Source organism: Ixodes scapularis, unplaced genomic scaffold (genome assembly GCF_016920785.2).
Source record: "Ixodes scapularis isolate PalLabHiFi unplaced genomic scaffold, ASM1692078v2 PGA_scaffold3__209_contigs__length_174095766, whole genome shotgun sequence".
In the NCBI taxonomy this organism is placed as follows: Eukaryota; Metazoa; Arthropoda; class Arachnida; order Ixodida; family Ixodidae; genus Ixodes; species Ixodes scapularis.
Genome location: NW_024609868.1, coordinates 107,592,853 through 107,731,718, shown reverse-complemented (window position 1 = coordinate 107,731,718; position 138,866 = coordinate 107,592,853). Strand labels below are relative to the sequence as shown.

The 138,866-nt window shown below is 45.9% G+C and overlaps 2 protein-coding genes across 2 annotated transcripts; both read left to right on the top strand.

Annotated features, from left to right (window-relative positions):
• Nucleotides 1-21,540: 21,540 nt before the first annotated feature.
• On the top strand, nucleotides 21,541-96,115 carry LOC8029837 (disks large homolog 5). Its single transcript, XM_029966175.3, has 26 exons — nucleotides 21,541-22,025; nucleotides 25,306-25,421; nucleotides 27,518-27,599; nucleotides 29,875-29,987; nucleotides 36,792-36,950; nucleotides 38,676-38,987; nucleotides 39,878-40,120; nucleotides 43,582-43,828; nucleotides 45,473-45,689; nucleotides 50,728-50,863; nucleotides 53,349-53,470; nucleotides 53,989-54,091; nucleotides 54,557-54,733; nucleotides 57,704-57,878; nucleotides 58,081-59,458; nucleotides 60,630-60,795; nucleotides 62,675-62,777; nucleotides 64,447-64,627; nucleotides 74,982-75,153; nucleotides 76,511-76,613; nucleotides 79,467-79,680; nucleotides 82,402-82,652; nucleotides 84,656-84,885; nucleotides 88,431-88,540; nucleotides 90,407-90,516; nucleotides 94,761-96,115. The coding sequence occupies exons 1-26, from the start codon at nucleotides 21,995-21,997 to the stop codon at nucleotides 94,862-94,864; spliced, it is 5,355 nt and encodes a 1,784-aa protein (XP_029822035.2). The 5' UTR covers nucleotides 21,541-21,994; the 3' UTR covers nucleotides 94,865-96,115.
• A 37,803-nt stretch (nucleotides 96,116-133,918) lies between these two features.
• Nucleotides 133,919-134,933, top strand: LOC121837244 (neuropeptide-like protein 31). The gene is made up of 2 exons (XM_042292829.1): nucleotides 133,919-133,956; nucleotides 134,667-134,933. The coding sequence occupies exons 1-2, from the start codon at nucleotides 133,945-133,947 to the stop codon at nucleotides 134,931-134,933; spliced, it is 279 nt and encodes a 92-aa protein (XP_042148763.1). The 5' UTR covers nucleotides 133,919-133,944.
• Nucleotides 134,934-138,866: the final 3,933 nt, after the last annotated feature.

The window sequence follows — 138,866 nt, the reverse complement described above, 5'->3', positions numbered from 1 at the left end:
TTCGGCGTACGCCATAGTCAATACCGTAGTCTTTTTCGCATACCCCAAACACACTATCCTTACGCCAAATTCAATACCTTGAATAACGTCGGTTGAGCGGGGATTGAGCTCCGCATTTCGCTAAAACTGGCGGAATCAACTTTCTGCAGCAAAATACCCTGATTGTTTGTTGTTGTTTGTATGAGCAGCGGAACGCGCGCGGCAGGCGTTGTTAATTTTGATTACCGTTGATACGGCTGACGGCGCACAGAGCTGAAGGGCACAAGCAAGGAAGCTTGGAGTGATTCTGTGTCAATGTGATTTGACGTCGCTTCTTTCTGTTTCTTCAATCATGGTGCAAATGCAGGTGCCCGACTCCCGAACGATTCGAAGGCAAGAGTGGTAGCCCGCCTATCCGCTGGTCTTTCAATCGCATGCCCTGTCGTCATTTTGGGCACAGCGGAAGAAAATAAGACGCTCACTATTTTAAATAGCGTGCGATCGGCCTGTCTAGGTTTTGGCGACACCGTTTCAGGCTGTAGATGAGAAAATTTAGCCACTACAGTACGACTGCTAGCCTGGGGTCTGTGCCTCACAACAGATCGAATCGGGTGGGGGTGGGGATCCCTGGCAGTGGGACCTTTCGCCGTACGAGTTGCGGTGCGCTAACACGCTCGACCTCCGATACCCCCTTGGGTCGCAGCGCTTGCTGAAAGAAGTTTTGGATCGTTTTACGCAGATTTTGCAGTGCGTACGAGACGCACAACAGCTACGTACTACGTCCTAGATGCCCAAACTGAGGCTCGCTACTTGTGCGCGGCTCTCGTGATCTGGGGAACAGCCATGAAAATGTTGCATTGAGAAGTACGAAAAAGTAATATTATAAAAATAGAGTATTTAAAACTGGCTTGCATTGTCACTGAACATATGAAAATAAAACTGATTAGGAATGCCGATCAGATCGAGTGGAAATGTGATATATTGTGCTCAAGTTATGTGTGAAGTTGCGTCGGCACAGGAATTCAAACTTGTTGGCCCCACCCCCGCTCCTAAACTCTTCCAATGTTGCTGGCAGTTTTTTTTTATTATTATTATTATCATTCTTATTGTAACTTCAAAGGTCCCAACAGGGGCATTACATAAGGAGCGGGGGGGGGGGGGGGGGGGGGGGAAGTACATGAAAAATACAAAACATCAACATATAAACAGACAGGTGGCTTACACCGACAGGGCTGGTGAGTAATATAAACAGTGAGAACAAGTGTGTGTGAAATAAAACTGGTACATAAATACACTAGCTAAAAGAGTAATCGAAGCATTGCGGAACAAGACAGGGTCGCCTATTGCCGGGCAGAACCAGGGTAATCACCGACTCGCACCAAGCATTCCGGAGCTTCCAGTCGGGCTCGGTGTCCTGAAAAGCCTTCAGGTGCTCAAAAACAATAGACCCCCAAAGGAGCCCATAGAATTTGAATGGGTACCTGCCCACTCCGTGGTAGAGGGCAATAAACTTGCTCACCAGCTAGCAGGCCTGCGCGCTGACTTACCGGGCCACAGCCATGGAAGAGGTGCAGGACCAACCCATGGTGACCTAAAAGGAAATAGTAGTTGCACTCTACTGCAAGGAAAGGCGAAGACTGCCAGCCCCGCATCCTAAGTTAACGCTGGAGGAACAGGTAGCGTATAGGCAAAGTCAGTCAGGGTCCTTCCCCCACCCCCTTTTACTCAGTCGCATATGTTCCCCACTCAATACAGTGGGAACTGCCCAGTGTGCCAAGAGATAGGAACCCTCCGTCACAAAATAGGCGAGTGTAGATTCAATCAAGACCACCCACTACCCCCACCCTTCCCCCTGTAGAGTGATGAACTTGCTGTCCAGCCCTGCCCTGGAGAATCAGCTTCAATTGGTCAACACGGGCCAGGCAGACAAGGCAGCATATAGGACCTCATGAAGAGGGAAGCCCTTCCATCCGGCACAGACCACCGTGTTGAAATGCTCAGAATAAAAGTTTATTTTCTCTCCCTCTCTGATTGGTTGAAGTAGTTTGTGATCCGAGATATATGTGATATGGGGGGGTGGTTTAGTCGTGACGATGCTCTTCTAGGAGGAAGTAGGAGTGAGTTATGAAGCATTGGATTATAATAGAAAATTTTATGAAATGGGGGTTAAGCATGATATCTTATGGCGCGACTTATACAGCTGGAATTTCAGTGCAGAGACATTAGTTCTTCGGTAATGATCATTAAGAATCAACCTGGCTGTGCGATTTTGAACTGACTCAAGATGGTTAATGGGATAAATTTGATGAGCATTCCGAATTGCTGCTGCATACTCTAACTTTGGTCCAACGTAAGTCTCATATGCCATTTTCTGGAGATGAGATGGTGGCACCTTCAGATTTCTTTTGATGTACCCGAGAGTGCGCAAAGCCTCTGCTGAGTCTGTTTCAATGTGTTGCACCAAGATATTTATAGATGGAGGCAGGCAGAGATGATTAGTCTAGAGCCAATGGAATACGAAAAATATGGTGTTACATGTTTCCAAGTAAAGCGAAGTACTTTACATTTTGGCATGTTTAATGACATAAGTCATTTGAAATACCAGGCATGAATCAGGTCAAAGTCACTCGGAAGATTCAAATGGTCATCAGACAAAGTAATTTTGCGATATAGGACACAATCGTAAGCAAAGAGACAAAGCCTACAATTGATAAGTCTTTAATAAAAATAAGAAACAGTAGTGAACCTAGTGATGCCCCCTGTGGAACCCTACATATATCGTTAGTAAAATCTGATATATGGTTGTTAGCCAGAGTGCGAGAAAAGAGAAAGCCACGAATCCAAGAAAGGACCAAAGGGTCGATACCCAGGATGGAAAGTTTTGAAATTAGATGACGATGGGGAACTCTGTCGAATGCCTTCGAGAGGTCGAGGAATACAGCACCTGTTTGGCCCTGCGAGTCAAGGTTAGTGACTAACTTGTGTTTGAGTTCAAACAGTTGCGTCTCGCATGAAAAACCCCTACGAAATTCATGTTGATGATTGTAAAAAATATGATTGGCTTCTAAATATGATATGAAATGATAGTTTGAGGCCAGCACACGATCACCGCTTTTAAAGACCGGGATGACCTTCCCCAGCTTCCAGTCCAATGGTATACGCCGTTCCACCTTCAGCCCGAGCACACGGGATGCCACGAGCTATCCCAGCCGATCCAGCTTCGGGAGAAAGTCGTGTGACCTTTCAGTTGGCCAGAGCGACGCAGGGAGCTCAAGGTCACATGACACTCTCTCAACGCTGGATTGGCTGGGATAGCTCCTAGCGTCCGCTGCGCTCGGACTGAAGGTGAAACGGAGTATAGGCAATACTGCTGTAATGACTAAGAAAATATGAATGTGAGGAATTCACTAGATATTACTTTGGTGTTGCTAAGAATTTTGGGGCTAATATTGTCTGGACTACAAGATGATGAGAGTTTTAAACCTATAGGTCAAAGTATTCTGGAAGCAGAAATGTTAGTGTCAATGGGGGCCATGGGCTCAAAACCAGAGCAAGGCAAACTATATAGGTATATAATCAACGCTTTCGTTTGATAGTATGAAAGAGAAATATTTGTTTAAAGCTGTAGCGCAATGTGGCCCAGACACGGCATCTACATTTTCATTCTTTAGTCGGATAGAGTCAGTAGTATCTCTGGGTGAAAATACCTTCCAGAACTTCTGGGGGTTACTTTGCAGAATTCTTGGCAGGCCCAAAGAAAATAACTTTTTTTTCGTCAACCTTACGCTCTGTGCAAGATTTGAGATTTGAAAAATATTTGCCACGGACTTTGTTATTATTTGCTTTCTTAGCTCTTCTATACATGCGCTTCTTTTTGTTATTTATAATGATTGCAAAGTTTTATATTGTACCAGGGGTTATGCCCGTCGCTGTGTACAATAACATTCGGAACAAATTGTTCAGTTAAAATATTAAGTTTGTTTTTAAATAGTGACCAGTTTTCTTCCACCGATCTTGAACGAAGGTTTCCGACATACGACTGATAGAACGATGACACGTTCCGATTTATGGTGACGTAGTAATCACTTTTGTTATAGCTCACGAATTGTTTGAACAGTTGGGCTCAGCGTCGGCACAGGGATAGATAACTCGATGATAAAGATGCCGTGGTCACTTAAGCCAGCAACACAGTTGACAGTTTTTATTATTTCTGGTGTGCTTGTAGGGGTACGGTCAAGAATATTGTCGCCACGGGTGGGTTGTTCAACAACTGGGGTGAGGTTAAAATTCAAACAGTTATTGAAAAACTCTCGTGCAGCATTCGAGTTGCTCGTGGTAAGATGAACCCAGTCAATGTTTGGAAAATTTAAGTCGTGAAAAATAGCAAAGTCTCCTTTTGGGTAAAGACTCTAAATGTCGAGCAGTATGGTGCGCAAAGTGTCGCAGTGCTCAGAACCATTGTTCGGTGCCCGATAATACGATGGGCAGGAGATCAAACTATAAGGGGTACTTTATTTGAACTTGTCCCCATAGCCCGGTGTTTACTACCAGAGCATAACAAAAAAATTAAACCTAGTCATCAGTCGTGGGCACGTTAACAGCAAAAAGTAACAGTGTTACAGTTACAGTTACCTAGGGGGGAAAAGTAACACTGTTACGGTGACAGTCACCGGCTTCAAAAACTAAAATGTTACAGTTACTGCAAAAAGAGTAACGCCGTTACTTTCGCGTCACAGTACAAAAATTGGACTTAAGAAATCACAAACCAAAACAATATTATTTTATTTGTTACACTATGCAGTAAGAAGAAAGGTAAACTGAGAAATTAGAAAAATTTAAACCCAAAGGGTGTTTCTTTTTTTTGCGTGATTCGCCATTTCAGCATTTTGATGTGCACAATTTATTTGCAATAATTGATAAGCCAATGCTTTTGATGAGCGACATCGAAGATGATGCTTCAAAGGCCGCTTTTTATATGACCAAAGCGCTGGTAAGAGCGAAGCACTCGTATCCAGATTGTGCATGACAAGCAGTCTTGGGCAGTAACTAGTTACTAGTAATGCGTTACTGGTAACTAGAGCTACTTTTTGGTAACGAGTTACTTTTTACTGCTGGTAACTTGTAACTGTAAGACTGTTTATTTTGTATTGGGTAACTGTAACTGTAACTCCACGCATTACACAAACAAGAAATTGTCTGGTTTAGCACACGACTGAGAACCGAGTCAGCACGAAACCGGGAGATAAAGGAAGCAGCACCCGCGGTGGTAGGGGCGGCAAACAATGTCCGTTTCACCGACTTTGTCTCACTCTTCTCATGTGGGGACCATCTGCGGGTGTCGGTGCTCGTGCAATATGTCTCTGAGTGTTCCGTCTGGGCTGTGTCTGCACCCCCCTCTCCCTTCGCCTTTGTAGGATAAGTCTGTGCTGTCATTTTTACACCCAGCGGGTCACCGTCTCCTCTTTCCTATTAGTTTTCAAGGAAGCCGTCCCCACAGTGTGCAGAAAGCCGGCGCTTGTTTCACTTATTTGTTTTCTTCAGAGCCGCTCGAGTAAACACGAAGGCAGGTTCAAATGAAATATCCTTTTTCGTTGATAGCCTCAAGAAACACCCCAATGGTTGGACACTTTGTTGTGGAACCACAGATGGCTTTTTCGACAGAGACGCCGCAGTGGTCGTCGTACATTCTCGTTGAGCACCAGAAGGCCTCACTTTGTCTCCTTTCCTGTATATTCTTTTGAAACTGTTTGACCCGCTACGTTCAGGCCTGCTTCCGAGTATATCCCGTGAGGTAATTATGCGATCATCCGTGTCCTCAGTCGTTTCAAGGTCAAAAATAAACAAAAACATTAACTGATGTAGGCCGATGACAATTTTGAAGAACAGTTGATTCTAAGTTATAGTCATATGCAAAAGTGGATTTTGAGTTTGAAGCGAAAAGTTTTCGCCAAATACTTTCAATTTGAATATTGAAAAGTTTTCCCACACCTTTCACTGCATTATATGCTTAGACGAAAACCCTGCTAAAATCGTGAAGGTTGTTCTACTTGTTCATTTATATTAAGGTATGTTTAACTATAAAATATTTATGAACTGTGACCTCAGAAGGTCTGATGTCATGGGATGGCAAGTAAACGACGGATCTGATATAAAATGAATCCCATAGAGACAGCCAATCATACCTAATTGAGTGAATTTACAAATCTTGCCATATAAAATATTCTTTCTTTAATCTCGAGTTAAAAAATGAAAGCCGTGTAACGCCGAATTAGAGCGCAGCTCTTGAGGAGGAGGAGGGAAGTAGTGAGCGGAAGCTATACCCCTCCTCCCTCCTTATCCTCCTCCTCCCCTCATTCTTGAATCTCCTCCAGGGGACGGTTACGTGACCTTGGGGGGGTCATGTGACCTCAAGGGGGGGTCTCGGGGGGGGGGGGGGGGTAGTCACGTGACCTCGGGGAGGTGGGGGTCACGTGACCTTGGGGGAGGGGGTCACGTGACCTCGGGGGGGGGGGGGGTCAGGTGACCCTGGGGGAGGGGGGGTCACATGACCTCGGAGGAGGAAGGGTCACGTGACCTCGGGAAAGGGGGGGGGTGGGGTCACATGCAGCCCTTATGGTTAGTCCAGGTGTGAGGAAGTCTAGCATGCTGGAGCCTGTATCCATTTAGCCGAAAAACCAATTACTTTTATCTAATTGGAGATGTTTGGCTAACAGCTAGGAGGGAGAGGGAGACAAATTTTATTTACAATGATGCTTCGTCCGCATTATCTGCATCTCGATCATTAGCGGTCAAAAAGATGCTGGTAGTGAGGGGGGCAGCATGGTCCCTGCGACGTTGAGAATGTGTGACACTAATTGGGGCCATGTCAGTTGTGCTTCCCGGGGTGGGGCGGTCCAGCTCTTCCAACTGACAGATGTGGAAGGCATGAGGAGGAAGGGGGTGAGGTATTATGGAGATTATTGTGCGTGGGTACAGATCGGTTAGGGTAGGCATGTTATTAGGCACATATTCCAAAAGCGCCGCAAAGCAATATTTAGCCGACATTTAAGCCATTGCAGGGTGCAGGCACATAGCCAGGATTTTGTTTCGGGGGGCGCCCACCCATGACTAAATTCTGTATAAGGGGGAGGGTGGAGAGGAGGTCCCAGCAAAATGGAAGATTTCGGGGGGAGCCCGGGCACCATGGGTCTTTCTCCTGGATACGTGCCACCAGGGCCGTAACCAGGGGGGGGGGGGGGGGTTAGGGGGTTCTGACCCCCCCCGAAATTTTTTTCTGGGTACGGCCCTGGTCGGTGCACTTGCAGCCAGCCAATTTTAATCTCCACCTCTGCGCACGTGCAGTGGCACCGGTCGGCTACCGGGTACCAAACCGGGACCGGTTCTTAGGTTTGCTATAACTCTCCATTATATGCCACCGATGCACATGATTCATAGGCGAAAATAAGAGAAAATGGCCGCCGTTGTCCCCGAAAACCCCCCCCCGAAATGTTTTTCTGGGTACGGCCCTGCGTGCCACGGTGTATACATGAGTAAATTGTAGTGTTGCAAGGGGGAGGGGTGGGGGGAGGGGGAATTATATATTGTGTTCGAGACTTGAAAAGTTTGAATTTCGGTAACAAATCACTCCTTTTTATTATTCTGTATACACTGTGAAAACATTTCCTTGCCATTTGCATACTGTTTGCTATACACATCTAATACATTTGGTTAGAATATTTCTTAGTATAGTAGATCCCCAGCTAAAATTCCCATTAGATCCAATTGGAATTTTAACTGGTTTTAACCGGAATCGATTGGTTTTAGTGGGTTCCAATCAGCACATTGGCCAATGGGTCTCACCAATTGGAATTTAATAATTCAGAGGCATCCGGTTTAGAGAAGCTCGTTTTAGCAAACGCCGTTTTACCGACCCCGGTTTATCGAATCCCTTGAGAACCCAGTTTAGAGAAGATGGCGATGAGCTTCCCTTTAGCGAATTCGGCTGCCATTTGGCAGGGATAAATTGGTTGTCTGAAAACCCAACTGGTACCAATTTTAAATTCCAATTGGAATCTAATGGGAATCCTCAACTGGCCCGGGATGTCATATGCAAATTAACAGCACCAGCATCTTCTTTGCCAAGCATATTTTGTCCCTTCATCAGGGAAAGCAACCTCTCACTGGTGCGATAGTTTCGTTTAACTGTGTCTTTCATCTATTCTGGGTTCGGGGCAGCCGAAGCGAAAACAACTGCATCGGTGAATGATGTTGATTGGGGCGAAGCTCTGGTGGTGCTTGTCTGCGTAGACGCTGAGCCGCAGCATGCCGAGCCTTTCGTTCGTTTTCATGCATCCATGTCACGCTGCGGTCAAATGCTCAAATGCTTATATAACCACATACCACACATTCTCTTTCTGACATGGATGAAAACGAACGAAAGGCTCGGCATGCTGCGGCTCAGCGTCTACGCAGACAAGCTCCACCAGAGCTTCGCCCCATCAACATCATTCACCACGGGGAGATGCGGTTGTTTTTTGCCCTACACGAGCACGGGAGCATGTGCTCACGTGCTCGTGAGCACGAGCACCCGACGCCAGACATCGGATGGACATACTCGCCCCTAAAAATCGAGCTTCGCCCCTAAAAAAAAAAAGAAAGAAAACGCGCTGTCCCACAAGCCCGCTGGCGGGACAGCGACCTTGGCCGGAAAAGCGTTATCTGTCCCCGCCTAAATGGAGACATCTGGTCATTTTATTGAAGGCTAAACATAAAACAGCGCAAAACAACGAGGACTAGCTCCACAGGACTAGTGCAGCACTCGTCCTGTGGTGTTTGTTCCTTTCCTTAGTCCTCTTTGTTTTGCGCTGTTGTACCTACATGACGTTTAACCAATCATAAACCTGAAATTTCTTTATCTACTGTAGTTGCCCTTGCAATTGCTTGAGCTCCTGTACCATCTGCTCAGCCTGTGAGTTGCCGGTGATGAGGTGCGCTGGTGACTCAGATGATATTCATGCAATAAATCATGGCAACTTAAAGCAGCTCCGTTGCCTGAACAAACCTTTATTAACACTTCAATTGTGTCTAATAAAGACCATAAATCCTTGATTACTACGCTCGACGACATGCTGCTATCCACTCACACCTCCAGCCATTTGGTGTATAACAACCTGAAATGCTTTTCATCACTGAACCAGCAAAGCCTATGTGAATTTCATTCCAAGATGTTGGCCATTCTCACTGTCAGTGCTTTTAGCTTGGCTTTCTGGTTGTTTGGTATTGAGTATATGGGATCCATACATAATGGTCTTGGACATTATGATCTCAGACAATATGGTCCCGGACAATATGGTCCCGGACAAAATGGTCCCAAGTGCCAGCTAGCCGGACAAAATGGTCCCATGTTGTTTTCGCTGCATTTTTCTTTTTTTTTTCTTGCTTTTCACAGGTTTGTAGATTGCATGTATTTATTTTTGGTAAACATTTGTGACATGAGCCATTGATTATTTTAAAGTTACTTTTTAATTGCTTGGTCTTCACAGGTTTATGTTATTAAAGGGGTACTCCGCCGATTTCTTCATGGTCCCCGATTTGCTTGAAATTTTGCTAAACTCGCCAAACAACATCGCCAAAATAGTATCCCAAATATTAGGTCAAAATAATTTTTTTTCACGAAGTTATTGAATTTACAATTTTGGTCCTCACCGTGTTTTTCAAACTGAAAGTCTCTACTGGCAACAATAAAAAAGTGACGTCATTGGAAGTGCAGGGGTTCACTCTTTGGACTGTAGAATTTGTTCCCAACTGATTTGAAGCAGTGTCATGGTGTCAAATGAATGCCTTGGAAGCTCGCTCCAGTCCCCGCGCTCCAGCACGGAACAAATAATTGGCATATTCTATTTTTTAGACTGCTCGCCCGACTGGCAAGCTGAACTTCCACTGACGTCACGGCCCTGAAAAGGGCGGGTATATTTGAATGTCTGTTTTTGCATCATTTTCATTTGCCGATTTCGCAATAACTATTATGAATTTCACGATATTAAATAGCATTCCAGAAAGGGTAAAGGCCTGGGAGTCAGAAAATATAGTTAGTTGAGGTAGCTCAAAAATCGGCGGAGTACCCCTTTAGATGTGATTCGCAAAATACTTATATTGCGAGCCGTTCGTCAATCTACAGTTTATATTTTTCAAGCATAATTTTCGCCATTTGTTCTACTTTTCGTGTGTTCAACTTGAGTTTCAACCAGTCTACCGAGAAATGCAACAGCAACTTCAAACAATCTGCACACAGTACAAACAATTGAGCCGTATCGATGATCGACCCTCTGAAAGGCGTGGGCCAAGTGCCATTTCAAGATCGTAGACCTTTTGGACTGGATTGGATTTTCATGGCGCAAGGGCTGCTGAGGCCAAACAGCATCAAAGAAGGGTAGACCTTTTCTGGGAACGTAATAAAACATGTCATGTGTTCAAAATCATGTTTATTATTTTCCATTCTTATTTTCTAACATTGCACCAAAACATGCGGTATCTGCACGGTAGATTGCCTTTATTCCCCCTATGACGAATCGACATGTGACGAATAGACCGTTAAAAGTAATCGCTGCAGATATCAGTGACATTTTAGACAGTGCGTCAAATGTGTCGGAAATTTTACTTGGGACCATTTTGTCCAGGTTTGCGCTTGGGACCATATTGTTCGGGATCATATTGTCCGGGATGATATTGTCCGGGACCATTTTGCCCAGGACCATCTTGTCTGGGACCATATTGTCTGGAACCATTTTGCCCAGGACGATTTTGTCTGGGACCATATTGTCCGGGACCATATATTGTCCTACACCCATATATGCTATTTTCCCCAATTCCTGGCCATCGGACATATAGCTTCTGGCACAGGCTTCCATGGCGATGATTCTGCGGTATACGGAGTGCACCAGAGTCAGCGACCCAAACCGTGGATCCATTGGTATCACAACACATGATCCCTGCATTAAACAACATCATGTCACCAACATACTGATCTCACCAGCTATTGTGCACATGCTTGGTGATGCCATAACTGCTCACAGGGGACAGACGGCCGTGCACAAGACAGGTGGTGTCGTTTCGTGTACTGCATGCACAGGCCCACAGCGGGGTTATCACGCGTGTAGGGGCTGCAGTTCTCAGAATGAATAGCGGCAGCAGCAGTGTAACAAAACTCTTGAATAGGTCAAAAATATCCTCTCTGGGGCCTCCGACATTTCTACCCTGAACTGCTTCGGACATGTGCGAAAGGGTAAAATTCTATGTGGTCTTTTCTGCCAGCTTCTGGAACATAATTAGAGTCTCCTGCAGGTCAAGAATAGCAGGAGAAGTCTCTGTCCCTCTCTCTCGACATTGGCGGAGCGAACACTGGAGAGAAGCAAACCACCTATCATGACAAGTAGAGGTGGTTTCCTCTTCTCCACTCTCATGCTATTCTTGACCTGCAACAGACTATAGCGCCCTTGTCAACGCTTGCAACATGAGCAGAACTGTGGGAGGGTTGGGCTCATCCTTGCCCGCAGGAAAGGCAGTCTGCTCAAAATGTCTGCGTTCAGATTCTTCAACGCATAGCTAAAGGCAACACTGAATTTGCCTGCTGGCACCTGCCAGCATCATGGATCGTCTTGATCAGCTCGAGGCAAGGATGCCAAAAACCTCGTCCTCGGAGTTTTCGTGCAGCGTGGACTCTGACGTACACTGCTCCAAGAGTCCGCAAAGAAAAAAAGGTCCAAGGCACCTAGGAAGAGGGTTCCTGCTCAAGCTGAGTCAGCCGCAGACACTGCAGTCGCTGACCAACGTGACTGTCAGCTCGGTTTCTCAACTGCGCACGGACATCATCGCCTGGTTTCACCAGATAGATTTCAGGTTCCAGACGTTTAAAGTTGCACCAGGTGAGGCCATCCCATTGATTGTATCCAAGCCACCATCTAAGGACTCCAAGTGGATTACGTACCACCTCAAGACAGCCAAGCTAACAATGTAGGAGCAAATGAAGAAAGCTTTCCGTCGTCGTTACAACCTGGACAACAAAGCTGAGGCGAAACAAAAGATGTTCAGCACAAGTCAGCACTCGGGAGAGTCCTGCATCAACTCCGCCTTCCGTTTACTGGAGCTCATCCACAAGTGCAGCTACCCAGAGAAGAAGGCGGGCCACACTCTTCCACAAAGCACGAAAGCATGCTTCGACAGGCGCTTCGCTTCGTTGAATGAGTTGCTGGACTCTTTCCTTTGCTTTGACCAGGTTGTCTTCAGCCAACCAAAGACACCGGTTTTGGCTCTCGCTGCAGAGCGAGTGCAAGCTGCGCAGGGACAAAGAAAGCGCACTCCTTCCTGCTCTTGGGCAGGGCCGGCCACCGCCTCATCGGAAAGCTGACGACAGCAATCGTCACCAGCACCCTTCTGCAACAGGGAAGCAAAAGAAGCAGCATGTGTCGCTTCAGCATGTATCAAAAACTTCGCGGGACTTTCAATGTTCTTCGTCCCAATACCCTGAAGTTCGTCCGCTCCGTCTCATTTGTAAGAGACGCGGCCACTTTGTGACGTGATGCCGGCAAGAGCTGACCCAAGAATTTCTGGAATGGCAACGGCACTTTGAGTCTGTTGCATTGTTGACGGAGAAAAGTGAAAACCTGATGCCCCTATTGCCCGGAAGGTGTCATCAGTAGTTTGTTACATCACCTCTGGTGCTGCAGTGGGCATCAAGACAGTTAAGCTCAGCAATGCGGACACTGACCCCACTTTCCATTGATCAAGCCTTTTTATGCCAGGGGACTTCTGTCTCAGAACATTGGAAAGTTGTCAACCCTCAGCACCAACGTTGGTGTCACATTTGACAGCGGTACGCAGCTTGGAAGTTGACCTCCAGACAAATCAAGCATGCTCAAGAAAAGCAAGAAAGCGACTTTGACAGTGGCACATGTATGTTCTTTTTGAGGACTAGCTCGTGTTGTAGGAGAGCCCACTCATCAGAGTCAAGGCAACACTATGATTTACTGGCCCTCGCCAAATTGTGAGCCGGCTCTCTCCCGTGAACTACGAGCTTGAACTCGTGGACGGTACTGGCCGCGATGTAGTGCATGTGGAGAAACTGAAGCCGGTCGTCAAATTTGTGCAGCCTCTACCTGGGGACTGAACTTTGTAAACTTTATGTTTTTTTCTCATTTATCACATCGTATGTATATCATTATTTAATCATGTGCATATTGCTCGACGCAGTATTTGTTTAGTGTTTGTTGCGTGGCAGCGTGATATCAGGTCGACACTTAAAAACCTTGGCACGTGACGAGCTGCAAAAGAGACATCGCTCTGAAGCGGCTCGTGCGAGCGCTCATGATCGAAATAAAAGAAGTAGTTTTGGCATGGTAGCTGATGACGTTGACATGTCTTTCCTGAGCACGGTGCCCATTTATCTTGATGACCGATCCAGATCGTCACAACAACATTACCCAGGTAAAATTTCATGATAAGTTTTCCTGCTAGGACTGTCTCCTTGCAGAGCTGGAAAATTGCCGCGGCAGCTGAAATTTTCAAGAGCATCCTTTTCACTCTGTGTCGTCCTTTGATGGTGTTCATGGTGAGCATATCTGCTGTCTCCACTGTCACACACAGCTAGTGGAATGCCTTGTGGCTGGGGCCTCTGCCGTGGTCTGCGTGGCGGTGGGTTGGGGCACAGCGAGTTTTCTTATCTTCCCCTCTGGGTTATGATTATTCATTTGTTCCGTAGGTGTATATGTGTTATCTTGTACTTACGACTACAGTTTGTTTATGTTTACACCTACTCAGCAGCGGGCTAGCAGGCGCACATGCGTAAGGGTACTAACCTTTCTGTCTAGCCTCGCACGCCGCTGAGTGGGCAAACTTTCTCGTGCAAATAAAAATTATTATTATTACTATTATTATTATTATTAGTGAGGTCCAGTGTTGAAAAAGTGGTGCCTCCAAACACGCTCACCACAAAATCTGTTACAGCCCGCATCAGATTTACCGCCAGTTTTTCAACCGCGTTCAGTGTTGTGTTGGCTCGATTATGCCTTAGCTTTGGAGCATCCGGAGTTCTGCCTCCACTGCGGTACACATTGCAAAAGGAACAGGGCTGGCCTTCAAAAAGCGCACTGCTTCATCTTTTTTCAGATCCAGGTTCACCGAGGGTTCTTTGTGCCTGCTCATCCCTGAGTCAAGAACTTCCTCATGTGTCAGCAACGCGTCATCTATAGGGTCTTGCCCTGGTCAAGGTGGTAAACTACTGTGTCTACCTCAAACTTCATTGGTCTCCCTTCGACTTTGGGTGAGACCAGATAATTCTTGACCAGTACATTATTCAGTGAAGAAAGGGAGAAAACACAGGCGAGCTGGTGAATGACAAACATAGTAAACCCGAGACTTAGGAAAATAAAAATAAAAATGAAATGAACATTGAAGTCTCGGACACAGGTTAAAGTTTATTTAACAAACACCGCCTTATATACACGTCCAAACCTCCTTCAGAATCCACCCTTTGGCGAATACGTGCTGCCACCTAGACACGCGACTGGGATAGAGAATAAATGGCTAGAAAACAATGCGCGCACCAGGCCTCTCTAACCTGTTCCACACGCAAAACGTGAGCCACATCCTGTTTGCCCATTGGGCCGCTGTGACCTAGATACGGTTTCCCCAAACTTGCCTTTGTCCCCATCGTGGGTTATCTTCTGTCCCGAAGTCGGCACGAGGAAACCATTTTCGCTCTCTGCTCGGCCAGCAGGAAAAGAAAGAAGGTACTAGAACCATTTACTCTCAAACCAATGTTTCTACAAAAGGTTCATTGCTCGGCCAGAAGGAAAAGAAAGAAGGTACTAGAACCATTTACTCTCAAACCGATGTTTTTACAAAAGATCCTACTACTAGGCGTAACATAACTTCCAACCATATCCAGCACACGAAACAAGAAACAAAAAGAACATGAAACCCAGACACAAAAGAACAGGCCAAAACAAAGGACCTCAAACCGCAAAGGCTGCGCAAGCACAAGATGGTATGACCTCGACTGCCTTCACAGCGCTTGCAGTGAATGAGCACTCGTGCAACCGCCATGGTGTGATCCAAAGCAATTAGCTCACACTTGTAGAATCTGGCTAACAGTCCATGCTAAGGGGAGATGAAGTATAGAAAACTGCAGCTCTAAACACACACACACACACACACACACACACAAAAAAAAAGACCTGCCACATTGGAAGAATATAGGAACAGGGATGGGGGGCAACGAGTTTGAATTATGTGGGGGATGGAGAATATACCAACCCTGCCCACCTGTTCCGACGCAACTTCGCACATAATCCGATAATATCCGAGCCTATTTAAAGATCTATATCACATTTCCACTCGATCTGATCGGCATTCCTAATCAGTTTTATTTTCATATGTTCAGTGACAATGCAAGCCAGTTTTAAATACTCTATTTTTATAATATTACTTTTTCGTACTTCTCAATGCAACATTTTCATGGCTGTTCCCCAGATCACGAGAGCCGCGCACAAGTAGCGAGCCTCAGTTTGGGCATCTAGGACGTAGTACGTAGCTGTTGTGCGTCTCGTACGCACTGCAAAATCTGCGTAAAACGATCCAAAACTTCTTTCAGCAAGCGCTGCGACCCAAGGGGGTATCGGAGGTCGAGCGTGTTAGCGCACCGCAACTCGTACGGCGAAAGGTCCCACTGCCAGGGATCCCCACCCCCACCCGATTCGATCTGTTGTGAGGCACAGACCCCAGGCTAGCAGTCGTACTGTAGTGGCTAAATTTTCTCATCTACAGCCTGAAACGGTGTCGCCAAAACCTAGACAGGCCGATCGCACGCTATTTAAAATAGTGAGCGTCTTATTTTTTCCGCTGTGCCCAAAATGACGACAGGGCATGCGATTGAAAGACCAGCGGATAGGCGGGCTACCACTCTTGCCTTCGAATCGTTCGGGAGTCGGGCACCTGCATTTGCACCATGATTGAAGAAACAGAAAGAAGCGACGTCAAATCACATTGACACAGAATCACTCCAAGCTTCCTTGCTTGTGCCCTTCAGCTCTGTGCGCCGTCAGCCGTATCAACGGTAATCAAAATTAACAACGCCTGCCGCGTGCGTTCCGCTGCTCATACAAACAACAACAAACAATCAGGGTATTTTGCTGCAGAAAGTTGATTCCGCCAGTTTTAGCGAAATGCGGAGCTCAATCCCCGCTCAACCGACGTTATTCAAGGTATTGAATTTGGCGTAAGGATAGTGTGTTTGGGGTATGCGAAAAAGACTACGGTATTGACTATGGCGTACGCCGAAACGACTACGGTATTGATTTTGGCGTACGCCATAACCACTACCGTAGTCGAAGCGGAGGGGTAGTGAGATCGGCGTCCTACACCGGCGGCGGTAATAGGATGGATGGATGGATGGATGAATACGGCTGAGCCCTTTGGATCGGGCGGTAGCTTACGCCACCTAGCCATTTTGTTTTACCATTTAAGCTTAGAATATTTAAATGTGAAATCTATATTCACTCCGCAGTGCAAAGAAAGTGAGGCTATGAAACCCCCTTGCCATCAGTGAATAAGAAAATACCTAGTTTTCTCTCGATTTCTGCCACCACACACGTACTGTCGACTCCTGGTCGAGCGACCCCTAGCGCCTTCATCCGCTCGCGTCGCCTCCGCGCCCATAGAAAATGCCTCCGCTCACAACACTAGTCAGTATTCCAGCCTCTGTAGCTGATGTCACACGGTGCCTAAATTTAGCGGGAATTTTTCCCCGCTAAGTTTGGCGGAAATTTTTTTCCCGTTCAACTAGGGGAAATTTTCGTGCTAAATTTAGCAGGGAAATTTCCTCGCAAAATTTAGCAGAAATATTTCCCCACTAAATTTAGTGAAAAAATTTCCCCGCTAAATTTAGCAGAAAAATTCCCCTCTAAATTTAGCGGATAAAAATTCCCTGCTAAATTTAGCGGAAAGATTTCCCCTCTGAATTTAGCAGAAACATTTTCCTGGGAAAACTGTACTCTCTACATTTAGCAGATAAAGATTTTCCCACCAAATTTAGCAGAAAAAGTTCCCCACTAAATCTGGCGGAAAAATTTCCCACTAAACTTAGCAGAAGAAATTACCCGCTAACTTTGCCGGAAAAATGCCCCTGCTAATTCTAGCGGAAAACTTTCTCCGCTAAATTTATCGGAAACAATTTCCCAGCGGAAAAATTTTCCCGCTGATTTTAGCAGAAAAAATTATCCGCTAAATTAGGTGGAAAAATTTTCCAGCTAAATTTGCACAAAAATTCCCCACTAAATTTAGAGTAAAAATTTCCCCGCTAGATTTAGAGAAAAAATCCTCCTCTAAATTTGGCGGAAAAAATTTCCCACTAAATTTAGCGGAAAATTTCCTCTCTAATTTTAACGAAAAAATTTCCCCGTTAAATTTAGAGGAAAAAAATTCTCCGCTAAATTTGGCGAAAAAATTTCTTGCTAATTTTAGCAGAAAACTTTCCTCTCTAAATTTAACAGAAAGAATTCCCCGCTAAATTTAGCAAAAATCTTTCCAACTAAATTTAACAGAAAAATGTACCCACTAAATTTAGCAGAAAAATTTACCCGCTAAATTTAGTGGAAAACATTTCTTGCTAAATTTAGCGGGAAAAGTTCAGTGCTAAATCTAGTGGAAAAACTCCCCCGCTAAATGTAGCGGGAAAGTTCTAACCGAAAAAAATTCACCGCCAAATTTAGCGGAACAATTTCCCCGATAAATTTAGCTGAAATTCAAGCCGCGAATTGTTTTCTGGGTAGTTGGGCTCTCATATGTAATTTACGAATAAAAACCTTGGCGAGCATACCCTGTCAGTATCCCGAAAAAGAGAGGAAATCGTGAGTCAGCGACTCAGCGCTATGTCTGTGGCCCCTCTTGTACTTGCGTTCGTTTGCGCTGTTTTAATTATATGCTTACCATGCACCACCGACTAGCCCACCTCCAAACATTACCGCAGTTACCTGTAGTCTCGGGGTTCTTGAATCATGGTTAACTATTGTTATTAAAAACACCGGTTAGGTAGCGCAAGTTACCGCTCAATCTGAGGAGTCCACGCTAGTGCATATACCTCGTTGTTATGCATCACAACCACTGATCTCTATGACAATTGCTGGATCGCGCTTCCCCGCTTGTTCGCTGCAGCGCAAGTGAAGCCACCGGACTTCACTCGCTTGGGATACGATTTGCCGTTTTTGCTAGCCTTTGCTGCGGTTTTCCAGCGTGCTGTGGACACGTTTTCTACTCGTTCGTCTTCATTCGACGAAGAAGTTTTTTGAAAACTCTGTGTATTGTTGAGACTTGCCGTTGTGAACACGTGGAAAATTTTACGGAAGTGCAGTGTCGCAGGAAAAAGGCACAACGCGTCGAAAGGAAGGGCTGGCGGCGTGTTCAAAGCTTCCTTGGCACGCCGAAGTGCCGTGTCTCTGTGCCTTCGCACGCTTGGATACCGACCAAGAACCGACGCCGTGTGTATGTGTCTAGCGAGTGCAATGTGCGTGAAGCTGTTCGTGCCTCTGGATCAGCGTCTTTTCCCCTCGCGGTTTAGGAACGAGCTTAATCCAGCGTCCACTAACGACGGAAGATGGGGGGAAGGTACGTCTTTTTTTCGTCCTTAGACGATTTACACAATACCGTGCATAACAGCTCCTCATCACTGATCAGTGCTGGCTTATTATCAGCCTACTTAATTGCACTTGACGTTTGAGCGCGGCTCGCCTAATTGTAATTGGTCAGCAGATTGCACACGACCATATCGGCCGCGCTTCAAAGATTTTCATTCTCGCCGTCTTGTACTTTTGCTTTCGAAACCCCCCCTGGCTCCACAACGTTGCCCTATTCGTGCTCCCACGGAATCTATTAGAGTAGATTTGGGACATAGCCATGGTTAATATAATACAGAATGAACACGTACAGATCTCTCCCTTTTATTGATATACAACTCACCGGAACAGCTGGACGATCCAGAACTCCGTGGCCGATATATATAAATGATCTAAAGGCTTCCACGCGCGACACACGTTCAGAACTTTGGCGCGGCGTCAATTCTTGACCGGTATCCAAGCGTGCGAAGGCACAAAGATGCATCACTCGGCGTGCCAAGGAAGCTTTGATCACGCCGCGACACCGGCGACACTTGTTTTCGACGAGTTGTACCTTTTGATACGGCTTCACGCGCATTGCACTCGCAAAACACATCCACACGGCGTCGATTCTTGGTCGGTATCCAAGCGTGCGAAGGCGCAGAGACACGGCGCTTCAGCGTGCCAAGGAAGCTTTGAACACGCCGCCAGCCCTTCCTTTCGACGCGTTGTGCCTTTTTCCTGCGACACCGCACTTCCGTAAAATTTTCCACGTGTTCACAACGGCAAGTCTCAACAATACACAGAGTCTTCAAAAAACTTCTTCGTCGAATGACGACGAACGAGTAGAAAACGTGTCCACAGCACGCTGGAAAACCGCAGCAAAGGCTAGCAAAAACGGCAAATCGTATCCCAAGCGAGTGAAGTCCGGTGGCTTCACTTGCGGGAGCGGCAAGCGCGATCCAGCAATTGTCATTGAGATCAGTGATCACAACTCAATGAATGACAATTGCTGGATCGCGCTTGCCGCTCCCGCAAGTGAAGCCACCGGGCGTCACTCGCTTGGGATACGATTTGCCGTTTTTGCTAGCCTTTGCTGCGGTTTTCCAGCGTGCTGACGACACGTTTTCTACTCGTTCGTCGTCATTCGCCGAAGAAGTTTTTTGAAGACTCTGTGTATTGTTGAGACTTTCCGTTGTGAACACGTGGAAAATTTTACGAAAGTGCAGTGTCGCAGGAAAAAGGCACAACGCGTCGAAAGGAAGGGCTGGCGGCGTGTTCAAAGCATCCTTGGCACGCCGAAGTGCCGTGTCTCTGTGCCTTCGCGCGCTTGGATACCGACCAAGAACCGACGCCGTGTGAATGTGTTTAGCGAGTGCAATGCGCGTGAAGCCGTATCAAAAGGTACAACTCGTCGAAAACGTGTCGCCGGTGTCGCGGCGTGATCAAAGCTTCCTTGGCACGCTGAGTGATGCATCTTTGTGCCTTCGCACGCTTGGATACCGGTCAAGAATTGACGCCGCGCCAAAGTTCTGAACGTGTGTCGCGCGTAGATGCCTTTAGATCATTTATATATATCGGCCACGGAGTTCTGGATCGTCCAGCTGTTCCGGTGAGTTGCTATCAATAAAAGAGGGAGATCTGTACGTATTCTTATGTTCTATATTAACCATGGCTATGTCCCAAATCTACTCTATTCCGTGGGAGCACGAATAGGGCAACGTTGTACGTGGAGCCAGGGGGGTTTTCGAAAGCAAAAGTACAAGACGGCGAGAATGAAAATCTTTGAAGCGCGGCCGATATGGTCGTGTGCAATCTGTTGACCAATTACAATTAGGCGAGTCGCGTAGGTTGATAATAAGCCAGCACTGATCAGTGATGAGGAGCTGTTGTGCACGGTATTGTGTAAATCGTCTAAGGACGAAAAAAAGACGTACCTTCTCCCCATCCTCCGTCGCTAGTGGACGCTGGATTAAGCTCGTTCCTAAACCGCGAGGGGAAAAGGCGCTGATCCAGAGGCACGAACAGCTTCACGCACATTGCACTCGCTGAACACATACACACGGCGTCGGTTCTTGGTCGGTATCCAAGCGTGCGAAGGCACAGAGACACGGCACTTCGGCGTGCCAAGGATGCTTTGAACACGCCGCCAGCCCTTCCTTTCGACGCGTTGTGCCTTTTTCCTGCGACACTGCACTTTCGTAAAATTTTCCACGTGTTCACAACGGAAAGTCTCAACAATACACAGAGTCTTCAAAAAACTTCTTCGGCGAATGACGACGAACGAGTAGAAAACGTGTCGTCAGCACGCTGGAAAACCGCAGCAAAGGCTAGCAAAAACGGCAAATCGTATCCCAAGCGAGTGAAGCCCGGTGGCTTCACTTGCGCTGCAGCGAACAAGCGGGGAAGCGCGATCCAGCAATTGTCATAGAGATCAGTGTTATGCATAAACATTCATCTAGTGGTTAACCTAAAAAAAGAAAAGTGTAAAAAAAGTACAAGCCTCGTCAATATTACTAATTCCGCGGACTGGTTGCAGCTGCACAAAAGCACAAATTTATTCCTGTATAAAAATAAAAATAGAGCTAAACCTAGGCTACAATTGTTATAAGCGTATTGCCGGTAGCGCTACAAGCAGCACAGCGGTTGAAGTTGGAAAACTTGCGAAGTACCGGCAGTACCGGTCCTTGTTGCATTTATGGTCACGTGACGCCGCAGCCTCGAAGGCAATGCTCAAAGGCCGTTAGCATCGTAGTGTGAAAAAAAGTTACGGATACGGAGACATTATGTCGAAAATCACACTCGAGACATGTCTTGTCGGGCAAAAAGTATATCTAGAGCAAAAACGAAAGTATCCGCTTTTATTTAAAACGAGAAATAAAATACTGCTCCAAAAAAGAACTCGTTTACTACCCCACACTTGCCCTCGTCCTCGCCTAGATTTTTTTTTTTTTTTTTTTAGTTGTGTCATCCGGCTGGTGGAGGTTGTGTCGAGAACCGAGCGTACTTGTTATTCGTTGTGTGTGGTTATGTGAGAACAGCAGCTGCCCGTCACGTTGATCCCGACGGAAACTTAAATGCGTCGGATTAATGATAATGACTTTCCGGAGCTTTAGCATCGGCCGCCGCGTCATAGCTGGCATGGCGGGCCTACGGGGACTCGGATTCACCCCGCACTTACTCGCTTTTGGAAGTGCTTATACATAGTTCACTTCTCGTCGGTGCACCGTCGCCTTCGACACCCGTACCACGCCGAAGAGATCTCGCAAGTTGTGAATTGTTGCCGAGCGTGCGACCGTCGGTATGCTGCCCTAGTGTTCCGTGTTCAAGTGGTCTCCCAACTACCCCGGCGGTGTCTCTTTCGCTCCAAGATCTCGCTTCTAAAGGAAGGAAACATGTTTCACGGAGGCTCAAGCAAAAGTTCAGGTACGAACTATGTCCATCTGTCCCCTGTTCGTTTGTTTTGTTTTTGTGACGTGAAGTAGGCAGCCAGTTGTAATTCGGTTGCAGTCACGGAGCCCGTCTTCCGTTCGCTTGCAAGGTGCCCTAGTTTGTGAATACGTGATTCGCTACACACCGACGGAGAGATGCATTCGATTTCAGAACCCGAACGTTGCTTTTATTTATGTATATTTTTTTTTCCGTTTAACATTTGCCACAGTGTGGAGAACCGCTTGAGCCAAAGCGTGTATCACAACATCGCTAAGCGTAGGTATACTGGTAGTGTATACAGCTGATCGCCTACCTCGCTCGCTTTAGCCTTCAACTCAGGAACTGGGGCTCTCGTTTTTTTTCTTGTTTTGTTAGCTTTTTTTTTTTTGCGTAGCTCGTATCCTCGCACCTTCCGTCACGTAGAAAGTCTGACTTTCCAGAAACCAGTTGCGTGGGGATGCATTATTTGTTGTTTTGCAAACGCAACCGCCGTCGTGTCTGCCGTCGCGATGTTTTTTAGCGATGTCTGACTATCGCTCTCCGAGTTTTTGAGATCGAATTTGTTTGTGCGGCGGTGCTGTTTTAACTCAAATGATCGCAGTTTATTTTTGTTTTTTTCCTCTTGGTGTAACGTATTTTATGTATTCGTTCGGGAATGTCTGCTGCTTTGTTTGAACGGTTTGATGATTGTAAGTGGTGTACAGGTATTTTAATTGCCTTCCAATTCACAGTAACGCCAAACAACAGTTATGACAGTGTCTTTTGCAATATGATCATGTCGTACTCATTTTTGACCGACTTATGTTTGGGGTGCAGGATGATACCATAGCATTTGCTCTGTTTCATATTGTCAAGAACTGCACAACGTGTTTAATGTTGTGACTGCTTGCCCAAAGTAACTTTAATTTGATTCATACTAGAAAATTTCCCTTCGGGGTCTTGTCGGCAGGTATGCTAACCGGGTAGGCATTCATAGTTGCCTTGAATTCATGCACTGGGCACCAGTGCATGAATTCAGGTGGTTCGTTTTTGTGATCCGTCAGAATCCACCTCCCTTTGATGACTCATGCGATGCACAGCTACACTACAACATAGCATTAATATACCAGTGTCTGTCGAATGAGGTTTTGCGAAACAACTCGCTTCCTGTTGAGCAACTGGCATCACCCTAACATCATGAACCCGCAATGCACGGAAAAATTTTCCAAGGCAGGAATCGTGGGCTGTCATTCTCATCCTTGCAAGGGAGTGAGTGCCCACATCATAGGAATGTTCTCCACTTCCCCGACTTTTCAAATAAATTGTGCATAATCTCGCACAAAGCACTCGTGCAGTGATCGAACAAAAGCAGTTTTAAATCTGCCCAGTTCCTCAGAAGCTGCATGAATAAGATATTTTTGCCCCTAATAATAGTTGTAATTTCTGTTTCATTGCTTTTATACTCTTTAAAAAAATTATGAAATTATTTTTGTTTAAGTTTTGTTTATGTCTAGTATTTAACATAAAAAAAATTTTGCTTGTAAAGCATGGAAATGGTATCACGTTTCCTCTACACATAGTCCAGATTTTATTTGTATCCTTCAACTACCGTTGAGTAACAGCTGGAAGCATACCTGGGTTCATAAACAGGCGGTCATATGTGTGCAACATGTCGAGCGTAATTAAAAATGCCTCCTTTCCAAAACCGAGAACAGGATTGTGCTTGGCTGCAGACAATCCATCTCGTCACTCTCGTTGTAAGTGGCGCGCTACAACAAAACATGAACAACACCGGAGACGGGCTCACAAGTAGCAAATTTTTTAGAAGAAAAACCTCTGTAACCAGTAACCAGAATGCTGCAGTGATGTAGGCTTATAAGGGAAAAATGGATTATTCAGTTTCTCACCACCAGCTTCTGCTTCATGATCCCTCGATATAGTACTGGCCACTATTGTTGTGTGCGGTGCAGTTGTGTGCTGGCCTGAAGGCTAGCCTATTTCACACATCAATGTTGTTGCTTCTGATGAATCGTAAGTTACTTCACTAACAGTTTGTGCTAGTGGCCGTGCACGAATATTCCCCATTATTGACACTCCTTTTTCTCAATTGTGCACCACTAATCTCTTCAATATATGGCACTGATGGTGTGTCAAACAAAATAAAATTGAATAAAATCTGGCAGCATCTTTTACAGCAAGCTTGAGCACTTTGGAAGAGCCTTATGAAAGCTTGCATTTCCTTGTTGACATTGTGCACAGTGCAGCTGTTGTGATGGTGTAAACTTTTGAGTGCTAGGATAGTTTATTTATTTATTTTTTTTTTTGTTTGGAAGGGGGAGGAGGTATTGCTAATGGCTAGCCTTAGGGAAAAGGGATGGTAAAATGTTGATTTTGTATTTCAATTAATGCTGACACCTTGTTACAAATGTTGGCAGAGGCTTCGGTCATTTTAGTACAGCTTCCAAGATCTGATACTAATACTGTGCTGAATGAAATCAAATTCGTTGATTAATTGTCCACCAGCCAGCAGGCTTATAAGTATAATTGCAAGATGAAATTGGTCTAAATGCATTTTGGGATAAAGTGCTTCACCAGCCATCACTGGCATTGCATATCTGATCTGTTGCACATGAATGGGGCTATGTTGGCTCATCTTGAGGGGGGTGTATTACAAGTAACCCACGGGGAAATATTTCAGCGAGTTTTGTTGACCATGTACGCACTTTTAGCACTCATAGAGCTCCAGAACATGATCGAATAAAGAGAGATCATGCTGTAGGTAGGACGGTTGAAAACATGCCCCTGATCTTCCAGATTTATCACTGGCTGTAGCGGTGGTGACACTAAGAACATTGCTTTTCTTTCCTTTGGTCGTTAAGGGGTCACATACTGCAAATAATTGATTTCTGGGGTTGTGGATCATCTATCTGAACTGAAGTTTTCCGGGCATGGGTATTTTAATCTCGACACAGCTTTGAAATTGTCTTTGTTTTGTTTTGACTAGGCAAGTAATACTCATTTTATAGGCCAAATCTTTTATTCTGTCTGAAAATAATAATTTTTATTTTTGTCTGACGCTGCAGGTAGTAAAAGTCAAGCACATCATGTCATTAATTTGCAGCTCTCGTCATATCACTAAGTTCCCAATTTTCATGATCCAAAGGCCTCTAAATTTTGGCTGATGAAGCTTCTTGGAAGGCCAACTTTCTATCTCTTGGCAGCGTTGTGGCATTGTTTTTTGTCGTCGACAAGTCCAGGCAGTGTTTAAGCAACTTTTGTAATTGACACTACGCAGGTGCTACCGACGATCCGCCCGGCATGTCACAGTCGCTTAATTTGGTACACGGCACCATCAAGCCAGACTGTCTCTTGTCTTCGGAGAGGGACCTGCCACGCCGTGACATGCGTCAGGTAATGGGAAGATGACCTTCCCATTTTGTATGGTTAAGGATCTATGAAATAGCATTTTACTTTGAGTAAAGAGGCCTCGTCATTGGCTGCAACATGCAAAAGGTAAGCCAGTTGCTGGAGGTATTCGAGAAGCCCCTCCTATTGGACTTAAGGTGCTGTTGCATACATGGTGTCTGGAGTGGTTCAGGCTGATCGGGTGCTTTTGTAGATGCTTTTGAGAGCATTGCCCAATGCTTTATACTTGTGCCCCGTGTTCAATAGCAGAGTAAGGTACAGATAAAGATCTGATTGATAACCACCTAGGTATCATATGATGATTTCAGGGGAAGTCCCTTAGGTGGAGGAGATTTAGCTAAATCTTCTGCACATTGACTTCCTCTGAAATAATTATATTAAATCATAATAGTCATTGTAACCCTTGTGGTGGTTACAATCAAGACTGGTGGCAACTGTTAACATCCATTTGCTCTATTGACGGCTAGTTCCTGGTTAGCTCAGTTGGTAGAGTGCTCTGCTAGTCTCGGAGAGGTCCTGGGACTGTGCTTCATTTCAGGTGGAAGTCAACTTATTCTTGCATAACTAAGGTATATAAATAGGGTTCTGCATTTTCGGTTTTTATTTTTTCGAATTTCGGCATACTTTTTTCGGTGTTTGTCTTAAAATTGAAGTTTCGGTTTTTTTCGGTGTATATTTATTCCCAAAAATGTTTACCAGTTTTTTTCAGTGAATAGGAAAGAAACACCATTGGACATCGGATCAGATGATCCTTAATTGTAGCTGTGATATTTGTGATCACTCAAAGAATAACGACACATATACATATGTGGTCTTTGCAACAACTTCCGTCAGGACACAGCTCAAAATTGCGGAATTCGCGGGTATAATCTTCAGCATGCTTCTTTTTCCTTCCCATTCTGACAACGTGACTGTCTGAGGTGATGACTGTACAAAAACCAACAAAATACAAAAAAAAAAAGTTTATTGTGTTTATGTTTTTATCCACAGGGAAGTTTGAGAGAGGTTGTTAAGAAAGTTATTAGCGGCTTTCCTCGATGTCCTCTGAAGTGCGTGAAGTGAAAAACCTTATACCAGCCCACATCCAAACTTTTTTTATGTTGAACCTTGGAAGGAAGCAATCACAAAGATGTCACACAATGTCAAACCCTGCAAAGCCCTTTCTCTCTGTCTCAACCCTCCCCCACCCACCTCGACGTGGCCCTAAAAAACTGACCTTTTTTGGTTAAAACCGAATTTTATAAAACGGTTTAGATTGAGAACGCCGAACCTACATACTGACCTTTTTCGGTTAAAACCGAATTTTCGAAAATGGATTCGGCATACTTTTATCGGTTTTTATCGAGTTAAGAAAAAAAACTCTGAACCCCTATATATAAATAATGACTTTATAGATGTTGACCAACATTCAGTAGCTGTTCTTGGGTGTTGCATATTTCAAGTTAAATGTTTACAAATTTTAAATGAGAAATTTAATTTTTGTGAAAGGACTATTTTTCGGTTACTTCTGTTTTCGTTACCCCACTTCACCCTTAAAGGCCGACCCATAGAGTCATCTTCTGCCGGGAAGAAAACCAATTCCCAGTTTCCTTCTCTTCATTCCCTCTGACACTCTTCTCTTCTCCTCTTGCAACAGGAGCAGTTCTCTGAGCTACTCCTTGCAGAAAGGAGGGTCTCCCTTTTTATCTAATGGAAAGCTGGAATTGAAGGAGGCCTTCCTCCTTTCTTGCCGCTTGTTGGCCTTTAAGTGGACCACAGTAGAGGCTACAAATCTTAGCAATGTTGGTTTGTAGCAGTAAGAAAGCACAAAACAAACAGAGGGACAAAAACAGACTTGTACATGTCTGTTTTTGTCCCTCTGTTTGTTTTGTGCTTTCTTACTGTTACATCTGTGCCAACACGCTCGTCAAAGTCTTCTTTGGTTTGTAGCCTGGATTGTTTTGGGTTGCTCGTAGCATCGCTAAGGTGAAATAGGCGAATTTTATTTGTCCGGCATCCTGGTTGTTTAATTAATTTTGTCTGTGTCTGCCTGCTGTTGTCCCTACCTTTTCTTATTGCTAGTTTGTTGTTGTTCTCTGTAGGTGCATGCTGATCAAGACGGTGTTTACAGGAGGCTTACTATGAGCGGAGATCATTTTAACCCTTCCATGGGGAAAACGCATGGTTTGTTGCCCTTCTGTTGTCTTTCTGTTTCTTAGATGATGTTTCTGTCTGGTCAGTTATCACCTTTAGTTGAGCTTTCAAAAAGCAAGGCATTTATTGATCATTATAGTATTTTTATTTCTTTTTGTCTTGAGATGTATTGCAACAATGTCATGCCAAGTTGGTTTTGTTTTGTTGTGGCAATGCTGTATGTAGGTCATCTTGATTTCTTCAAAGGGACTGTTGAGACATGAACAACTGAAATGTTTTCTTGTCCTAGCCAGTAAGGCAAGATGCAAAGAAGCCACTGCAGACATTTTTCAGTATGGCATAAGGTATTTCTTAAACAGTCAATTCAGTTTGAACTGAAAATTATGTTGTTGCTTCACCTTTCCAGTAGTGTGACACAATCAAGTCACACTGTCTGGACTATTAAATTTGATGCTTCACTCCACTGAGCTTGTATATCCTATGACAGAAAATGTCTGGAGAAGCATGGCAGTTGTGTCAGCTAGCTTTTATTTGGTTGCTTAGGCTGTTCTCGTGGCATGTCAGATGTTTGCCTGCCCACATTAGAAATGGACGTCTTTTAAGGCTGAAACAAAAAGATTACGGATTTCTTCAATTTCTTCGAGTTATATTTTGCGGTGTCCTTGAATTGCGTATTATGTAAAGAAACAGTCATATCATGAACCAACTCCCCTGCGTCGCCACTTTGATCCATAACATTTCTTGGTAAGCTTTTATTGTTAATGACTGCTCTATGGTCTTCTGTCTTTTAGGCTAAATTGTTGATAGCTTTTGTTTGTGCTTTAGTCGGAGTCATGCATTTGTCGAAAAAGCAAGCACCAGTCTTGGGTGGCGGGCAAGGATGTGTGAATTCCTATTTTATTCTTGCACTTTGCTGTATAGTTATCAAATGTTTTTTGGTTGGAACCTATATTTTTTAGAGCATTCTATGCTTTTGTTTAGTAAACATGTAGGATTACAGCTTACTAGAATTACATTAACCCAGGGATGGGCAGTATTTCAAATACAAGTATTTGAAATACGTATTTCAAATACTCTGTGTATTTTGCATTTGTATTTAATTACAAATTGGGTAATGTATTTGACGTGTGTATTTAAATACTAAAACGTGGGTATTTCAAATACAATTGTAAGTAAATACAATATTTTGGGCTAAAATACATCCCTCAAATTTATTGTCACTGTCCAGAGCAGGAAGAAAACTACGTTCTGCACCGAATGCAGTGTCTCTCAATCAAGCACAAGCGTTTAGTGACTTTGTGATTACGACCGTGCTAGTCCAGGTCAAGAATAGTGATGAAATCGACATTCACAGGCAGACTGGCTAAATAAGTGCCCGTGACAACTTGTGATGCTTTCCAGCCTGGTTTCCATCCATATTTTTGCCTGGAACATTCTAAATGCGCGGGTCGTCCAGACTTTCGTAACTGGTGCGAGTTGCAACAATAAAAAATTCTCTAGCTAGTGCTGCGCGTCTTGGTCGTCTCGGTTCTTTGTTGGCCTATACCAAAATGTAACCGACAAAAAAAGCTGCTTAAAGCTCTCTACTTTTTTCACCTATCACGTCCAAGCTGATTACACTTTTTGTGGTTATATTTCTATTACGTTACTAGAGCCCCGCACACTAACTCCCGAGTGTGTAATACAAAATTAAAATGAGATACCCAGAAACCCGTTGCAGGTGCCCTGAAGTCGCTGACGCAAATTTTGAGGAATGCATTTGGAAAAGTATTTGGAGGAGACCAAATACATTTGGTTGTATTTGTATCTTGTATTTAAATGCTTTTTTGGAAATGTAATTAGATTTGTAATGAAATACATTTTTAACAAAGTATTTTGTATTTGTATTTCAATACATATTTGCATGTATTTTGCCCATCCCTGCATTAACCTTAGTCCTCTCTAGGGAGGATTAAATTCATGGAAGTTAGAATTACATTAATCTAATCCTTCTTACAGGAGGATTAAATTCATGCAAGGTATCTACCAACTAAAGTAACCTTACACTGACACATCTACCTGTTAAAACTCCACAGGTTTTGTTGTATCATTTGTTTGTGCACTAACATTCACACAGGGCAATGCTCAGTCAAAATTTGATTGCTTTTAATTATGTTTGCTATAACTGAAGCTCATTATAAGGTGGAGTGCTATTAGCAGGTTGCACTGTATCTTTGACCATGCGAGTGCCGAGGCCTGGGCATTGCCTTTTGGCAGGCCATGTCTACCTCCTGTGCCGTTTTCATGCCGTGTTCCTCGCTTTCAGCAAGCTCGAGTGACTGGTCCTTGAGTTCATGTAGAGACTACGACTATCATCACTTGGTGGCAACAGAGCACCCTGTAAAGTTGGAGCAGGAATTTTACCATGGGAAACATAAAGTGAGTGCTCTGGCATTACCTTTGTATTACCCTCATACATCTGCCTTACTAATGTCAACAGTTTCGAAGAGAAATTGCAACGTAAGATCAGCCACGTTTGTTCAGTGTACTACTTCAGAGGCTATTGCTTTTGTTTTCGAAGCAGCGGTGTAAAATGCGACATATTCTTATGGAAATATGTGCTTTGCAAGCATTCTAGGTGTGTTAGGGGAGGATATTTCAGCATGTAAGTATGTGAGCTGTCTGAACAGTTCTTGAATTTTGGACATACAAATAAATATCTGAAACCTAATATTCAGCTAGAGTAGCTCTCTTAAAAAGACACTGACACCCCCCAAAAGATTTTGAAAAATATTTTGCCAGGCGATCTATTTAAGTGTCAAAACACTCCCCAATTAATATTTTCCAACAGAGTCGCATATATTTTTCATAAAGCTAAAAAAACGCAACTGCTCGAAACCGAAACCAAAACCTGCGCGCAGAGGTCGGAGAAGTGGAGAGAAGAGAGTGAGTGGTGGAGGTCATGTGGCTACACGCAACCGTGTGCTTTTTTGTTTCTTCCGTTTTGTTTTTTTTTTTTCGTTTTTTTTTGCCCGCAGCAGACAACATGTGTGGTGGGGAACCGTTTGTTGTGCGATTTCTTGGCAGTAATGTTTGCTCTGCTTGCTGTTCTGCACTTTAAGATGAGTTGTTTTCTACATTTAAGAGTTGGAGATGAGTCGTGAGTGCCCGTGGTGAATTTCCGTGATTGGCTCTGGAAAGAATACCCCCAGATGTTGCGTGAAAAGCTGCCTCACATGTCCTGCGTCCGAAGAAAGTGGCATTGTGCAGCAGAATCTGCACATGTTTTCGAAAGATCAACAATATCGCGACCTATGGATGGCTGCAATTCCTGTAGAACATTTACGGGCACCTCGGAAAGCGGACGCTACCCGATTTATATGCTCCTTGCATTTTGTGGAAAGTGATTACTTTGACTTTACAAGTGTCAAAAAGGAAATCCCATACCATTTAGTTCAGCAATGCATCATCCACAATTTTTTTTCCAGTGATAATTGTAAAAAAGAAATGTGTAATAGCCGTTAAATGTTGCGACAAAACAAAACACAAAAAAAACATTGTATGCCCACACTAGCAATTGAACCTGCGTCTGCCGCATCTGAAGCAGACATCTTTCCACTGAGCTACTGGGGAAACACTTTCGTTAGTAATAATGCAGCCGGTCAACTTTAGGCTGGAAAGTTTGCTGCTGATTTTCCTCCAGCAAAAGCACTCCCGGGTCGAAGTCAGGCAGCACCATGCATTGGCCACATTCGCACCTAGTAAAGAAATTATACGTGTGCATATTCAACTCGAAGTACGCACTTCGTGCTTGACGTTTGCGCGAGCGATGTCTTGAGCCACGAGAAGGGGGCAACGGGTCGGCGATGTCTTCGTGCAAATCGGCTTGGTGGTCGGGCGTGTCGTACGGGATAGATATCAGTTATTTTGATCGGTCCAAAATTTCTCTTTCAAAAGGAGACAGAATTTGCCGGTACTGCGAACGACAGTTCTGAAGTAGAAGTTTCACGCTCGTCATCCGCTGCTATTGCCGTCTCTGCAAGTCCCACGACATGCGAAACGACGCCATGTTGAGAATTATGCACTAAACGCGCGGGCTGTTTCCAAGTCTCTTTGCTACTTTTTTTTTTCTTTTTTTCAATTAACATATTTGCAGTTTTAGTAGCCACAAATATGGGTTTCATATTTTTTCTATTTTTAATACTGAGTGCATGCCTTCAATGACCAAAAACTTTGATTAAATTTGGTGGTTGGGTCTAAACCTTAGAAAATGGCCCGTGACCACGGAAAAGAGAGAGAGCGCGACTCAAACCGGCCAGTTCTTGATCGGCGGTTTTCAAGCAGAAAGAAAACGAATTTCAAGCCCTCAAATTCTGTTCTGGGTAGTCGGGCTCTCATATGCCACATACATCAAAAAACCTCGGCGAGCATAAATACCCTGTCAGTGTCCCTTTAATCGTAGATGTTTGATATACCAGCTCATGATTCTATTCCACAAATGCTGGAAACAACTGTTATGGAGGTCGCCGACGCGCCGACGCTAGCGAGCTCCAAAGTCCAAAGCGACCGAGAAGAACCGTTCGCGCGCAGCCCGAGATCTAAACATCCGTTCGTCCGCTTCGCGCGTAACCTGAGCGCCCCGTACCAGAGGCGCCTTTCTTTTATTTCGTTTTAGATTTAATAAACGAGACGTCAGTCTTCAGTCTGACTCCAGCACGAAAGGTTGTCCATGTGTGCCCTTCGTTAAAAGAACGTAAAACGAAACATGGTGTCAGAAGTGGGATCGCTCCGCGAGTCTACTAATAATTAGTAAAGCGCAGGATCGTCTACAAACGAAGGGACAATGGACAAGCCCTCAACTTCTGCCGACAACGGTGCTACCGAACAAACGGTAACGGCAACTTTTCGCATCTCGCCACCCGAAGCCTTCAGTTTTACAACACCTAACGAATGGCCGGCGTGGAAGAAGAGATTCAAGCGCTTCCACAGTGCATCAGGACTGGCATCTCAACCATCATCACACCAAGTCGACGCTCTCATTTACATCATGGGACCACAAGCTGAAGACGTCTTACAGACCTTAAAGCTGTCCGACACCGAGGGACAAGATTTCGAGAAGGTGATAGAGAACTTCGAACGTTACTTCATTCCTCGTCGAAACGTGGTGTATGAGAGAGCCATGTTCAACACAAGATCGCAACTGGAGACGGAAACCGTCGAGGAGTATGTCACTGCTCTCCATGGATTAGCCACTAAGTGCAACTAAGAACCACTGAAGGAAGAATTGATCCGCGACAGGCTGATTGTTGGTCTTCGGGACAGCAGGACATCAGAAAAACTTCAACTGGATCCTGATCTGGACCTCCAGAAGGCCATCGCTGCTGCGCGACAATCGGAAGTGATTAAGAAGCAACAGGCGGAACTCCGACCGACAAAAGAAAAGGATGCCAACGTTGACCGTATAGCAGCCAAAAATGGGACAGCAGCAAGACCTGCTCAGTGAGGAATTGAACGTTCAAATGTTCGAACTCCTACTAAGAAGACCGCGACACCCAAACCAAAAGGCAAACCGTGCCGTTGGTGTGGTCGAGAAGCTCACCCAAGGAGCGTGTGTCCGGCGAAGAACGCAGGCTGCAACAGGTGTATGAAAAAGGGACATTTTGCAACAGTCTGCAAATCTTCAACTACCGTGAACTCCCTCGTACACGAACAAGGATTCGTAGGAGCGGCAGCTTCTCCTCAAACAGCAAAATGGGACATCGAGATATTCGTCGACGAAACTCCTGTTTTTTTCCGAATAGACACTGGAGCAGACGAAACGGTGTTACCAGCTGCCATCTTTCAAAAGGTCTTCGCAAAGTGCCACAAGCTCTCCGAGCCCCAACGCCGACTTCATGGTCCAGACGGACGACCCCTTAAAGTCATGGGATCAGCTTGGATGAAGCTCAACTGCCGTGGGCAACAAGCACTCGAAGAAGTTTACATCGTGAAAGGACTTCGCAAACCTCTCTTGGGTAAGCCAGCTATCGAAAAATTTCGGCTTTGCCCTCAAATCTGCATGACTGCGAACAGAACTTGCGAACCGAAGAAAGAGTTCTCTCACCTGTTTCAAGGACTGGGATCTCTCGAAGGTGCTCACGTTCTGAAGCTGAAGCCTAACGCGACGCCGTTTGCTATCGCATCACCGAGAAGAGTACCGCTTTCGCTGTATCGAGAAACGCAGAAAGAGCTAGAAAGCATGCAGTCGCAAGGTGTCATCTCTCCAGTAGAAGAACCTACTGAATGGTGCGCGCCGATGGTCATCGTCCCCAAACCGTCTGGCAAAATTCGCATTTGTGTTGATCTCACACAACTGAACAAACACATTCAGCGCGAATATCACCCTATCCCATCAGTGGAGCACACGCTGGGAAGGCTAGCGGGAGCCAAGATCTTCTCAAAGTTGGACGCGAATTCTGGGTTCTGGCAGATCCCTTTAGACGAGAAGTCACGACTCCTGACGACATTCATCACTCCGTTTGGAAGATATTGTTTTAATCGCCTACCATTCGGAATCACGTCAGCACCGGAACACTTCCAGAGACGTATCACACAACTTCTCCAAGGAATGGAAGGAGTACTTTGCCATATGGACGATATCTTGATATGGGCGTCATCGTCCGAGCAGCACGAGCAACGTCTGCGAGAAGTCCTCAGGCGACTCTCATCAGCAGGACTCACGCTCAACGAGGATAAATGCGTCTTTCGAGTGACAAGTATCAAGTTCCTAGGTCATCAAGTAGACAGCGATGGTGTCCGTCCAGACGAGACAATCGTCAACGCAGTGAAACAGATGCCCATACCGACTTCAAAGCAAGAAGTCAAACGCATCATGGGTATGGCGACATACCTAGGACGATTCGTGCCACACCTGTCTGACCTACTGCATCCACTATCGTCACTGCTCAGTTCCAAAGTGGACTTCGTGTGGGATCATCCTCAGCAGAAAGCCTTCACCAAGCGGAAGGAAATCCTCTCAACCTGCCCCGTTCTCGGAATTTACGACGCCAACAAGCGATCGATTGTATCGGCAGATGCGTCATCCTACGGCCTGGGAGCAGTGCTGCGTCAAGAGCAGGAGGATGGATCATATCGCGTCATCGCCTATGCGTCCAGAACACTTACCGAAACAGAGAAGAGGTACGCCCAAATCGAAAAAGAAGGTTTGGCACTCACGTGGGCATGCGAAAAATTGCGAGATTACATCGTGGGAACGCACTTTGTACTGGAAACCGACCACAAACCACTCATTTCTCTGTTCGGATCAAAGTCATTGGACGACCTAACCCCACGGCTTCAGAGACTGCGCATGCGTTTAATGCGCTACTCATTCGAAGTTGTCCACGTTCCGGGCAAGGAACTCCAAGCAGCTGACTCGTTGTCAAGAAGCCCTCTGCCACAGCGGCAAGACAGAGAGATGCAAGAAGAAATCGATTGCTTCATTCGACACATAGAGACGTCCCTACCAGCAACGCAAACGAGTCTCCAATGGATAACGGCAGAGCAGAAGAAAGACCATGTTTGCCAAAGACTCGCCAGCTACAGCCACGAAGGTTGGCCAAATCGTCGAGATCTCGGAACAGACCTCAAAGAGTACTACGAGTACCGTCATCACATTGCCGTGCAAAACAGCCTTCTCATGAATGGTTCTAGAATAGTGGTACCAGAATCCTGCCGTCCACATATCCTGCAACAACTTCATGAAGGACACATGGGCGTAGGAAAATGCAAAGCACGGGCAAATGTATCGGTGTGGTGGCCGAGGATAAACAATCATATCGAGCGCCTGGTCAAGAACTGCGAAAAATGCATTAAAACTGGCCAGAACCGAAAGCTCCCCCTCATCCCGTCAGAGTTTCCTAGTCGACCGTGGGAGAGAGTGGCGATGGACCTCTTCTTCATTCACGGGAAATGGTGGCTGGTCGTCGTCGACTACTACTCTCGCTACCCCGAAATCGCCCGACTGGAAAGCTCACAGCAGCGTGCGTAATAATGCACTGCAAATCGATATTTGCGAGGCATGGCATCCCAGAAGTAGTGGTACCTGATAATGGTCCTCAGTTTGCGGGAACCACAGGTTCAGCATTCACCAAATTCTCACAGACCTACGGATTTAAGCACATCACATCAAGCCCTCGCTACGCGCAGAGCAATGGGATGGCGGAGGCTGCGGTGAAGATCATAAAAAGATCACTCAGCAAAACGGAAGATCCGTACGAGACACTCATGATCTACCGTTCAACGCCTCTGCCCAACGGATACAGTCCGACAGAACTTCTCATGGGGAGAAGGATGCGTACAACCGTACCGATTGCCACTCAGCTCCTGGAACCAAAGCTACCCGACCAAAAAGAACTGCGTCGCTATGAGCAAGAAAACAGGAACCGACAAAAGCAATACTTCGACCGGCGACACGGAGTGCGTCAACTCGATCCACTCGGCTCTGGAGAGCGAGTTTGGGTCATTGACCTAAAGCGAACCGGAGTTGTTCAGAACAAGGCCCATACTCCACGATCTTACTGGATAACGTCCGAGGGTCAAGAGATCCGAAGAAATCGCACGCATTTAATTCCTTTCCCCGACGAACAAGATAAACAACGCATCGAAGAGTTCCCCGAAACAACCACGAGGCCCGAGGAAACGTGTGCCAACACCTCCCACAAACATTCTCGGCACGGCCGATGTCTAAAAGAGCCAGACCGTTTCGGCACTTCTTCGAAGCTCCCTTGGAAAGAGGGATGTTATGGAGGTCGCCGACGCGCCGACGCTAACGAGCTCCAAAGTCCAAAGCGACCGAGAAGAATCATTCGCGCGCAGCCCGAGATCTAAACATCCGTTCGTCCGCTTCGCGCGTAACCTGAGCGCCCCGTACCAGAGGCGCCTTTCTTTTATTTCGTTTTAGATTTAATAAACGAGACGTCAGTCTTCAGTCTGACTCTGGCACGAAAGGTTGTCCATGTGTGCCCTTCGTTAAAAGAACGTAAAGCGAAACAACAACCACGTTCAAATGCATTTTGTTTCGCCACAGAATGACATGATTGGCTCACCTGCATATTGTAAGGTCTGCTGTCACCCCTACCTTCTTAAGGGTCAATACTACATCTGTCTGGTGTGCGGATGTGAGAATGACGAACTTTGGAACCTTAGCTACGGTGCATCATGTGAAGGGTTGACGTATGTCTTTTTCTTCCGCTTGTTGAACAGAGTAAAGTTGAGGACCAGTGGCAAGATGCACTTTTAGTGAAGAAGGAGAATGGGGACCCACACACGGAAAAGAGGCTCCTGGAGCAAGAGGTGAAGCGACTACAGAGGATTGTGGAAGATAAGCAGAAGGAACTGAGCGACCTGCACCACCACCAACAAGTCAGTGTACCTACTCACCATGCATTCTCTTTTCAGTTGAAACAGTCAAACATTATTTATTTCCATCATGAGTGAGTGAAGAAAGTTGCTTTTATGCAGCTTGTCAAGCCTTTACTGACATTGAATGTTTTAGTAAGCTTTTAAAGTGTCTACAACCACATGGCAAAACAATTATGTGTTGTAAAAAGAAGTGTTTGCAATATGGCAATCTGACAATGGGCACAGGACGTGGACAGAGTGCTGTTTATTTTATGTGACTTCTTATTCTGTTTTGCATTCCTTTTTAAATGCCCTTTTTTTGTGCATTTAATTTGTGTTTTTGTTTTGTGCATGTTCACTTGTTAAAGGGGCGGTGCAACGATTTTATGATTAAAAGAATTTGCATCTCGTCATTTTTACGTTGTTTATCGTGTCCCGAAGGATAGAGAAAACAGTTCCTTCATAAAAAATGTCGCGATTCCGCTGCATAATCGCAAAGCAAAAGTCCAGCTTTTTGCCCCACCTGCAGCCCCAAGTGGCAGCCGAAGGAACTACGGCGGAAAGATTACGTGACCTCGCTCGGCTCTAAGCTGCAGCATAGCGCCCGCTAATGTACGCAGAGAGAGGGAGGGGAAGCGTCCTCCGAGATAGCACACGGGAAGCTACACGGCACTCCGAATGACGTCACTGGGAGTGCGACCAGGTGTGACCCTGAAGACTGGGAATGAGTTGAGGGGTGCCCGAAATGCCAATATTTATCTTTTTTTTTATGCAACAACTAGGACACGCAGACGAAATCGGTTTTCTGTTCTTTACTTCAGAAGTGTCAGGGGGCAACCTTCAGAAATCTTTGACCGAAGTCCGAAAATCGTTGCACCGCCCCTTTAAGTCAGATCTGTATCATCTAGCTTGGTGTTTTGCCCTGACAGGATTGTCATTGGAGCACCAAACTCTTAGGTGTGATTAGGGATGATGAAAATGGAATCAGGTTTGAGAATGATAAGGGTTGATGCTTTCATAGGATTTAGCAAAACATGTTGCAAAAACAAAGGAGAGATATCTTGTTGTTGCATTCTGACACTAAATTTCGGGGATTTGTGTATTAGAATAAAGTAGAGTGTAGCTCTGGAAACTGTCACACCTGCCATAAACCAGAGAACAAGCACCTATGTAGGATCGGGCATTCACATTAAAATTGGTTCAATCATTTCGAACCCAATTTATGTAAAGTACTGTCACCATCCCTACTAACTACTTCATAGACAAAGTAACCTCTTCTTGTTTCGCTTCTTCTTGCTTCTTCTTGCATAGTCGGACTCTAAGCCTTTCGCTTCGCGAAAGGTGCTTAAGCGAGGCCTGGTATAAACCTACCTCTCACAATTCCTCCCGTAGCACAACTAAAAAAAAAAAAAAAAAAAAAAAAAAAAAGAGGCTGCAAGAAGAAACGAGTTTGTTTTAAAGCATCAGCTTTATATGGCAACCCCGTACAAGACCTCAGGTGCTCGCTTTGCTGTTGATGTCGGTCGTGCCGCAGCAAGGCCGTGGGAAGAAGTGCCTGTAGCAGGGCGTAGGCACGGCCATTAGTTTGGCATCATAGTGCAACAACGAATGGTGTTGCGTGTAAGAGGGGGGGAAGTGTTATACTCCGTCTCACTTTAAGTGCGATGCAGTCGACGCTACGATTGAATGGAGCCAATCAAGCAGTGCCAAAAATGCATCATCATAAACCCTCACCCCCCCATCTAGGAGGGCCTGATGGAGAGCGGGGGCGGTGGGGAGGCGGCCTACCGGCAGAAGTGCAAGGCCCTGAAGGAGGAGTACGACACACTGCACAAGCGGTACGCGGACCTCACGGCAGCCCACAGCGCCCACATGTCCCGGCTGGAGCTGTGCCAGGAGGAGCTGCAGCGGCTCAAGCAGGGCGCCGAGGAGGCCCTGCAGGAGCGCAATGCGGCCCTCAGGGAGCGCTCGGGCCTGCAGCAGCAGTGCACAGCCGCCATCCGCCAGTGGGACAGCGCCCTCCGGGAGCGCAACGAGGCCAGGGACCAGCTGGCCAAGGTACGGGACCCTCAAATGGCCGGCCATCCGCCGCGCGTGCTCTGCGAAGCTCTTGAACTTGACTGCGTTAGCTGGGGACAGTGTCTAGAAACACACCTTGAATAAATTGGTTTATTATAGCCTTTGGAACCTATGTGTAGCTTTTAAAAGCATACTACATGCTATGTGTACCTTCTAAAAGCATACTCGAAGTCATATGTAGCTTCTAAAGGCATACTAGATGCTATCTGTAGCTCCTAAAAGCACGTTAGATGCTGCGTGTAGCTTTTAAAAGCATTCTACAGTCGGTGACAGGTTGAGAAACCGGTAAACGCTTTGCCTCCAAAATGTGTTCGTTGCATTCTGTTGGGCTTTGGCTGCGCGTGCGATGAAGTGTTATCGGAGTGGGAAAGCTCGCTCTTGAGGCGGAACATCTACTGGGTTCTTAGCCTGTCGCCAACCATAGAAACCATGTATAGCTTATAAAAGCTATTTGGCATGCTGTTACTTTCCAGCAAACAGTAACAGCATATGCTTGGTATACCCTGTTGCAGGTCAAGAAAAGCGGGACAATCTTTTCGTGCAAAGCCCTCCACTCTTTCCACTTTTAGCAGAGCGGGCGCTGGAGAAAAGACGAGTCCCTGTTTGCATCCTTTTGCCGCCTCTTTACCGTCTGCTCCGCTCAATTGGAATGGGGTAGGGGGCTTTGCGGAAGGAGCTTGTTCTACACTAACCCACAACTGAGTATGGCGTGAACCTGGCGTACACATGCGGATGTGGTCTTGTAATCGGTAGGACCCCTTCTTCTCCGCTCGGAGTTCTTTTTTTACAGCGTAAATATGAAGACTACAGTCGGTCGTTAAGCCGTCTTTTCCGTCCCTCCCGACGAGCGCGTGTGCTGGTGCGTGCAGGTGCAGCAGCAGCGCGACGAGGCGATGAAGGAGATCAACCAGGCGATGGCAGTGCGCATCAAGGCCTCGAAGGACCTGTCGCGGCTGACGGAGGAGCGCAATGCGGCCGTTCAGGAGTACACCCTCATCATGTCCGAGAGGGACTCGGTGCACAAGGAGATTGAACGGCTGCAGGAAGAGCTGCAGGAGGCCCAGAACAAGGCCCGCCAGACCGAGGCCAGCCACAAGGCTTCGCTCGACGAGGTGGGAACACTCTTTCACTCCGCTTCTCTTCCTGCCCCGGAGAGGGTCGTGGGAGCTGCATTTGCGTTTAATGTGTGGACGCATAACTATACCCCGCTTCTAAAGTTTTGTATCTTAAAGGCTGGTTCGTACATTTGCGTTCGACTGTGATCAACGTTACTTATTCAGCTTGGTTAGGGAACTTGCCGTAGACGCCGCTTCAAGAGCACTAGCCCCCCCGCACCCCGAGGTCCACTTTCCGTTGTTTGACGTGCATCCGTTTGGGAGACGGCTGCTACGGTAACTGCAGTGTACTTGGTGGAGTACGCGGTTTTTGAAGCAGAGTGTTTTGATGGCACTTCACCGTAATCAATGGAGTACACAGCTTGGAGACACCGCCTCTAGGTGCTGCTTCAAATGACGGGCAGCAAGCTTGAGGGCAGTTGATTGCACTCAAATACATCGCAGTTCGTTGCACTCAAATACAAATGTGCGAACCAGCCTCAAGTTTACTCCACCGTGTTGCATGGTTTTGTGTTGTACTTGTTCGAAGACAGTGTTGGAGGGCTCTTCGGCCAGGTCGTTATAGGAATTTCCAAGGGTAGCGGTTGTTTTGGGAGAAAACAGCTCCCAACAGGTGCTCGATGTGTGTAGCTTGAGAGCCGTTGAGATACTTTTGTATTCTTATCAACGAGGTTGTATTACATTTTTCCTCCCTCACATACGGTATTGATAACTAGTAACCATTAGCTTCTGTCTTATTTGTTGCCTTGGCACCGTGTTAGTGAGCTTTCTCGGCATCCTTGCAGCAGGGAGATGTTCCTTGGGACAAGGAATCCTAAGAACTGCAATATGTTTCCTATGGTTTTATTTCTATAACTCATAGAGGATCCTCTCTGAAGTTTGTGGGGGCGCTTGCGCGACCAAGCGGGAAGGGGGCCTCGCTATAAGAGTCAAGCGAACTCTGCCCAGCGGCAGTCGCCGCCAGGAACTGGAGAGGTAATAAACACTTGTCTATTGAACTGGATTCCGGGTGCCGTACCTCCCTACGGGCAGCAGCAAGGTCAAACCGCTGCAAGTTACTAGAGAAAATTTAATGTGGTCAGGTATTTTGTTTGGTGTTTAGGGAACTGCCTGCCTACCTGACTGCCAAGATACAATCGACATTAGAATGCCTTCTCGCGAGACGCACTGAACTGCTCGGGTCAGCAACTTTCAAGGTACTTAATAACAGGGAAAACCTGGTTTTGTTTGGGGATGTCAGTAAGGGCTGGAGGAGTCGGTAAATTTTGAGGAAAGCATTTGTGCATCAGATGTCTTATCAGTGAGTAAAAGTATAATAAGTATGGGGATAAAAGCTTTAAATATCAATGCCACTTTATGTGGGCCCGCGAGATGTCAAGTTGAAAGCCTCATCCGCAGTTATTGCCCTTATTGATCGGTTTAGAGTCCTTGTTAAGAGTCTAAAGCGGGAGTCGGCAACCCACGGCCCCCGGGCCACATGCAGCCTGCGAGGCAGTTTCATGCGGCCCCTGGTACGACACCAGAAAAGCAATCCCCCCCCCCCCCTCTTCGCTGCTTTTTCGCATGCACTCGAGGACCACACGGTAGTTGTGACCTGCAATGGGGATTTTCCGGCACCCCATACTTAGGCAGAGAACGTCTTCACTTCCTTTTTGCCTATTTTCCGCCTGCCCCCCCCCCTCCCCCCCCCTTTTTGCGACTCATCGTCCGGCTTCCTCCATGTTGGCTTCGTGACGACTCGGCCTGCCGCTAAGAAAAGTTGCCGACCCCTGGTCTAAAGGATCAGTAAATGCCATTATTGATCTTTTGGACTCTTGGCATAAGCTATGCGTTTACGCCAAGCATTGCCAAGCTGTGCGCACTTGAAAAAAAATTCAGCGAAACAAAAGAAAAACAATTACATAGGACATATGGTAGTGACTATATCTATTTCCACTTTCAAAATAATCGATGCCACTTCCTGAAGTTGCATCGATTCTTCAGGAAGTGATGCCACTTCTTGAGGACGTGAAAATATTTTAAAAGCCATTTTGACGTCCCCCATCAAAATATTTTAGTCATTATTTTGACGTCTCAAACTTGGAACTTGAGAGCTTTAGAGACTGGACTGGGGAGTGATCGAATGTGGTGGTAAAAAAAGAAAAATATTATCTTGCTTGCAGGCAGCGTCGCGGTTTGACACACATTTTCCGAAAACCAATATCATGCGGTCGGCTGCTGTTTTTGTGACCTTTTAAGTGATGTGGAATGCAAAACTTCTCAAAGTACATGAACTACCAGGTAACGAGTAACACCTGCTTGGTTGTGCCCCACATTACAGAATGCGGCACCGCTGCTTTACATGATTTATTTAATATGTTTAATATAAAGAAAGGAGCTGAATGCCGTATCATAAAATTTCCAGTTTATTGGAAAATGTGTGTATCTCGTACAGCCATGCCAGAACCTTTGTTTGTTTGCACTGGTCAAGAAACATCAAGGAGGCGATGGTTGCATTCACACCCTTTTATTTAACATTCCGATCATTTCGTAGTCAACCCACTTGTTATACACGAAACCAAACAGAAAATCTAAACTGAACAACAAACTCACGAAGCCCAGTTAAAAACAGGGTAAGAGCCAGATGCAAAGTGAGACTGCAACCACTGCAACCAAACATTGATTTGCTCAAATGATCACTGTTCGCTAAAACGGCGTTCGCTCATGCGATATGAACTCAAACGCATTTCTATTTGTTACGTGCAGACAAGACAGGGATATCCAGCTCACCTTTGTTGTAGATTCAAACACTTCTAAGTGAGACGCGTGCTGAAAGGACATGCGAGCTCAAAACGTTCAGAACATCGCCGCCGGGCTGTCACGTCCAAAAGATTCAATTGTCAAGCCAGTCCCACATACACTCTGAATAAGGCATTTCCAATGCCAGTTAGGAGCGAAACTTCTTAGGCATGCAACAGATGAATCCGTCAAAACGTCAACACAACACCGACACCATCAGAAACTAAACAGAACGAAACCACAACATGGCTACCACTGTGACGGCTGCATTGAGGGGGGGACATCAATATAATAAAGCCACTATTTTGACGTTTTACGGAAGTGACGTCACAGATTTCAAAATAATTTTTGAAATATTTTGACGGTGGACGTCGAAATAGTCACTGCCAAAACATATCAGGTGGCCAAATGGCCGAGATGTCATCGCTCTACAGCCATGTGTGTGTTTGAAGGCACTGTAGTGGTAGATGCCGTAAAGACGTGAGTGATCAGTAGTACTGCATGACGAACATCAGTGTGCAGCCAAGAGACAAGTAGCCCCTTTCGACGGCTGGCTAGCTTTGCACCGTCTAAGCGTCCACATATCTCTCTTTTTTGTTGTGAAGGTGTGACTCTCATCTTGTTGTGTCTTCTCTCGTGCTGACCCCCTCTGCCCTTTCCATATAACTCCCGATTTGCAGATTGAGAGCCTGAAGCGCGAGATAGCTTCGGCGCTCCAGGACCGGGACCGGGTGCTGAAGGAGCTGAGCGACGTGCGGGACAAGCAGCAGCAGACGGAGAGTGCCGCGGCCTCTGCGGCGTCCCAGGAGGAGGGCGGCAGCCGTAGGGATTCTCTCTCCTCGGCTGGCCTGGCCGAACAGGAGCAGGCTGGCCAGGAGATGGAGAACCTCCGGCGCAACATGGAGCGCCTCCAGGTCGAGCTGGCAGGTGCGTGTATTGGAGTTCGCCGCCTGGGATTCTTTCGGAAAAAGAGGGAGGGAGGGAGGGGACGCCCTCGCGGGCGTGGCCTTGCGCTTGGTGCTTTGCAAAACTCCTGTCTCTTTGCTGTATCCCAGAGGCGCTCTAAATGCGCAGCATTTTTAGGTTCTTTTGTGATGTCATGCTGTCAATTAATGTCACAGTGGTATGTTACTTTATGTCACCATGTGACACAATGACGTCACTGTGTTACCTGTGGTACTGTGGGGGCACCATGATGTCACAGTATTATGTGTGACACCATGAGGTCAGTGTTATGTGTGACACCATGGTGATGCCGGGACGTCAGTGTTATATGACAGCATGATGTCACATGGCATCGAAATGTCGTGTGATGTGACATCACAATGTCACGTCACGGTGTCCTGTTGTCACAGGATCGTGCGACGTGACGCGACGTCACAAGATGCAATGGTACCACACAATACCGTGACATCGCAGTATAGTGGGATGTCACTGTGTTACGTGATACTAAAATGTTACGCTCGTCATGGCGTCAGGCAAAGACTGTCACGCCGGCGACGTCACATAAAATACCGCGACGGTGTTCAGGTGGCGACGTCGTGGCAAACCTTTTAAAATGCTTGTGACGTTGCACGAACACTGTGACGTCGTCATCAAGGCTTTTTGCTACGGAGACAAAAGCGCCAAGAGCTGGCCCTATATATGTTAAGCATTTGGAATGTGAGGTTGGCTGAAGCTGACGGAAAGGAATGCATAAAAGAGACTTCCAGAAGCCCGAGAGCGGCATTTTGCTGAGCCACTTCAGGCCGGTTCACATGTGCAGCGCAGTGCCGAGTCCGTGCAAGGTCGGCACTGTGTGAGCTCTGTTACTGTGCCTGGATTACTTCTCCAACCAGCGTGTTTCTGCCGATGCATTGAAAGTGGTCCCCACGTAGCAACAGATGACGTCACAAAACTCGGGGCGTCGTGCCGTCGGACATCACAATCCCTGGTGGTTGGTTGTAAAAGTGCCGGAGAAAAGTACGAACGAATGTGAGTGTCGCTGCTGTCGCGGCTTCCCAACTCCTGGTTGTCGAAGCTTTCGTGGACCGTCGAGTGGGAGGACGACGCACACCAGAACGGGTGTCTGCCACATCCGGCAGCACGACGCTTCTAGGAGGTCATCGGGCGGAAAGTGGGGGACCACTTTTATGGATGGGGTAAGCGCACCCGTCCGAGACGCGTTCCAGACACCGTAGCACCGGTCTCGGTACTTCATGCCTGTTGCGTGCCGCTCCAAGATGTGCTCGCAGCGACGTGGACGCGAGCTCTGCAGTGCTGCGTGGTTGCGCTAGTGATGATATTGGAGGAGGAAAGGTCTTGTCTTTTAGGTAAGGGGTTCTCAAACTCCTCTACTCGAGGAACCTTGCCTTGAATGGCAGCCGAGGAACCCCTCCCAGTCTGGGCATCGATGCAGCGAAGCACCGCGGGAGTTTACGGACCTCGTAAGAAGTGATGCGCGCACTAGGGGACATTTGCCCTATAGTCGTGTGCCGAGGGATGGCTCAGATCTTCTAGGTTCGCTTTTGGGTGCCTGCTGTCGGAGATCCGGCTCTCACATCTGGGCGTGTGTTCCTCTCCCCGGTGCAGAGGCCCAGCAGGAGGCCGAAGTGTGCAAGCGCCGCAGGGACTGGGCATTCAGCGAGCGGGACAAGATTGTCCTGGAGCGGGAGAGCATCCGCAGCCTGTGCGACAAGCTGCGGCGCGAGCGGGATCGGGCTGTCAGCGACCTGGCCGAAGCCCTGAGGGACTCGGACGACGTCAAGCGCCAGCGCAACGAGGCGTCCAAGGAACTCAAGGAGCTTAAGTGAGCCACCAGATTCAGTGTCTTTGGTCGCTGACAACTTAAAAAATGCCCGGTTGCAGCGTGAGTTGATAAGAACGCCAGAGAATGAATCGGGAACTAAGAAGCGTGAGCTGCATTTCTTAGGCTCTCGGAGACTGTAGGGGTTTCATCCGCACGAATATACTCTACTTACCCGATTGTAATGTGCACCTTTCGTTGGAAAGATATAGAACCTAAAAACTGCCTGTGCATTACAATCGGGTAAGAAACGAATGTTAGAATCATTATCCTCGGGTATAAAGACAGGGTGTGTGCTAGAATTGAGGGCCTTTCTACAATGGAGTAAATATTATATGTGTGCGATGCTGAGCCACTGCCTTTCTTCAAACGCTGTAATGCGCACGTGCAATGTCATAGTTTCTCCCTTTGTGTGCGTGACACGGTCCACTTGTCCAAGATGCAGGCTCGCTGCATCTTGGACAAGAAAAGAAAGTAGGAAGTGGCACTGGAAGCAATTGTGCTTTCACATCTTCCGCGGGGTTGGCTTCGTAAAAATAGTGATTTTCCTGTCCTACTTGGACTTGGAGAAGTTTTCTCTGAGGCAGTTTGAGCCTATCAGTTCCTCTTATGTAAGTGATATTTCTCTGAGTTCTGTGAAAATTGGAAGTCTGTAGTTTTTTTGTTGTACTAATTGTCTCCTAGTAGTCTAATTGTAGCCGAGATTATTGTTGTCATAGCCTATTCGTACAGTAGACTCTGATTAATTCAAACTTCAGGAAGTCACAGATTTTAGTCTGAATTATCAGAAGTTTGAATTATCAGAAATTTATCTAAATATGATACTAAACAACATTATGATTTGTTATATGGATAGCTACATATACAAAGCAGATTTTTGCCAGTTTCCTCTATATCGGCGTAATTATAAGCAAGTACAAGCATAACACATTGGTGAAATAACTGAACTTAGTCTCTCTGGATGTCCAGAACACCATGTTCGGACTACAGTCCGTAATACGCATTTAGTGTACGTCGGGTATTGCGAGGATACGGGAATACAGTAGACTCATTAATTTGAACTTCAAGAAGCCACGAATTTTGTTTAAATTATCGCAAGTTGGAATTATCAGAAGTTCATCTTAATATGATGCAAGATAAAATTATGTATGTCATATGAATGACTACACATACAAAGCAGATATTTGAGGATTTCCTCTCGTAGGGACTCCTTATCATAAGCAGGTATGCCATACATAAGACATTTGTGAAATGCATGACAAGTTTATTTATCCCTTAAAAATGTTGTTTGTCGTGGACTATTTAGACAGCAGATCACAACTCAAAGCATAATTAACTTTGCTCATCAGGCCAAGAGGTTGTCTAACGTGGTCTATTAAGCAGGGAACACATGAGCAATGAAAACTGGCTTCTTTGGCAGTTTTCATAGCAACTTGCGTGGACGCTGCGACGTGGACCTATGCCATGCCGCCACGTCACAGTGTACGTGCAAGTTTCTGTGGAAATGTTTGTGAGGTGCCCTTTTAGAGCTCATGTGTGCCCGCTTGAGCCCCATTGAGTGCGCTTCTTACCGAGCATCAGTGCACCGCGGAGAAGCAACACCCGCGGAAGCTCACTTCGCAGGTGTTGCTTCTCTGCACTGCACCAGTGCTCAGAAAGAAGCGTACTAAACGGGGCCGCGAGAGCAGAAAGTATGAATTAAGCGAAAACACCGTTCGAATTAAGTGGCTTATAAATACACTAAAAACACAGTGGGACAAAAAAAATATTTCAATTCTATTTGAATTAATCGGAAGTATGAAATATCTGAGTTTGAATTATCGCAAGCCTACTGTAATTTCTTTTAACTTGTTCCGACGTCGGGCCAAAGCACAGGTTAGCAACAAAAGCGTCGAGATAAAAGCTCGGTGCTTTCATTGCTGCTACGACTAGTGAGACTTTGCAGCCTATGAAGTACTCGTATCTGGATTCATAATACTCCTTCCGCACTGTCAAATCGGTCTTCCTCGGGCAGTAAGTGAGCCACCACACTGTGATGATCACAACAACTTGTTGTGAGACATATCTGATGACCTAAGATTAGCTTTCTTTAGCACTTTGTCAACAAATGAAGACATGAGTGAAGGAAGAAGTGAATAAGAGAGCTACCATATTTACACAATTGTAAGTCGACACCCCCCCCCCCCCCCCTCCCCCATGCACATCAGCAAAAAAAAACAAAAAAAAACATCTTTAAGTGCACATTTTATTGTTAACACGTGAGAATGGCAAAGTACCTCTTTCGAAAACCCAGCCTTCAACACGCGATCTATGCTTTCTTGTGTGCTTTGGCTGCGCATGTACACATGAGGGGCATGAGATGCCTAGGCATTATCGAAGCTAGGAAGTGTACACTGGATGCGGGACAACTGAAGCTGCTCCCTCTGCCGTTCTCACTCCGTCTGCGACTGGACTACGACTCGTCCACACTGCTGATGTCTGTCCCATCGTCATCACTGCTACGTTCTCGAAGCACGTCATCTGTGTCGTCCAACGAAATTTCGCACTTCGTAAATGAGAGCATCGACCTCATCTTCCGCACTTGCTCGGCGATCGTGTTGTGTGTCACAAGTAGGGACCGATTGCGCACTTTTGCGGCGCGCGTTGCAAGCCTGACTTCCAACTCCGGAAGGCATCCCCAGCTATCCAGATTTTGGCTTGTGAAGGCCTCTTTGTTTGCTGTCACAGTTCAAGGTCCTGCGCCATTGCATGACCTTGCTGGAGCAGCGCCCGTTCCGATGGGTCGAACTTGCGTCCAACAGCGGAGTTGTTTTTTGCTTCTGGGTGTAGAATGGCCATAAACGAGCACCGAAAACCTAAACTACCTGGATCACGGATGTCAATGCAAAAAAACATAGCTATTACTCTAGCGTTACCTCAACACTTGATCGAACAACGTGCGACCGTGATTTGCTCGAAAAACTGCGATAAGACGCCGTGGGGAGTGAGCCGTGAGGCTGTTCCAGCGGCCTCCGGAGTTGCTCTTACAAGAGGTGCCGCCACTCCCGGAAGTTGGGCGCGTTGTGCGCTGTTCGCCGCCTTATATTCGGGGTTAATCTGCGAATCGCTATCAATTATACTCGTTCGCGCAAAGAAAAAAAAAAAAAATTGTAAAATGAGCGCACAGATTAGCGCAGTTGCTAGAGGTACAGCCGGCTGAACTCGTAACAAGTCGAGGTGTTCATGATATCGCAATTGTTTCGTTTTTTCCGGCGGTAGAATGCTTTGGTTCGATTATAAGTTGACCCCCCCCCCCCCTCGTCTTCAGATTTTCAAAAATTGAAAAAAGGGTCGACCTATACATTCGTATAAATACAGTACATACAATAGAATTTAGGTCTGCCTTTCCTAGCAGCACCTTCCTTTAGCACTGTACTATAGAAAGTTACTTCCATTCACGTCACTCTTGTGAATTCAGTAAATTACTCATTCTATAGACCTTTCCAGCGGAAATCTCGAACGAAGCGATTTGCAGCAGGCATCCTTGTTTTTGAGAGTGTACGTCAGTGTTGCCCAACTGCGCTGGGCTGTGGCAACCTGCGTAGGTGCGATTCTGGACGCTGGTGGCAAATAAATTGCCATGTTTTTTTGTTTTTTTTTATTCTATGGTGAATAGAATTTCTTGAGGTCTTTAAGAAAGCATTGTGCCAGTTTTGGAAGCAAAAACAAACGAATGAAAGCTATTTTTGGCTAGTTTGTACGCTATAGAACAAGTGCAACTGGAATGTTTGTTTTATTTTATGTTGATATTTTTATGGCACTATCCACTCAGCTGTGTCGATTTACAAAGGTCTTGACTGTCGAAAATATTTGACCACACAGGATAGCCGAACTGCATGGGTATTCTTCGCTCTCAATATGAGATTCAATAAGCCTTATCGATCAAACACTATATACTGTATGTACCCCATGGTGCTGCGTTATCCAAACAGGATTTGAAAAAAGGTCTCAAATAACAGTATATCCAACACAGTATCGACGATGGTCACTTCGTGACGATTTGATGGAATCCAGTTTGTTCTGGGGTATGTTTTGAAGAGAGCTTCTTTTTTTGCACAGAGCCAAACCAAATGAACAAACCCGACCCTGTCAGCTATTTTTCACAAAGACAGGGAACATAGTTGGGAAGGTTTTTCTGAGATTATCTCGACGAAAATAATCCTTGAAGAACGTTGAACGGTCCGCGTCGCAGGGTGATTGACATTTGCTTTTTTTGTTCGTTTCCTGCCAAGGCCGAGTAGGCTACGAGCACTGGTATTCCCTGCTTCTCACAGTGAAATATAAAACAAAAGAGGTAAGCATCCTGAACGGGCAAATGAAGTACTAAAAACTCTCAAGAAAAGCCGGCAAACTCGGAGTGCACAATGCTGGTGGGGAGTTGCGCTGACCAGGTTTCCATGGCATAGGCGGGTGGCAGAAATTTATGGCCGATAGGGGTCGCTCGAGCTGCAAAATGGCGGTGGCCAGATATCTTTTTTCGCAAAGGTCTATTTGCGACTCCAGCGAATTATAAGGGGAGCGCTGGTCAGGCAAAATGGTGGACGAAAGGAGGTCGTTTTCATCATTTAGCACACGAACCACCATAAATTTCTTGCACTGCAGCGGGAAATCGTTGTTATATATGAAAGCAGTTTTTCGACGGTAAAAACCTTCTTCTGGTAAGTGCATAGGAATGACACGGTGGAAGTAGAAAAATAATTATTGGAAACAATGTTTGTTTCTATACTGCCTACGAGAACCAAGCAGCGATAGAAGACGACAGAGTCGAAACGACTTCCTCTCTTGAGTTTCTCGGCATAGCCGCTATGCGGCGTTGATTTCGGTGGAGTTGCCAACAGTTACCGGCAGGATGGGAGTGGCAGCACATGCACGCTTGAGGCTCACTGGCTGCCGAAGTGTCTTCAAAGTTAGAAAGCGCGCGCTGGAGGCGGGACGTCCTCGTCTCTTTGGTGACCACAGTTTTTGCGCCGCGACTCTCTCACACTTGTGCCATTCTGTGCAGGGAAAAAATCGAGGCACAGCTGGAGAAGGAATCTAGGATGAAGCAGCTAAACTCCGTGGGCAATAATCACAGCAGGGACTCGGCCATCGACACGGACCTCCAGGAGTGGGAGACTGAGATCAAGGAAGTGCATCTCGTGAGTCCACCCTCTCTGTCCTTCTGTGTGTCTTCTGGGTTTTCCGGTCACTTCGCTGTGTCTTCTGGGTCGCAAGTGAGCTAACGAGTTTTCCTGAAACAGTGGCGTCGAGACGTTTGTGCTGACTTTTCGTTTTGACGGGAATTTTTACAGCGAACTTGTATGGGACACTGGTCGGGTTTTTTCGTGTCTGTCGACAGAACAGTAGTCGACGGAATAGTCCAGAGAAAACCATAATGCGCACCTTATCACCATTTGTGCGCCTTATCTCTTATCATATGGTTTTGACACTTGTTTCAAAAAGAAAACTACAAAACAAGTATAAAAACCACATGATAGATGATAAGCACATAGCGCTTTTTGCATGCGTTTCTCTGTAAAGATTGTGGTTGCATAAGCTGTTGTGGCGACGGCAGCATAGAAAGTCTTTCATATATAAAAAAAGTTTTGGTACAGTGCATTTACTTTTTTTTTGTCAATAATCTGGTATAGACCTTTTTGCTGTTTACGAACAGGAACTGCTGCTTGAGTCCCAAGCGACTTCCGGTCGCACCATCATTGCAAGCCTGTTGAGCTTTCTAATGTCACCTGTGCTAGAAAGCATAAATGCTATACTGATTACAAAGTTGGAAATTTATTGAGGGCCTTCGGCTGTACAATATTACATCTTGGAGGAGACAGGTTGGTTTTCAAGAATACTCTAAACATTTTAACAGATCTCGCACTCCTTCATTCTTTTGGCGTTCACCTGGAGGACTGGTGGTTAAACATTTCACCTACATTTCAAGCAGCAATGTTAAGGTGGCCTTTGTTCGTTATGTTTATAAACCAGAAGTTCTCTAAGACGCCAAAGACTGGAGCACCACCAGGGCCCGTTTGCTCGAAGCACTAACCGCGGCTAAAGTTAGCCGCAGTACCTAGGAGAGGGATTTTGAAATCACGTGACTGGCTCGGTAGGGATGCGGTGAAACATGGGCGGTGCCCCAATAAGTGAGCGCTGCTCGCTTTAAAACTAATATGTTGTTGTAGCTGCAATATTGGGCACGTTAGTCAGCAACGAATGGTGCAGGAGGCTTTCGCTTTGCCTTACCTCACCTAAATCGCAAAGCATGAGCAATGACCTCGCCACATTTTTTAGATAGTCTTTCAATTCTGACCATTCCTAAGCCTAAATGAATACGATAATTGTCGGCATGGCAACATCTTTGGAAAGTGGATTGCCTTGACTCAATCGGCCGGGTATTGGTAGCACACAAAAGCACAGAGGAAAACGCTAGAAGTGTAATTCTACGGTCCGCGCACGCTGGCCTTCCTCTTATAAAGGATTCGAAGTAAACAATCATAATAAGGCTTTGACGAACGTGTGTGCGCAGCAAAATTTGTCTTAGACTTTTTGCTTTAAAACATTTACTACTGCAGACGCCAGCACGTGCAACGCATGTAGCATGCATGCACCTCGGCGAAAAGTAAAGGTTTGCTGGAACGCCACGCACAGGCATTTGTAAAGCATCCCATTTCGAGCTCCGTGTTTGTGGTACCATCCCTGCCATGCACAATGCCGCCTGAACCTGCATTGATAGCACGCTGCACATAGATGCACAGATATATGCTCCAAACAAGAAAGTTTCACAAGAGAGTTGAGCACCTTGTGATTGATAAGATGCCCAACTTGGCCCGATGCCAAACTATCTGCCAATGTGATTGCCAGTTTTCCTGCTTCCCCAGCGTTAGTCTTCACTGCTCTTTTCTCCCGCTTGCTAACTGTTGCGCCTGGTTGGTTTTTATATTTTCTTGCCGACTCTTTTTTTTTTTTTTACCAAGAAAACATAGCAGTGTTAGAAAAATGCTTTCACAGAACAAACATTGGCGCTGTATGCTGATCGGCAAAACAATGAAACTAATTTGAGTTTTATCTAGCTCTTGCGCAGCCGTGCTAGATATGTGCAGAAAAATTTGTTGTTTTTTTTTAGCTTTTTTAAACTTTTCGTGCTTACCCACCGAGACATGGTGCACACTACTTTTTTTTAGGAATTTCAGGCGGGGGGTTGCCGATTACTCGGCATATTACAATATGTATGCATGACGGAGAAAAACTTTGTTAGAACTTAAAAGTAGGACCTATCTTTGGCGAAGTTGATTCGCAAGCGAATTTACGGGCATTTTATAGAAGGACGCCTGCGTAGCAGGGTCGGACCATGGCAGTTAGTTCATATTATCTAGAAATTCAAATTAACAATGCGTGACGAAGCTTTCGTTGTAAAGAAGACGCCATACAAAATTATGTCGGTGAACTGGAATGGGGTCATCCACCAACGAACGTTACATGTCCAGAATAAATAGAACAGTGCAAAAAAGGACTCGCCTAACTATACGCATCCTCTCACTGGACTGTTGGGTGTTGCTCATGATATTGAAAAGTTCCTGACAATTGAATGGAAAGTGGCTGCTGCACCTCTTGACCAGTTGAACCTTGCACGTCTTGCAGAGATACGAAGGTGATCTCGGCCTGGACATTTCGGGAGGCAAGGAGGACGTGTCGGAGTCCTCTGCATCATTTTTCTACATCAGCAATGTCCTCAAGGGAGGGACGGCAGACGGAAAGCTTTGGTGGGTCGTGATTCCGTGCTTCTAAGCTCGATCGTGCCTACAGTCAAGGACTACCCTCTGTGGCAGGGCTGTCACAGATGTGATACGTTTGCCCTTGCCTACCTTGAATGCCAGTCTGCACGCTCTCACCTCCTCCGAAATGCCGTAGAAATCTGTTTCCGTGTATAGGAACGACGTAAAGACTGTACATGTTGTTGATCTTCACTGCTATTCGTTGAGGATATTCTCATAATCAAATTTATACCGCTTTTTTTTGTCTTAACAATTAACTTGCAAATTGATTAATTTTCTTGGTGAGCAAATGAACGTCAGAATGTTGGTTTTAGGCACTTATTTGTTTGGAATCTAGAAATTCTTGCATACTCCCTCTTGAATCGACGAATTGCAAAGATTACTGCATTGCATTTTTTAATAGCATACGTGCTAGGTTAGTTTCGTGAATGTTTATTCTGCAAGCCACAAAATCGCTGATAACAGTTTTCTCCATTAATGGTGCGACCTTTTTCGTTGCTTTCCAGCGTTAATGACATTGTCTTGAAAGTCAACGGTCTCGACGTGGCAGGGATGGACAAGCGGGCCCTGTATGAGTCGGTGCACGACTCTAAAGGATCTTTGACCTTGGTGAGCAGCGGGGTAATTCCCGATTTCTGAGCTTTTCGCATAGTCTCTTAGTTATAGCGTACAATTGCGTAATCTCTTCTTTTAAACAACTGTCATTGAACTTTCACTGATAAGTGGAGAAAATTTTACTTCCCATCATTTAACGCTCACCGAAAGAATTATTCCAGTGGTGCGCAGCATCTTACACGCGGGTATTGATGATAGCCCATAGCAAGAGATACCACAATCGAAGTGGCTTTCATATCTTTGAGGCTGGTGGGAGGGATCTCTTGTCTGATGGCCTGTCTCTTGTGCGTTGTCCGATATATGTCGCTCCATGTTCTTTTTCGGGTCTCTTGTAGCTACGAAGAATGATAGATGTTTTCTTCTGGATCTACAGTCTCCCAAAACACGTCCAGATGGAGCCCTTATCAAAGTCATGCGCTGCTACGCTTCAGCGTTCGTTGCGTTTGGCTCTGCTTGCAGGTTGTGAAACGCAGGAGGGCCATGAGCAGTCGGGGAGTGGTGATGCTCAGCCTGAACCTGAGCACTTCTCGGGAGCATGGCCTCACGCTGGAGAACGGCCTCTACATCACCCGCATCGGGCCGGGCTCTGTGGCCGCCAGAGAGGGGACCCTGGCCGTCGGAGACAGGATCCTCTCGGTACCGCGGCCCTTTCATACTCCCGCGTTGCACAATTTGCGAACGTCGACTCGAAGCAGTGTGCTTCTGTCAGCTTGTTTATTTATTTAAAGGGTAACTGCAAAAAAAAAAGTGTTTTTTTAAACAGCCTATTTAGGACAAGCATGTCACAAACCAAATCTTCCTCGAAAAAACAATTTTTTTCTAGCAATTAATATTTACGCCGCAGGACGTAATTTAATCGGAGTCACAACTTTTCCACATTTGAAACTCCCGCTCTTTTGACACGCACAAAGTAGCTGGAATACGTCACTCCGTGACGTATAGCAGCTACTCCGTGACATAAAATACCAACTTTGTGGCGCACGATTTAAAACGGACGAAATAGCCACAAACTAAAGTCAGTCTCGCGCAATAAATATTGCTGGAAAAAAATTCGTTTTTGGCAGAAAATTTGTTTTGTGACATGCTTGTCCCAATTAGGCTGTTTGAAAATACACTTTTTTTTCTTTGCAGTTACCCTTTAACGATACTTCAGGTCCCACAGGGGTTCAGTCAGGAGGGTTTTCACACACTTAATAAGGCAGTAACAGTGAAAAAGCACGACAGTTTGTTAACAGCAATTAATGTGTGGAACACGGCGCGTACAAGTGACAGCACCATTTTTTACAACAGGGGTTGCATGTAGGGGTGTGTGCAGAGCAAGCCCTAAACATATGAGCTAGGGAGGAATGTCGTAACATAACACAGACTAATGAAACACCCGGATCACGCCACAAATAGTTGATGCTGCAGCAACGGCAACAATAATATAATGTTAATATGACCTTGAAGTGGTTTTGGTTTACTTTCATCTCTAATTCGAAGCTGACAGGGACAGCAAAATGCTTAAAATAAACATGCGTGGAATTTAAAAAAAATGCTCTCAAACTCTTTGTATTTCATTCCAACGGAGACACGCAGTATTAGCTATGCTCTGGAAATTGCGAGCCTTTCTTAGAGTGCCTTCAGCAGTTTTTTTGCCAAAGAAAACGCTAAATTGTACTTCATGGTGCCACAGGTAGTTTCAGTGGCCTGGCATGAGAAGCAATGTGATCGTTCCTAGGCCTAACCAGTTGTACGATTTCACTGTCCAAAAGCAAACTATGAACCACTGCACATTTGCTGACATCAATATATTCAATGAACAAAACATTTCACGGGACTGGGTAATACCTCATACAGTGGGACCTCGATTATGCGTCCCCAGTTTATGCGACATCCAGCATTTTACGACCAATTCGCCCGGTTCCAATGAACACCCCATAGAAATAATGTATTAAAGTTTGGTTTACGCTATGCGTGATTCTGCGCGTCGCGTATCATACAACGTTCTGGCTGGAAACGCACAACGAATTTGACGGCTGTATGAAGAGGGGGGCGGCGGCACGACAACGCGAAAGAGCTCCGCGCGCCATTTCAGAGGATCCAAAAACACACTGCCGGCAACCCAAGACAGCCGTTGCGCCGGGAGGGAGCATGTGACAGCGCTTTCTCCTCTCCCCGGGTTGCCATCCTTGCTCTGCTCATCCCATCATTCTCTCGTCTCTCGTTTACCCTTGCGCTCCTCTGTGTGCCTCTTTCTCGAACTCGCTGCTTCTCCCAGGACTGAGCACACTTCTGCTGGCTTCCGCTGGTTCCCGCTTTCGGGAAGCGTGAAAAGCGACAAGGATCCCATCGTTGCGACTGTGTACGCCGGCACCTTTACAGCACAATTTTATGGTTTTGTTTCAGTTTGTTCTGACAGTTTTTGCTTCGTCACAAAGTGCAGCAGATTATTAGCTTAGACATAATCTTAAACCTCCGCTTCTCTTTTTTGCGCGAGGCTGATCACTGTATCCAAAAATATAGCTTTTTCGGATGATACGACTCGCGGATTATACAACGATTTCGCGCGATTCCGCCAAAGTCGTATATTGGTGGTTCCACTGTACCAAGCTTTGTTGGCCGTACGCACCATGCAACCGTGCATGCTTCTGTAACTTCCGTGGATATGACGCCAATGCCTGCAGCCAAGCTGGCTTGGCTTGGCGTGGCTTGACCGCTTAATTGGCAGGGCCTCCTGGTGGCTTGTTCACGCTCTGCGCTCGGTCCCTCTTTTTCTCGACCATGCACAAAGTAAATAAAAGCGATAAAGTGTGTGTGCACAAGTGCGATTTAAGCTTGATCAGCATAATCGCAGGGCTTTTTCGTGCTCCCAGAGTTGCTGGACCTCTTGAGCATATAAAAAAAAGTATTTCAAACAGGCCAGTCCCAGAAGTTAAACTTCAAGTTACTGTGCAGTTTTTTCCTCTTCTTCGAATTAACCGAAAGTTAGAGTAAAGCGATTGAATTACCGAGGGTCGACTGTATAAAACAGGAGCGTGCTCTCTGTTTCAAAGTTTTCGCTAGGTAGTTTACTCCAGTAATCAACGGTTCTGGGGGAAAAAAAGTCCTTGTATAAATCAGTTGTAGCGAAGATGGGCATTAAGATAAAAAAATGACGATGACAGGCTGAGCATGTTTAAAGTTGAAACAGTATGGCATAGGAAACTCTTCATGGATTATGCATAATCTAGTTTCACCTGTGCCACCGGCATTGATTTCGAAGCTCCATTGAGAAACATGAAATGGGTGCAAAATATGTAGAGGTGTGCAGATGTCCCCATTGCTCGGGAGCTTGGTGGATTGACCTCTCTCATTTAAATTCAAGCTCGGCGGTGCTTGTGCCCTTTTCTATAAACACGAAGCAACTGCAATATGTACTTCATTTAGTTCTCACTGGACGTAGTGCTTTCCAGCTCTCGTGCTAGTTAGCTTTATTCTATCCTGGCAGCCATGTATTATGGTTGCGAGCTGAAAACAGTTGTCTTCCTATGGAGAAAGCATTTACGAGCTTTATAGGCTTGAATGTTAGCTTATTATTATGAACGAGAGAGTTTTAATATTTAAATGGGCTTGATTTGGTTTCAGATGAATGGAAAGCCGGTTGAAGATCTCAGGAAGGCGATGGAATGCTTGGACAATGCCGACTGTCCAGTTCAGCTCCAGGTTGTGAAAAATGCTGTCTTTAGCAGCTCACCTTCCAGCTCCACTACAAGCAACCACACCTTCATGGACAAACTAGAAAAGTCTCCATTAAACCACGGTCAGTATCCAGTTTCATAAAACGCCATTTCCCTCCTTACAACCACTTTGACTGCATAGTTTTGATCACTTTCCCACGACAATGAGAAGTTGCTACTTTTGGGTAGTTGTAATGCTAAAGTGTTCAGTTTGGGTCTGTGTGTACCACCGATTGGGTTGTCTGTGCCTCGTCACCGCTCACGTCCTTGGTACTCTCTTCTCAGGTCCACCTCCACAGCTCCTCGAAGAGAAGACGTTCGCGTCGTGCTCCGTGCAAACCGATGCCCTTTCTGAGAACAGCGGCGTCCACAACAAAACGTCCTCGAGCAACCAAGGGGGCAAGGGAGGGGGCTCGACGTCGGAGAGAGCCACAGCGAGCGTGCAGCCCACTCTCCTGGACAAGGCCTACAACAAGATCTTCGGCGACAAGCGGACCTCCAAGGAGAAGAAGGCGCCCCTCTCTCTGCTCCCGGATGAGCGCGGCCCCATCGCGGAGCTGGACTCGATGCTCGAGTGCTACAGCAAGCCGAGCAGCGGCTCCAAGCGCTCCTCGAGCCACAAGCACCAGGAGCACAATGGAGGCACGTGGCCCAAGTACCGGGGACCCCCGCTCCAGCTCGGAGAGGCCGGAACGGCAAACACGCTCCAGCCTCACAAGCGCCGGGAGCGCAAGTCCCTCGCCTCGTTCGCCAGGCAGGCGCCGTCGTACGCCGACTTCCCGGGCGGCGACGCGAGCTCGCCGTCGAGCGGGAACCGCACCTCGAGCTCGGGCTCGTACGCGTCTCCCGGCAGCCCCCCCAAGGCTCCCCCGTCGGGAGTCCAGCAGAGTTCGGAGCGGGTGCCGATGCACTACGCGTCCCCGTCGGGCCCGCCGCCCGAAGACCGCCTGGACTACTCGGTCGTCTCGGCCCACAAGGACGTGCTGGAGATGTACCAGCCGCGGGGGAACAAGGGGGGCGGCGGCCGGCCACATTCGGCCCACTACAGCCGCGAGGCTTACGCCAAGCCGATGGCGCCTTACTCGGAGGTGCTCCTGGCGACCCACGTGCACCAGAGCCTGCGGGGCGCCCCCGCGGGAACCGCGCTGTACCCGCAGCAGCGCCCGCACCAGCACGGCTACTACCCCGCGTACATCTCGCGCAGCGGGGACTCGCTGCTGGCGGGCGATGCGGCGGGAGAGGCGCTGCGCTACGGCACGGTGCCCCCCAAGGATCCGGGCCGGTACACGCCCTCGCCGTGTCCCTCGCAGTACTCCTTCTCGGGCACCTCCCCGACGCACAGCCTGGACTTCCCGCCGCAGTTTGCGGCACCCAAGCGGCTGGTGCCTGCCCACGTGCACGGCGGAGGCGGGTTCCGGGCGGAGGAGGTGTACCCCCAGCCGGCGGCTTACGACGGCCTGGCGACGTTCCCCAAGCGGAACCAGCGCATCCGCATCCCCTCGACGCCCAGCGTGACCTCCAAGTCGTCGACGGGGAAGGTGTCCACGAGCTCCATCGAGAAAGCGCCCTCGCTCACGGACCGCTCCAGCCCCATGCCCGCCTTCACCGTGGAGCTGCTCACCCCGAACGGGTCCAGGGCCATCACGGAGCTCAGGGGCAGGAGGTGGGCAAGCCTCGTTGGCGTCTTAACGCTGTCTGCCGTAGTCGCCTCGAAAATTCCCAGCTTTGGTATTGTTGCAACGGAGCCACTTTGTGGGAACACTTGTTCGCTGTCTCCTCGACATTTGTCTGACGGCAAGTCGTAGAAACCGTGAAAACTGACAGAGGAGGAGTGTTAGGAGAAAGAAAATTTTTCACTATTTGCCCTCTTTCTGCTGCAGGGTTCCAAAACTAATAACTAGGTGTTCTTTATGAAGAACTATAAAGGCACACAGACTGTGCTGTAGTCAAACTTCTGAGATGTCTTTTGAGTGTTCTAACTCTTCAGTGCCTAAATGTATTGAGTCTTTGGTGAGGTATTGAGTCTTTGAGAATGATTAAAGTCATTCTCAAAGTCATTCTGGGGGCACATTCAACACCTCACGGAATGAAAGGCCGTTGTGCTGGATTTCGTATGTCGCCTACCGGAGGACATCGCGGGGCACAAGACACGTTGGCGTTCGGTCGGGACTGCTATCCTCATCGATCAAGTCCCAGGCAAACACTGATGGTGAACTGCTTTGGGGCACTTAAGGCTATGCTTGAAATGCGGGCAGATATTATTAACGTTATTGAACGCTTTTTAACTGTTCTTTCTAATCTAAAATTTTCCGTCCGTGTATTTCCCTACTTATAATTTAACGGATAAATTGACACTGCATGACCGTATATGCCAGTTCGGTTTCTCTATTAAAGTCGGTGAAAAAGTTGATAAAAATGTAGATTTTTCTTCACTTCCGATACGACTGTTCGTTGTCTTCTAGACAACTTCAAACCATTCCTTCTTGAATTCTGCAATCTACATGTTATGCGGGGGTTCGCAGTCTTCTCGGGGTACGCCCATCTTTTTGGCATGGCAGCCAAGGAACTCCTTCTGATCATGGCATTGATGAACAAAAAGGCTCTGCAGAAACTTACTGACCTTGTAAAGATGATGCACACGCTAAAGAATGTTTGCCACACAGTTATGTATTAGTTGGTGGCTCAGAACTGACGGGACACTTTACTTGGACGGTCAATGAAATTTGGATGCTTGGGAAATGCCTGAGGGATCTGGGAGAGTTTGAGAACCGATGCATTGAAGGACTTTGGAGGTGAAGGTCCCCACCAATTTGTGAAACCCCTTGCGTGCCCAGGAGGCCCAAGCCTGGCGACATGCGTCGGATCGTGATAGAGAAGAGCCTGGAGCCCCTGGGGATCCAGATCAAGTGCGGGGCGGGGGGCACCATTTTTGTGTCTTCCGTGTCGGAGAACAGCATAGCTGCCCAGGCTGGTCTGCAGGTCGGAGACCAGCTGCTTGAGGTGAGAGACCATTTCTCGGAAAGGGGGGGGGTGCTGTATGCACATGCGGGGCAGATGTTGACGTGGAACTCGGGAATGATACCGGTTTTTGAATTTGCGTCTAAATTATGCTGACAGATGGGGTGCTCTGCAGATACCGCGATCGTTAGAAAGTTTTAGTGGGAAACTTGGGAAACTTTTGTGGAATTCTTGTCTCGTGGATATCTAGCAATGGAGTAGCCAAGAATTACATTTTTTTTTTTTTTGGTGGGGGGAGAGGAGGGGGGGTTTGCTAGGGAGCTTGGTAGGGTTGTGCGAATATTCGAAATTTCGAATAGTAGTTCCGAATAATACACTATTCGACATTCGCTTCGAAAAAAACTGCACTATTCGCATTTTTCGAAGTGTTGATTACGGCGGGTTAGCCCCGTTGAGTGCGCTTCTTACCAAGCACCAGTGCGCTGCGGAGAAGCAAAACCCGCAAAAGTGAGCTTTGCGGGTGTTGCTTCTCCGCATTACATCGGTGCTCACTAAGAAGCGCACTTAACGGGGTAACCCGCCGCGATAAACTATATTGTAATTGCGTGCTCAAGAAAAACATACATTCAAAGCGGGATAGTGCACCCATGCCGACTGTATTTGAAAATAAATGGAAACTTTGTGAATGTGTATATCTACAATGTAGTAAAAGTTTCAAAATTAAACTTTTATCGAAGAGTGTACTATGTTAGGCAGAGATGCTTCTACAACCTGTGTTCATCATGCGCGACTCATTCTTTTTTAACTTGAGATTAAAAAAAGAATATTTGATATATCAAGATTTGTAAATTCACTCAATTGGTATAGTTTGTCATCTATATAGGATTCATTTTATGTCAAATCCATCGTTTACTTGCCATCCCAAGACACCAAACCTTCTGAGATCACACTGCATTAATGAATGAAAAAGTGGAATAACCTTTACAGGTTTAGCTGGGTTTTCGTATTAGCATTATACAACGGTAGTGAAAGGCGTGGAGAAACTATTCAATATTCGAATCGAAAATATTCGGCCTAAACCACTATTCGCTTCGAATTCGCTTCGGACTCAAAATCCACTATTCGCACAAGACTAGAGCTTGGTGTGAAGAGTGAATGGGGGCAGGAGGAAGGGGAGGGGGGAGGAGGACGCTCTGCCTTGACACTTTTTCCTCTGTTTACAGTCTCCCCCCTGCAAAGAAAAAAGAAAGAATATAGGTTAATGAAAATAATGTGTTTCAGAGCACACCCAGACCTCCTCTATTTTCTGTTGCTTTGTTTAACCATCCTGAGAAAGAGAAGACCCAAGCACCAAACAGTGGTTAGATTTTTGGGGTAGGCTTCGCGGCAAAAGGGGTCTCTTGCCCTATCCTTCCTATATGTGTCACAGTTGTGGGTGCCAAACCTGAAGAACATTGATGAGCTACCTTCACCAGTTTTGCATAAAATTAAAGGCGGGATGCTTCCCTCACTACGTAGAAGGTGGTAAGATTGTCAGGCTTGAAGCAAAGGCGGTCAGAGACCCCAGCAAGTGTAAAGTGTAATAAGTCATTGCTTTTCTGGAGCAGGAAGGACATTTAGGAACATGGACACATACCATTGATTTAGCAGATACCTTACAGATTTAGATAAGAATGCAGGCACCAAAGCGTCTTTACACACGAAAGGTGCAGCTTTTATTCTGAATAAGCGGTGCTTTTTGTGGTCACGCGTGTTGTTTATTATTTGTGATCTTGACTTCGATTTGTTATTGTTATTATGGATGATTTTTCTGGGAATGGTAGGGTCCATGTTAATGAGACATCAATGTACTACAACAACTTCAACTTGGTCCTGCTTTTTTTTCCTCTAATGCAGTTTATGTCTTTGCCTTTTGTTCTAGGTGTGCGGAATAAACATGCGCAATGCCACATACCAACTGGCAGCCAGCGTTCTTCGGCAGTGTCGGGACAGCATCACAATGCTGGTGCAGTTCAATCCTGACAGTGAGTGCTTGCCGCCTTTTTGCACAGATCGTTGGTGTGACGCTTCATTGATGTGAGTAGCGACACGGCTCGTGAAGTAATTCAGAACCTGGTTGTTTGGCAATAGAAGTGGCCTACTCTACTGTTTGTATTCCAAAGACTGTTTGTATTCCAGAGACTCGACGGCTGTTTTGGCCACCCTCGGGACTCGAGGGTGATCAAAACACCTGTTGAGTCGGTTCTCCTTTTCGTCCAATAGCGTCTCTTGATTTTGGTCATCGTTAGGGGCGTGTCCCTCCACACTTCTAGCTTCACCTTTGGTGACGTCTTGTTGCCTCCAGAAGCTTTCTTCCTCCATGATATTATGAAACCTGCCTTAAAACGTAGAGCTTTACGTTCATTGTACGATTCTCGCAATTTTTTATATTCAATAGATTGACCTCACTAAGCGCTAGGTGCATGTGTGAAGTCGCCATAACTTTAGTTTGCAGGTGCCAGGTGGCAGTGCACATGCCCCGTTTTGTGCTGTACACGTACTGAGCTCCAGCGATGTTGTCGCGTATGCAGATAGACTAAGGTTTCATCGATGCATAGCGACAGCAGGGGTGTAGCCGAACTGCCTGGTGAGATCAGTGTACATATTCAATTGTTTATTTGTTTTCTACTCGAGCACTAGAATATCTGCTTGGTTAAAAGGTACACGCTAATTGCGCAGGATGACAGCAGCTGCTTTGTCGCGTCTTGTCGTGTCAGGAATGAAATTTTGTTCCTCTACAAATTTTCAGTTTTGGTTGCTTCACTGGGTCTTGCCACTTCCATCCCCGAAAAAGCATGAGCCGGTCAGACAGGGAAGCCGTCTGCCACCTAAGGTGCAATGATATTGTTCTGACAGCCACTTTGACCGCGCAATAGTGGTGTGCCAGTGAGCCGTAGATCCTAGCTGAAGATCAGTGCAGCTCACGTAAGAACTGAGCCCATTCCATTCCAACTTTGTTCCTGGCAAGAGGCGTCCAATTCCATTCCCATTTTGTTCCGGGGTTGTGTCAGTGTAAAATGATACCGCGAAATCATTCCAACTCCGGAGTGGCAGCTCCGTGAGACCTGCCACATACCGTAATATCCCGAGAGATGGCCCACCTAAAATCGAAAGCAAATCGGGTGAAAATGAGGGGTGGGCTGACTTTTGGCATGCGATCAAAAGAATTTGAAAGAATGCTAGTTTTAGATTCTGGGGCCTGCGAAACTTGTGATTGCAGAGAGGGGCGATGAACCAAAGACGACCACCCTTCCCAATCAGCGATGTTCGCTTATTTCCTATCCTGGCTAAGTAACACCATTTCTGCCTAGTTCACCATTGGCCAGGGCCCTGCAATTACTAAAAGTGGTCTATCTTTAGGTGTTTTGTAACAAATAGAAAATCGGGCCAAAAATGGGGTGTGGGTTATCTTTTGGAGATGGGGCATCTCTCTGAATATTACGGAACATTGAAATAATTGAATTTTTGTAAATTGTTATTATAAAAGCTCAGGTCATCTATTGCACATTATGTCTCTCATAAAGAATAAATAGTTCTTTTGGCATTTTTCATTGGTATTTTCGCTTCCTATGTGCAGCATTTGTTGTACAAAGGGCTTTTACCCAGACAGCTAAAGGGTGTGGCGTTTTAAAGCGCGGGCGTCCCTTTTTCTAGAATACCGGGAAGTGGCGTCGGACCACGTGACCACAAGTGACGAGAACTCTCCCGTGGACACGCCTGCCGCCTCTCCCAAGATGCGTCATTCCAAACGACCCGACCTAATTTGCATTTCGAACGATGATGTTCCCAGTTCAGCTACGTCCACCCTGACCCGACAGAAGCAGTCTTGCGTCAGGTGAGTGGTGGTGGTTCTGCAGTCGTGGGGTTGAGTGCAGCCTAGAGGGAAGTGGGTCGTGTGCATCATTTGGCGTGCTGACGTGCCATGCCTTCACCTACTTTGAGGACTGGGGACAAGCCGAGGTTTGGTTGTCGCTCAGCATCAAAAGTGTTTCCCACCGGGTCGAAAGCTGGCCCCTTGTGGCCTTTTCTCTGTCCCCTCTCACCCAAGTCCAGTGGGTCTAAAACAGATCCCTGCAAGTAGAATAGGTTGTATGTCGAGCTTCAAGAAACTTGGGTGGGGGTTAGAAAACCTAGCAAGCATGCTAACTCAGTTGGTATAGATTTTGTGATTTTAATGATGGATTTGAGAAAACGAGGTGTAAGCTTCATATGTGCTGGGAAAAAAAATTATCCCAGGAAAAAAATATGCCCATGTTTCTTCTTTGGGGAGGAGAGCTTCTGATTGTTGTGGTGTGTATTCCTGAGTGGAAATCGGCCGTCCAACTTGAGCAGGATTATGGAACTGGTAATGGTTGCATCTAGCTGCATCTACTTCTATAATCCAGCTCAACCCAGATGAATTGATTTTTCCTTATGCTCTGAGGAAGCAGCAGGATGAGAAGCATGCAATTGTAAATTTGCATGGGGACTAGATTTCAGCTGATAGATAAAACACTCATTCTGCTAGTACACACGGATGTGTAAAAGGTCTTTTAATTTTTACCTCAGATGCAAGTCCTTGCAGGAACTCAGACTTTTTGCAAAGAAGTCTGTTGGCAAAACATCGTTGAGCTCAGTTTTCTTGGTTCCTTGCTGGGATTCTTGTAGGAAGGAGGTAACAGAATTCTGTTTCAGTTTGCACAGAAAGTCTTCTCTCACCAGTGTATCTAGATATGCGGGAAAAAATATTGTCATATTTGCTCTATCAAAATGCATTGCTCCTATAAAACGTTGGACGGGAACAAAACAAAACAAAAAAAGAGTATATACTATTATATTGAAAAACACGTTATGTGGGATCAAATCAACAAGGTGTTCCAATCTACTTGGAGATTCCTGGGTTGTTTTGTGAACCTAGTGTGAGCTGTGAACCATGTTCAAAGCCTTTCTTTGTTCGCTTAGACATCTGAAGGGATCCTTTGGTTTGCTCCGTTGAAGGAACCTGCACAAGCACAAGTCACGAAGCGTTTGTCCTCCAAATTGATCGCTGTCCTTCGGTCTTGACTGCTCGCCAAGCAAGAGGTGGTTGGGGTGACCTTTGACACTGCTTCTGCCAATTTTAGAACACTGCCTCCGGGCAGAGGAATTTGCAGCTTCAGCTACTATGTTGGTTTGGGGTTTGGGCAAAGTTGAGATTAGATTTGCCAGAAATGGTGCTTTGCTTACACTTTGCCTCTTTTGTCTCTGTCATTGACCCAAACCTGCCCATTTTTGTGAGGAAACCTCCTCTCGTTCTGTTCACAAAGGTGAGCTCTCACTTGCTCAAGCTTTTTTGCCTTTTGAAGTTTATTCCATTTTTTGCACTTTACCAGCTCTGCATTGAACTAGGTAGCCACAGACTTTTTGGGCCCCTGAAGCTCTTTTTGCGCTAGGGATACATTGCATCCAGATACTTGTTAATTTTAGATTTAGTCTGAACCCTTAGTTAATTAATTTACTTATTGCACCCCATGACTTGTTGAGGGCATTAGTCATATCTGAGGGGGGTACACTGCTCTTTGACATAATTTAATGTGAAAAAAATCACAGTTTTTCCAATTTTGTTTTTGAGGATCTGCAGGTGGTTTTCATTTTTTCCTTGAGCAATTTTGTGAAATAAGTTCTATTTATTTTAAAATATTTCATTGAAAGTGAAGTAAACTGGGTCTATGGATGTTTTTCTTGTTATTCCGTAGTGCAGTTTGTGCAGTTTTATGCAGTTTGATATTTTATGAAAGCTATACCTCAAACTGTATGCAACCAATATTTTTTCTTTTTTTTTTTTTCCCTGGTAGAAGTATAACCGAGATATTCAATAAGGAGTATAAATATGCTTATAAATATGTTTATGTTAATTTTTTTTATATGCCTCAAACATTCCCATGATAATTTCAAAACTAAATAAATTTCAAGGTGTCATTAAAACCCTTCAATTATCGTAGACTTTTCATTTATATCTTAATGGATTCTGTAGACCTAGTTTACTGAGATATGTTTATTTTCTTATTTCCGTATTTAAAATTTTTTTAATCTTGGCCACAATCTTTTTGGATGAAATGTTTAATGGTGTCCAAGCTAATTAAACCATATATTAAAGCTGAGTACATATTTCTAATTGAAATGTAAATACAGATGTGCTAGGGAAATTTCATTTGAATTGGATCACTACTAAATACAGTAAAACCTCGTTAATTTGGATCTCATGGGACCGGCAAAAACGTCAGAATTATCTGAAAGTCGAAATATTGAATGGACAAAGAAAACTGCGTGAAAAGATTTCCCGGTGGCAGTCTTTTATTTTGAAAAGAAATCTGTTATTGTCGCCTTCTTTCTGGACAACGTTTGAGCGGAGACAACTTTTCTTAGCGCAGTCAGGTGCTCCAATGCACTCGCACTGTGAGAGGTGGTGTAGCAAAATTCCTCGAGCACAACAAGAGCCTCTGCAGCCTCTCGCACAGTGCGACAACGTGGCCCCTCACACACAGTCTTCATCTTCGTCCGAAGTACGCCCATCATCACATAGGGCATCCCTGATGATCTCATCGACACTTGGTTGACCGGCCACAACAACACCGTCATCAATCGCGAGGTAGTCAGCAAGTTTCTCTTGGGCAGGGAGGACACCGTCGAAACGGCCGTCGTCGTCTTCAGCGACATCTGGGGTCCCCACCGCCTGGCAGGCTTCGGACCGGACAAAGCCGCTGTGCTTAAAACAATTCGCGATAATCTTAGCTGGCGTGTTGTTCCACACGTACGACAAAATGGGGGTAGCACTGAGGAGCGAAACATTGTATTCCTTCGCAGACTGGATACACAGCAACATTCGTTCCAATACGTGCTTCCTGTAGCTGCTTGTTGCACACTGAATTATCCTTTGATCTGTGGGTTGAAGGGGACAGCAGTATTGTTCAGAAGCAAAGTCATGACCTGAATGCGCTCCAGTCCCGACACAGTGAAGTGGGCACCGCAATTATAGACAAACATTGACACCTTGTGCTTCTTGGCGCAGAAGCGTCGGTCTAGCTGGTGCAGACAATCTCGAAAAGTTTCAGACGTCATCCAAGCCTTCCAATTCGCTTGGTAGCCCACGGGAAGTCGTTTGAGGTTTTTGGAACATCTCGGCTTCTTCGCCTTTCCAATCACAAGAAGTGGCAAGCGCTCCGTACCAGTCATGTTTGTGCCGACGAGGACTGTGACCTTTTCTCTACTTCTTTTGCCGCCTGTGCAGGTGTCTCCTTTCAGTGTAATGGTTTTGTCTGGTAGGACTATGTAAAACAACGCTGTCTCATCTGCATTAAGATATTGTTCGGCTGATATGCAGTGAGGTGCTCGCGAAGCTTGACATTCTTCCAGTCGTCGACTACAGCGCCGTCGATGGCACCTGAAGACCAGTCCGTGTCTGTCTTTGAAATGAGCAAACCAGCCCTCTGATGCTTTGAACGAAACAATCTTCATCTTCAGTGCACACTTCTCTGCTTGCGCGCAGATCAGAGGACCACTCAAGGGCAGCTGTGCATCCCTTGCGCTTATGACCCACCGCAGCAAGGCATCTTCTAGTTTCAGATTTGCCGTCCTCCGCAGCCGTTTTTTTTTCACGGTGAACTCGTCGCTCTCGAAAGCCCGTGGGATCTCGGCCTCATTTCTCACGTACGCGGCCGAAGTGCTTCTCTTGACGTCGCACCTTTTCATCACTCGTTGTCGAGAGACGCCATCTTTCAGGGCCCTCAGTATTTCCACTTTTGTCGCTAAATCCTTAATCTGGTACTTCTGCCGCTTCTCTGGAAACGCCGCCATAGAGGTTATAGAGGTTACTGCGGTTGCTGCACGTGATGACGACACGCCAGGGGCGTGCAAACCAGTGCACTGAACGTGCGGCGTTCAAGAGCAAAACTGGCGCGAAACACGAAGAGCTGAAAGAGATCAGAAAAACAGAAGAGCCACATGTGCATCTTGGATGGATAGTGGCCTTTGGAACGGGCAGTAGTAGCTTGCACAACCCTCCGACTTCATCCGAATTAACCATAGCCCGTCCAACTGTCTCAGAATTAATGAGCATTCGGTGCCATTTACTAATACAGTCTAAGCTCATTATAAAAGACCTGGTTACGACAGACATTTGGATAAATAACATACCGATTTGTGAAGTTTGGTTGGTTTTCTTCTATGCACCGTTGACTCAACTTCATATCTGCATACAACATACTCCTTTTACGTCAGACCGAAAGTTTTGTCAAAATCAAGGCCTGTTATAACGAGCTTAGACTGTACACGTTTGACAGGACCGGATCGGCAGTTCAAATTATCGAAATCTCCGAAGTGCAGGTGTTGAATTAACGAGGTTTTACTGTAAAAAAGGAATTAGAAGCAGTGTTCCTCTTTTAGCTATTAAAATGAGAACCACACATGTGGCATTTTGTGACTTCTCCACTTGAGGTTGCATTCCTCAGGGTTTCGTTAAAATGTCTATACTGCCAAATAAGCCTTTTGTATGTGTCAAGGTGGTGACCGGGCTTAATATTGTATTCTTGCAGTCACTCGGGGGTTTTATGACGAAGAAGTTAAGCTCGATGATTACTTAATGCTGAATTTAGGATGGACTTTTGATTTGGTAAGCGCACCAATTGGACTGGATTGCTTTGTCCTAGTGCTTGTGTAGTTTCGATTCCCGTGGAGCCTGGTGCTTATGATTTCTAAGGACTTGTGCCGTTGTCTTGTTGCGTTGATGCTTTTGCTTGGTTGTGCCTTCTTCCTCTCGCTGTCTTGTATCGTGTTGACCAGTGCCATTCTGCCGCTCCTTGGTTTGCCCTGAGAAGCTGATATCTGTAGTGCTGTCAGCAAGCAAGTGTAGGTTTGAAAAGCCATTCCAGCTGCCTCTAGTTCTGGAGTGCCCCTTACGACTGACCCACGAAGTAGCCTGCTAAGAGAATTGGTTTGGGCTAAGCTTTTCCTCTTTCCATCACGTCCCCTTGTCTCTCTCCCATGCAAGAATATAACTGGTAGCATAAGAGAATTCTTCCTCCTTGGTTCCAAAGACAAACTGACTAGCAGACAGTTTTCTCGCGCTATCTTTGTAATAACGAAGGATATTACTGCTGTCTGAATTAACTTTCGGTCTTACAACATGAGCTTGCTATATACAAACTTAGTGGCAATTAGCTTTGTTTGATTATTGTTTTAGTAAGTGCAAAGATGTGGCAGGCTTATGATGAAATATCTTATCCAAGCCCAAAAAATCTTGCCATCGGCCAAATTGAAACTATATTATGTATATTTTTAATTGCTGTGATTTAACAGCTAGCGAAGCTAGCGCTGACTTTCTCTTGATCTTCTAGTCGTTCAGAAATCATGCAGTTATTCATTGGGTTCCTGAAAAGGGGACTAGTTGGCCTTCAAAATGTCAGCGAATGTTAAATCCTCATATACCTAGGGGCTGAGTTTTGCAGTTGGCAGCACTGGAGCTATCTTGTGGTATTTGCTCCACCACCAGGCTTTTGTATTTTTAGAAGCTTGTGCCTTCATTCTCTTTTTAATCGCTCATTTTTTTTTCTTTTTTGGTATTGTACCTTTACCGAATACTACCTCGATTGCTGAGAGCTGGACTGCAGAGCTCTGCTGAGAACTTTGTAACTTTTTGTTATGTTTTAGGATATACCAAAAAATGAAAGCCGTTTACAACTCTCTGTAACGCCGGATTAGAGCGCAGCTCGTGAGGAGGAGGATGGAAGGGTACTGAGGGATAGGATGGAAGGGTACCGAGGGATAGTCCTGAGGTCACGTGACCTCAGGGTGTAACCCTCATGACCCTCGTGACCCTCGTGAGGGTAACGCTCGTGACGGTAACCCTCGTGACCCTTGTGAGGGTAACTATCGTGACCCTCGTAGGGGTAACCCTCGTGAGGGTAACCCTAGTAACCCTTGTTAGGGAAACTCTCGTGACTCTCGTGAGGGTAACTCTCATAACCCTCGTAAGGGTAACTCGCGTGACCCTCGTGAAAGTAACCCTTTTGAGGGTAACTAACCCTTGTAACCCTCGTGAGGGTTATGAGGGTTACCAGGGTTACTCTCACGAGGGTTACGAGGGTAACCCTCATGATTTTTGTGAGGGTTACTCGCGTGACCCCCCCTAGACGTGGTTACGCCGACGCTGACGCTGACGCCACTCAAGCCGGAAATGGGCGCCTAAGAGCTGCACTCTAAAAGGACTGCATAAATAAGGATCAACCTGCACAGGTGTTAAAAAAATAACACTGTTCTGTACACAACAGTTCTAGTGTAACCATGGGATGGGACATGAGAAGTTACAAAAAAATGAACTGGGGAAATGAAAATGAGAATGTTACAGGATGCACTAAGAGCTAATAGACTGAGAAAGCATTAGCATATCCCAGCATATCTGGCTGCTCACTCATGAACCAGGTAAAAAGTCACAAGATCAGCGCACAAGTGACAAATTTCATGAATACAACTAGTAGTCTGTAATTCTTTTATAAAAGATATAGGTCGGCAAAAAAATTGACATAAGCGGTAATTTGATGAAGGCAGCAGGGTCAGAGAAACCATGACAGTATCCTTGGAAATGCAAGGGAACACTGTAGAAGCCTTAAAAAACAAATATTCTGTCAGACATGCTTGGTGATGCAGAACTTGGCAACATTTTTACTAAGCTCTAAAACAGAGAAGTGAGTAGATATAGCAAGCATTAGACCCTGGCCGCTTCGCCGCGTCGGTAAAGAAAAGGAGGCAGACACTGGGGCGGTCTTTCGCGCATGCTTTTGGCAAGTCTGCCTTCATAATTAGCGTGGTTGGACAGCGGTGCACTTAGAATGACCTGGTTCAAAGTGCATACATTTCGGTCAGTGCCGCATTAAACTTAGAATGAAGTGCTAATTCAAAATAAAGCAATTTTATTATAACGGTAGTCTACTCCACTTGGAAAACTCGTGGCAGCTTACCTTAGTGCTACCGAACTGAACCATCCCAATGTCTCGTTTGTTTTTTACTTGTCCTTCCTTTACGAAAGTTCACCTTTATTGGCTGCTCTGCCCACTGTCCGAGCACAGAATTGGCAGCTAGAATTGTGTACAGGTTAGTCTCTACTTTTCCTCTGCAAACCTCTCTTTTCCCTTTCACTATTCCAAAGTGGAACTGCAGTCCAGCACTTGGTCACCCAGATGTGCGTGTTATGCAATCTTTCTACGAGTTCTCTTTTATTGGTTGTCACAGGCGAGAGGCAGAATATTTTTTGCTTGGCCTCTTCTGCTGGTGCACTGTCTTTAGTGATGCATGAACTGCACATTTGCATTGACACTACCCATATCTCTGGTGTTCCATGACCTGTGTGGCCTAAGGCCCCTATATACTGAAAGTTAGCACAAACCATTGTCTGAAGTGGGGAAGAGAAACTCCTTCTCGCCCATGCCCTTTCTCTCAACGTTTTCTTCCCCCTTGCTTCAATTGGATTGTGCGCGACACGTGACTGTTACCTTCTCACGATCCCGCACGATTCGGTCGTCTGCTCTGAACTGGCGTCATTTTCGTGCGAGGTATGGGTGTGGCTCCACTGCTTACGGCCTGACTGTATTTTTAACAATATTTTCTGTACAAGACCTTGGCGGCAACACGACGCCATATTGCTGCGCTATGGATTGTATGAATAGCCTTGCAAAAGAAAAAAAGCCTTTTACCGTCCTGGCGGAAAAAGAAAATATTCAGCGACGAAGGCAATGGGCTTCACCAGATCGATCGGAAACGTTTAGACTGCCTCCGAGGGTGATGGGTGTATTTGATGGGCAGTTAAATACACAAGGCGCGTTAATAGCAGACATGGCATATTCCCCCATGCACATGTGCATAGTTGCAGGTGGTATTTGAGGCTTAGAAAATGTATAAAAAAATAAACCAAGCTGCTGGTTTTGCAAAACGATGGGTAATGCTAAAAATCACTGAAAAGTCCCGAGTTTGCGCGCATTGTGCTGTCTTTTATTTGCCTAACTCGAGTGATGCCGAGTCTGCAAGTGCACTTCGTTCAAGATATTATACACCTTTCCATAAAAGCGTATAAGGGCACATTCATTGCTGTGTTGGTGTGCTAGGCACGCATACTTTCTGGCTGGCCGCATTTTTGAGCGAGCGCTGGCTGGACTGTGATTTTGATAAACAATGGAAACATACATACTCCATCATCTCATGAGTTGCATGCAGCAAAGGTAAAAGCACAGGCACGAGCGTGCGGCTTTCAAATTTGCATTTCTTTCACGAGCACTCGCGAAAGGAAAGCAACTCTGAAGCCATGTGCCACCGCCTATGCCTTTGCCATTGTTGCACACAATTCTCAAGGTAGAGTATAGAAAGTTGTAGTATAGCGTACGCTAAGGGTTGCGGGCCTTGCGGGCACGTGCTCAATCCATGCTCAAAGCAATGGCACGAGCTCCCGCTAGCAACGCAGTCTTTGCCCAGTATCCACCAAAACTGTCTATTTACATGCAGGAATAGGTGCATTCTATTGTGCGCCTGCTTCTAGCACGTGCTCCAATAAATGGATAAACGCAATATATTTTTGCAGTGCATGTCGATGTCCCAAAAAACTAAAAACTACACTGTTTTCTTTCTTTTTTTTTTCATTGTTTGCGTTTGGTGGAATTGGAAAGCTTGTCTTTGCATCCGAGCGACTCCAACTCTGCAGGCGCTTTATTACATTTTTCGATCGAGACATCTTCCCGTGCTTTAGAATTCTAATAAAGGTGCACAAACGCTAGTTTCTTCATGTTAAAAAACAAAACTGTCTTCATATATAAAAAAGTGTCTAGTCCACTGTATGCAATAGCACACAAGTAGAACTGGCATGCAGGGTCTCGGCTAAAAATCGCGGCGGGGGACATAGTGCGGAAGAAGGGCGAAGAGGATCGCCCTCGATGGAAAACAGAAAAACGTGGGGAGAGGGAGAATTGCGTTACTTTTCAGTATACAGGGGCCTTAGTGCGGCCATGCTGTGGGCAGGCAGAAGGTGTCCTGGGCTCACTTTCTCCTGTCAGTCACTACAGAGCCATTCTTTATGTGAGATGGATAATAGTTTGTCCGACTAGCAAAATGGTTGCACTTACATAATGGTTTAATGGATTGAGAAATAAGGTTTCATTATTGTACTATTCCGAGAGATAACCCACCTAAAATTGAAAGCAAATCGAGTGAAAATAAGGTGTGGGCTAATAAAAAAAAAAGTTGAAAAAAATAGATATTGTGATTTGCGAAACTTGTAATCGCAGGGAGAGGCGATGAACTAAAGACGACTCTCCTTTCCAGTCAGCAATGTTTGCTTATCTTTCGCCATTGGCAAGGGCCCTGCATTTACTATAAATGGGCTGTTTCTCGGTGTTTTAAAGAAATAACAAATCATGCCAAAAAAAGGGGGCGGGTTACTTTTCGGGGGTGGGGCATCTCTCGGAATTTTACAGTAATCTACCGACTCGGTGGCCACTTGCAAAAGTCATATGCTATTTATTATTTCTAAAAAAAATGTTTTTCAATGTCCTATAAGCATGCAGAATTTCATTGAGTTCCACATACATATGTGGAACTTTTCCAGCTGTGCTTAGTTTCCCATGGTCTGCAATTTTTCTTGCCTTCTGATGAGCTGAACATTTCCTGGTCTTTTAGGGTTTCACAAAGAGATTCTGTTGTGTATTAAAGATGGCATCTTGAGCGAGATGGGTTTGTATTTCAAGCAGCACACCCTCAGTGGCCTAATCAGCCGTGGAAAGACAGATGCCCGTTTCAGGAAAGGCAAAGAATCGTATAAACATAGTATTGTGTTTATACGATTCTTTGCCTTTCCCGAAACGGGCATCCGTCTTTCCACGGCTGATTAGGCCACTGAGGGTGTGCTGCTTGAAATACAAACCCATCTTGCTCAAGATGCCATCTTTCCAAGTTGATGCATGTGGCCCGCTCAGTCTTAGAATACAGAAAAGGTTGAAAAGCATGTTGTCCAATCCGTCCTCACTGAGTCTCTAGGAGAGAGTCTCTGAATATTCCCTCTACCATTTATTTTTTCTCTAACTCCAGTCCAGTAAAAAGCTTGTGGGCATTGTTTTTTTCCTTTCTAACATCTTTTTTCCCCTCTTCCGTGTCTCCTCCTCTTTTGGCCTGTGGAATGGTGGTCATCCCGTCTGCAGCTCCAAGGGTTGCAGAGCAGAGCCCAGAGCTGTCTTTCTGAACAAGGCCACGTCGAGCCTCGGCATCACGCTGCTTGGAGGCAACGCAGTGGGCATCTTTGTACACTCGGTGCAGGAGGACTCCCCGGCAAGCGGCGTTGAGGGGCTGCACCCCGGAGACCGCATCTTGGAGGTGGGCCCCTTCTGGGGAACGCTCAGAGGATGAGCAGCCCAGCTTGTGCTGGGATTTCTCAGCTCAGCTTAAAAGGCCACTTTGGCCAGCCATAACAACATGAAAGGCCAGTTTGGCCAGCCCACTTAAAAGCCTGCTTTGACCAGTCATGATCACTTAAAAGCCTTCTTTGGCCACCCATGTACACTTAAAAGGACAGTTTGGCCATTTATGACCATTTACACGCCTACATTGGCCAGTCGTGACCACATACTTAAAACGACAGCTTGGCCAGCCATGACCACTTAAGCTCTTTAGACCAGCCTTGACTGGTTACAGCTGAAACCCAATATAAATACCGTATTTATTCGAATATAGGTCGACCTTTTTTTTTTCGGAAATGTTGTCAAAAATTAAGGGTCGACCTATAATCGTGACTAAAAAATTTCGACCTAATTCGCGACCAAAACTTGAAACCCTACGGTGGGTATGGAGCTATCAACCACCTAGCCGCGCGGCTTCTTGTTTCAAAAAGCTTTTGATGCACAAAAACAACCGAACAACAGCAGCCGACAGCCCGTAGCCGCCGGCTACGGCTCTCGCGCACATTCCCTCGGCGTCGGGTTTCGCCATCATGCCTGTAGCGTTCCCCTCGCTGGGCAAGGGGGAAGGGGAGAGAGAGGAACGCAATGCACCATGCACTTTGCCCTCCTATGCGCTCCATTCCTCTCCCTCGCAAACGCGCACAAAAAGAAAAAAAAAAAAAAAACCGGAGGTACTTTAGTTTGCTTTTTTCGGCGGGTCGCGTGTTGCTCACGGGGCTCGCAGCGTTGCTCATGTCTTTGTATTTGGTCTTTCGTTACTCGCCCGTCTCCACCTTCTTTCGTTTCTTCTTGTCGTCATTTTACAACGGTGTCAGTGAGGTATTGTCGTATTGTTGCCCATTTGTGAGGATGTCTACCAAGCTGACGAAGCTTCGGACGATGATATGTCCGGAAGTTCTGACGATGCATAAGTTTTTGACATCGCCCTGTGATTTAACTGAGAGTGCTGTAAATAAAGGTTTGTTTCTTTTGCCCTAACTTTCCCCTGTTCCTTAAAAAAAAAAAAAGAAAGGTCGACCTATATTTGAATTATTTTTTTTTATTCTCGGTGGGCTCAATAAATAGGGGTCGACCTATTTTCGTGGTCGACCTATTTTCGGGTAAATACGGTATATGCTTTGCCATTTTTCGCCCAAGCCCCTGCTTCTGGATCATACTAAAGTCGATTGAGCATCTGCATTTAGAGAGAGCGATGGACATTCAGAGGAGAATGTTGTTCTTCCTAGTTTTTATGATTTGTGGCTGATGGAGTTTTGTTTTCCCCTTTCTTCCAGTACAACAACACAGATCTCAGAAATGCGACTGCTGAAGAAGCTGCCTATGAGCTGGCCAGGCCTGCTGAGAAAGTCCAAATTCTTGCACAGTACAATCCAGAGCGTGAGTGGCCCCTCGTCTAGCAACACGGTCGTCTATTTACCGACACCGTTTACCGTGTTGCAGCCTGGAATAATTTTGTACCTTACTCGTGTGCACCCGCACGAGAAGCTAATAGCTCCTTTTGGAGGGTTACCTGTTTTTACCTTAATTAGGCAGTCGCTTGTTTAAAATACCGAGCAAGTGCCCACCCAAAATTTTGAGATCACCTTGAAATATGGGGGGATGTGCACCTCTTAGGTCTAAAAGTAATATTGGTGAAGAGACACAAGGTAGTGCAGGCTTCGCCACTTTGCACGAGCGTGCTCCGAGAAGTGGCCAATGGGAGGAGCTCCTCGGCTGTAGACATACTTCGTTCACCTTTAAACTAACAGCACTGCTTAAGCTATGCGCTCGCCGGACCAATACACCTCCTCCCTTTCATAACCTGACTCAAGTCTCTGTACATAAGTATAGGCAAGGACATGATCATGTGGCGAAAGATGGACGTACAACTGGTCCAACAAGCTCGTAGTGTATGCCGCACTGTCTGCTTAGGGATGAACGGAGTATAGGTGGATCAACATTTCATTTGCCCTTCGCTTATTTTCCAGATGTTTCAAAAGTGGCAGGTGGGTGCTCATTGTGAAATGGGTGCATGCTCGCAATTTAATGGTATGTTGGAAAGGGGGCTGAACGTATTTAGGGCCTACCTGGCGTACGAGCGATGTAACCGAAAAAGTAACCCTAGAAAGAGAACGAGACGCCCTGAGAGGAGGGGTGCGGTTATCTCGTTGCACAAAGTTGCCTCGGTGGCTCCGAGGCAGAGTGCCCGCAATCCGACGATAGCTCATATCACAGGAAGGCGCCACATAACTGAGATTTCGGTTATTCGTCAGAAGAGCTTCGGGTGGTTGAAGTGGATTCTCAGTGCTTCGCTGGGGCATGCCGGATGTTTTTTATTAGTTTGGCACAAAAAAACCCCCAAATTTGAGTTAACCTTTTGCAGAATATTTCCGCATGCATGATAGAGAAGATACCCTTCTCTGTTCATCTAAAAGGTTTGCGTGCACTCTTACCCCGAGCGTAAACGATAAGGAGGCCAGAATGACCTTGTTTAGTCAGGCTCTTTCCCGAACACTCTAGGTCGAATATTCGAGGTGACAAGCATGGTAGGTAAAGAGCCGAGCGCCGTACTGCCAATGCACTCGCTGATTCTCCCTCGCGATAGCCAGCTGTTGCGCCAACAAACTGTCGCTTGCCTCTGCCGCTGCCGACGCTCGCTGCTGCTTTCTTGACAAGTGTTCTTTTTCGTTTCTGGCACCAGTCCGCCTCCATTAAATCTTTAGTTTATTCCGTTTTCTTCTGCCTCATCTCTTATTCTTGACAATATATCTATAGTACCATATTTTCCAGTGTATACGTCGGATTTATTTACTATTGCAGCGAAGCTGTTGTACGCTAGGGTCTGAGAAAAAATGTGTCCTCACATGTCGACAGAAAACTCCCCATTGGTCGTGGCAAATATGAATAGCTCCATGAGCGCTCCGTGTTGTCTGTCTCCCTTTTGTCCTCGTCTTAAGCGCCATCATGACGTCAAATTCCCAGTACCAACTAGCCCAACGATCTCCATTGAATAAATAAAAAACAAAAAGAGGGGTCAAGTATGAATGTATAAAAATAAAAAGAAGAAGCAACCAGCATAAGTCAACCTTCCTTGGCATTATTAGATAGTGAGGTCCTGATCCCCTGTTATAATCTCTAGGCATCGTCCTCAAGGTCGTCCTAGAAGTCGTCCTAGAAGTTGTCTTTGAGGTTGTCCGAGAGTTCATCCAAGGCATCGTCCTCTAGGCATCATCCTCGAGGTCGTCCTTGAGGTTGTCCTAGACGTCGTGCTCGGGGTCGTTCTAGAAGTCCTCCTCGAGGTCGTCCTAGAAATTATCCTTGAGGTTGTCTGAGAGGTTGTCTTAGAAGTCATCCTTGAGGTCGTCCTAGACATTGTCCTTGAGGTCGTCCTAGAAGTCGTCCTCGAGCTCGTCAGAGAATTCGTCCTTGAGGTCGTCCAAGAGGTTGTCCTAGAAGGCGCCCTCAAGATCGTCCTAGAAGTAGTCCTAGACGTCGTCCTTGAGGTCGTCCTAGACGTCGTCCTCTAGGCGGGCATCCTCGAGGTTGTCCTAAAAGTCGTCCTTAAGCTCATCCTAGACGTCTTTCTCTAGGCGTTGTCCTCGAGGCCGTCCTAGACGTCTAGGCGTCGTCCTCGAGGTAGTCTTGGAAGTCGTCCTCGAGGTCGTCCAAAACGTCGTCCTCTAGGCATCGTCCTAGACTTCAAAAGAAAACAGCTTCGCTTGTCCTCCATCTTCACGTGAAGTGGAAGGGCTCTGCAATTTTTTTTGTCGGTGTGCCTTATACATTGTTGCGACTTATCTGCATTTTTTTCTTCGAGTATGGACTTTCACTGTGCAAATTTGCCGCGGGGGTCATATTTCTCGTTCGATTCGTTGACAAGAATGTTAAAACTGGTTCCCTGCTTGCACATATATCACAATAGGCATATGCAGGTTTATTGATGCTATTTTTCCACAAACATATAAGTGCGACTTACGTGCCGACTTTTTTGCGAGAACTCTTGTTCATTGGGGGTGCAACTTCCACTACGGCACGACCTATGGACCATAAAATAAGGTAAATGTCTCGAGAATCTATATTTCAATGACTGGCAATGGTAAATAACTTTTCCGCTTTCCTGCCTCAAAGTTTCTAACTGCAGTACCTGGGACGACTCTCGTCAAATAAAAAGGGCGGGAGGGTCACGAGTTGGCGCCTCAGCTCTGCCGAAGTCAGATGCCAGAAGCGCGTCTTGCGACGGCTCTCTCGCAGGCTTTGCGGAGATCCAGGAGCAGCCCGGGGACTCGTTCTACGTGCGGGCGCAGTTTGACCGTGCCTCGATTGACGGGTCGCTGGCGTTCCGCAAGGAGGACATCCTCTACGTGGACAACACGATGTACAAGGGCGTCCCCGGCCAGTGGAGGGCTTGGATCCTCGACCAGGATGGACAGAAGCTGAAGTGCGGCTTCATCCCGAGCAAGTACAAGTGAGTGCGGGGCCAGTCTCGGCTGCACAATGTTTGTTTGCGATTGCATTTCGTTGTCGTGGCTCTCTCACACTTTATATTTTTAGGGGCGAAGCTCCTTAGGGTCTAGCCTTGTCCATCCGGCGTCCGTGCTCACATCGATTGCCATCCCATCTGTCTTCTTAAAAAAAGAAAAAAATGTTTGCGAAGTCGACAGGATTCAAGCCTGTGCGGGGAGACCTCAATGGATTTCTAGTCCATCGCCTTAATCACTTGGCCATGACTGCGGGACAAGTAGGGGGCTCTGAGATGTGGTAGTAACTCAAGAGCTGGGGATGTTATGGATGGAACATAGCATGTAGCCGCTGAACGTCTATACAGGAGAGGGTGCTGCGGTCAAATGCGTATATAATCGCGTTAAACTTTGCATGCATTTGCTCAACGTTTATAGACGAGAGGGCGCTGCGGTCAAATGCTCAAATGCGTATATAACCACGTTCCATGCCACACATTCTCTATCTGACGTGGACCATTGACTTATGCGATGGAGATGCGCTCCCACGGCTTCTAGCGGATCCCAGCTGATCCGCTAGAACATGCGTTCTCAAACTGGGTTCCGCGGAACACAGAGGTTCCGTGGAGTGCTTGCTTGGTTTCTGCGAGCACAGGAACCGACTGATCCCGGCAGCAGATATAAGGCTGACCCTAAGCGTTACTGTACTGAGCCTCGCATCTATTCGCTGTTGTGAGCAAGGCAACCGCACCCTTCACACTAATATGTATACTGTCTTTCATTGTAATCCCACCCTTCAGTCTAATGTGTGTTCTGCTCTTTATTGTTTTATCTGTGCAATAAATATTTTGTGAACTCTTCTATTGAAAGTGTATCCAGGCAGCAAAACAGCGGGTAAGGGGGGGGGGGGGGGGGTTTCCTCGGCACTCTTTAAAGGTTGCTGGGGTTCCGCGAGACCAAAAAGTTTGAGAACCCCTGCGCTAGAAGAACCACTGGCTCTGCATTTCACCGACCATAAAGCAGTAATAATGAAGTCGAAACGCAACTCGGAACTCAGCACTACCTATGAGCAATAAAAGAAATCAGCACCATCAGCACTACCTATGAACAAAATCAGTATCATCAGCACCACCAGAGCTTCGCCCCAATCAACATCATTCACCACGTGGAGATGCGGTCATTTTTTGAGGTATGAATTTTTTGTTAGTTTTGTCGCAGGTTTCCAGCTTTGGGAATAATCGTTGCATTTACTATTTAATATTTCAAACCAGTCTGGATGCCATACCTGTATGTCACGTGGGCAGAGTACTATATAGTTAGAGTAATGCAATTGCTGCTCCGTTTGTGCCAAACTGCGCCAATATGCTTGCCCTATTTCATCCTTGTGCACTTTCACCAAAATGTGAGGAACCTGTGCCAGCATTGTGCCTAAGGTTTATTTCACTTTTTTAATACTGGAACTAAGAGCTCAGATCACGCTACACTACCGAATTGTTACAGTAGGCTTTCGTTCAGAACTTTTGATTATCACTCTGAATAACATACTGTATTCGATTTCATCTTTGTGTCTAATACCAAATACCAATCACAATATTTTTCATATCTAGTTCGTAGTTCATTTCTGGCGAGTCACAGTTTGTTATACTAAACTTGGATTGAGCGCGTCCGTAGTAGATTAAAAAATACGAAAGAGTTAAACAAAGAGGACGGACAGGACAAACATGTCCTGTCCGTCCTCTTTGTCTAGCTTTCTCGTATTTTTGTTATACTAAGCTCGTAATTATTCTTAACGCTATCGGCGGGAGCCCAGCCTGTGCACGTGGCGGGTTAGTACAGTGCAATACACTTTATAACGATGTGAGAAAACCTGAAAATTCAATCGTTATAACCGATTATTGTTGTATCTGGGCTAGGAACTCTATGAACTGATTGTTATAAGAAGTACATCATTATATGTGGTATCGTTATAAGTTGACTTATTAAGGTATTTAGCTCACAAAGTAGAGAGAAGAACAGGACAGAAAAGAGCGCCACTCACAACTATGTTTACTGAGAAGAAAAGAAAGAGAGAAATAAAAGACCCAAATGATCTGTCGCGGACTCGTGCATCTACCACCAGCCCCGTGAATGATAGTGGCTGACAGATTGCACTGTATGCAGACGTCGCAGAAACCTCATATGATGATCTTCAAAGTTTTGCAACTTGCATTTCTCGCAATATTAACTTCGTTGTAAGCTGGCAGGCACTTACGCACAGTGGGTCATACAAAAATGTATTATACCTTTGTTATCAAATTGCACTCTGGAATCGCTTGTGTCCTGCACACAGGAAGTTCTGCTCCTGCAAACATTTAACATGCCTTCATTTCCGATAAATATGAAGAAGCACAGAATTTATCACGAATGAGCTGGATGCATGCTGTGTGTACATGACATCACGTGACACCAAGACATTGTGTGACTGATGTCACTTGACTGATGTCACATAACTTCATGAGGTCACCTAACACCAGTCGTGCGATGTCAGTGTCATGTGATGCCATTATGTGGCGTGATATCATGACGTCATGCGACACCCAAACTGGACATCATCACGTAACATAACAGAGTCATGTGACCCGTGCGTCGGTCGAGCTTGTAACTTTTCTTGTAAAAACTGAAACCCAGCCCTATAATGCTTCCTGTGTTAAGAGCCTGGTTGTGGTCACCTTGCACCCTTCCCGTTGCAGGGCGGAGGAGGAGCTGCTGATGAAGCGCAGCCTGTTAGACCTGGAGGAAGGGGGCAGCGGCCGGCGAGGCTCGACGTCTGCCCGGCGGAGTTTCTTCCGGCGGCGGCGCCACCAACAGCGCTCGTCGCGGGAGGACGGCCGGGAGCTGGCGTCCTTCTCGGACGTGTCCATCAACAACAGCTGCTCAGGGTCTGCGGGCACCCTGGCCGAGGACCTGCCCCCGACCTACCTACGCGTCGACCGGCTCAACTGTACGTGAGACGCAGCGGGGCTGCTTGGTTGGGAGGACGGCACATTTACTCCTTTACAGAGCGCAACGGAGGGAGAGGAGAAGATAGGGCACAGTGAGAGGGAGTTATTACGTGTGTGACGAAACTCCACCTCCACAGCTGCTCCTTAGCAGACAACGTTATGGCCTTGCATACCTTGTTCGTTGGAACGCATCTGGTGGTTGTTAGTCGACAAAAACAACAGATCCTTGGAGGTATTTCCTCTCCCCTTAAAAGTTGCTGTTTGTAATGGATTGGTGGATTTCCAAAAGCCGTAGAAAAAGCAGGGTCGCCATTGCTACGACTAGCAGATGATGCTGGTGTTTGGCGTTTGAACGCTAGACCCTGGCACCACTGCTCCCTTTGTGTAAGGAGCGTAGTAGTACACTCTAATTGGAGGGAGACTGGGGTGAAACAAAGGCAGCTAGCCGTTGCGTCTGCCCACCATCTTTCCAATCGGAGCTCAGTGCTCTGATGTCACCGCACCCTCTGTGCAATAAGTGCCGAGCCCTCATCTCCTCCATTATTTGCGCTCTGTATTGGTGAGGAGATTGAACTATAGGAGGTGCTTTGTCCAGTTTATTTTTTCACGGAGCTCGGTGTTTACCCAACTGAATTCGTTTCGTCGTCAACTGCGATCGAAAGCAGGGCACAAATCTGGCACGAGTGCTACAAAGCGTTCAAGTGCTTTGATTGAACACAAGCCCCAGCCGAGTGCTGCGCCAGAAGTGCTGGCAAATAAGTCATTCATGTTGTTGTTGTCCCCATGGGTCTGGTTCTTAACTTTGCCGCTAGTGATGCAACTCAGAATCTCCTGCCCAATAATGAGCTACGAGTTCAGAATGTGCCAGAAGCTCCTCCCACACCCCCCATTACTGCCAGCCACTGTTCCTGCGCAATGTGCAGACAGACCGCTAGCGAGGCGAATGTCACAATCATGTTGCACAGCCCATTGTGTCTACTGCCTTTTCTGTTTACGATAAGGAAAGAACGACATTGCAGACAAACAGACAAGACAAGCCTGTCTTGTCTGTTTGTCTTCAATGTCCCTCTTTCCTTATCGTAAATTATAAACTAACACGCTCAATCATCTACATGCCTTTTCTGGTTGGTTTTTGGAGCGATTCAGCGCGTTGGCTGGTACATAGTGGTGTTTATTTGGCACATTCTTGACTTGCACCTGGCTATACCTGGTACTGAAACTCTCTACCGTAAACTTGTGCTATAGAAGGAAACTTGACTGTTTGCATCAGTAGCTTCACAAAGTCGCTTTACTATTGGCATCGGAACAGTACCATAACCTTATTGTCAATGAAAAGTCGGGATGAGTTTTCTATGTGGGTACAGACACTTTAGAAGTGCTACACTTACATACTATTGAAAGGTTCTGCCAATTACAAGTAAAATATAAATGTGGTAAAGATGAGATGTAAGCTCATGATGCTGGAGGACTTTCCTGTCATCCTTGTTCGGTCAGTGACAACAGGTTTAACTTCCGTGCCAAGAAATTGTGCGTGCTCCGCTAGTGTTCTGCGCTTTCTAAGGCATTTCTGAAGCTGTCTCAATAATGCTAAGCTGCAATGTTTCAGTGGTGTGTACGGTCTTTTCTTTGTGTGTATGTTGTTTCTAGCTCAGCTGGCCTTACCAGAAGTATGAACAAACTAGCTCAGCTTAAAGGCCGACGACCAGACTCGAGATTCTGCAAGGCAGAATATCCTCCTTACCATGGAGGAGGAGGAAACAGGCAACGGTGGACAGGGTAGAAGTGGGGAGAGGAGCAAGCGGGGGAAAAGTGGAAAGAGCGAACTGGTCGTCGGTCTTTAAGCTTGTTACAGCTGCAATCTGCCGCACTAAAAAGATGTTTGCGTCGTTCGATAGACAAACTCTGCTTTTGGATGATCCATCCGATAGTGATTCTGCTCGAAGACTCTCAGTGTCTCTTCGACGGTCCGTGCCCTCAATGCCTTTGTCCGTGCTTCCCTCAGACCCGAGCCTGCGGCCGGTGATCCTGGTGGGGCCCCTGCAGGAGGCGGTGGTTGACAAGCTGGAGCAGGACTTTCCCCACATGTTCCAGCGCTGTCTGGGCCAGCCCGTCAGGGGAAGCCTGCAGGCCCTGGAGCGGGGCCTGCAGGACCTCAGCCTGCTGGACTTTAGACGCAGGGGCTCGCACTTCGAGTGCCTCACCCTCCAGGCTGTCAGGAGCATAGCCCACAAGGTAAGGGAGTCTTGGGGTCACTTGGTTTGTGGTCACTCGTGCAAATTTAGACTAAATTTTTAGCCGAATAGGGGAAGGGATTGTTTCCTCATACAGAGGGACCATGAAATTACTTTTTTTACTTTTGCCAACTAACTTTTAAATTAAACATTCAATGTTCACTGAACGTCGAACAGGCATCCATTTTTGTTTTGATTTATAAACTTCTACACAAAGTATTAATGAAATATAAAGCTTTTCTTCCTTTCCAACTCACTGCAAAACAAGCCGCGGCATAATTTTGACAGTCGTGACGTGCTCTGGCACCGGACCCAAAAGTTCTCTCTGAAGTAGAGAATGGGAGCATTAGCAGCGAGCTGGCAGTGTGCCGGTAGGTTTTACCACAGCGCTTTACTGCGCTGATGGCGCCAATGCCACCGACATAATATTTTGAATCAGCACTTCTCATCACTGCGATAACCATGGACACATTGCAGCTGAACGAAATTCATTTAGATACATTGCGCTACAGTGGCAGCATGGGACTGGTCCCATACGCAGGTACGCCTGTTGGAAAGTGCGGAGAGTCTTCCAATGAAGACTTTAGTTCTTTATCGGAATCGGCGTAGGACTTTTGGAACTTCCCGCATTCGCGGAGAGCACTGTGAATGTGGCTATAATCATGCTCGCTGTCAAAATGTTTCGAGCATACACGAAGGATTCTAGACCTGGGGTCCCTCAAACTGATGAGTCTGCACCAAGTGCTTCGACGTGGTTGCTCGAGTGGCATGCGTTGAATCTGCAGCCATTTCATCTTTTAAGCGCCAGATTGCAAAAACTGTAATTCAAGCTTTTGCAACAAGTGCGTTAGCTACGACTGCGCCCGTTGTGACAGGAGAGAACGGAACAACCGCTTTGCGCTGCACGTACACACTCCCGTAACCACTGCAACAAGCGAAGCAGGTCATCAACACGACGGCCACTTCTTCGCCGCTGTCAGCTGTTTCTGTGGGGCCTCTAGAAAGAAAGGGATGCACTGCCACTTGCTTGCATAGCAGAAAATGGACAAATTTTTTTGGGGGCTCAAGCTTTATTCATTCTTATTTTGTCAGGATAGGCTCGCAGAGCAGAGTGGATGAAAAAAAAAGGAAAGAAAACGATGCAGTACGCCATCTTTGACGATCACGACTTTAACACATGACTTTACCTATTGTACAAATCTCACCACACGCCTTTTCTACGATTGCAAAAGACAACGTAATCTTAGCAGCGATATAGCAACATAAAAATATGACTTCATAATCACATAGGCATTGCGAGCGTTCCCAAATGCTAACTCTAATCACTTTTCTCGGGTGATGAAAGTGCATGAAAATTTGTATCCTTCATACACTCCTTTAAATACAGTATGCACCAGTAATGCCTTGAACTTGAGCACACGCATGGAATGCGCAAAATAAGAAATCTGGGCAATGTTCGAGGAAACTAATACTAAGAAAGCACCACTGTAGTCAAAGTAAGCAAACACGACGGCACGAGCGTTTCTGCTGTCTTGAGGGTGCCGCCAGAACATCGCCGCACGAGTAGGTGGATCTTCTTTTCTAGGACGTGCTGGGTTATCACTGTGACACACAACTAGAGTTCAGTCAAGGATAGCACTCTACGCGGAACGATGAGCATCCACCACGCTGACCACGTTGACGATCACCACCGATGCCATGTTTTTCAGCAGGTAGCGGGAACTGCGACCGGCATGCAACGCGCGTGGCCGAGCTTTCTTAGCAGACAATGCTCGTAGGGTTGACGGCGCAGGCGCAGTCTGATCTTTCTCTTGCTTCGTTTACCACGCGATAGATGGTGCATAGCTCCGAGCATTATAAAATTCAGTAGTTTTGGTCACATCGCTAATCATGCTACAAATTGTGGAGCGAAATATTCTCTAACAATACTTTTAAGAAACAGCCACCGTCTATGTATTGTTTGTGATCGCGGTGCTGGTGAGGTAGGCTTTTATTTAATAGGCAACATTTTTTTGGCACTGCGGATACATCGCAATGAAAAGGCAGAGAGCTTTCGTATGAAAGAAGATACAAAAGAGTTTGCTTTACTTTTGAAAGATCTATGGCGAAAAAATATTTTGCCTCTATTTTTGTGTTTTGGTTTTCTTTTCACACCTTTTACAATGTGCGGTGGATGAAATTCGATTTAAAATTGTTTCATGGTTCCTTTACAGGAACACTGACAGGGTATTTAGGCTTGCCAAGGTTTTTATTTGTACATGACATATGAAAGCCAAACTGCCCAGAACACAATTTGCGGCTTGAAATTCGGTTTCTTTCCGCCTGAAAACCGCCAATCGAGAACTGGCCGGTTTGAGTCGCGCTCACTCTCTCCTCCGTGGTCACATGCTGTTTTCTATGGTCTAGACACAACCAGCAAAGATAATCAAAGTCGTAGGTCATCGAAGGCCCAGACTTAATACCAAAAATGGACCAAAAAAGAATATACCCATTTTTTGTGGCTTCAAAAAAATTGCCAATATTTTGATTCAAAAAGAATTGTTGCGCAGCAACGTGACTTCCGGTAACTTTCTCCCCCTCTATATTTCTCCTTCCTCCCCAGTCCAGTTTCGGTTTTGGTTTCGAGTCTGTTTTTTTACTTTATTAAAGATATATATTATACACTGAACCAAAATATTGATTGGGTAGTCTTCTGACACCATAATAAATCGCCTAGCAAAAAATAAATAAACATTTTTTGGGGGGGTGTTAGTGTCCCTTTAACACATGAACTGTGGAGCTATAGATAAAGTGCTGACTTTGCACTGTATTAGTGCTCTATGAGTGCTCTGATGCATGTGACCCCACCTTTTCTTTTGCATGCATATGCGATGTGGCACTGAGTCGCTGCTGACAGTATCACTGTTGCAGCTGTGTTATCTCGGTGCTGAGATGCTTGTGTGAACCAGCCTCAACACAGAATTCTGGCTGTCGTACAAATGTAAACTTTAGGGAATGATATTGCAGAAATTGCGTGAGATGAACAACTGCTTAGAAAGAGGGATGCACGCATGGATTTATATTGTGCTGTTTAACCATGTAGTAGAAGTCAGAGACTGAAGTGTTCTGATCATAACCGATTCTTAAAGCAAGCAAACTCTACACGGCTGTAGATTACCACTGTGAAGTTCAATTAATTTCTGATTTATTTGAATATTCATGATGCATCCACCGAAAATATCTTGTTATTTTGTTTTGTTCCCAAGTTTCGTCTTTTATTGTCTCCACGTTGCTGGAGCTCCAAAGAATCTCTGCATATAAGCTTCCTTTGCGAGAACTTTTTGAAAGGAGCTGCCAAGAGGGCAGTAGCAAACAGACCCTCATGGCCTAAAACTAGGTGTTGCGTGGTTTTTTTAGAAAGGAATCGCACGTAGTGTGGCCGTAGGTGTCTCCAGAATGCATAACTTCAAAGTACCCCCTCTATTCTAAGTGCTTTGTTTGGGATCATCTGACACATGGGGCAGCAGCACTTCTTTCAACATGCGAAACTCTGGCTTGTCCTTTCAGGCATGCCATGCTCTGCTTGACGTGAGCTTGTCCGCTGTCGAGAGGTTGAACAGATGCCAGATCTTCCCCATCGTCATATTTATCAAGTTCAAAACTACTAAGCAAATAAGGTGAGTCACGTTTGAGGAGGGGCTAAGGGTGACCAGATTTCTCCTCCAGACTTGTCACACCTATAATTCTTCCTTACACTGAAATATGTTTTGATTGAGTCTCGAGTTACATAAGGTTCACATTACTGTAGCATGGTGGTGCGTTTTAAGGAGGTTCGCCAATTATATTTTATTGACCCTGTTAATGAAATAATTAAAAATGACTGCAGTTTACACAAGCTCCAGCCCCGAGTTGGAGCTTGCGTTTTCAAGATAGCATGGCACTGGTGTCTTTGGTAGATACACCCAGTGTGTGACTGTTCTGATTTAAATATGTAATAGATTGTGCTTCTTTTGCTCTTTGCTTCATTAAAAAGGTCCAAAGGCGTAAACCACATCTTTGTAACCTCACAATCGGATGACCCGTGCAGTTGTACTGCCTCTAATTTTGACAACTGTCATAGGCATTCCTATAAAACTGACTGGGGAATAGTAGCCAACAAACAGCACGAGGGAAAGTTGTTTTTGTGACACGGATCTGCTTTCTTTCCTTAGATGCTGTTCAGAATATCCAACTTGATTGAAATCCACGCATTGAAATGACAGTTGCTATCAAAAGAGATAATTTGATTTTTATCTTTTTAGTTGCAAGGTTTCTGCAAACACCTTGTTGCTCCAAACAAACAGTGCCAGTAATATATTATACTGCCGTATTTACTCGAATATAAGTTGACTATGAATATAGTTCGATGCCTTTAAACTTGCCGAGAATAAAAAGAAAATAATTTGAATATAGATCAACCTTTTATTTTTTTAAAGAACAGAAGTTTGGGCAAAAGAAAGAAGCAAACCTTTATTTACAGCGCTATCAGTTAAATCACAGCACAATGCCAAAAACTTAATCATTGTCAGAACTTTTGGACATGTCGTTGTCGTCGGAAGCTTTGTCAGCTTCGTTGACATCCTCACAAATTCGCAACATAACCTCCCTGACACTGTTACAAAATGGTGACAACAAGAAACGAAAGAAGGTGGAGACTGGCAAAGCGACGAAAGACCACATACAAAGACGCGAGCAACGCCGCAAGCTGCCGGGAGCCGCCGTGAGCAACAAGAAGCGAAAGTAACCTCTGTATTTTGTTTTGCTGCACGCCCGCGAGGGGGAGGGGGAGGAGAAAAGGGGGGAGGAGGGGAGGGGGAAGGCAGTGGGGCAAGGTGCGTGGCGTGTCGAGTGTTGTGTCCGCCAAACATGCGAGCCCAAGGGATCCTAGGGATGCACAAGAGCGGTGGCCACTGTGGGCCTCTGGCTGCTGCTGCTTCGGTTGTTTTTGTGCACGAAAAGCTTTCTGAAACAAGAAGCAGTGCAGCGCTACAGCAACGTGGGCTTGGTGACTCAATAGCTCCAAGCACTCGGTAGGGTCCCGAAATGTGGTCACGAACGTAGGTCGAAATTTTCTGGGCACAGTTATACGTCGACCCTTAATTATTGAGAACATTTATGAAAAAAAAAAAGGTTGACACATATTCAAATAAATACGGTGGCCTTTTATCTGCGGGCACATTGGGTAGTGAGGATGCTACATTCTAACGGCGGGGACGAGGTTTAGTTGTCCCACCTCCAGCGCTAGCTCGCTGCCTTCCGGGACATTCGGATGTCTCATCCACCTCGAACGTGGTGCACAGCCCAAGCGTGACGGAAGACGTGGGGCGCGAGCTGGTGGCAGGCGTTCAAAGTATGCGCCCTGCCGTTCCCCCTCGGTCGGCGACCATAGTACATAGTCAGATTCTGCTGTGTGTTATGACCGTGCCTGTACATGTTCATTTTGCACCCCAGTGTATAAACATTGAGCTTTTTTCGTGATGTGAGCTGCACCCTCTTTGATTCAGGGAAGTGAAGGACTCTACATACCTGACAGAAAAAGTCACCACCAAGGCAGCTAAGGAGATGTACGAGCACGCCCTGAAGATCGAGAGCGAGTACAAACACCTCATCAACGGTGAGTGGGCCTTGGGAATCCCAAATGCCCCATTGCCGAGCCGTCGTTTCTGTGCATTTGTTCCACTGCACATGCTTTGGCGTATATCAGCGAAGGTCTGCTGTCAGAACTTTCTTTGAGAGAACCCATAACATTGTGTTGCGGGGACGTGTAAAAAAGACTTCCATAAAAAGTGTTGTTTTCGCAATGCCCTTTGTTTCAGTTGCACAATGTTTTGGAGCCTTATGGTTGTTTCACACACGTGCGTTTGACTACGACCGACTGCACCACAACCGGTTTGAATGTTTTCACCTAAACATCTTTTCCAAAAGAGTGCAAGAAACTGAGCCCAGCGAATTTCCCAAAAAGATTTAAAATAATCTTTAATCGAAGGAATACAATACAGTGTAGACCGCATATAACGTATGTCGCGGGAGTCACGAAAATCCGCACTATAAGCGGTACCGCGCTATAACCAAAACATCCTTTTTCAGGCCAAAATACATGCCATCAGACAACTTACCGTTGTAAAAGAATTTACTTTATCTTAGATGAAAAATACAGCTTAGTTTGAGGACTAGTACACTTTTCTCTCAAGTGTGTCACACATTTTGAAAGAAATGAGCGACTTTTGCCTGGCGGAGCCTTTTAACGGCGCCGCGGGTTGCGGACGGACGTTGCGAGCGTTCAGGATTGCTAACCCTAATCACTTTTCTCCGGCGATGAAAACGCGTGAAAACTCGCATCCTTTATACGGTACGCGCCAGTAATACCTTCAACTTGAGCACAGGCATGAAATGCTCCAAATAAGAAATCCGGGCGATGTCCGAAAACACAAATGCTTAGGAAGCACCACCGTAGTCGAAGTAAACAAACACGACGACACGGGCGTTTCTGCCGTCTTGAGAGTGCCGCCACAACATCGCCGCACAAGGAGGAGGATCTTCCCTTCTAGTACGTGCTGGGGGATCATAGCGACACACAACGAAAATAAACAGTCAAGGATAGCGCTTTGACGCGGAACGATGAGCTCCACCACGCCGTCTACCGCGTGCTACCGCGTCGACGATCACAGCCGACGCCATGTTTGCGGATAGAAGCAGCCGGCCCGCGACCGGAGGAGGAGAAGCGTTGTAATAGAGGTTGGGGGGAGAAAGGAGAGAGCCAATAGTGTGGCATGCAACGCGCGCGAACACTTCTCCTCGGCCTGCGATTGGTCTGTCGTTGCGGTTGTTTCCAACCGTCGCGGAGGGACGCACGCACGTGAACGAAACGTGCGTGCGTCCCTCCGTCGCTATGGCAACTGAAGCCTCTCTCTTCGCTTCTTCCCGCTTCTTCGAACATCCTCCTTGCCCCGCGGGTGCCGCTTGCGGCTCGCGCTGTTATGTAGCGCCGCACGGGGAAGCGTGCTCGCTGCGTCGGTCAGTCGGCACGGCCGCCGGGCTGTTCGAAAAACCGCACTATAACCGGTACTTCCCTTCGCGCGCCTGCATTTTAAGCGGTATGTAAATACATGGAGTTCTATGGGAGGTGAACCGGTGGTTTAAAAAAGCCGCGTTATATCCGGTCCCGCACTATAAGCGGTTACGTTGTAAGTGGTCTATACTGTATAATAGAAAGTGAAGCTAACCTGCAGCTTTAATGGCCTGCCTTCCTGTTATGACGTCGGATGTATAAACATCGGCACATGGCCAGCTTGAGCCTGTTTCACCCAGGGTTGGAAGCAGTCGGAAGGCCTTCGCGATCGTCCGTGGGAAGGAATGGAACATGAATAATCAAACTTGTTCGAATCAAGCAATGACCAGCAAATGTTACAATTTTTAGCACGAGATTTCAGGTGATTTGCCGTTCGCATTCCAATCTCCGGCATTGCCTCCAAGGGGGCCTCCCGTGGGTGCTGCATTCACAATCTGCTGACATTTGGACCCAGATACTGCCTCGAAGCAGAATGGCATGGAAGGTTTTATTAGCTAGCGAGATGTGAACAGTTGTTTAGCACAACGCGAACACTAGAAGGAAGCGTTTATGTCTGACTGTTCGGACCCAGTTCCGTCACAGAGGCTTCCCGGTCTGAAACCAATAAGATGTCATGTTGCTGCATTTCTTTATGGTGTTATTGCACTCCACAGCAAATCACCACCTCCTGAAACAACCTAAACCAGGCAATATTCGCGAAACCACAGACGCTCACTATAACTACAACGCTGTGGAGTGGGGGGCAGTGTCTGCTCTCAGATGCAACATTTGACGTCACGAGTGCCCCTGCTCATTGTGGCCAGTAGAGCGGCAGCAAGTGATTCGGAGGTGTGTGCGTAAACTTCAAAATCCATTTTCTGAACAAGAATGAATATTTAAGTAAATATTTCGGAGACGTACTTGCAGGTGAACATTCTCTAAAAATCAACGACCATCAGTATTTTGCCAGAGCTCCCATCTAAGCCTGTTGTGATCACAGCCTTGTAACCAGCTACAAGAAAGCTAAAAACAGTTTTATAATGCCCCATTACGCGAAAATCTGGCGTCATCGGCGGCAAGACCGAGCGATGGTGCCAAAAATGGCCGACAACGCAACGAGTAAAAACACATAAAAAATGCTTGGATCGACGTCAAATTTCTCGGCGAGGTTCCGTAAACAAAGTGAATTGGCTTTAAAAAAAAAAATTTGCTACATTTCGGTTTGGGTGGTTATCGAACACGGGCCTCTAAGGTGCGAGGTGAGGAGGCTTCTCCGACGCCACGGCGGCTCCATGGTCCTAGCTGACTGAAGGTGTGCCGAGTGCATGTGTCATTGCGCACGTCACGTCGCTACCTATGGGTTGGAGGTGGCCCTTGTCATGAGTGTATGAAATGAGCGCGCTGCCTCCCGCGTATCACTTGCTTTTCGGATTTCATTGGTGCTTTACGATGATCTCTGAATTGTACACGCTTCACGATGATCTCCGAATTGTGCTCGCAATTCACGCTTGGCCATCACCGCATCGAGAGGAACACGCATCGACCTTGCCTTTCACAACAAGAACGCTGTGAAATACTTGAAATGCTTCTCAACGTACTTCACCTACGACAAGGCAATGGTCCTCTCAATCAACCTCATCCCACCACCGCCGACACCATACCACCGCAACCGTTACGACGCGAAGATAACATGCCAGACATATATCCCTTTGATAACGAAGATATTGTCATCACAGAAGATGACATAATCACGACAGACCTACCATTAGACATGGAGGATCTTATAGCTTAAAATAAAAGTCATCGTTCTGCAGCAAAGTGGTCTGAATGTTTCCGGTCTATGGCCAACGTGTACGCAAACACGCACACACTGAAACAGCAGAAAGAACTTTAATGCATGTTGAAAACATCAGTCGAAAACATTTCACCAAAGGGACAAAAATGCATTCGTATTCCCACACATCAGCAGTCTTAAGGGTATCTGCCAAGTCTTTTTAGACTTCTTTGGTCATAAATAGTTGCAAGTGTGTGAACCAGCCTTTAAAAAGAACAATGAAACCATGTTCCAGAAATTGTGAAACCTGGGACGTATATTAAGCAACTCGTATACAAATTTCGTATGTATCAAGAATAAGCTGACTTGCTTTATTTTTGTGTTATGACTCCTGGATTGTTTGTTTAAAGATACGAAATTCAATTTCAAATGTTTTATGATGTCTATCATGTCGCAGTCAAGAAGAGGTTTAGGACGCTAGTGTTCTTAGTTACAATATGTGTCCAAATACTTTTAGACGAGTGTCTTTTTGTCAAAAATGTGCATTAAAAAACCTAAGGGGCTAAGGCAACAAAATGCTTGCATCACTCTCCTCTGCCTCTAAAGAAAGACCAATGCTGCGACCACGCAGTGGCAGGGGCTGAGCCAACAGATGCCATCACTGTTTCCACTGCCAAAGTGCCCTCAAGGCTGCAAGATGACAGAGCTAACTTTTTCATTGTCTTCACATTTCGATTGTGTCATCAAGTCAGCTCCATCCGCTTTTCATTGTCAGAGTATCACCACCTATTCAATATTTTTGGGCCCGCTTACTTGGCTTCTGGTGGTCTCTTGCTTGTCTCAGATGCCTAACTTTATCAGCAGCTCTGGGAATTCACCATCATTTGTCGTCAGCTGCAAACTGTTCCCTCCAGTGTACCACAAATCTTTAACGTGCGCCGTGTATTAGCGATGCACGACCGCAAGCCAGAACGACGCTCATCCAGATGGAAACGGGTCTGGGATTGAAATGGACGTCTCCCTTGTCCTTTTGCAGCCGTGATCCCGGGGAGCAACCTGGCCTACATGTGCACCCAAGTGAAGATGTGCGTGGATGACGAACAGAACAAGGCACTCTGGGTTCCCTCTGGAACGCTCTGACGCTGAGCAAACTGCCGACACGAGCCTCGTTTTTCTAGCCCCTCCTCCGTTTCACCATATCTACCAGAGGCTCTGACATGCAGCTATACTTCACAGGGGCCCCAAGTGGGATTCCAACTCTGTCCAGGCGAAGCCATGACTGAAGCTACCACTCTTTGAACGGCCATGTTCACCCGCACTCCCTGCTACTAGGTTCTCGTGAGATCCAATGTGACGTTTATTCAAAGCTGATGTTTTTACCCATCAATCTATGTTACGCGCGTTTTCCGCTTTTTATAATTTTACTGGCGTGTAGCAGGCGAAAGCTAGTTGGAAATATCTTGAATGAAGCTAAACAGTGGAAGCATTAATATGGAATTCCAGATATACCGTGAAGATGGATGCTTAGAAATAGAATTAATTTAGATTGCACAGTTGCTCCGCCTTAGCATGCTGATTCTCGTGCTCGTTCCTCCTCATTCTATTCTGGTGCCAATGACTTCAAAGTGCAACACGAGGAGGAAGTTGCGCGAGAGTGCGACAGAGCAATTTTGTTCTTGCGTTTTACTCTCGGATCGTTGACGCCGAAATGAAAGAAAGGTGCTTTGAGCTTAGGTCATAGTTTCCATGTACGGAAGTCTAACCGGCACACAAGCCGCGTTCAGCAGACGACTTGGCCGCATCTGCTGTGCTTGGACCGAGTTGAAGTCCCGCGTAGTGGGCCTTCGAGAGGAGCAGATCTTTTCTCAACTGTGTATAGGCCAACGGAGAGGGGATGGCTGCTCGGGCAGCACCGTGGTTCTACTTTGTCGGCTCACCCTGTTAGACTGGTTGTGAAGAATTGTACACTTGTTTATGTTTGCAGAGAGTTGGGGCAGCTACTTGCATCGTAGTCGTCTTAGAGAGTGTTCATAGGCTAATATATGCATAAATATTATATTGAGGATATGTCTGCAGGCATATGCGATGCATATACTTATACTTGTTTTACCTGTCTCTCGCTCAAAAGGTCTCTTGAAGGGGGGAAATTTTGGAAGCACTCTTACCTGTTTGATATTATACCCAGGTACACTGTCGTAGCTCAGACGCTCTGGTTTCCTTTTAACGGTGCATGAGTCTATCGTCGGAAAGCCTCAGTTGTGAGGGGGCATTCGCATTGATTGAGATTGAGTTTTTATTTCTTATTCTTCTTGTACAAAGTGGTCTCTTTGGAAATAAAAATAATAGTTTCGCGACTTCCTCGGAAGCCACGAACCGTCTGCCTCGTCATAATGGTGGGTTCTGTCCTCACTCTCATTTATGGTGCAAAGATTTGTTTTTACGATATCTGTGCGGTGCTTTTAAAGGGGTACTCCATCTTTTTTTCTTCATGGACTATATGCCAAATATTATGTCAAAATAATTCTTTTAGCAAATTTATCGAATTTTTATTTTTGGTTCTCATCCTTTTAATCAAAATGTCTACTGGAAACAACAGAAAAGTGACGCCAGTGGCAGGCAGAGGATCACACTTTGGGCGGTAGAGGTTCCCAACTGTTTCAAGAAGTTTGATGCTGTCAAATGAATGATTTAGAGGTTAGCTCCAGCACTGGCACAGCAGCATGAAACAAATGCACGGCCTACTCAGTTTTCTTGAGTGCCTGCTCAACTTGTTACCCCGCCTGCCAGTGACGTCACGGCACTGAAAACCGCGGCTAGATTTGAAGGTTAGTTTTGGCATTGTCTTTATTTGCCGATTTCACTTAGCTATTCTGAGTTTAGAGATACCAAATAGCATGACAGACATGGTAAATGCCAGGTATTCAAAAAATATAGTTTAGATCAGTGGTCTCAAACTCGTTTGAGTGTGGGGGCCAAATAGCCCGCCCTGGAAAGGACAAGAGCCAACGAGGGGGAAAGGGCAACTGCTGCAACTAAAATAATCGTGAGCCATTCCACTCTGTGAAGGTGGATGACCAGCAAAGCTGTTTAACACACGACGCAGGCGCGACACAGAATTTTGAACAAAGGTACAAACATTTATTGTCTTGATCAATGGTCATCATGACGAAAGGTACGCACACATTTATTGTCTTGATCAGTGGTCATTATTTCGCGTGGACGACTATCGCCGCCCCGACGAGCCGGAGGAAACCAGACGCTTTACGGGACCGCCACCAGGCGGAAAGTATAGACACACGTGACGGGACCATGGAGAATAGAAGGGTAGGAGAGGGTATGACGTCGGCCGCGTAGCCTCAACAAGCCAAGCTCCCTTGACGCCTCACCTCTTTCTCATTTTCCTCCTTACTCTCCTCACTTACCATGCCAACGTGACCACATCACGTGACCGTAGCTAGCCTTTGTCTTACTATAGGGTACTAAAATACACCACAGTCTAGACTTTGATCCGATAATACCTACCGGACGGAGCGCGCGCAAGCCTGCAAGGAGTTCCTCTACAATCAACCATCCATCTCACGTGACATGTCACGCGCACCAATCGCCTGAGAAATCTGCGGTCACGTTGGGCACAAAATCGTTTAAACTTTTTATGACTAGGCTTCACCAATATTGCAACGTGCCCCCTCCTAGTACTTCTAACCAGGGTGTCGAACCGGAACCGAACCGAAAACCGGAACAGAACCATTATTTTTAGCCGAACCGGAACTGAACCGAACCGAAATCTTCGCCGCCATCTTGGAACTAAACCGGAACCGAACCGAAAAAAATATAACGGTAACCGGTTCAAAACGGTTCAAGGTAATATTTTTTTCTTCTTTGCTAGTATCACAAAATTAACATATGGGAATAAACAATTGGCAGCTGTATTTCTATCTGTTGATCGAATCGTCATATACATAATTGCAACGTATGATAAATTGTGGGTTTTCATGGCACCTTTGTTGGCACAATGATTAACCATGTGTCAAGTTGTCACGTGACGTCATGGTGTCAATACATGTTGTCAAGTAATGTCACGTGGCCTCGTGACGTCACGTAACTCACTGCGATAAATCGATTTCATTTGAGAAAGTCGCTAGATGTATTAACATTGTTGACAGCATGACGTAACATGACATCACGATTTCGCACCGAGAGTCACGTGACATCGTGACGTAAGCGATTTTCATAACCCCTAGTCGAGTGCTCGGGTTCATGACAATCAGCATGGCCAAACATTCAGGTAACGGCTCATGTCGAGTAGATATGATAATCAATAGCCCAACACTAACAATATCTGAAGCTCAGCCCAAGCTTTTGCTTTGCAAACCCTTGCAGCATAGGGCATGACTGTGATGAACACTGGCGGTATATAATTAGGGTCAGATCACGTGGCCGCTTGTTCAAATTGCGAGTTGAGGAGATTTCGACAGCTGTCTCTGTCCTTTATTTTTTCTGCATCTGTTATTAGGGGAAAACTAATGGATGTTTCCGCAACCTATCAACTTCACGGGTTATTTCTTAACACTATTTATTGAAAGTACAAAGAGAAATGTTGCAAGACCAATTTTACATTATTGAGGCATTGAAACATTTTTTCGTTGTTGCTGAAGTATATCTGAAAGATGTCCCTGAGAATAGAAGTTTTGAAATGACTAAATGCGACCTATTAAAGGGCAACTCTGCTCAATTCCGAATAATTTAGGCTTCCATGTGATTCAAATTCACAAAGCACTACTAAACAACTCTACGTCTTCGGATTCGCGAAATGTGGAATATTTTTTGTGTAATCCTAATTTAAACATCAGCAGATACCGAAACCGAAACTTCGCTTGCGTCAGGCAACATTGGTCTCGGGTCGTCAGAGTCATGGCACGTCACGTCAAACCACGTGGTCTTGTGACGTTCGGGAGGGAGCGAGAAACAGGACACGCAACGCGAGCAGGTCTTTTCTTTTTTTTGGACGCGGGCAGGTCGCTTCGCATGGCGTGGACGCTGATGGCCCGGGGGAGAGCGGGAAGGGGAGAAGACGAAAGAGGGGAAGGGGACCGGAGAAACAGACCGATAAGCAAGGAGGTTAGAAGTACTAGGAGGGGGCACGTTGCAGTATTGGTGAAGCCTAGTCATAAAAAGTTTAAACGATTCTGTGCCCAGCGTGACCGCAGATCTCTCTCGCGATTGGTGCGTCTCGCATCTCACACGTGACATGTCACATGTCACGTGTGAGATGGATGGTTGATTGTAGAAGGACACCTTGTAGGCTTGCGCGCGCTCCGTCCGGTAGGTTTAATCAGATCGAAGGCTAGACTGTGGTGTATCCTAGTACGCCATAGCAAAACGAAGGCTAGCTACGGTCACGTGATGTGGTCACGTTGGCATGGTAAGTGATGAGGGTAAGGAGGAGGCGAGGCGTCAAGGGAGCATGGCTTGTGGAGGCTACGCGGCCAACGTCATGCCCTCTCCTACCCTTCTATCCTCCTTGCCGATAAGCGCGCAGGGCAGCGCAAGCTAGCGGATCCGTGTTACGGTGATCACGTGAACGCCCGGTCAGCCAACACCGGGAGGAGAAACTCATGACGTCATCGTTCAATTTCGCTCTGAGAAGTAAAAACAAGCAAAACGTGAGAATGACGTAAGCATGCCTCTGACGTAGTGGTTCAACGTTGGCCGCTCCAACTCCGTGGCATTGAATGCGCTGATGATTGCGCCTCGCGCCGCACGCTAGAGTTGGCAGATTTTGGCGACTTGGCTCGCTTGAAGGTTTGCTGGCCAGTTTATTAAATATATAAACGGAATTAGATCGTAATATTTGACATGAGGTCTTTTTATATGATACTGAAGAGGGCTACATAGTTTTCTAAATATCCCAAATAAATCGGAGTTGCCCTTTAATATGACGTTACATAGAACTACACGTGTGTACGGAAGGAATACCTAAAAAAATGATATTTTAGTGACGTGAGAGGAACAGCCGAACGTTGACAGTCGCTGTAAGTCTCGCACGAGCGTCGTTCTCAAGTTATTGCCCAAGTTTCGACCCTTCTCTATTTTGTTTAAATAAGCTATAACATATTTCTATACATTACTAAATACCACTCAGGATCAGTCCCTAACGTAAATAACTGATTGAACTTGGCTTTGCTCTTTTTTCTAGGCAATGGTAGTCGCCGAAAAAATTAGAGTTATAAGAGCATCGTTGATCCCCTCAACTGGGAGCCAGGAGCGGCCACGTGGCCTGGTGCCTATCTCCTGCCGCCCACGTTAATCATACCCCCGCGCTGGAGTTTTAAAGGAAAAAAAAGTGAAAGCTGCTTACAACTCCCTGTAACGCCGAATTAGAGCGCAGCTCTTGAGGAGGAGGAGGGAAGGGCACTGGGGGGGGGGGGGGGTTAAACTAACCAGGGGGCGGTCACGTGACCTTGGGGGGTCACGTGACCTTGGGGGTCACGTGACCCCCAATGCCGATTATGTCATCACTGAGGTCACTGATGACGTCATCATTGACGATGACGATGCGGGTACCGATGACGTCATTAGTGACGTCACTGATGACTTCACCAGTGATGATGACGATGACGATGCGAATTTCGGTGCCGTCATCAGTGACGTCGCTGAGGACGTCATCAGTGATGATGACGATGACGATGCGGATGTCGGTAACGTCATCAGTGATGATGACGATGCGGATGCCGGTGACGTCATCAGTGATGATGACGATGACGATGCGGATGCCGGTGACGTCATCAGTGACGATGACGATGACGATGTGGATGCCGGTGACGACATCAGTGACGTCACTGATGACGTCATCAGTGATGATGACGATGACGATGCGGATGTCGGTAACGTCATCAGTGATAATGACGATGACGATGCGGATGCCGGTGACGTCATCAGTGATGATGACGATGTGGATGCCGGTGACGTCATCAGTGATGATGACGATGACGATGTGGATGCCGGTGACGTCATCAGTGATGATGACGTCATCAGTGATGATGACGATGTGGATGCCGGTAACGTCATCAGTGACGATGACGTCATTGGGGGTCACGCGACATCGGCGGGGGTCACGTGACCTCAGGGGAGTCACGTGACCCCGGTGGGGGGCTCGCGCGGTGCATTATGGGACATTTCCCATGATGCACCGGGGTCACGTGACCTCGGGGGGGGGGTCACGTGCCCCCCCACGAGGTCACGCTACCCCGGTGGGGGGCTCGCGCGGTGCATTATGGGACATTTCCCATGATGCACCGCGCGGTTACGCCGACGCCGACGGCGACGGCGACGGCGACGCCGACGCCGACGGCGACGCCGCTCAAGCCGGAAACGGGCCCCTAAGAGCTGCGCTCTAAAACGCGTGCTGGAGCTCTAGGCATTGTTAGAGTTCGACTATTCTCATCACCACAGTGGTTGGACACGAGCCACTACCCAAGTGTCCGCCGAGGCATTGATTGTTACGAGCCGATGTACGGTGCTCACACAGTTCTCCTGCCCAATCCATGAGTCGCGCTCGACTGTCGACAGGCGGGTAATTTTGATCCCACAATTACGACATCAATCTTTGAGAAGGCAAGACTAAAAGAAATAGTCTCGTTCAATCCTCGCAATTGCACCGCGACAAAGAAGCTTCTGAATCAGTGGCGCCCTGTGCGAGTACACTTGGACCAGGGGACCAGTACGCCTCGGAAAAGTTATGCACATTCCAACCCGATATCGTTTCATGACCCTTTTAAACTTCACGGGGTGCAAACTAAAAGCAATGAAAGGTTGCGGCTAACAAGTGTCAAATAAAATTGTCGAATTAACAGACACAAACGAAGGAGGCAATTCCTCAGGAATACTTTCAGCCTTTCCACTCTGGTGAAGAAGGAAGACCAGAAAAGCTGTACTATGGTGGGAATGAAGTAATGGCCGGCCGCAAGTCGGCAAGCCAGACTGGAAAGGCTGGAGGGGTTGCCGCCATTTATGAGCGACGGTGGCAACCAAACAACTGGCAAGCCGGCTGTCTGGTTGCCGTCGCCATTTATAGATGGCGGTAACGCATGACTAGCCCTTAACAGCACCGCTGTATAAAGAAGTGCGTCTGTGTGTGGGGCCCGGGGGGGGGGGGCGGGAGGGGGGGGGAGGGGGGGGGGGGAGGGGGGAGTTTTAGAAACATACTGTGTTGTAAAGGTTCCTCTTCCCTGCACCTTTGGCGCAGACCAAAAAGCGTGACCCCGGAAACTACTTTGATTGGAAAAGCGCTCTTGCCAAAAAGCACGTTTTTGTTGTGCAAGACGCTGGCACCGTTCCACACGACGATGCACTAAGAATAATAATACTAGCCTTTCAAATACTTTGCTTTCACTGAGCTTGCACCTCCTGCAGCGTGCCTTTTGCACCGTCGAATTCGACTTTCTCAGCAAGAAGGAATCAGAATGACCACCAGCCTATATGTGATAACGTCACGTGCATACCATGCTAAATAGTTCAGCTTTCTGGTGAAATATGATGTTCGCAACACTAGCCATAGATGTCCTAATTGTAAATTTGTGCAGTCTCGCGATGAGATATGGCAGCCTAGAGAAATGTTAGAACGCATGACTATTCTAACATAGTGCTGTAAAGTGGGGGTTCAAAACAAGTACAGGTAAAACCGAATATAACATTTGCCTCCCGAGGCAGTATTTCGGAAGTTTTGAGCTCATGCAAGCTGATGAAGTGTAATATGCTACGATTTCAAGAATCTTTGTCTGTCCTTCGCGCTATTTATGTAAAATCATGAATATCATTGCGTGCATCTTTACGCATCTCTTTTTGCAGTAAGGCGTTCTGGAAGGGATTATTTGGAAAACATAACATTAATTATCAGTCTCTTTTTGAACATTTCGTGTATTTGACTTCCAATTCATCATGTGACCATAGAGTCCTTTTTAGCGTACCTTGCAACCCGATATTTCACACTGCCAATCAGCAAACAGAAAAACACTTTTACGTAGACTCCACAGCTCGCGTAGTTTCGAGTATCGTCCTTCCAAGTCGGTCTCAAGCGGTTATGTGAACTTTATAAAGTAAATTTTTTTTATCAATATAAAATATATTTAATTACTAATTGAATATTTGACAACATAAATAGAGGGCCGACTACTCTAAAGCAATGCCACCCAAATTATTTGAAAGCGGTTCTGCCAATCTTTTCCGGCGTTTTTATCCTCGACAGGCATGTTGTAAGTGATATGGGACGGCCTTACATACATTTCTGATTTTGAAGCTAATTTAAATAACTATGTGTTCCTCACACATATAACTTCTCAAACATATAGAAGTCTGTTATTGCCTTTTTTATCTGGTGAACATTAGTTTTATGTGTCTGTGGGCTGGACGAAAAGAAAGTAAACAGGGGCGCGCGGTGGAACTATGATGATTACGCACGCAAACCGTCAGAAAGTGTCCAATTAAGTAGCTGCCTTGTCGAGTAGAACGTGAAATACTACTTCGTTTTACTAAACAAAAAATAATTTTGAAGGACGCTTAAGCTTCGCCTTTAAAAGTGGAACGCGATCGCGTCAACGGGCCTCGTTTGCATCGCATTCTCATTTGCCGCGCAAGCGTGCCTCGCGTGGCCTAGTGAAAAGCGTCTGACTCGCAACTAAAGGGTTGTGGGTTCGAATCCTGCCTAAAATTTTTAATTTTTTCTTTACGGCAAAGGAATTACTTTCAAAAGTGAAATCATTCGAAACATACGGTGACCTTTATTTCGCATTACATATCATGTTTTAATCACCCTCATTCCACGCGTGATGTCACGTTTCACGTAAGCATTGTGGGTTGTTTGAAATTCTTGCGCTAGGGTATGTAGCTCTGACGTCATGAACCTATCGGCCAATCAGGATTTTCCAGTTACGCCACCGACATCGGTTTTTCTGCGACATGAGCTTGTTAACGTTATCGTGTTAAAATCATCATTTAGCAAGGGTGAAGCTCATTTGCAAATTAAATTGTCCGGCATCTTGTCAACAACAAACCTCAACAGCCAGGCTATGCCAGCTTATTCTGTATAAGAAAATGTTCACTTGGGCAAGCGCTATTTTGGGCCAGATTCGATCTGAGTGCGAAGGTGCGTATATATTAGAGTGAACAATTGCAATTACTCCTTGCTTCATGATTAGTCGTATGCGTGCGGTGCTGAGTGTAAACAATGTTTAGTTAGAACAACAGGCATTTGGATTGCCGCTCGGTGTTTCTATAAAAGATAGACTGAAAGGAGTTATCCTAAAAATTTGTTTTTAGCAACGAGCAAAAAGCAACGAAAATTTCATTGCTTTTAGCTCACTTGGGTCGGCATCACACACATATATATATATATATATATATATATATATATTGTGAAGTGTATTTCGTAAACCTTATTTCATGATATATGGCCACAAGGTGCATGCTCATTTCATATTTTTATGTGATGTAATTAATTCCTTAGTTCAATGACACGATTTCACTTTTAATACTGACACACAAAGTTGTCCCAAATTACCAATCACGGGTATTTTAGACGACCTACCACACTTCGCGACAACATTTTATACCGTGTAAATAGATCAGCTTGAACTTTAGAATTTTACTTTAACACGAACAAAGGACAAGAAAATACAGTATAATTCTAAATTAGAAGCTGATCTATTTACAGGTATGTACCAACAAGCTCAACTCTTTACTCTTGTACTTAAACATTTTGATTCAGGCAAAATATATTTTACTCGTAAACAAATAGATATTGAGTCGTATGAACACGACGTTATGTATGTCAATGTAGATTTTCTTCTACTCTTGCGTCAAAATTAAATAACTGAATTTAATATTTTTGGTACCTAAGAACAAATGTAAATAGCACGGACGATCGAAGAAACTATATAGTTAATCGTTTCACAACGGAAATAGTGTATATTGCCAAAAGAACGCGGAAAATATATTCTCAATTTAGCGGTTCAAACCGGTTCGAACCGGTTTGAACCGTTATTTTTGGCTCCCCGGAACTGAACCGGAACCAAACCGAAAGCCGTGAACCCGAACCGGAACCGAACCGATAAAAATTTCGGTTCGACACCCTGCTTCTAACCTCCTTGGACGGGACTGCCACCTCGGGGGAGCAGAAGGAAAGGAAACTAGGCACGCAAGCGCTTGAAACGACGACAGAGGACGGTGCGAGCGTAGACATAGCAGAGAGACATAGCCGACGCGTGCGGCGCCGGCGTCTGCAGCAGTAACTATTCTAAAGCAAAAACCTAAAACAAATGGCATCTTGCACGCGCGTTCGTCCACGCTTTTTTGTTTTGTTACTTCGAATCTTTTACACGGGAAATGCGTGCGGCGGTGCGAGCGTATAGTTTTTGTTGATGCACATGAAAAATCCACGGAGCCCTATCCGCAAACAGCTTCGCTGTAAAAAAACAATTACAGGAACTTTATTAAGGCCTTATATGTCCAATTACGCGAAAAGGCGTCGGCGTTGTGCACGAAAGATGGCCATAAAAACACGCCATCAAGCACGCTCCGCTTAAGCTCAAAGCGGACGCGCCTCAGAAATAAAACAAAGAAAAGCACCGCAACGCAGGTGCTTCGTCACGGAAGCGGTGAAGCCGGCGGGGCGGGCGCGCCTCACAAAACACAAAGGAAAGCACAGCCACGCAGATGCTTCGTCACAGCAGCCGTGATGCCGGCGGGGGCGTCGCACCTGCGCAGTGGGGGAGCGTGATTTCACAGCCGGACCCGTGGGACTGCACAATGCTTTCGCATTCCTACACGTAAGCAATCTTATGCGTCTTCAACGCGTTTTTTTTTAAACACGCAGATAATGAATTGTGGTGTATGTTTTCCGAAAGCACGTTATAAGGAAAGGGAAAGAAGAACCACTGAATCTTTTTACAACGCATCTCTTAAACGCCCGTTTCCGGCTTGAGCGGCGTCGTCGTCGGCGTAACCGCGCGCTGCATTATGGGAAATGACCCATAGTGCACCGCGCGGGGAGGAGGAAGAAAGGGGGGAGGAGGACAGCGGGGAGCGGAGAAGGGGGATGAGGGGGGCGAGGGGGAGAACGAAGAGGGGGGAGGGAGGAGGTGTATACCCTCCCCTCAGTACCCTTCCCACCTCCTGAAGAGCTGCGCTCCGATTCGGCGTTACAGGGTGTAAACGTCTTTCATTTTTTAGAGCGCAGCTCTTAGGAGCTGCGTTTCCGGCTTGAGCGGCGTCGCCGTCGGCGTAACCGTGAGGTCACGTGACCTCAGGGGGGTCACGTGACCTCATGGGGGCCACGTGGGCCCCGTGGCGAAGTAGCAGGCAGGATGACGAGGTGAGAAGGAAAGAGGAGGTGTATACCCGCCCCTCAGTACCCTTCCATCCTCCTCCTCAAGAGCTGCACTCTAATTCGGCGTTACAAGGAGTTGTAAACGGCTTTCATTTTTGGCTTATTGTTTCCTGTTGATGCTTACTTCTACCAAAATGCTTTTACACAAATTTGGAACCCTATGTTTCTTTGTTTTTTTATTATTGTGAGTCGCAAACTCATTGCCTTGTGTGGTCGTCTTAAAAAAATATCACAGCCATATTTTTGCATATTGCGGCTAGCAATTTTCTCTTGCTGCACTTTTCCACCGAGGGGAGAGTCACAACTAGTTAAAGAGTTAAATTGTGAATTTGATGACAATGTGAAATGCAAGACATATTGAAAATTTTGGTATATCTTGCGGGACGTGGGACACAAGCCTTCATTACGTCACACTAGTCCCGCGAGTCGCGGAATGGGTGGTCACCTGTGGGTAGCGCAAATGTAATGTAAAAGGAAGCAAGCTTTTTCTCGTATCCATGTGATGGGAAACGGAGGTAAACTAGAACGTTTGCTTACCGGACTAGCTTTCAGGCCTGTGCCGCGGCTGCCTGTCAGTGACTTTTCTCGCAAAATGTAACCGATATCATTTATACATTTTGGAAACGATGCACACATTTTACTGCGAATGTCCGCGACATTGTCTTAATTTTGACTCATCTTGAAAAAAAAAAAAAAAGAACTTAATTTTGAACTTTAAAACAGAAGAGCTGAACCAACGGTCTTGCATCAAATGTACCTGCATTTAATGTACGAGGGGTGTACAAACATGATTTTGCGAGCCGCGTAGACTATTATAGACCTGCGCGCCCATATGCATGTTTTCAGGTTCATGTTTTCAAGTATGTGCCAGAAAAACAGAACCCTTGGTTCAGCGAAACATTCGTTAGCGCTAAAGATCACCTAAAAATCCACTGTTTACACGCGTCGTACGTGGCGCCTTTTATTTTCGAAAATGACTTTCTTTTCTACGCTCAGAAAATATCGCGTTTTTCATAATCTGCCGGCTCAATACGTGTTTTAATAAACGGGTAAACACAATATATTTCTGCAGCGCGTGTCGATATCCTAAAATAATCGTCTGCGTTTGTCTTCTTTTTTTCTTCGCATATTAACCGTGTGATATTATCCTACCGCACTTATGAACTTGATTAAAAGTGCAGAAACACTTGTGTTACGTTGTAAAACAGGACCGTCGTCATATTTTAAGTACAAACTTTTCAAAGTCGCAGCATATTATTCCAAACGATCATGGGCCAGCCCGCATAGGCGCGTCTATGCGCGCGTTGCAAGGTTCATGCTCTTTCATATGAATCATGGCGGCGGGACAGCCACCGGGAGCGTTGGGCGAGGAGGATTCGCTGTACTCTCCTGGTGCCAAAACTGCGATAAACCGGAATAATGCGCTCATGCTCCGTTCGTTTTCGCGAACACGACACTAGCCCAGGGCCTCGAGATCGACCTAGAGGTGGCGCTACGGTCGCGCTATCATCATCATCAAAGCGGGGATAGGAAAACGTGCGCCCCATAGGCTCTCCACGGTCGCGCGCGAGACGGCGTAGATTCTTGCGTTTATTTTGTCGCATACTATCGGTGGGAAAATAATTCTAGCGGAAAAGGATGCAGTACTGTTTGGTGCTTCAGTCAAGATCGAATCGTGCTGCCAGCGTGCGGCCCAAATTTATATAATCGCTTCTGTGGGTGCGTCGTCTGCTCTAAGCAGACGTTGGAAAGCATAGATCACCACGACTGATGCCTGTCTGCGGCTAAACTGGAATATTTATGTTAAGTATTTGTTTCTTTTAGAATGGATGTATCGGTTCATCAACGTGGGAATTAAAAAAAAAAAAATTCCAACCCAGATAACATAATACTGCGCCTGTGGGCTGTGAAATCGCAGCTTTTAGGCTTTTTTTTTTTAACGTCTAGCTTTTGCAGTAATATAAATATTTAGAATGAAGATAAGTTAGCGCTGTATTGGAAATTACCATGCTATTGAGTTCCTCTGCCCTTTTAGTGTTCCATAGTGTGGGTAAGGTTTTTGCCAGTCTGAACAGATCTACTGCGTTGCGATGAGGAGAGAGTGTCTCTTCTAGTTAAAATCTGCAAACTGCACGCACGTTGGCAGCACAACTGAAACAAGTGAAACAAACAGTTCTAATATATCTGCCGTGACTGTAGTAAACGAGTGTAACCGAGCAACGCAACAATGTTCCTGTTATTAAATGCTTTTCTCGGTAGTGCGGGTTCACCCGCTTCAATTTTCTCGGTGAGGGCCGCGGATGTCAAGAGGCTAATACTATAAATTTCTGGCTAAATAATCTTGTATTCAAACACGGTAGACTTTGCAACCCAAACAAACGATGCGCACCACGACACAGACAGCATCGGCCGCCGTGATACTCTTTTACTGATGAGGGCTAGCAACCTTCACGAGACTTTCCGATCACCTTCCGCCCTTACCTAACGTATATCGGGACTGGGCAGTTCATCGATTAACTTTCAGATCATTCGAGTAAGGCTTTAATTGCAATTTTTTTTGCCGGTTAATTGGAGTCTTGTGCTGGGGAAAGTCATCAAGGAGTAAAATATGCTTGCTTTAATATTTTTGGCGTCTTTACTTCTTTTGTGACACAGGCTTGCACGGTAAACCACTTCAGCGTGCTTGTCATTTCGCCGAGGGTGATTATACTGTTTAAAGGGATACTTCAACGAAATTTGAAATATTCCCGTCGTGTTCAAGAATAGGTTGAATATGATCCACAATATCCGTAAATGACAATCGCACGTTTGTATTTTGAGCCTGGTGGCGGTATTTTTCGTTATAAACGGCCCACTCTGGCAAGCGCTCGGAGAAGGCCCAGCTTAGAGCACGTGACATCCAACGCAATCGTGACGTAGGTCGTCTCAAGACGAGCAAAGCTACGGCGAGGCTGACGTCGAGAGGATGGCCTAGTCGTTCCAGCCACCGAAGCGGCTGCTTTTGTACGAATTTTGAGTGACGGGTTAATCTTTTATAATCTTCTAGGGGGACAATAGCGACTTCTGCGAGACACAAAAGGGATTCTCGGGAAGAGGCGAGTTCCTCCTGCCCCCCTTCTCTCGTCGTGGCCGGAGACGAGACAACCTCCGTCACTAGCTGTCAAGGTTCCTAGACGAGCATTACAAGCGAGGCGTTAGCGACATCCACCAGGTGCTCTTTGCTAATCGTTTAATTCGTTTTAAAATTCCTTTTTGAGACTTTTTTAACAAGATATTGGTATGTTCCATGTGATTCTGCTCTTTTGAACACATATAGACCAAAAAATGAGCGCCGAAATTTCGTTGTAGTATCCCTTTAGTAGTATCCCTTTAAAGGGATACTACAACGAAATTTCGGCGCTCATTTTTTGGTCTATATGTGTTCACAAGAGCAGAATCACATGGAACATACCAATGTCTTGTTAAAAAAGTCTCGAAGAGGAATTTTAAAACGAATTAAACGATTAGTAAAGAGCACCTGGTGGATGTCGCTCACGCCTCGTTTGTAATGCTCGTCGAACCTTGACAGCTAGTGACGGAGGTTGTCTCGTCTCCGGCCACGACGAGAGAAGGGGGGAAGGAGGAACTCCCCTCTTCCCGGGAATCCTTTTTGTGTGTCGCAGAGGTCGCTATTGTCCCCCTAGAAGATTATCGAAGATTAACCCGTCACTCAAAATTCGTACAAAAGCAGCGGCTTCGGTGTCTGGAACGACTAGGCCATCCTCTCGACGTCAACCTCGCCATAGCTTTGCTCGTCTTGAGACGACCTACGTCACGATTGCGTTGGATGTCACGTGCTCTAAGCTGGGCCTTCTCCGAGCGCTTGCCAGAGTGGGTCGTTTATAACGAAAAATACAGCCATCAGGATCAAAATACAAACGTGCAATTGTCATTTACGGATATTGTGGATCATATTCAACCTATTTTTGAACACGACGGGAATATTTCAAATTTCGTTGAAGTATCCCTTTAAATAATAACTTAAAAAATACTTCATCTTAAAATGCTTCCGTGTTCATATTTATGTAGGACTCACAACGTGAAGTTTAGAATGGGAATGCAATATGCCATTTATGACATAGTAAACCCAGTAAAAAAAATATGTAGTTTTAACGTCTTTCACACAATATGACTGGGGAAAAATCAACATACGGGTTAATTGATTGATTAGTCTACTGAAGGATAGCGATCAGTCGGGTTAATTTTCTAATCAAACCACAGACCCACTCAACATTCAATGCTTTATGAAAGCCACGGTTTGTACGAGATAGCAAAAATACGTGGGACCAGCGATTGTATACAAAACAACACACTAAGATTATGGAAGCTTCCGACTTAATAATAATCGCTTTGCTGAATTTCTACGCATGGCAAATGATACAACACAACCTTTAGTAAGAAGAAACGGCAAAAAAAACATAAAACATTTAATAAGGAATGTCAAGCTCAGCCTGAAACGGGCTTGCGTCGTCAAGATCCATGCTTCTGAGCGTGCGCCCGTAGCAGACGACGCACGGCGGTATCCCCGCGTTCGCGCGTTTCCAATTTCGGCCGCACAGTGGCGGCACGGTTCGATCTCGAGGCGAATAGCTGACGCTGTAAAAAGGCTCGAGGTACACCTAAGCACTTTTTATGAGTGGTGTATGCGAAAGCATGCACGTCACTCTTCCGCTCCCTTTTTCGTCCGCAGCGTATTTGCGCCGACGGCAGAGCGCGCCTTCTCGTCGCCGCTCTGACCTTGGACGTTTCGTGTTACCCGCGCACTGACTGGAGCATATCGAGCAAGCCCATTATAACCTCCCTGATATCGAGGAACTCTAGCGCTGACGGACACGCAGCGCCATGGGGTGGCGGTCGTTGAAACTGACGCGCAGCGGCCAATGGGAGCTTCGTCGACGCGCGCCAGCGAATGGAACCGAAGCCGAAATCCATCAGCTTTACTCCGCTCCTTTGGGATCGAGGAAACTAGGTGCCGTTTGGCTAGGCTTTTCGCGTGGTTTCATAGCTGGAAGCTGACTTCGATCACTTGGTGAAAAGTTTTAAGGTGCTGTTTGGCGCCGCTTCAAAGCTGATGACGTCGGCTCGCTCCATGGGACAATTAATGCTTTCGCATTAAAAGGAATGGTGTCACCGTTTAGCGAATAATGACAGCCAGCGACAAATGAACAGCACGGACACATTCGTCCGACTGTAATCGGGCAGCCCTACACCAAAAAGGAATCAGGGAGCTGCCAAAACTGTGGTAGCGGTGCCTAAACGCACACGGGGAATAGCTGACATAATTTCGTGCTTGTCAGATTTTTCATTTCCTCTATGAAAAATAAAAGTCCCGGTCAACCTTGGACGACCCTTTTATACACGGATTGCTACATTTCTAAGGATGCGCCATCAGAAAAGCTCGATTAACGGAAGCGGGACGACTAAATCTTCTGCACAACTGTTTTGCTTCTCGTTATCTTCGCGGTTTTTGCTTGCGCGCGCAGAGTGATAAACACCGATTTATTACGCCGAATGTTGTCAAACACTAGAAACCCACGATCCACAGAGATCAGCATGAATCTAAACGAACTTTATGCAAAGTCATTGTGTTATGTGTATGTCTAGACACCGGGACGTGGACATTGAGCCCCTGGCGGGATCCCTGGGTTCTGCAGCGCGAGCCTTCTTTCCGGGTGCTCCTAACAGCGGTGAGCTTTATATGGTGTACCACATCCCGTGCGTGTACCCTTGACGCCGATGGGGCCATTGAAACCTCCCACGCTTGGCTGCAGTCGCGAGGCAAGTGGTGTGACCGTGGGTGTGACGCAGTGGTTGAAGGGCGCATTTCAAAAGTCCACAACGTGCCTGCTCGGCCGTGCGCAGCCGTGACCAACTGCCTTTGACCGACGAGAATCGCGAACTATTTTATGCTTAAAGGAAAGGACTTACGACACGCCGAGAGCTAATCACTGTCATCCGCGGGGAAGTTTGTTCAAACGTGCGTTCGGGTGACATCCCCACTGCCAACATGTGGTCCAAACGCCACTAACAAAAGCTTCGCGAGGAAAATACGTTTTAAGACATTGGTGCCCATCAGGCAACAGAGCAATCTAATAAAAAAAAATTACTCTACGCACCCATTGCTTTTTAAAGTTTTTTTTGTTTGTTTTGTTTTCAAGTTTGACGGCAAGGTGCTGTGACGGCAATCTGCTCCAAGGTGCTCACTCTGGTACATTTCGCTAATATGTGAGAGCTTTGCGTGAATATTGCACCAAAGGTTTCACCTTCTCGATACTGAAACGAACAGCTCAGCTTTCTGTCTATGCTAGAGCGCAAACTCAACGACTGCCGCAGTGCTTAAAGTTTCCCGTAAGCTGCGGGCGTCTGTGGCAAGGAAGAAAGTCGTATTCAATGGACAAAAAACGACTATGTAGAATAAAAACAACCGCCATTTTGTTCCGCATCAAATCGATATGGCTACTTTATCTTGCTGCGCATGGCTACTCAACTAAACTTGAATGGGGGAAACCCCGATAATTGTTTTATTACAATACGCACCAACGCCAGAATTGTGGGTGGCAAGGGGTTTCAGACCACCCTTTAATATTGGAGGGGAGTTAGAGACTCGAGGGGATTTTTAGAACTGTTTTTTGAGCGCCTCAAATAACGTACAATTCCTATGGATTTTTTCGTCTAACATGTTTCATTTTTCATGGTCTGTTAAGTTACTAGCTCCGTTAAGTGCGCTTGTCGCCGCGCAATTATGCAGTGCGGCGAAGCGATACCCGCGTAGCTCCATTGCTGTCCTTTGCATCTTCCTTCACCCCAGCGCAGTCGCGTGCTTAAAAAGATCACCCAAGTGCTGAATGTGTAAATGCACGCACCGGTATTCAAAAAAAAAAAAAAAGACAAAGAAAAGTTTGGTGAGTGCTGCTGATGTGCCAGACTCCTTATTGACGCAAAACTATCCAAAATTGAATATCGATACTATCCACAGCTTTTCGACAACTATCGATAGTGTCAAGAACTATCTATAGTGGATTACCGACAGTACTATTGACAGTATTATCGATAGTATTGTCGATAGTAGTATTGATAGTATTATGGATAGTTGGCTATTGGTTGACTATGGATACTATCGAAACTCAGATTTCACAAAGCTACCTAGTATTACGAAAATGAAAGCTACCTAAAAATGGGGATAATGACGAATGTGTACGGACAGTGAACGCGTGGTTCTGGGGAAAACGTGAAGTTGAAAGGCAACTAATCATGAAATTGCATTCTCATGCAAAAGAATTTAGAGGTAAAACAGGAAAAGCGTTTGGATAGTTTTCCTGTGCAAACATTTTGTATATTCATGAGGTTCAGATATCAGGCTTCACACTTTAGTATGCCCGCATCCGTTAAACCATAAACATTATTCAGTATTTTCTTTTTGTCGTAGAGTTGGAGAAAACACTCGCTGAAGACATTTAGCATCAGGGTTTTCACAAGTATGTTTCACGCTTGTGTTTCCTTTATTATTCAATTATCACATATTACTTTTCATAGCCTTGACCACTGACAGGTGAAAATGAGCACTCTGCTGGGGACCATACCTTTTTTTTTTTTCTGCTCATGACCGTTCATAGCGAATTCCCAAAAATCGGGAATCAGCTGTTGACAAAATCAGTTAGCCTTGTATGCCGTGATATGTTGCCACTTTTGGTTCGGTTCAATTTTGGGAGATTTCAATAACGGTGGCTGAGAAAAGATATTTTTGAATTAATAAAGGCAGTGGAGATTTTGCTGTGGAAACTTCAAATTGAACATTACCAGTTCAACAAACCTGTATCTAGTCAACATGGTTGGTTACTGATGCTTTTAGTTCTTCCATCCTTCAAAAAAGAATACGTTTGGGAACATAAAGTAAACTGGATTCAAAATAACAAATAAAAATGAAAATTTCCTGTCATCCAAGTAACGATATTGTTAGTATGTTTCAGTGAAAACAAGGTTGTGAATCCGAAAGGCCCCCCCCCCCCCCCCCCCCCCCCCCCCAATATGATTTCCTTTCTTTCTCGCAACCTGTTTGATTCGAGAAAAAAAAACATAATTATCTTTTCATCCGGGTAAAGCCTTGTCCCCATACTTGCGCATTCGGTCACCATCGCTAGCAGCGCATTCAAGCAGGGTTCCGGTTACATGCACCACGTAATTTACTTATCAGGAGCGACAGGGGTTTTCATATTTCTGATTGAGCTCTGCCTGCAAAATGCAAAGGGCACACCCCGGGAAGCAGTCTAAAAGAGTAAAGGACTTGACAACCAGTCAAGTTGATATCTTTTATTCATACTTTTAATAGTATACAATCGATATTTTTAATACGTTAGCATTAGAACGCTCGTTTTGACGAAAACCTGGCGGTGTCTTTCGTCTGTCAGCTCCGGGAAGAGAAGGACAAGGAGGGGGAGGGGGTGACGCGTGCGACGCTCCCATTGGTCCGAAGCGCTGACGTCAGCACACGTCAACCTCTCCCTTTCTCCCCGGCGCTGACAAACTGAGAGACACCGCCGGGTTTTCGTCAGAACGAGCCCTTTCGTTTTCGGCAAGGTCACGCGCACAGCTGGCGCGGAGCTAGAGAGGAGTAGTCGCCGCGCAGCACCTCCTAGATAAGAAAGCCGTAATGCTGAATGATATGTCCCAATCAGAGAAAGTCAACTCTGGACAAAGATTGGAAACGAATGCTGCGTCAGCGCTCGGATTCAAGTCAAGTTTGAGCCGAACGTTGACGCAATCGTCGTGTCTAATCTGTACAGCGTTGGCCTTCTCTGATGACGCCATCTAATTCAGCATTACGGTTTTGTTGTCTAGGAGGTATTGCGTCGCGGCGTGGTAAAATGCGGGTGCGCTCAGTTGCCACTCTGTCGTCGCTGGTTGTTCTTCGCTCTGGGTTTCCGTAGTAGCGGTGCGTGGGCTGTGATGTATCTGTTAGTTAAAATAATGGACGCGGTTCACGCCATGAGTGATATGTATGCGGTTCCTTCCACGTGTGTTATGGATGCACGAGTGATATGAATGACCCTATCCAAGGACGTGGACGTACTCTGACAGGCAGAGTACAGAAAAGGGGGCGAAAAAAATGATAGGAAGCTCCGTTGGTGGATTCTTAGGGAATCCGTTAGCATGACCCTTTGGAAACGCTACACGCGTCCCCTTTTGGAAAACGCCAACACTGACGGCATTTCCCCAAAAAATAGAGGAAGCACAAGAGAAAGCCAAAAGAGAAGAAGTGAAGGGGTCAGCGTTAGTGTTTCCCAAAGGGGGATGTGTGCGGCGTTTCCAAGGGTCATTCTAACGCATTCCCTAAGAATCCACCAATGGATCTTCCTGTAATATTTCAAAAGTTTATTGCCAACTGTTTCTCAGGAGAATTCCTACCGTTTTCTGGTTGTTTTCCAATAGGTTTTAGATTGTTCCTCGAAAATTATGCGAAGGTCCTTAATTTCACTTGCATTTTCCTTCGAGCTACACGACATTTCCCGGATGGACACACGTGACGCTCTTCGTCACCTAATAAAACACTGTCAATAGCTTTACGATAGGTGGCTGTCAATATTCGACCATAAACGATTTCACGATAGTCGACTATTGATAGTATGCTATCGAGTTTCACGATAGTCGACTATCGATAGTACGTACACTATCGATAGTTTTACTTGGGAGCGAAGCAGACGCTGCAGGAACGAGCGCACCGCGCCTGTCATTCACGCGCGCGCTCGGGAAGGAAAAGCGTCGTTCGAGGTACCATGCTCGTGCTTGTAGCATTGACTTCATAGGTTGTATACACCTGCGGCCATAGCTGTGTGCGCGACTGCTGAGCGCGTGCTGTCGGCGAGCTTCCACAGTTCGTTTGCAACGGGCATCCCGCACCATCACAGATAGCCGGTCTTAGCAGCCTACTAACGTGACCTCTTTCTGGGCATGCGCTCTAAACATCGCCCTCAGATATGGCGTCCACTGAATATCCTCTACAGCACGCATTGCAGACTGCAATATCCTGGCAAGCTATGTTCATAATAAGTTAAACAAATTTAATTTGAAAAAAAAAAGATAAAATTTCGGTATGCGCCGGGAAACTGAGGGAGTGGAGGAGACGAGAGCGCATGGGGACGTAAGAACGCCGAACTCTGATTTGAATGATTAGTGCGAAGACCTAAGCTACCTTTGTCACCAGAACACTCGTCGAACGCGCTAGAACACGAAACACCAGCGTCTAGCGTTTGGCTTTCGCATTTGAACGCGTTTGACGAGTGCGGTTGAGACAAAGGCAGCTAGCTTTACGTCTGCCCACTCATCATTCCGAACTGAGCGCGGCGTCCTGACGTTCCCGTGCCCTATCGTCCCCTCCTCTTCGTCAGTTTCCCGGTGCATAGCAGATGATCTCTAGGTATCTTTAATTGTGTGTTGCCGGCATGCGAGTTGGCTTCAAGGTCGCCAAAGGCACGAGCGCGTGGTTTTCAAGAGCGCACTGAAGCCAACGTGTGAGATGAAGTACATATATGCAGGTTTAATCTTTTTTTTTTTCTTTCGACGGGAATTTCGGACTCTATGTGGACCAGATGTCAAAGTCTAAGAACTTACCGTTATCTCTTTCGAAAGTTGGAAGCAATTTGATGAGTTTTGCGGACGACGAAGCCCGCAAATACATGGAGGTGAATGCTCCCTGCTACGGAGAACTGCCCCCATTTTTAGCGCATAAAATAAAAAAAGAAGAGATTATACACGCTCGATTATGCTGACAAAGAGAGTGCATAAGGAGTTAACTTTAATTGTAACAAATTTATTTAAAAAAAATATCCGCGAATGGTGCACAAGTGGGGTCTGTGCAAAAGAGTATACGGCCAGGGAGACATAATATAAGGGGTTAATCATCACGATAAGTAGGATAATTAATTAATGTTAATTATCTTTATGATTAGTGAAAATAAAGAGATGGTTTTAATTAGAAACTTGCTGAGCGTCATCGAAAACTGCTGAGTAAGCTTTTTAAAAACACCTAATGCATGTGGGAAGCGCGAGAGTGCGGCAAAGTTTCTACTGTGCTTCCCACGTGCGTCAGATATTTCTAAAATTTACTGATTTAGTAGTTTTTTGATGAAGCTCAGCATATTTGTAATTGGAACCATGTTTTTTTCCTACTAATTCACCATGTACCCACTATACTTTGTTTCAACTTGAAGGCCGACCAACAAGCAGACAAGAGGAAACTCTCCCGCCATTGTTACTTTCCATTCGAGAAAGAGGGAGACCCCCCTGCTCTCTACGGTTAGTAGCTCAGATACCCGCTCCTGTGTGGAGAGGAGGAAAGAAGAGTGCGAGAAACGCAGAGAGAAAAAAAAACAACAACAACTGGGAACCGGTTTTCTGCCCGGCAGAAGAGGGTTTTGTAGGTCGGCCTTTAAACGGAGTCGATGATGGGGCCCGGAGCCGTATATGTAGAGAGTTTGACCATTCGTTGGGAAGTATAGGAGACAAATCAGGAGGCGCCATTGGCTGAAAGCGGGCTGGGCGTGCTCCAGGGCGTCTTCAGAAATTCGAATGTGACCAACCAGAAGCCGGAAATAATACCATGGCGGTGGTCGCGAGAAACAAACCTGATAAGTGCATCGGAGTAACTCTCGGTGACTGAAAATATGGTACACGTGATGTTTCAATCACGCCTATCCAAAATGATGGTGGAAGTAGTGGAAGAGTGCGACTAGGGGAACGATCGACACAATCCTTACGCCAAGCGCCGAGGGCCGAGAATCTGCTGTCCGAACGGTCACACTCTGTCTGAGCAAAACAGAGTTGAGCGGCGCATTCGTTTACATCTTTCTGCATGATCATGGTCGAAACCATCACGTGCACGCTATTTTCAACCAGGAAGAGTTACTACACTTCACTCTTACGCGTTTATTAAAACCATTTACGAACATATACCTTTGATCAGAACTGTTTCTCGCTACCACCGCTAGGGGATTCTTTTCAGCTTCTGGCTTTTTGTCATAGTTCTTAACGGTTCAGTTTCTTTAACAACCCGAAGTTGGAACAAAACTGCACTTGTAAATTGCAATTCTGAAAAAAAAAAAAGAAACAAGAAGCAAAACATTAAAGCTTGAAATAACTTTTTTCTCCTCTACAGATAGTAGTTTGTAATAGTCGCTGGCACTTTAAACAAATGTTTGTAACATATGTAAAAATAATACTTCGTATGATGAAAAAAAAAAAAAACAAGCTGCAATTTATTTGACTTATAAAATAAAGGTATACTTTTTTAAAAAAGGTATACTTAAAAAAAAATATATCCTCTCTTCTTTTTTTTTTCTTTGACAAGCTTGGTCGGATTCGAATGAAACCAACCGGCTCTAACTTACACTGGGTGTGTGTACGCAAAATGTGGGTGCTGAAAGGGTGTCGCGATTGGAAAGAACGACAGCACCAAAAGCCTTACGCCAATGCGTGCATTAGAAAATATGTAGCAATAAGTGCAGTTTTTTTTCAGTAACTCTCAAAAAGGCCATCGCCCCCCCCCCCCTCCCCTCTCCAACTTACCGCCGCTCCCCATCTCCCGAATATATCTTTTTATTTTTTTAACACGCAAAATGATATAAGATGTATAATCATATGATCCGGCGGCTTTTCTGTTTTATTTTTTATGCGTGATTGGTTTAGCCGTAGCAAATGCACAAAGACGACAAGCGCCGTGACTATGCACATTTGCCACTGCATGATTAGTTTCATCGAATTATAGCGTTGGCTTCGGTAACCCTCAATAGAAAAGGAGAATAGACGACGAGACAGGTCTGTCTACCTGTCTGGGAAGCTAAACGCCATTGCTTTCCCTGCCTGCTGGCCGGAGGCAGCCAGATACGAACATACAGACGCCCGAACCTCGCAAGGCGATTGGCTGATCGGTATCCGCTGCCAACTTGCCATGGCAATCGTCATTTCGGTCCAGTCAGATCTACGAAGCTTCGAAGAGGTCGGTCGGCGCCAGTCGTGCCAAGATCGCTATGGAGCGCGTCATCGTACTGAAAGCGTTCCTGCGTACAATCAACTAATCAATCGCGCTTATCTCCACGAATCTCTTCTAATGGTATTGTTGTTCTCGAGTATTTCGAAAGAGGAAAATTATTTTTTAAACGCCTCCAAGCACCGACGCCGCATGTCGTGGCAATACGAAGATGTATACAGTTGTTTCTCCGGTGCGGTTATAGAAAAATCTCGGTATACAAGAAATGTCTCAATAGAGCTTCCCGTCACCAGCGAATAGACTCAACAAGAATGAAGAAGTGATGGAGAAACTGCCAATTCCATGAACCAAAATGGCGATCATTCGCGGAGCTTGACGCTATACTTTACTGGGATCCAGTGACTGCACAGCACGACAGCGCCGTGACCTTGCAATTTAGGTGTATGTGTGCGTGCAGGGGTGTCTTCTAGCCTCCGACTGCGCTCGGACTGATAGTGAAACGAAGTCTACCCCATGTCCCAAATAGCGGCCAGGCTCTTTAAATCGACCGGAAAAATCGGTTTCTTAACCTATCGCGTTCGTATTTTGTACAGCGTTGGCCACAGGAGGTGCATTTTTTCTTTAAAATTCTCAAAGAGCAAACTTACCCAAGGAAAAAGTAAAACAAAAAGTAAAAAAAAAGATAAAGGCTTAACTTTTAGGAAAACGCAGCGATGCCACCGGTCTGCAAACCATATGGTGCCCATATGGTTTGAAGACCGGTGGCTTCGTCGACGAAACATACGTTTCGTCGACACTAGCGTTTCATCGACCCTCGCAACACGAATCGCACGTTGTATGGACATTTCGTCACGTATACTCCCCCCACCCCCCTTTCCCTCCCCCCCCCCCCTCTCCCGGCCTGCTTTATGCGGCGGCTTATTACAAAATTGTTAACCGACCTCACCGACCCGTACATGCCCTTCCCGGCGACAGTCTCATACAGCTTATTACAGAAAAAAAAGCTAATCTGAGCTGTCTATGAAACGATTTGTCGATGAACCAATCTGGCGATGAAACGTCGCGTGTTGATAAAACGGTCTGTCGATGAAACGTCGTTCGATGAACGGATTGCCACCGGATGCGGGGCCTTGAACCGCGTTGGCAGCCGCGGACCAGTCAAGCCAAAAGCGTCTGTCTCCGTCGATTCACGTAACGCGATGTGTTGCTGAGGCGGGCGGTTTCCGGAATTCCCGGATGGCAGGGGAAATAGAGCGTGTCGAATGACACCCGCTCTAAAGAAAACTTTCTGTCGGTTGGCGAATGTGGCGGGCAGGCTGCTTCGGAACCGAAAGTGATAGAACGATGGAATGTCCGCCAGCTGCAGACTGTGCTGGCAGACTCAGTCTCACAAGTTGTTCGGAGTGCTACGAAAAACGCACGGAGTGGAAGTTAAATAAAATTCCTCGCTTTCACGCGTCCTCACAAAACGAAAGAGCTAAGACCGCGTGCACTCTTCGGGACACTTTTTATTTATTTATTTATTTATTTATTTATTTCAGTACCTTCAAGGCCCAGGGGGCGTTACAGAAGGGAGTGGTGGAAAACATAAAAACAAACAACAGGTAGTTAATTCAGAAATTTAACAGAGAATGAAAAAATGAAGACAACGCAGGTTATAGAGAAAGTACATAACACTCAATGGCGGATCTGCAAGTGAAATCGTCGGTAGTCCTTGCGATGGAGGCGGGCAGGTGGTTCCATTCGTTACTAGTCCTTGGGATAAACGAATCGAAAAACAAGGTAGTGCGAAAATGTGGCACGCCTACTTTGTTATGGTGGTCCGAACGAGATGAGACGTATGATGGCTCTGAAAAAAGTTCGGGTTTGAGGTGCGGGTTATAAAGATATATTTTATGAAATAGCGTGAGTCGCGATATTTTTCTGCGCAGAGAAAGGTTCGGAAGGTTCAAGGTTGCCTTCATAGAGGATACGCTAGATGAATGGGAGTAGTTTGACAAGCCAAAACGCGCGCTGCGATTCTGTATCAATTCTAAGTTAATAAGAAATTCCAGGCCTGGGTCCCACACCGAAGATGCGTACTCCAATTTAGAGCGGACGAGAGTTTTGTAGAGGAGAAGCTTTAAAGATGATGGTGCCATAGAAAAGTTATGACGCAAATATTCAAGCATACGGTTGGCGTTATTTACTCTGTTTGACATGCATTTGCCAAGGCAGATTAGCTGTTATGTGAACCCCTAGGTATTTGTAGGACGTTACTTGTTCAAGTGCACTGCCTGAAAGTTGATAATCGTAAATGCTGGCACAAACGGTCTGACGCGTAATTCTCATTACTTTACACTTGTTAGTATTCAGACGCATTTTCCAGATATCACACCAATTAGAGATTTTGTTAAGAAGAAGGTAAGGGCAGGAGGAGAAAACAGAGAGGTTAACCAAGGCGGCCTGCCTCGGTTGGCTACTCTGAGTTGGGGAAGGGGATGAGGGGATAAAAGAAGGAGGAAAGAAAAAGTAGAGGAGGATAAAGGTAACACACTAGCACTCACGTTAACACTGTGAGGCCAGAATCAATAATTAAGAAACTACCGCAGTTTCTAATATGACAATAAAAACTAAGAGACTGAAAGTGCGTGCTGGATTGTCACCAATGTTCACCCAAAACACTCGAGTTTTTGTACGCGCCAGCGCGAAGTCCAGTTGCGCACGTGTACACTTACAGGAATTATAAAATGGATAGCCCTCTATACGACAACAAATAATGAACACTAGATAAGTTTTTACAAACAGAACTCGAGGCGAGTTGCTGATAAAAATCGCAGAAGGGCTTTTGCGGCCTTCTCCTCTTTAAATGGTGAGTCCCAGGCCCCTAGTATTTTGGACGTAGTAAATGGCCGGTCGTCTAGATGTGAAAGAATCCTCTTTAGGAGTTCCCTTTCTGCATCGTAAAGTGCACATTCACATAATAAATGAGATATAGTTTCCACACAATCACATCCTGGACAGTTCGGAGTGTGTGTTTTTCCGATTCGGTGCAGAAATTCCTGTGTGTAGGAAACGCCCAGACGTAATCGGTGTATAACAGCTTCCGTTCGCTTGGGTAAATTACGTGACACACGGTATGTTAGGTCAGGATCCAGTAGATATAGGGGAGGGTAATGGTGTGCAGAGCTCTTCCGGAGGCTTCGTGTTGCATTTCGGGCGTGGAGATTTATCAATGAAGTGACGTCGCTTCTGGAGTAGGGTATTTCGACGTTGGGGAATAAGGTATGGGCGGAAGTCGCAGCACCATCCGCAGCTTCATTTCCAGGTATCTTGCAGTGTCCAGGAATGTTAAGGTCAGACATAGGCGCATAGGAATCGGAACTAGTAGAAATGACTCGAAAAATGACACAGTCGTCTACAAACAACTTGATGAATGAGTCGTTAGAGTTAGGAAGTTCATTAATATAGATGAGAAAGAGAAGATGGCCAAGCACAGACCCTTGTGGCACACCTGAAGTAACGGGGGACGAGGATGATTTGAAGTCGTTAGCAACTGCAAATTGAGTTCTGTTAGACAAGAAACTTTCAATACATGCGAGAATGTTCAGGTCAATATTTAATCTGCTTAGTTTCAAACAGAGTAGCTGATGAGATACGAGGTCGAAAGCTTTAGAAAAGTCCAGAAATATGCAGTCAACATGAGATTCATTATCTAAAGCAGCAAAAAGTTAATGTGTAAATGAAATTAGTTGTGTCTCATAGGAGAACGTCTCACGAAAGCCGTGCTGACATGATGTAAAAAATGCATTACTCTAAAGGAAACTAACAAGGTTAGAATAAATTATATGCTCTAGGATTTTACAAGGAACACTAGTTAAATATATCGGTCTGTAATTAAGGGGAGAACGCGAAATTCCTGATTTAAACGAGGGTACTACCTTGCCCACCTTCCAATCGCCGGGCACAATATAAAGTTTCGACAAAATTATGGAGGAGTATACTTTGGTCTTCTTCAGAAACTTTGAGTTCAGGTTCAGATGACGAAGAAACTTTTAAATTTCGGATTAAATGCATCACACCAACGCCGCAGTCAATCAGCACAGGATCCACTGGAAAAAAGCTCGAATCAACAACATCAGGAAGACAAACGGAGGGTAGATTCAAGAACGGCTTTGCAAACACTTCATTAAACACAGAGAAGCATTCAGACTGAGGAATAGTCACACCATTGTCGTCGTTTAGGACCACCAACGACGTTCCAGAACTTTTTAGCGTTGTCTATCAGTAACGAAGGAAGTGTGTTATTAAAGAAAACCCTCTTAGCTTCTTTCACTGCGCTTTTAAACAAAGCTATAAATTGACGATAAGCACACCAGTTGACATGACTCTGACTTTGTTTATCTTTGCGATATACTCGCTTTTTCTTAATTGAAAGACGCTTTAATGGAACGTTGAACCAAGCGGCTCGATGCTTGCATGAGATTATGCGTAATGGTATGTATTGTGTACTTAATAATTCACCTTGTCCCTAAAAAGATACCAATTAGTTTCGATAGTACGTTCCGAAAAATCCAACATGTATTCATCTAAAAACGCTTCAAGCTCTCTGTTTATGATTTGATAGTCGGCCTTGTTGTAGTCCCTAACATATTTTGGTTTACTGACTGAGCGATGAACAAAACCTTTAAGAGTGAAATTAATGAAGCAATGATCACTTAGACCGTTCAAGTAGGTTATTGAGTTAACCAAGTCAGGAGATGTTGTCAAAATGAGATCAAGAATATTGGCACTCGATGATGAAGTTCGTGTAGGTTCTGTTACCATTTGGGAAAAATTAAAATCAGAGCAAAGGTTTACAAATGCCGTGGACTCACTATGTGACTTGGAAACAACCGGACATGAATCATTCCAAAGTATTTTCGGAAGTTGAAGTCCCCTAACAAAGAAATAGGCGAATGAGGGTACCTTACGACAATATTATTTAACACGTCATGAAGGTCATTACAAAACGTGGAGGATGCGTTTGGTGGCCGATAACAGGCGCAAACAATCACGTCACGGTGGTTAATACGTATACCTGCGCAGACCACCTCTAAACACGAAACAACGGGGACATAAAAAATATTGTATATGATCAGCAATACCGATTAGGACACCTCCTCCAGATCTAGTACCGCGATCACAGCGATAGATACTAAACGACTTTTCACACTCAAACACTTGATTGTTAGAACTCTTGGCAGATAACCACGTTTCTGTTAGTATGACGACATCAGCACTACAAGTATCAATAAGGGACGACAAGTCATCACGCTTGTTTACAACGCTCCGAATGTTTTAAAAAAAGAAAGCAGGTGTCACGAAAGGATTATGTGCACGAGGTGATTGTTATGTCGAATACGATTCAGGCTCGTTTGGCACAGTTTCAACGTGACACTGCGTGAAGCTTCTTCACGCATTGTTTGTTATTTGCCTCTTTGATGGGACTGAGGCGTACTATATATATATTACAGGGCTCGGATGCACATTTGCGTAATGCACTTGAAACAATTAGAACGGCGAGTTGGGCTAGTTGGTTGTACATGCTTGAAGTGAGGCGCCAAAACAACGAGGACACAAGGAGAGATGCAGACAGGACGAGGCGCACTTTCAACTGAGCTTTATTTTTGAAAAACACAGAAACGCAAGCTATGCCCAAGGTACACGTGCGCATGGGTAAGAGATAAAGATAGAACGAAGCCAGGCGCGTTTTCCTACGTGACACGTTCATTTTGAAGGAGCGTCTACTCCCTATCAGATAGAGATAAAGATGGGGCGCTGACGCAGACATCGGTGCCATGAGATCTTATGGTGAAGGTTCAGTTGAAAGTGCGCCTCGTCCTGTCTGCATCTCTCATTGTGTCCTCGTTGTTTTGGCGCCTCACTTCAAGCACCTGAAACAAGACGTTCCAAAAGCACTCGGAGGCATAAACTTCTTGGCGACGAAGACCAGTCGTTAATATTTTATATTTTTGTCTGTTTTGGTTTGAAAATAACTTAGAAGCTAAATCAGCTGCCTACTCCTAAAACATCAGAAGTCTAGCTGATATCAAAGTTTGATATCTTTTTTACATTGGTTTTGACCTCGAATTTTGACATTTTATGCATCACTGAAACTTGGCTAACCAGTTCTATATCTAGTTATGAGTCCTTAAGTTCCGATTACCAGGTTTTTAGATGTGACGGGGATTCGACAGGTTCCTCCTCCACCCTCGGGGGAGGCGTGCTTACGGGCGTACGGAAATCCTCATCGTGCTTTCAGCAGTCTGACCTTGAGATAAATGAATACGTTTGGATTGAAGTTTGAGTCACGAACTTAATTTGCTTATCGGGAACTATTACTTTGCGCCTCGTTCTGCTTCTACTACGCTAGCTCATGCTCTCAGCCGTCTCTCTAATTCAGACTATTTTTCTAATTACAACGTTTTAATATTAGGGGACTTGAATGTACCTGGAGTTAACTGGGATTTCAACATGTCCAGTGCAGATTTAAGCACTGGATGTGAACAGGAGCTACTTGATTTCGTGAATTTTAATGGTTTTCAACAAATTAGTCGTGCTGTAAATGCTGCCTGTAACGTCCTTGACCTGTGCATAACGAACATCAGAGTGGTCTCGCAGAGCTTTGTTGCCTTTCCAGTCGTTCCTGTTGACAAGCGGCATCCGCCATTTTCAGTGGTGGTTTCATTTCCCTTTACTGTCAGATCGGATGCGCGGGCTCCGATGTTTGATTATATGCGTATTTGAGTGATATTAGCTGGGACACTCTTTTACGAGTGTGCTGATGTTGACAGTGCCGTCTGTCGGCTGACAGATCTTTTAAAGTCTGCTATGGACCGCTTCATACCGATGAAACGTGGTAGCCAAGGCAAATTTCCTTGGTGGTTCTCAAATGATCTCCGGCAGGCACTGACTTTGAAATCGCGTTACCACTAAAGATATAAGTCGTCTGGTTTGGACAATTGCCACTTTTTATTTAAGGAGTATCGCTCTGCTGTGAAGCGTTTAATTAAAAGAGACAAATGCCAACTGCATGACTCCACTGAGTCTGACCTTAAGCGCTGTCCCGACCGCCTCTGGGAATATGTTAGGTATAGTAGGCCATCCAGGAGAGCTGATGATATAACTCTGAAGACTCAGACAGGTCATGTCTCTAACGCATTCAGTGTGTGCAATCTTTTTGCAAAATACTTCCCATGAATAGGAAACCCCAATGTCCCCCGGTCCAAAAATGGAACCCTGTGTTCTAAGAATCCCCTTCTGATATCAATTCCTGTATTGACTATTGATGACGTGGTTTCGGCCATAAAAGAACTTGCCCCAAAAAAGTCATTTGGGGAGGATGGGATCCCGGCCTTTATTGTTAAAGGGTGCTCTGATATCTTGGCTCCTCTACCGCATCACATTTTTAGCATGTCCTTAATAACAAGTACATTTCCGTCAGCCTGGAAAACTGCTCTGGTTGTGCCAGTACACAAATTTGTAAGCTCCACGTGTATCGATAACTACAGACCAATAGCATTGCTTTCTGTTTTTTCGAAGGTTTTTGAAAAAGTCATTTTTCAGCGTGTGAGTTTTCATTTTAAGCAGACGCTCAGTCCAAATCAGCACGGTTTTTGTCGTGCACGATCTGTTGAAACATATCTTTTATCCTTTTTGGAGTTCGCGAAACCTATAGTTGGGTACCGTGGTCAAGTCGATGTTATTTATTTTTACTGTTCGAAAGCGTTTGACCTCGTAGATCACAAATTATTGCTGTCGAAGCTGTTACAAATGGGTCTTTGTTCGAGTTTTTGCGACTGGTTTGCTAGTTATCTTGGTGAACGCTCAAACATGGTTTCCTACTTAGGATGCAAATCATTCCCTTATCTGTTGAACTCTGAGGCACAACAAGCGTCAAACTTTGGACCTTTGCTTTTTAATATTTTTGTAAATGATCTTGTAACTAGTGTGAGTGACTCAATGATGTTTCAGTATGCCGATGACGTGAAAATTTATCGTAGTATCCACGCGCCTGTGGACTGTGAATTGTTCCAAAAAGATATTCTCGCTGGTTTTAAACCCCACCAAAACTAAGGTTGTTTCTTTTTCCCGTAAGGCAAATGTTGTTGTACACATTAGACGGCTCCGAAATTTCGAGGTCTTCTGTTGTGCGTGACCTTGGCATTTTGATCAATTCACGCCTGAACTTTAACTATCATGTTTCAAAGGTTATTAATGACTCTTTGCGAATCTGGGCATAATTGCACGCATTACCCGTGACTTCCGGAATCACAACTGCATAATAAACCTTTCTCGGGTTTTGGTTCTTTCACGGTTGGACTTTTGTTCTACGGTATGGAATTCTTTCGGTGTCAGTCAGGCGCTCAGGTTGGAGTGCATACAGAGACGACTTGTGAGAATTGTCTACAATCGCCACATTGAACGGAGTGTTTTTTTTAAAATAATTATGTGCTTCTTTCGGGCACTCTTGGTCTTTCGCCCCTTTCAACTAGGCGCCTAGCTCGCGAAATGGTGTTTTTATATAAGTTGTTCAATTCTGTTTTTGATTTCCCAGTGTTATTGAGTAGAATCTCAATTCATGTCCCCCAGCGACAAAGTAGGTCTACTCCTTTTTTTTTTTACCCCTCTTGCTTAGAGGACAGTCCTCCGCTGACACGGGTGATGCTTACGTACAGCAAGTATTTTAACCCTTACGTGGGCATTTTATACCTTTTAAAAAGTTCAAGAATAATATTGTGGTTAGGATTGCCATGTAGTTTCTTTAGTTCAGTGCTGTTTTGTAATGTAAAGTGTAACCCTAAAAAACCCCTCAAGCTGTTTGGAAACACAATGAAACTGCGATTGAAAACTCCGATTGATTACCTGTGGGACCATCGTCTAATCACGAAGATGCCAACAAATTGTGGCATTTATTTCGAGTTCCTTTAATTGAGAAGAGCTTGATTAATTGAAAACATTTATTTATTTACTGAAAATGTTCGTCCGAGAATGACTTAATTGCATGGTTGTCCTGAGGCAGAAGAGCTTGGGGTTGGGCTGTAAGTTTAAGCCCCACGCGGGTAACAGCTCGATGCTACGCATCCGAACCGCATCCGTAAAATTCGGAACCGTACCCGACCCGCAATTCGCGCATTCATGGTTCATCATAAAATTGAGCTCGAAAAAACAGCAACAACGTATTGACGGCATGTTATAAGCCGTTTGCTTATCTTTATTCAAGATAACTTTTCGATTCAAAACGCGGTGAAAGTAATTTTATCGTATTCTTTTTTTTTTTAATTTAGATTATAAGCAATCATTTTTCCCAAGACACTTCGCGTTGCTGATCGCAGTTATATCGTCCTGCGAGTCCGCGACGCTTTGCCAAGAATATAATAGGCGTGAATATATTAGGCGTGATTGAAATAGGCGTGAATATAATAGGGGTGAATATATTAGGCGGGAATATAATAGGCGTGAATACACTAGGCGTGAATATCGTAGGCACTTCGCGTCGCTGATCGCAGTTATATCGTCCTAGGAGTCCCCGACGTTTCGCAAAGAGGAAGGACATTTCAATATAGTTGTTTTTGTAACACCCACTTTGTGCAGACTTGCATTTTATAAAAAGGAAATGAATAAAGGACAGACTAATATCATTGTTAAATTTTCATTCTGTCAAACAACATAAAAGTGGGAGAGGAAAGGCGGTTATTCACCTCAGCGAAGTACTCGTGCATATGTGGCACAACGCGAACACACCAGTGGGAAAAATATCAAAATATTTGATAATGGTTCCAATTTTAAGCACGAACCCGCATCTGCGTGCTCCAAACCACATGCTTTGCCAACTGCAAAAAAAAAAAAAAAAAAAAAAAGCGATTACGGGTTTTACGTTTTACTCGTAGCTTGAGCGTCCTGGGTTCTTTTTTTCTTTTTTTTTTTTTTTGCCGAAAATCTCGTTTCGTTTTTTTTTTTCTTTTCTGCCTAACAAGAACACGCCTTCCGGGACGGTTGATGTCCTTGCAATCTTTACTTTTCTAGAGACCGCATTTTTGGTGAGATAGTGATCTTTGGTGAATACCAGGGCTTTCATGGCGCATGAGGAAGTGTTTGCCGGATTGGCCGCTTTACCCTAAGAGAGTACTTTGCTACCGCAAAACATTGTCTCACCTTAGCATGAACCAACCACAAAGACTGTGCAAGCGCGAGCGGCTAGCCTTGACTGCCTTTTTGACTGGAGCACTCGCTGCACGAGCGCTCGTGCAGCCGACGAGGCTTCATCCAAAGCAACTATCTCGCGCTTTTAGCATGCGCGGCTAACCATAGTCCATGCTAAGGGGAGACGGATTTCTGCACTCTGCGGTCGCACACGTTTATAGGGAGTATTCACTGGACGCCCTATTTGGGTCTGCTGTTTAGAGCGCATGCTCAGAACGAGCTCACATCAATAGGCTGCTAAGACCGGCACTCCTGATGGCGCGGAATGCACGTTGCAAAAGAACTGTGGAAGCTCGCCGTCAGCACGCGCTCAGCATTCGCGCACACAGCTATGGCTGCCAGTGAATACTCCCTATAGGCCGCCCCGGTAAAAGTGTAGATCCGAACCTCCGGATGGCCTCATCTGAGCCTCGTACGCAGCCTCTGGAATCCGCATCTACGCCGCAATTCTCCAAATCTGGTTCATTTTTATCCGCATCCGCCGGTTGACTGCAGATATCCGGGAATGATCCGCGGGTAATGAATTTGACGTCGTTACTATATCACATGGGTGGCCAAACCGCGGCTCGCGAGCCGCATGCGGCTCTTTGCAGGTCGAAGTGCGGCTCGCGGATCCCTCGTAAGAGGAACACCCCCCCCCCCCCCCCCTTTCGCCCCTTTCCGCGTTTCCCAAGGAAAAAACAAAAAGAAAGGATTTCAGAATAAAGCACACTGCAGCTTGCAGTTTGACAGCCTTGTACACCCATACGTACAGTCGTACAGCCTTGTGCCCTCATACGTACAGTTAGACTATGAACAAAAGTTAAGTTTGCCCCCGCCCCCCCCCCCCCCCCCCCCCCCCCTTCCCTGCGGTTCTTAAAAGTTCCGTAGTTTTGTTTGCGGCTCTTAGGCCAGGCCAGCCTGGCCACCCTTGCTATATCAAATATTGGACCCCCGGGTCCCTGATATAGCGTAGCGGGGAATTCGGGATTTGCTTCCTGTGGTGTGCCTGTTCCTTGGGATTAATCCAGTCTTCCAGCTGCTTTGGTCTTGTCATTAAAAAGAGAATTTTGCAGTCAAGTGGTTCGCTTTTTTAGGGAGAGGGGGCGGAATAGATTTTTTTTGAACTCTTAAAGCTTTTGTTTTTAGTAAATGTTGAATCCTACTCAAAATTGCAATTTAAATAATTCAAGTTTTGTTTGCTTAAATTGAACAAAAATTGCGAAAATCGGTCGGCTCGTTAAGAAGTGTCCGATCGAGAAGTACCAAGAAAAATGCCCTGCTCTTAAACCTTGTAACCGTAGAAAAATAATTTCCATTGACTTGCTACGAGATGCTTCTTGCTCCGTCATTCGTTCCTCTGGGTCCTTATAGACGAACTCAACACTCTGACCTCACGCCACTGCGGTGGCGCTGCTGTCGGTAGTGGGCATGCGCAGATGGTTCGCCTCGCGGTGAATCTGGCCTCTGCGCCCGCGCGGTGGGCAAACGCAGTCTTGCTTGTAAACAGTGTGTTGGTCGATACTGGCTATAATGTCGCAATCACATTGCCTGCGGAGTCGACACGAGAGGATCTGGGGTCGCCACACCCGGCCTTTCTTCAGCTGTCAGTGACCAAAAAAAAAAAAAAAAAGAAAAAGATCTTCGTTATTTGTTTTTTAACAACTTGGTAGGATTTGAAAAGTCAATTAGACGTTGAGTGTTTAGACAGCGTGAGGTGGGTCTGCGATGTGGTATGGCGACAATCAGTGCTTAAAGCCTCCCGTAAGTCTAGGGGGGTGCCTACAAGCAGGTAGGGGGGAAGGGTGTTCTGACGAGATGTACTAGATGCACATGAAATAAACCCCACTGCTGACTCTACCCACGCTGTACCTGCAATCCTCAAATTGCGAATCCCCAACTGTCACCATCCCTGAAAACAAGCTATTTTATTGCGAGATATGCTTTTGCCTTCACTAATGCTGGGGCTGTGGAGGAGGGTCTCAGACCATCCTTTAAAATCAGTGGGGGGTCCGAGACCCCCTCAGACACCCCAGACTTTAAGCCCTGGCGACAATGGTTCACGCTGTATATATACCAATTAGCCGGCGCGGTACAAAGAATACACATATAACGAAGCTTGTTTATGTGAGGCCCCAATATAAACTGAAGATTTTGATGCTTCACTCTTCCCTGGAGTTGTAAAATGAAAGGCGTCAATAAAACTGTTAAACCCTGCGCACGATGGAAATCAGCTCTTCTGTGCTGATTGAGCTCCTAGCTTGCGCTAGGTCATTTATGATTTACATAAAAGAAAACATACTGTATATGCATAATGGTAGTACATGGTAGCAGCACAAAAAGTGTGAAGAGCTCTCCCCCCCAATCTCCCCCCCCCCCCAATTGTTTTCTTTTCCTTTTTTTCTTTAGATGGCGCGACTTTGACAGGCTTGCGACGCATGGAGCTCCGTAGTAGTTAATCTCGGACATTTAGTTATTCATCGTAGTCGTTGAAATAATAAAAAAAAAAAAGAACTCCTTACGCATTTTCTTTAAACGAACTTCGTAGCGGCACGTTATCGCAGTAGAATGGTTCTGCAACGTAAGGCAGCGGAAGATGACGGCGCAAAAAGTTATTTGTACGTTTCATTTACGTTGTCGTCGGTACGCGTTCTTTTGCTGGATATAGTCTTCTCCATTGATTCTTTGGAATTGCCGAGCAAAAATCTAAAGAAATGTCCTAGATATGGTGTTGGCATGAGTCACCGCCAGCTTCAAAAACGCCGGGCGTTGCTTTCTATCTTCAGACTCCCTGGGCGATTTCTTCTTCGGCGTCTTTACCAGCGGATGCCGCAATCTGGGGAAGCTGTGGAGCGATAGAGAAATCCCCAGATCTCGCCATGGCTACGTGCTACCTTCCTTGAACTGTCACTATCAAAAGTTCCTCTTATGCTTGGGGTCAGAAATAACTCTTCTCTTTGTCACGAACATACACTTTATTCATCACTTTCGGTCACTCTTCTTGAAGATTATAAACTGGAATTTCGTTCCAACGCATATTTCATTAAAAAAAAAAAATTAATTTGCATTGTTACAATTGCTTACACTTACACTTCCGATTTTGCGATTGGTGAGTAAAATTGTCGGCTAGCTCTGGAAAGGCAATCTGACCTAAGACCTTGTAGTTCTTCGAGGAACACATAAGTCAGACGTCCTCCTATGGAGGTTTAATCAGGGGAAAAAAAAAGGGGGGGGGGGGGGGGAGTTGGCCTTTGGAACTGCGTGTAGTGCGTGTCTCCGATGGCCAACTTAGCCAATGCCGTACGACTGCAAACCTGAAATTTGCAACATTAAGGGGTATTATTTATCCCTGATTTCGGTTCAAGAGAGCCGCGGCACGCAAAAAGGCGAGCGATCGTGGTCTGCGGTCCATGCGTAATTCAAAAAGGAGGGTACCACATTGAAAACGCGGAGAGCAAATTTATCCAGCGTTTCCACCTCTCTAGTGGGCCACGACCGTACTGGACACGGGCGCTCGCTTCTTCTTCATGGGCTTGCCCAGTGGAGCGTGACACCTATGGCCGTACTGCGAGGCGATGCGTGGAGTGCGTCTCCGACTGGTACGTTTACTCGCGTCCTCGAAAGTGATGCCTCGATTTCCGCCTCACGCTGGGAGCCCAAACTGTTGGGCGAACGGATCGTTATATGGCCGCAACATCTGCCTTTGGGACAAGTATTAATACCAGAACTGAGTCCCACATAAAACGGAAAGAAATGATCTTGGTCAATAACCCACCCGGTAAAATAATGAAAGCTGCAGGATTCAGCCACGAGGTCTGTAAACGCTGACTCAATCACCTCACACGCTCTCGGCACGCGATACCGCAGAAGAAAAGTCGTCTGACCCGACACGACAGAAAACTAAGGCTCGACAACGTTGCCAAAAAAACAACGAACTCTGCGCAGTTCGGTATTTTTTTTTCTCTCCTCCGTTTCTTTTTCTTTTTTCCGATCGTAGGAGACGGGGCCAGGGTGGGTGGCGCGGCCGGATACAGTGGTAAAATTCGCGCCGCTTTCACATCAAACCGGTCTCTCGTTGCCGGCTGAGCGAAACCGCTCGGTGTCGACCAGTCCTGATTGAGGAGTGAGTTCCTTTCTTGCGCCCAACAATCGAAGTGGCCGAAAGAAAAGGCCGCGGCAACCTTCACGCTCCAGTCAGCAGGAATCTGGAGGGGAAAAAAGACCAACGAAACCAGCGAAAAGAAAGCTAAAAACGCGAGCGTGTGTGCCCAAATTATGGGGGATAAGGTTATCCCCGCTTTATGGCAATCCCCGAACCGCGAAGTCAAGAGCCACACGCCACGGACCGGGTCACTGTTGTGCGATCTGTCTAATGCCTCCCCTTTTTCGCCGGTTAATGCGCACGGGGCCACCTACTGTGTCCGGAGACGGCGTCCAGGTCTTGTATTGAAAGACACACGAGATTTGCCGCCGGGAATTGCTCCAAGTCGGAACAGGACTGACCTCCTTGAACGACCACGTCACGGGGCTCCGCCTAGGCCCAGCTATAAAAGGGCACTGCGGACTCGGGACAGGCACAGTCAGTCCTCCAGCAACCGAGCAGCAACAAGCACTATCATGAAGTCCACGGTAAGGCAAACTTTCGTGCTTTCAGCGGCTACTCTGTGGACTACGTGTGGCGGCAGTGCCGGCGGCAGCAGCGTTGGGGCGCTAAGGATACCCAGTCACTCGGCAGTGTCTTTGCTTCTTATACGGAGATGATGTGTTTTTTTCCTCTTCTTATTGATCTGCGTGTCTAAGACAAGTCACAATGGAACATACGCTACCTCGTTAGTCATCGGGGTTAATTATGGTGGCCAGAGAAACTCGTAGAGAGATTAATGTTTCGAGTAGAACGGGCAGTATCATATTAGTCTTTATAATACTATTGCAACGCGGTGTTACTGCAACAGGTTCGCTGCACTTCACATATATAGTTGTTGTCTTTTCAGTTCCTAGTTTATACTGTATTTTATTCTTGCTAAACATGCTTCTATTTACTAGAATTCTGTACAATAACATAAACCGCTAGACAAGTTTCTTGACGGTTGCGATCGCTTCATTTTAGTTATTGTTTTTGTTTGCGAATGTAGTGCTGTTGTGCCGTCAACGTGCGTCTCAGTGCTGCATGAAAGTATTACTGTTTTAAGTGGGAAAGAAATTGAAAGAATGATTTGAAATACGTATAAATGTATTACGATAAACGGAGTCCGATAAAATACCCATGTTTTAAGAACTGTATTACAAGAAGCGTAACTGACAAAAAAAATAAAATGTTATAAGATGCGTTCTTTTTCCAGGTCGCCGTTATCTTCTTCGCCCTTCTGGCCACTGCTATGGCCGGATACTTCGGGGGCTACGGTGGCTACGGAGGATATGGAGGATACGGTGGCTACGGTGGCTATGGAGGATACGGCGGCTATGGCGGCTACGGTGGTTACGGCGGCTACGGCCACCCGGTCGGCCGCGCCTTCGCCTACCACACGCACATCAACCACGGTTACGGAGGATACGGAGGCTACGGCCTGGGCGGCTACGGCTACGGAGGACACGGATACTACGGTTGAGCCCAGGACTGATGATTGGATCGAACGGGAGTCGGATTGTCTCGGGCTTCCCTCGATGCTGAAGATGATTTCTGTAAAGCAAATAAAGAGCCTATTTGTACATTTTACCACCGTACAAGCCTGGAGGTTGTGACTTCATGTTAGGTGTTCTTCAATGACGTGACGTTCCTTGCACGCCCTGCGATGGAAAGGCCTCTTGACCCACTGCACAGTAAGTGCTTATCTCGTTCAATAAGGGCTATCTACAATAAAGACAATATCCCGCGATATGTACACTAAGGAAACCATCCCGCGACAGCTACAATAAGGACACTATCCTGCGACCCGCTCATGCACGCGATGAAGGAAGGAGGACGGCATGCGTAGTGTACCTAACTCTTTAGCTACTCGCACCTGCGTATGTGACAACCGAACATTTTCAGAGGAATCTAAAGAAGTGCAACCTCGGTTAAATTAGGAAATGGAGAATCGCCAGTGGGATCTTACATTGGTGATTGGGGGGCTCTATGAAAAGTTCGTTTCTTGAGTGGAAGGAAGCGGAAAAGGTGAAGGTTAAAAACGTAACGGGAAGAAAGAACTATGTGCAGGCATGTACAGTGAAACTTGGAAGACACGAGCGAGAGGAAAAAGCATTCGAGATTGTGTGGCGACAGAACGTTGGCATTCAGAGATGCTGACGACTTTGTTTAAAACTGCCATAACCACAAAATCTCAGAACTTAGGCGGGGTTACCCTTTAATTTTCCCGAAAGCGGGAAGTATGTGGTCAGTTTAGTAGGATGTTTTGTAGGTATTTGTGTTTTTTTAGGAGACGGCACCTCCGTAAGACGTTGAATAGTCGTTGCGCAACCAGTGTTGGCGTGAACGCGTTACGGCGTTACCGGTAAGGCGTTGCTTTTTCTGGTAACGTAGTAACGAACTCGTTGTATTTTCGAAACGGTAACGGGTAACACACTTACGTTACTTATTTTGAGTAACGTGGAACGTACTTAGGTTACACGTTACATATTCTTCCCAAAACCTTGAAAAAATTACACTTCAATTTTTTTTCGTGCTTCTAGGCGCCAAGCTATATAAGTTGCTAAGTTTTTGCGCTTTTCGCGTTTTTTTTTTCAGTGCTTAGGTGGAACCGTAAATTAGATAAAGTAATTATGTTCAGTTTCTGGATGGACATAATATGTTTCTTGAAATATGGCGTCTCTGGATACCTCAACGTCAAGATAATAAAACGTGTTAATTAATAATTAAAAAAGTTACACAAAAGTAACTTACGTCACTTTTTAACGCTAACGCGTTCCTTTTATATCGAAGTAACGTAGGTTGGTAACGTGCTCCTTTTATTTTCAAGTAACGAGTAACGTATTTCGTTACTTTTTTTTGTAACGCCTACAACACTGCGCAACGCACGAGAAAGACTGTACATGAAAAGATTTAGGAAATTCACGAAGCTTTCTAATTATTTTATGTTTTAGGACCTCGGAAGACAAAGAATTGCTTCTGCGTTATGAGGTTGATGTTGAATTTCGTTGCCATCAAAATGATGTCCACAGCAAATCAATTCTTGAACGCCAAACTGACATTTATCTAAATTGATGACGATGTCATTGTCTTTCAGCCGTTTCACGAACTGGCTGAGGCGCTCGTAATGCTGTTCTTGCGTTTTCGTTCCAAGAAGATCGTTAGGCAAACCAAACGTCTAGTCACCTTTTCCCTTGATCAATAAATCACTGAAAGGTCTGCGCAGCTTTCCAAAGTCTTAATGTAACACGGACAAATTTATAGAGCCGGAACAAAGGTATAAGAATCATTTCGGGGAATGTTTCTTGGCTCTATACATAAAATCATCATTGCAAACATGAGTACATGCATTCCAGCGCGTATGAGGCGTCACGTATGTGCAATAAAGTGTTGCCAGGAGGGGCGGCGTTCCCCATTAATAAACGTTTGGGATGCGGTGTTGTCGGCGTCCGTGTGAGTCTCAATTCTGTTTTTTGCGTTGTATTTCTTGATTTTACATATTATTAGTAGTGTTTGACTAGTTTAGTGGCTACAGGAAAATTGACAAGGATCCTTATACCCTAAGTTCTCTCGTGAATCATTTCACACACTGCGATTTATGAGCGGATGTCGCAGAATGTACGCTTTTTTTTTCTAATTCACTCGGCGCAATTTTGTTTGGAATGTTCACTTAGGAAGTCCCTAGTGCTGCAAAAGAAACATGTACGGAAACTGCGGTGCTTGACGTTTCTTCTGAAATACACAAATATAAATGCACCATGTAAATCGGGCATTACAACTCGGCAATCGCTACTGCGGTTACAACGGTCAACATCACCTTGCATTTATTGTTTGCACCGAGTCGTTCGGTTCACCCCAAACAACCTTGAATTTCAGAAGTCTTTGAAGGCCTGAAATTAGCGTGCCAACGGCGCGTAAACAGATATCTATTCTGCGACAACATGTCCGAGTGAATTCACCCGTACCAAAGTACTTCATATACACAGGCGATAGATGGTGCAACAACGTCTGGTGTTTTTTATTCATCACCTCTACTATTCACACTTGGCAGGAAACACGTAAAAATTAAGCATGACAACTTTCCTAGTCCTTTTCGGTGAGGCTCCTGTCTAAGAAAACTATGCCATGTTTCGACGAGAATACAGGTTAGTTTCTACCAAAGCAAGCACCGCCCGGCTCGCCAGGCGTTTTTGCCTACCCCCAGACCTGAAGCGCCCCCGAAGCGCCACCACCACGGCGTGACGTAAGAGGTATAATCTAGGAGTTTGGTGGTAGGCTTTAATAATATTTATTTTTTTGAAAAATTTCTATCGTATTAAAAAAAGGAGGAAGGGGGTGGAGGGAAGGGTTGGCGCCATGCAACGCATGCAATAGTGGCTCACACAACCACCTCGCCATAGATTTCACGTGCTGACCCAGCCTTCATAAATCCTTAGTCTGTTCTATCATCTTGTTCTCTCCTGTCCTTTCTGCCGCTGACGGCATCGCCCTTACGATATATGGTCGACCACATTACGGAGGGCCCGGGGTGGAAGCCCAATAAGCCTCCTGTCTGACCAGTGGGGCCATGGCTGGAAGCCATGGCCCCACTGCTAATACACCTTACAAAAGACAGCCTGCAGACACTGCCTAAGGCCAGTTTCTTCATTATGTGACGGCCACATTGGTCATACAACAACTGTCTGTAGAAATATTCGAAGGATGTAGGAAGCAAAGATGCTTGAAGCATGCCCGAGGTGCGCCCGCGGACAGTTCTCTCATCATGTCCGGAGGGAACACCACGTGCCTTTTGTCTGATTGTGAGCTGCGTTACTGCGGCTTTGGGAACTGCGTGGATAGGGGGGAGACAACCACGAAGTCGCGGATGACCGTATGGTACCAAGTAGTAGCGTGTGGTGAAAGTACTGGGCGGGCTCTTTGATGACGTTCCGGAGTTTGTAGCCGAGTCCGAAGAGAAATCGGAGGCCCTGTTATGTATTACAACAGGGCCGCCTGATATTTTAGGAATATTTTAAGAATATTTCGCGCACAGTGCGGCGTGCGAGAATATTCTTCGGAGGTCGTGTAAAGCTGTGCGGTCAAGCAAGGCCCGAAAAGTCTCAAAACGTCGTCAGTAATAGAAATGCCGCTTTGAAAGATGAGTGTGAGTGATGTTCCGTAGAGACATACCCTGGAAATGTATCTCCTGAAACAAAGTCGAAAAGACAAAGACGAGAAGTGCGTACGTCAACGCAGAGGCCCAAGGTACCAGAAACAACCTCCTGAGATCGAATTATTTATATAAGCACTTTTTGCTTCTTCGAATTAACCGTAGGGGGGATCGGTGGCCGAGTGGGCTGAAGCGCACACCCAGCTCGACGCGCGTGGAGCGAAAGCTCGCGCTGCAGAACCCAGGGATCCTGGGTTCGAGCCCCAC

Bases quoted from the DNA above. Each gene is read 5' to 3' on its own strand.
- LOC8029837 (XM_029966175.3), top strand. From the start codon at position 21,995: ATGTTTCACGGAGGCTCAAGCAAAAGTTCAG. The intron at 36,951-38,675 runs GTCAGTGTACCT...CCCCCCATCTAG, and splicing joins ACCTGCACCACCACCAACAA to GAGGGCCTGATGGAGAGCGG. The intron at 64,628-74,981 runs GTGAGTGGTGGT...TCCCGTCTGCAG, and splicing joins CAGAAGCAGTCTTGCGTCAG to CTCCAAGGGTTGCAGAGCAG.